This window comes from Cornus florida, unplaced genomic scaffold (genome assembly GCF_030987335.1).
Source record: "Cornus florida cultivar Cherokee Brave unplaced genomic scaffold, ASM3098733v1 CherokeeBrave_3.0.0_Hap2_Chr10, whole genome shotgun sequence".
In the NCBI taxonomy this organism is placed as follows: Eukaryota; Viridiplantae; Streptophyta; class Magnoliopsida; order Cornales; family Cornaceae; genus Cornus; species Cornus florida.
In genome coordinates this window covers 94,600,688-94,736,111 of record NW_026775580.1, presented here as the reverse complement: position 1 = coordinate 94,736,111, position 135,424 = coordinate 94,600,688, and the positions used below count along the sequence as shown (strand labels likewise).

The window sequence follows — 135,424 nt, the reverse complement described above, 5'->3', positions numbered from 1 at the left end:
GATAGTGATGTTATAGAATATTTTAATTATTTTAACACGTTACATCTATTTTCAAAGGTTAAATTTATTTTTTTAACATGAGATCCAGGGATATGTTGATTTCCCATTGACATACAAAAATCAGGTGATATTCTTTAATCGGCAATTGGATACGTGTTAAGATATCAGGAAAGAGTCCCCACCTCTAATGATTATTAATTCCACTAAACAACTCTTAGCCCACTGATTTCCTTTTTCTCAGGAAAAAAAAAATGATTAATCGGTAAACAAACAATTAAAATATATTTTTTTGCTGTTAAAATATATACACATACATACATGTATATTCACCCCTTGCTTGATTTTTATGGACAAAAACTTAAATGATAATGCTGATATTTCAATTCAATAATTAACTCCTAGGAATAAAAAATACTGTAATAATTAAAGAGTAGAGTTCAACCATTCTATTTAATTGATGATCAAACCATATATTACTTTTAGATTTTGAAGAAAATCCTTAAGAGTTCAAAAAATCACAATATTAGATCCAATGGTATAAAAGTTAAAATCATACTCCTAATTAAATTACAGTACAACTCAATCCATCAAATATCGATAATCACGTTATAATCTTATTTTTAAAAAACTTAATTTATAGAATAACAAAATAATTTTAAAAATGATACAAGAATTACAACACACTTTATCACGTACTAATTAAATATTAATACATAGTGACATGACATACAAAAATTAAATGTATTTTTACTTATATATTACTAATATTTAATTAATGGTTAATACCGAAAATATTTAATTTTTTTTTATTGGTATGAATTGAATTAAGGATAATAATAATAAAGTTTATATTAAAAAGTGAAGTGTGTTTATCACCGTTTAAAGTTAGCACTTCGTTTCACACTTTTCTTGACGTCTGAAAATGTGCCCACTGAAAATAAGGCCCATGGTTTTGAAGCCGAAGCGATTTTTGGTGTGGCCCAACCACCACTCGAGTTGTTTTACTGACTTAAAATTACTAAACTATCCTTTCCGTTCGTACTGTTCCTACCAAATTCACGGCTCTTTATAAATATTATATAATTTTTCTTTCTGTTTATTTCTTTCTATATATATAGTTTTTAATATTCTTTCCCTTTCCCAAGCAATATATATATTTTTTTGTGTAATTTAAAATAAACACACACACACACATTATTTTTGCTTCCATCATACTCGAACAGTTACAAAAATTTCAATCTGAAATCACCCATTCCAAAGATTTTGATCATAAAAATTATAAATGCCAAGTTATTTCACAATAATTAGATAATTATTGATCAGAAGTGAGGCTTAAAATAATTTATGAAATAGGTGTGAAGCATAAGAATACTCTTGAAGGATAATTATGTTATTCTATTTTATTTTACTTAAAAAATTAAAGTGCATAAGGTTAAAAAAAGCGCGCAGATATTGATGTGATAACATCTTTTAGTTTAAGTTATTTGGGGACAAATAAAATTTCGCCCGTTGATTTATGTTGTTAAATAAGATGTGCTCAAAACAACCGGCGCAGGTTATCAGTTACCAACGTTTATGCAAAGAAGCTGACTCACTAATGTCACATCTAGATTCTACGTGTCTCATAATCATTTAATTTTACGGACCCACATGACCATTGACTGGGACAATACATTGGGCTTCAATTTTGACTTAAAATCTATCCAATAATATTCATTTAATAATAAAATATAATTTCTTGTCACAGGTCATTCTCATGTTATCAATTTTTTTGGATAAATATTAAAATCTCTTTTTTTAAAGATAAAATTTTTGAGTTTTCAACTTTACTATGCCGTCTAGTACGTCGACATCTATAAATTAAATTATTATATTAGTATTGTTTTTTAGGCTGATATTATAATAATATATTTTTAATAAAATTAAATTGCACATGTACCTTATTTTTTTTAATTTAATGGTTGAAAATGAAATCAATTTTGTCTTTGTAGAAATAAAAACTGTGATGTTCGGCACACCTAAACCAAGTTAGAATTGTGATTAACACTGCTACGCTAAATTAATAACGATAGTAATAATAATTAATAAACTTCCATTGTGATAATAATATATATTTTCCCCTTCAAACCACTAAAATATAAATTTTGGGCGATCAAAGTATTTAAAACAAATGCAGTTATGAGGAAGCTAACATGTAAGAAAGATTCAACAAAAATGAAAGTAGATAAAACAAAATTATTGAAATTATCAAAATCCTTCCAGAATGTTTTATTACAGATGGAAAAAATATGAGAGATGAATCAGATGGTGTTATCGGTAAAAAAAAAAAAAAAAAAAAAAAAAAAAAACTCATGAAATTAGGGGTAGAATTCTCATCATGGATGATGAAAACAGTGCCAGATATCCGAAAACAGCGACTTGAAACATACCCACGTGCTCCTAAATAACCTTGACCCGTCAACTTTCTATTTTGACATCATGAATAGTGTAAAAAGTGTTTAATATCAAAAAATTGGCCCCACGGATGAAGTTCAATAAGAAATACACCTTTATACTTTTAGGTAAACTTAAAACTCTCAATCCTGTATTTTGAAAGGCGATAAACTATCACTAAATTATTGGTTTTGATGAAGTTAAAGAAATAAGTACACAAAATGGTTGAAAGTCTCTATTAGTATATTTCTCACCGGACCAAGGAGGAAAATTGTTGCTAGAAGGAAATCTTATTTCCCTTTCTTGCTTGCGCCCTCCTCCCAAGACTTGTTGATAGAGATTGATATATAATTCTAACTAATTTTTTTTGTAAGGACACGATTTTTAAGGCTTCATTTGGTTAGATGAAAATGATAAGAAAAGAAAGGAAATATAAATTTTTTAAACATTTTAGGAATTTGGTTAGCAAGAAAAGGAAAATTTTGAGGAAAATCACTTTCCATAACCACCTAATTTTTCCATAAAATTTTCTTCCAAAAAACACAAGATTATTTTGATTTATTGAGAAAGTTTTGTGAACTAACAATATTTCCCTTTCTTTTATGATAAATTACATGCTATTCAAACCATAAAATAATAATTTTACATAATTTTCTTGAAATTTTTTAAGTGCTAACCAAATTGACATGGAAACTTAATTTTTCTTCACTTTACTTCACTTTCTTTTACTTTGACTTAATGTCTGGAAAAAAATTTTTATTTATTTTATTAGACATGAGGGACATTGGTTTAATTATCTTCTTTTTCTCTGCAAATGAAGTAACAATTATTTTTTATTTCTTATTATTATTATTATTATTATTTTTTGTAGGGATCGCAATAATAATGACCTTACATTTTTATTTCGCAAGATTTAAGTTTTTAAAAGTATGGCTAAAAGATTTCAAATTGATATTGTAGGAGTTTAAAGGGGAAATAAGTTAAATTTATTTTTACACACTATTTTTGGGCCAATAAATAAATGTTTTGAAAGGACCCAGGGGCATAGCGGCGTTGGGAGGTATCTGGGAGGTAAGTTCTTGAGGCCTAACCTTCGAATCGCACTCCTGACTTGAACGGTGTGTGTGTTGTGGGACCGATACACGTGCTCTAAAGAAAAAAAAAAAATGTTTTGAAAATATTTTGGGAGGGCCAAATTAGAATTTATTATGAATTTTTGGATCATAAATTAAATTTATTTACAATATAAATAATTTGGGGTGCTGCTAAAAAAAAATTTGAAATTTTTTGAGGGAGTCATGGCCTCTATTAGCCCCCTACCAGCTTCGCCCCTGGTTACATTGGACCATAGAAGCGGAAGGATAAACATCCTCTTGGGGGCCAAGCATTGTCCTTTGTCATATACACCTTATATTTGGTGAAGTCTTTGTTTGATTCAATAGTAGTGGGATATACTTCATGTCATTTTTTTTTTTTTTAAGCAAGTATTATAAATGTAAAAGTAATTACAGTGAGGGCCTTTTGGCCAAACATCCTGTAAGGGATTACAAGCCCACTTTAGGGCAAACCAGAAGGGTCCAGGCCCATAAATGAAATCCAGCCTTAAACAATAACTAAAAACCAAAATTAACTGCCTTTAATTGCTATTTTTGGTGGTTATCAGCCATTCAATCGGTGATCTTAGACTCAAGTATTAAGCCGGCAGTAGCTTCTATTCGGTGGGCGAAGAGGAGGTCTGCAGCAAGAGGGGGATAAGTTCCACACTGAGAGAATTTTCCTTGATGTAGTGCAGTCTTAGAGGAAGCCGAGCCTTAGAATTGCAATGATGGTGGAGCAGATTCGAGCAAGGACTACCCTCTGTGATGATTTCTAACTTCTTTTTGAAGATCCTCTCGTTCCTTTCTTCCCAGGTATGATATACCATGGCTGAGAAGCAAACTTTTCTAAGAAGATTTGGCGCCAATTTTGCTTTCCATCTCACACTAATACATTGAATGAGCTCCTCCCAATTTGAAATTGATGTGTAAAATTGGCATCGATCTTTGATGAATCTCCAAATTGGGGAGGTAAAACAGTAATTGAGAAAGATGTGGTCATGTGACTCTGGATGAGAAAGACAAAGGGGACATATGTTAGTATAGTTCCCCATTGATCTGCTGTCAAGAGTTAGCAATCTTGATTGCACTGCTAGCCAAAGGTTTAGCTTCATTCTATAGATTATTGATGAACACCACACGATATTGTGCCATTAAACTGAGGGTTGATGACCTGCAAGGAAATAAGTTGTGTAGCTAAGGCTGAATAAACCTGTTGAGAATGTAATCCATTTCTTCTTGTCTCTCCTTGAATGGGCTGGTGGCCGTACGTGGAGCAATTCAAGAATAGAGGCTGTGATAGAGGGGGGAAAGACCAACATGAACCCACAATGAAATTATCCAGAGTAGTAGCTTAATTGATATCAGCTTGTGAAAGAATTGATATGGGGAACTTAGTGCATAGTGGTCCTCCTGAAGCCCAATTGTCCAGCTAAAATGAAGTATTTGAGCCATTGCCAATGGAATGCTTTAAGAGTAGTCTTGCTGGATGTCTAAGTTGCAGCAACTTCCTCCAGCTCCAAGAACAAGAGTGGGGTATATTAATCTCCTACAGATTTCTTGATTTGATTAGATGAGTTTTGCACCATTTAATCCAAAGTATGTCATTGCTGTCAGTTTGCAAATCCCAGATGAATCTCATAATCCCAGCCATGTTTGACAGTTCCAAGTTAGGAATTCCCAACCCTCTAGCTTCTTTTGATCTACAAACCTTGCCCCAAGTCACTTTAGCTCCAGTGGATTTCATTTCAGGACCTGACCACATGAATGATCTGAAAGTCTTGTTGAGCTTATTGATCACTGCTTTAGGTAGGATGAAGATGTTAGACCAATAAATTTGTGTTGAAGCTAGGACAGCCTTGATGAGTTGTAGCCTTCCAGCACAAGAGAGTGACCTAGACTACCAAAGTGTGATTCTCTTAGTGATATTCTCAATTAAGAGGCTGCAGTGAGAGGTATTGAGGTTAGTGGAAATCAGTGGTACCCCAAGGTACTTAACTGGAAGTGAGCCTGCTTGAATTCCAAGAAGAGAAGTGATTAGTTAATGAGTGTGCTGGTCCACTCCTAATAGAAAAATTGTGTTTTTGGAGGTGTTAATGTCAAGACCAGACATGGTGCTGAAGTAGTTCAATACTGACTTGATCACTGACACTGAGGTGATATCTCCATGGCAGAAGAAGAGGAGGTCATCTGCATATGAAAGGTGAGTGATCTTGAGTTCTCCACATCTCCAGTGGTACTTGAAAGCCCTAAACCTGGTTACAAAATTGTTAATAATAGAGGATAGTGCATTCATCACTATTACAAAGAGAAAAGGGGAGATAGGTTCTCCTTGTCTTAATCCTCTCCTGTCCTTAAAGAAACCCTTGAATTCACCATTAATTGTAATGGTAAATGAAGGTGAAGAAATGCAGGCATGGATAAGGGAAATGAATTTACTTGGGAATTGGTAAAGTGTTAAACAACTTAGGATGAAATCCCACTTGACAGAGTTAAAGGCTTTCATTAGGTTAATCTTAATTGCACACTTGGCAGGTTCATTGTCTATGCGGTAACCCCTTAATAGTTCATGGGCCAGGAGGATTGTATCAGTGATCTTTCTTCCTTCGATAAAGGCTGATTGAGAGCTGTCAATGATGTGAGGAAGAGTGAATTAAAGCTTGGTTGCAAGCAACTTTGCAATGCACTTGTACATTGTGTTACAGCAAGAGATTAGACTGTAATCATGCATGGATGAAGGGTTTTGGCATTTAGGGACAAGTGAGATGTAAGTGTTATTTGCTTCTGAAAGTAGTTTTCCATTGGTGAAGAACTCAGTGATAGTTCTAGTAACTGATAGACCCACTGTTCCCCAACTTTTTTGAAAAAATGTTACATTATAGCCATCAGGACCTGGAGCTTTGTCCCTATTTAGCTTGAGCATGCAGTTTTGAATCTCCAAAGGGGATGGAATTTCATCTAAGAGGGCCTTTAGATGTGATAGGACCTGTGCAGTGATAAATGGCTGCAATTCAAAAAGTGTATGAGTTGTTGGAGGGAAAGTACCTAGCAACCTTTGGAAGTGTCCCATAATTTCTGTTATGATTCCGTCCTTGCTGTCAATGATTTGGCTTGAATCTGTTGTGATGGATAAGATCTTTTTCTTATTGTTTCTAGAGGATAATGACTTGTGGAAGTATGCTGAGTTGCTGTGTCCAAGCTTCAACCAAGTCATTCTAGACTTTTGTCGTAGCATGTCCTCTTGGTGATTTGTAAGTTTTAAAAACTCTAAGATGAGGGAGCTCTCCATTTCTCTGAGTGAGACGTCACTAGGGAAGCAATCAAGGTCAAGTTGGCATGCATCTAGTTCAACTTTGATTACATGGAGCTTTGAATCCAATGCCAAGAAATCTTTCCTGGACATTTCCTTGAGGACTGGCTCGAGGAGCTTTAGCTTTTGGACCACCTGAAACATTGCAGTCCCTCTAATGAATGTTTTCCACACATTATGGACTGAAGCCGAGAAATTTTGATGTGTGGCCCAAGAATTGAAGAATCTGACAAGGATGCATCTCCTAGGAATCTGAAAATTCATGCTAACCAAAATTGGACTGTGGTCTAAAATATCAGGCGTGAGGAAAGTGCATTCAAAAAAATGTATACTTGACATGTCACGTCTGCTAAATTGAACAAAAAATGCCCAAATCAGAGCAAATACAATCATGTCTGCCTTATCATTGCTAAAGTGTATACTTGACGTGTCATGCCTGCTAAAGTGTTGTCTGACTTAACAAAATAATGACAATTTTTTTATTTAATTTTTGTCAAATTATAATGACAACTAGTTTTGATGAGAAATGTGCCAATACATGAATTATTTTCCTAACACCTCTAAAACCAAAATAGTTATGGTCTCATCTAACTCCCATTTAGCTTTTTAAGTATTATACAAGGTTGAAGGGAATACAATTGTGAAGGAATAGATCCCAAAATAAGATTTAGGTATATCAACCTTCATTTCATTCAACTTCATGGCAACGTTAATCATCTTCACAATATGCGACATTAGACAATTAATGCATGTAATTGCCCTTTTTGGCCTTGTCAAACACAAAAATCTTCATGCTCACATCCTTAAGAAAAATCTCCTGCATTATTCATCTAAATAATGCTTTTCTTTATATTTTGTGAAATAAACAGCCTAATATACATAAAAATAAAAAATAAAAATTTTAATAACTTGATCAGTGGATTTAGGAGGTTCGCTAACTCGAAATGCAAGATCCAATTTTAAAAACTGAACAAAAAATGCCCAAATTAGAGCAAATACAATCTATCGGGTAAAGGAGCCATTGAAGGCTAGCAGAGCTCAAAGATTCTCAATTCCTCAATCTAGAGGCCGTGGAGGAGCTCTGAAGAACGACAGAGGGTGATCCCAGTCAAAAAGGATGCAACGAGTGGCAGCACAGTTATGGAGTTACACATTCTGGTCATGACAGAGAGCTCTGAGAAGAGAATTTCCAACGAAAATTCCAACATTCCTTTCTTTCCATGTGTGGTAAACTAGAGCAAAGAAGCACAATTTGCTGCCCCATTATGATGTATGACGAGGGTGCATTTCACTTAATTAAACATATCAGAACATGAGCAAGAACTTAATTAGATGCATATTCCCCCACTTGAAACATATTTGAATAATACTACGACGGTCTAGTATTTAAAAGAATGTACTACACGGTCTATAAGAAGTGGTATTTAAAGCGTCCCACATCGACAAAGAAGTGGAAAAATGAAGAGTATTTATAAGGCGAGGCTAACGCATACTAGCACGACCTTACTTGAACAGGATCTGTTCTATAGGCTCGTACTTCTGCATCCTTGATTACTAAGGAGACAGGAACCTAAGTCTGGTGGATGAACCATGACTGCATGACCAGAGCGTGATTAACAGCCCTGTGGTTCGATGGACCATCAGAGCAGTAGAGGATCGTTCTCAGCCGGTTCCATCTGGCTGGGGTGGTCGTGCAGTTGTCTGACAGGCTACATATACCCGTTACGTTTTTGCTCAAAAAAAAAAAAAAAAAAAGAGAATAATGATGGAAAGATCGATGAATAAATATTGAATTTAATCTATTTTCGTTTATTTCAATTCGATATTAATTCAGTGATTTCGTTTAAATTCTCTATCATTACTCAAAAAATAAACCCAGTTTTGGAGTTCTAAGCCATTCATTTTAAAAAAAACCATTGAAGACCATTGATTAAACCACCACCGAAAATGGTGATAATAGAAAGCGAAAATCATAAATTACTAGTTACTAGACAGGTCTGATATTAGGATAGAGCAATACTGTATTAATTCCTAGGTTGGCATGAACACCAGCTCAGAATATCCCTGTAAGGAGGTTTGCAGCAGTTGAGATGGCTGCACCGGTAATAGCAATTTGGTCATGAGAAGAATCATCCGACGTGAGTGCCATCGCCATACCCGTAATAGCCCCCGCCACTGCCCTCTTTTTCTGCACCATAATGAAAAGCAATAAGAATAATGTAATGGCATAAAAGTTAAAACCATACTCCTACTTGAATCACAAATTTAATCCTGATTAAATCATAAAATTAGAAAAGTACAACTCAATTCATCAAATAATATGTTTTAATTCTATATTAAAAATAATAATGTATAAAATCACAAAATAATTTTAAAAACAGACTTTATCACGTGCTAATTAAATACTAATACACAGTGAAATGATTTACAAAACATAAATGTATTTTTATTTATATATTACTAATATTTAATTAATGCTTAATACCGAAAATATTTAAAATTTTCTTATTTGTGTGAATTGAATTAAGAATAATAAAGAGTAGTAAAGCTTATATTAAAAAGTGAAGTGTATTTTTATCACCGTTTAAAGTTAGTACTGCGTATCACACTTTCTTGACGTCTGAAAATGTGCCCACAGAAAATAGGGCCCATGGTTTTGTAGCCGAAGCCATTTTTGGTGTGGCCCAACCACCACCACTCAAGTTGTTTTATTGACTTAAAATTACTAAACTATCCTTTCCGTTCCTACCAAATTCATGACTCCTATAAATATTATCTAATTTTTCTTTCTGTTTATTTCTTTCTATATATATATAATTTTTACTATTCTTTCTCTTTCCCAAGCAATATTTTGAACTAATTTAAAATAAACACACACACGTACACATTATTTTTGTTTCCATGGGACTCGAATACTCACAAAATTTTCAATTTAAAATGACCCATTCCAAAGATTTTGATCATAAAAATTATAAATGCCAAGTTATTTCACAATAATTAGACAATTATTAATCAAAAGTGAGGTTTAAAATAATTTATGAAATAGTTGTGAAGCATAAGAATATTTTTGAAGGATAATTAAGCTATTCTATTTTATATTACTTTAAAAAATTAAAGTGCATAAGGTTAAAAAAAAGCGCAAATATTATTCTTCATATTTATTTCTTTCTTTAATTTTATTTTTTTCAAAAAATAAATAAAGGAAACATCAGAGATGGGGTATTGATGGGATAACATCTTTTACTTTACAGCTATTTGGGGACAAATAAATTTTCACCCCTTTTTTTTAGTTAAAAATAAATTTTCGCCCCTTGATTTATGTTGTTGTTAAATAAGATGTGCTCAAAACCACCAGCCCAGGTTTCTCAGTTACCAACGTTTATGCAAAGAAGCTGACTCACTAATATCACATCTAGATTCTACGAGTCTCATAACCATTTAATTTTACGGACCCACATGACCATTGACTGGACAATACATTGGGCTTCAATTTTGACTTAAAATCTATCCAATAAAGATAAGTCCGAATATTCATTTAATAATAAAATATAATTTCTTGTCACATTTCATTGTCATGCTTAAATTTTTTTGGATAATTATTAAAATCTCTTTTTTTTAAAGATAAAATTTTAAGTTTTCAACTTTATTATGCCGTCTTGGACGTCGACATCTATAAATTAAATTATTATATTAGTATTGTTTTTTAGTCTGATATTATAATAATATATTTTTAATATAATTAAATTGCACATGTACCTTATTTTCTTTAATTTAAGAATAATGGTTGAAAATGAATTCAATTTTGTCTTTGTAGAAATACAAGCAGTGATTTTCGGCACACCTTAACTAAGTCAGAATTGTGATTAATTGTGGCTAACACTGCTATGCTAAATTAATAACAATAATAAATAATAATTAATAAACTTCCATTGTGATAATAGTGTATATTTCCCCTTCAAACCAGTAAAATGTAGATTTTGGGCGATCAAAGTATATAAAACAAAATTATTGAAACTATCAAAATCCTTCCAGAATGTTTTATTACAAATGGAATAAAAATGAGAGATGAATCCGATGGTGTTACCGGTAAAAAAAACTCATGAAATTAGGGATAGAATCCCCATCATGGATGATGAAAACAGTGCCTGATATTCAAGAACGGTGGCTGGGACGAAGTTTAATATGAGTATATGTATATATAATTTTTAATCGGCTTGAAACATACTTAGGTGTTCCTAAGTAAACTTGAACTCTCAATTTTTTACTTTGATATCATTGAATGATGTAAAAAGTGTTTGATATCAAAAAATTAAGTAAACTTGAACCCTCAATTTTTTACTTTGGCATCATTAAATGATGTAAAAAGTGTTTGATATCAAAAAATTGATTGCTCTGTTAAAGTTCAATAAGAAATACATTTATATACTTTTACATAAACTTAAAATTTCAATCTTGTACTTTGAAAGACGAAAAACTACTACGATACTATTGTAGTCTCTATTAGTGTAATTTCTCACTGGACTTTCTTCAAATTATAAGAAAAATCATATATCCCAATTTGTGAAAGGCTTGGAATGGATATCCCATTAGTTGGTGTCAGTTTGGCCTTTAATTCATAATGCATTTCAAGGCGTTTGTTCGGTGATTCTAAAGAAAGTCCAGAATGGTCACAAATTACATTATTTGGTGTCAACAAATCTCAAAAACCAAACTCGAGACCTGAAAACAAAAACAATTTTGAATCCTATTAGTTGACAAACCACTGGGACCAATCCATAGTTCATCAAACAAACAAGACGAAACCTATAGTTCACAGTCCCTGTTCCAACAACATTAGATAGATCGTCTGGGTATTCTCAAATCCATGGTTGATACACTTCTCACTAGTATCAAACTGCGTTTGCACGAAATGTTATTGAAAAACAATTGTGGAGAAGCCAGTTATACTTATTCCCACATCGGTTAAATAGGCGCAATATTTGAGGTATATTAGGTGGGAAAGGAATAGAAGCCAACATCAACCACGGGACGAAGTGGCTGGGTTGTGATTCCGCACTAGCGGGCTCAGACTCAGGAAAGTCCCCGAGCCATGATGCGCAGAGATGCGGCCTTGGAGACGAGGGCTCTTCGAGATGGAGAGTCTCGTACGCACTTCGGTGTGTATGGGGCTGAGACACGTGTGGAGCCCAACGGACTCTCTACCGAAAGTAATTGGCTGATTCAACAGTTATCCACTTGGCCCATTGAGGCTAACTGAACGGGGCTTATGATCTCGTGGTTCACCTTTTTTGGGTTGTGTTCGTTCTAGTTTGAGATCCGGACCCACTAAATCAGGCGGATGTTGATCCATCAAAAGTTTTGCTCCAATACTGCTGCGCCCATGCCTTTCCAAACCCATCGCGTAAAATAGCAATCTCAGTCTCAGTTGTCTAACCTGCGCCAGAATTTTGGATCTTTCTTATCTTTTGCATATTAAAACCTTGTGTTCTACATTTGCATTGAACTCTTTTAGGGTTGTTATCTTCTTCTTCTTCTTCTCCAATTCAAAAGCTGCAGTAGCTAAGACTAACGTATCTCTAGCTAAGGGCCAATCACAGTCAACTTTCTATACAAAACTACAACCTGCTTCTTCAATTCAAGTACCTTCTAAGACCCAAAAGGTAAGATATGTTCTCTAGCTATTCCAACTTGTATATGTATGATGATTTCGGTTATATATATATATATATATATATATATACACATAACATATATATACATATATGTATATATCAGGAATGGCGACAGCTGCTCAATTGACGACTGCATCGTCTATTATTTCGCCCTCAAACTCATTTGAGAGGCTTAGGGCATCGAGAGTGAAGCTCACTTCCTTTGCACCATTGAGGCAAGGTGCTCCTTTCCGCAGCCTTATCGTGAAAGCTGCCACTGTTGTTGCCCCGAAGGTATTACTAAAATTCTCCTCTTTATTCATTCATAGTAATATACCCAATACCCTTTTGCTATGTTTGGGCACCAAACCGGCGCATTGAATTTTGGATTGGAGAAAATTTAGTACAAAATTTGAACTAAACTTTCTCCAATTCCAAATCCAAAGTACAGATTCGGTGCTGCCAAACATAACATTTTGGTATTTGTAGCTACACATAAATGCTATTAGTTAATTTACTGCAAAAGTAGTTTGGCTGCAATTACTATCCACTAAGTTTTTGGGTTATTTTCATGTCTTTGTGGTAGTATTTGAGTTGGATTAGCTGCAATTTTTTTAGCTGCACGTATATGCTACCAATTAAATTGCTGCAAAACTAGGTTGGCTTCAATTACTATCCACTAAGTTTTTGGGTTGTTTTCATGTCTTGGTGGTAGTATTTGAGTTGGATTAACAATGTGGCTAACTCTGCTACTTTTGTAGATTTTTGGTTGGTTTTGGAGATTTCTTTTTTAGTAGGTGAAGGGTGCGCGTGCACACCCACTTGCTCCGTTGGAGATTTGAACCCTCAACCTTCCATTTGGAAGGAGGAGACACTACCATTTGAGCTAAGCTCTTGGTAGTTTTGGGAATTTCAATCTGCAAATTCTTGCTGTTATAACAAATGTTTCCATTTTCTTAATGCAGTACGAACTTTCTATGGTGATGGATAGTGTTCTGATATTGTTTGTTACTTAACCCATTTGCTACTATGGGGAGCAAAAATGGTTGGGTTACCATCCATCCTTGAACGCTTGAGAGTACAGGATCTCTTGTTTTTATACTTGATTCTTGGTTTAATAAACCTTAGTCTTCAAAAGAGAGCACATAGTTTTTTTTTTTTTCCCTCCCCTTGTTGACATGGTCATGTTTCACCTTGCCTGTTCATTTGTCCCTCAGCATTTTTGTTAATTTTGGCTTTATCATCAACAATCTTCAACTACAATCTCATTCATTTAGATAAAAGTGAAAAAAGTTTGGGTTGGTAGGAGTTTCTTTTTGACTCTTTAGTGATAGTGGAATGTGGAAACTGGAAACTTTTATTTCTTCCTTTTATTTTATTTCGAATCTTGGCTGAGACTTCACCACCTGCTCAGTGTTGTTAAAGGCGCGCCTAGGCTCGAGGCTCAGGTTTAGTGCCTGTTGTCATCCCAGGCTCACTGATGTTTACTAGGCATGCACCTCTGTTGCGCCTTGTCCTGTTTGTGAGGCGCGCCTCACTGATATTTGGTTAAAAAATACGATTGTTCTATTTCTTAAGCCAAAAAGGGTACTTTTGGCAACTTAATAAACAAAAAAGAAAGCCCAAGCATACGATAGAAGGAATTTTGTACAAAAGAATAGAATGAGATTGTGAGGCGAAGACAAAGCCTTAGTTGCAGAGATGAACGACAAAGCCACATCAATTCTCTCTTTCTTTCTTTTTTTCTCTTCTCCTTCTCTAGATCTCCCCTCTCTTCTTATCTTTGTTTACATCTCTCTCTGTCTAGTTCTCTTCTCTCTGTCTTTTTTTTGTTAGCATATTTATATCTTTTTGTGCTTTGTTTTGCCAATAAAAAAACTCATTTTGCTTTGCCTTTCAAGAAAACAAATTTGTGCTTTGTTTTATGGTTGTTGGATGCTTGTATAGTTAATGGATTTACTTTTTTATATTTGTTATTAATTTTTAGAATATTGATATGACTTATGAGATATGAATGTTATTATGGTAGTTTAAATTTTCAATTGTGCGCCTCGCCGTGCGCCTAGGCTCCAAAGGACCTCTAGCGCCTTGGTGCGCCTTGGGCCTTTATTAACACTGCACCTGCTAGAAATGGTTATTGCACTGAATCCGTCTGTTCCCAATGTATTACAAACAAAGCTTTTATTCGGCCATTTCATGAATATATTTTCCTCATTTAATTTTGGCCCTTCTGATCTCTCAGTACAGTTCCATCAAGCCATTGGGTGATAGAGTGCTGGTCAAGATCAAGATTGCAGAAGAGAAAAGCGTAGGAGGTATCTTACTTCCAATGACAGCACAAACAAAACCTCAAGGAGGCGAGGTTGTTGCTGTTGGAGAGGGTAAGACAATAGAAAAGAATAAGGTGGACATCAGTGTGAAGGTAATTGTTCAGTTTATTATTTTTTCTATTATTTTCTTAGGTGCTGTGTCTTCTTTAAGTGTTTTGCTAACTAAATTTCTTATGTAGACTGGTGCTCAGGTGGTATATTCCAAGTATGCTGGGACTGAGGTGGAGTTCAATGGTTCAAATCATCTCATACTGAAAGAGGACGACATTGTTGGTATTCTTGAGACAGATGATGTGAAAGATTTGAAGCCCTTGAATGATAGAGTTTTGATCAAGGTTTCTCATCCTTCCAAATTATTTGTTTTGCTAGTTTGGTGATTTAATATGGGATACTTAGAAAAAGCAATGCTAGCATCTTTAATCTTTCCTTGAAAATTCAAAGAACCTGCTTTCGTGATTGCATAATCTGAAGATTTGAAAACTGTTGCTACTGCTGTATTCCCCATCTTATGCTGCAAGCACAATATCAATTGTTGCATTTGTTACCAGGCCAAACAGAAGCCTTTTCCTGCTTCTATTTTTCTGAAAGTCGAATCGCATTAATGTTACTTTCTCTCTTTTGTCTTGTGCTTTGTTCTTATTGTAATTTCCCTTAAAAACAATTTGGAACTGTCACGTGTTTAAATTTGAGCAGGTCGCAGAGGTTGAGGAAAAAACTGCTGGAGGCTTGTTGCTGACAGGGGCAAGCAAGGAGAAGCCTTCCATTGGCACAGTAAGATATATTTTCTTTAACTTGAGAACTCAGCGCATCAATAATTTTTTATTCCAAAAAAAAAAAACCTTTTTTATTCTTCATCCGCTGACGAAGCCGCCATTTGTGTAATGCTTGAATGCACATTCTTGTACACAATTTTTTGTTAAGGTGGTTTGTTGCTTTAATTTTCCCTCACCTTCTCTTCCTGTCCAATGGCATTATTTTTGTATATTTGAATAAATGTTCTCTGACAGTCGAAAGCTTTTTAAGGTAATTAGGGTTGTAATTATTTTTCTGTTGGATGACAGGTGATTGCTGTAGGGCCTGGTCCTCTGGACGAGGAAGGCAACAGGAAACCACTGTCTGTCACTCCTGGAAACACAGTTTTGTTCTCCAAGTATGCAGGAAATGATTTCAAGGGCAGTGATGGGGCAGATTACATAGCTCTCAGGGCATCTGATGTGATGGCTGTGCTTTCTTAATTCTGCACCCATATGTGTTTGTGTTTTTTGTTCAATCACTAGTTTTTCCAGCAAATTCCTCACAAGATATGACGATATCACTGTGATCACACCTTAAATATGTCCACAGCAACTATATTTTTGTAGCCAACTGTAATAGTCTTTTATTCTTTGCTGTTTCTTCTCTCCTCTATTTTTCTTTTCTGTTATTGTTTGTTGAACTGGATGTTCTTAATTAATGTTTACATGTCTAAACCCGGAAATCAAATTTCACTTTATTTTATGGTAATTCTGGGCTTTAGAAGAGAACATTGTGTCACAGTCAATCACATAATTCTGGGATTGGAACAGAGTGTTGTTTCCAGTATTCTAGTCCGTTATTATCCAGATTCTGGAATTTTGATCAAAAAACTTATTCCTACAATCTATGTGAAAAAAACAGAAGAAAGAAAATAGAGGGAGGGAAAATAGAAGAAAGAGAGAGAGAGAGAGAGGGAGGAAGGAATAGATACATTTAGATTGTGGAATTGCTGGGGATTACAAAGGAATGTGAGTGGAAAACGAAATGCTCGATTTTGTGCAGTTCTTCCTTGTAAAATTTAGACCCCATTAATGAAACCGAAGTCTGTTAACCTAAAATTAGTAGTAGTTTTTACAAGATCAAGTGCTCCATCTACTTTCTGGATTGACCAAAGCTAAACCTTTCACCTTCCGATGCAACGAGGTGCATGAAAGCAGATCCTAAGATTATAAAGTTGAATGAGATGGAACTTTTGGATCATTGTCAGTTAAAGCATCCAAGTATCCAACAGCTGGCTATGAGGCACATCTGCAGAAGCCCTCAGTTTCCTAACCATGAAAATGGAATTCATGTGGTGTACAGGATCGAAGAGAAGAATACAATTATAACTCTTCAATTGTCATTACGCTGTATCCATATTTCACCTTAGAAGAAGGGGCTTTCTTCCTCATCTTAAGGCAGAAAGTTCATTCAGAACTTCAAAAGGCTTGATGTCGATAGACATTACCAGCTTAGTTTTCGAATTATGAACTATTTATCGATTGAACGATGCAGCTGAGTTATCATCATATTGTCCTCTCCATGCATTCCCATTTTCAGTACCACTGCAAGCTTGATTGGGGACTGCCACATGGCCCAGATCTCCGTCCAAACTCATTTGCTGAACCTCCGCAGTTGACAGTATCTTTATGCTCTGGACACAACTCACAAATTCCCTGAGAACAATTTGGAAATTGGAAGTTTGAGAACACTAAAAAGTAAAGTAGGAAGACAAAACACAAGAAATACCATGTTGTTCAGCACGACTTACTCCCAGGGGTCATCACCAACAAGTAATATGTCATTTTCATGATCTACGTAGACAAGTTTCCACTCAGTTCTTTGTGGATCTTCTAGCTGCCCTTCAATTCCGAACATGCGGGCCAAATCATGCCTGAGCTCGTCGTACCCCTTGTAACGGGTGACGTCAATGGTTCTTCCAACTGAGCCACGTTTTTGGACCTTCAAAAAGTATTATGCAATTAACAATGTAAGTAAAACAATAAAAAGGAAACATATTAATAACGCAAACTACCATTTCATTTGTTTGTTAATCTTTTTTGGTTATTTCTGAATTGGATAAGTGGAAACCTTTGTGTATGTTCGCATGCGCTGATTAGCCCACAACCCATTATTCAAAACCCCTGCCTCATTGATGGCCACATCACTTGAACAACCTGGTTTGAAGGACATGTTTGGCACCCCAAATGACTGAGAACTGATTGCAGCAGTGGACAACTCTGTCTCAATATCTTTGGGTGCACCACCATAATTAGAAAGCAAGTTCTGAATATCTTTTCCAGAATCAAAACCCCTTGACAACAAAGCATCAGGTTGCAAACCATCAATATTAGCAGTGAAGGGAAGATTGTTTCTGGAATGAGATTGAACATCCCCATCCATACAGAAACCAGGGAGTGAAAAATTCTGCTGGAGGCTGCCCGCATCCAAGCAATATGATGTTGCGGATGACGAAGCTTCCAATTGATCGGTAACAGTACCTTTGTATTTTGGTTGCTCTAGCCCTTTTGTGCTGGGCAATTCATGTTTGATCTGGATTTCAGACTTGCTTTGTAGCTCTTGAACCATATTAGTAGCAGGATCAACTGCCAAATCCTCCACCAATACGGTTGGCCTTTGTTGATTCCTGTTCAGGAAGTTCGATGGGAATACCTGGCAATTATTTGTAGACGGTGAAGTTGAACATGATGGAGCATCCCCATCTGTAAGACCAGAATGGGCTCTCATTTGTTTGTGCTGGCCCTGAAGTTGGTTCATAGGAAATTGTGGTGATTGCATTAGAGGTGAAGTTGACAAGCTGTTGCAGCTAAGTTGCTGCTGCTGATGCTGAGACAAAGGCATCTGTTGCAATTGCCGGACTTGATGGGCCTGCTGTTGCTGTGGCATCTGAGGCTCCAAAGGAGGGCTTACTGGGGACAGCAGTTGTTGCGATGACGACTGCTGCTGCTGCTGCAATTTTTGCAGCAGTTGTAGCTGAAGCTGATGCTCCGAGAGAGACTGCTGCGACATATGGTGAACTTGTGGACTCTGCAACAGGCTATGTTGATACAATTGTGATGGGGTCTGCTGCAATGGTGTCTGCTGTTGCCTCTGTGAAAGGTTAGATTGTTCCATTTGTTGCTGAAACTGCAAGTCTTGTGGCAAGGATGTCAGCTGAAATGAATTCCTGTTAGCAGGAGGATTGTTTTGCTTGGATGGCGTATTCCCTGTCAGTAGTTGTTGTTGCTGAAGTTGGGAGTATATAGCTGGTTGCTGTGAATTTTGGTTTGCGGTGTGGTTGGGGGCAATTACACCATTATTTACAAGAGATGGTTGCAATATGTGTTGTTGTTGCTGCTGCGGTTGCTGTTGTTGCTGCTGCTGCTGTTGCTGTTGTTGTGGTCGTTGTTGCTGTTGCGGCTGCATCTGTTGTGACTGCTGCTGTTGTTGCTGGCGCTGCTGCAGCTGTTGCTGCTGCTGTGGATTAATAGAAGACTGCAACAGTTGTTGCAGCTGCTGCTGGGACCATGCTAGAGCTGACTGCTGGTATTGACCAAGTTGTTGATTTTGTTGATTTGTTTTGTTGAACTGGACATTTGGTGTAGAAAGGGCAGGATTCTGAAAGTTCAACAACTTCGAGGGATCATCAGTGCCAAGGTTATTGTGCAAGGAATTTGAAGAAACAATAGGCGGAAAGAATCCTGATTGAACGGCAGGAAACTGACGATTCTGTTGCATGTTCATCCACTGCACTAAACTCATGCCAGGGAAGATTGAGCTAGAGGCATCCTTTATGCCAAATTCATCTCCAAGCCAGGGCATGCCTCTCTTGAAAGAATTCTCCATCTCAGACTCATCATCTGCAAAGGAACCCTCAAGTAAGGAAAATATAGATAGATACTAGAGCCCCTAGACAAACTAATGAATCAAAAATAGTTTCTGTAAAATAAATATCTTTCTTGACTCGTCATTTTGTTATAGGAAAGAGGAGAGGATGAATTGTTAAGACATCATCAGTGTTTGGTTCACCTAATGAGGAGAAAAAAGGAAAGCAATATAGTGATTAGGTGAGAGAATGTTGCTCCCGGCCCAAAAGAATTCTCATTTTGAAACTGAGGTGATATGGAGTGAACTGGGGACAAATACAAAATCAAAGCATACCGTGAAGGAATAATGGTGAGCCCATTAGTTTTCTTCCATCCTTTCACTTTATTTTTCTGTAACCAAACAGATAAGTTTTTCTTTTCTTCTTCTTAATTTTTCTTTTCTTTTCATTTCTCCTCCCTATGTTCTCTTCTCAAATGAAGACTGGATGGCAGGTAAAACTCACTTTACATCAAACACACAACAGGAGATACCTTAGTGGTAAATTTTAGTTACCTGGCAACCCCGGTTGTTTGGGGAACTTGGGTCTGAAAAATGGAGGTGGACATATGTAGAAAGGAGTCACAACAGGCTCAATTTCCCAAATTGAAACTCGACTAGGACGTTCACCAGCAGTTGATTCATCCCATCCAACCTATCAATAATATAAATGTTAATTGGTTTATAATGCTAATGCTAAAAACAGAAAACAAAGTTTACAGACAAATATTACTTGAATATTTAGCGGATGAGAGCTATATGGAACCAAGGTTGGATGAAGGTTAGGGTACCAGAATAGCCAAGAACATGAGAAACCTAGATAACATACTGCATGAGTATGAATAAAGAAGTAAATGCCAATGCAAAAATGGAAGAAAATCGATCGGTATAAACATCAACAACTCTGAATTGGATAAGTTTCTCCTCAACAAATTAGTGCTTGGGCCAAAAAAATCCTACCTAATGGAGAGAGAGTTGGAGAGGAGACAAAACCCTATATTTTTCATTACAAAACAAATAAACCGGAAAAAGATGGATTATTTTGTGAAAGAATGGAGCCAAAGACATGAAAACATTTAGCAACTTACCAGAGATTCAAATTTGGGGTTCTTTATGTTCCCTCTTTTTCTTTCCCTCTCTCTCTCTCTCTTCTTTTAAACATTTTCTTTTTATGTTCTAACGTGCTGTAGTGGCAATGCAAAATTAATGTTGTTGAATCCATGAACCCATAGGGTTTGGAGAGAAGGAAGAAATGCATGTGAACATACAATCAATGTCTTCCCATATTCCGACCAGACATCTTAAGGACTCTGAATCTTCAAATCCATTCATATGGCTCACACACAAACAGCCTAAAAGACAAGACATACCAATATGTTCCTTGCTTGTTAACTAGAAGCTATGATTATGCACAAAACATGCTAGAAGTGTTCAAGGGTAGCATACAACATTGATAATATTAGAAATTTATAGTTCATGCATTTGAAAGTCATCAAATCACAAAACAATACCTGAAGATTGCGCCACTGTGAATTTTTCCATCGCACAGCATCCAACTCACTGATACCAGTGATTGTGCCCATGTATCTGCGTACTCCTGACTCCTCGGTCTCAAACATCATTCTAAACCGCATGCCTAATGAAACTTGAGTATACATTGCTTTATTATACTTGGCTAGGGGAACCACAAACTCAGAAGGGCTGGCCCTAGTAAAAAAAAACTCAAAATGTGATGTCAGAGAAGTTCTGGAAACTCAATCACATTAAAGAATAGCGTCAAATATGTTATTGCAGTACCTTGGATTGTAAAATATAGTAAATGGACTGTTATTTGCAGCAGCATGAGCTGCAGCAGCAAGAATTCCAATGTGCATGCTGTCACTGGATATGACTGATGAGGAGAGGGCAGGCTGCTGTCTATTGGCACGTCTTATACCCAAGAGAAGCTGTGATTTTTCATCTCTGCATCCAATCAGATTTCCTTGGCTCAGTGACAGGAAGGATAATATAGATCCACAGATATTATTTTACCAATCATCTTTCTTGTACCTTATAAAAAGGACAGAATCACCAGCAAAGAGTCGTTTAGAGCTAACAAAGACACTCCATCCTGTAGTCAAAAGGTGCCTTTTTGGTTGGCCTGAAATTAAGAACATTCAATCAACGTGTCTTAGTTTAATTTTCAACTCTTAAAGCATTATGACACAACTTTTCCTCACATACATAGTGGTTTAACTAAGTCTTCGCAAGGAAAATGTTTAATATTAGTATGGCAGATGTTTCCTTTTCCGAGCAACATAAACATTTCATATTTGATGAGAAATGGGAATGCAGCAGATTGGATTGGAAGAATTTGGAAATTAAATGAAACCATTCAATGGAATGAAATGTGTCCCTTGCAATAGCAAAGGATTGTTTCAGACATTTCCTGAAGCATGGTTGTGATATTGGAGGTATTTTATCTCTTCAGTTGCCAAAAGAGAAATTAATCAATATTTCCATGATCTATCTGTAAACAAGGATATCATATTGGGACTCTGCTTTTGCACAATTGCAGTCCACACAAAACGAGCAGTATCTTTTTATTTATTTTTTAAACGACTAGAAATATCAATATTTCCATGATACCACCTAGATGAATCTTGGTGGTATGACCAATCCTCCACAAAGAGGAGGCGAGGGGTTCAAGCCCCAAAGGGGTAAAATTGTGTTGGCGTGTGTGAGTGTATGTTAGTTTTTTTAACCTAACCAAAAAAATAAGAAAGAAAAAAGAAGCAGTGTTCTGTATTCAACAATCATATCCGATGAGGAAGAATATCAGGAAGAAAAAAAGCACTTAAAGCCAATTGACAATCTGAAAATCATTGTGACTCTTACAATATTCCAGATGGATAAGAGAAAAACTGTTGCAATTTATTAAGATACAAACTAAATATAACAGTAGCGTTTCAAACATGGAAAAAACTATATATATGTATATATAACATGGCCTGCCACCACTGGAAAATCAAAATCATGGTTTGGAAGCAACAGAAAGATATTAACAGAAGCATCAGTAGAGCATGAAACACAGAAAAACAGAAAGAGAGGGGGAGAGGAAGAAACTTCCAAATGGAGAATACCTCGATATATATGTCGGAACGTCCATGTTTGGTCATGTAAATCTCTAGCTACTATCTCCTGGGCAGGTGGTTGCATTGAAAAATCCTACCAAATACCTTCTTGGTAAGCATGGAATAGGAAGACACCCCATGGACCACATGATGTTTTTAAATCACAAATTAAAATTTAATAATACTGCACATACTAGAGGTGGGAAGATTTTCTCAGCCGCTCGGCGGGGTACAGAAAATCCACCATGTGTGCTTGTGTCACTAGCTGTAAGTGTTTTGCAGAAGAATTCAGCAGGTTGCCTACTTTGCTTGAGGCCCATGTCAGATAAAAGTAATGCTTCCTGGTCATACTGTAGGATAGATATCCCAAATGGTCTTTTAGATACATTGGCAAGTATAAATTTTAACTTGGGAAGGAAAAAGAGATGCCAGCTAAAGATATTTGATTAACGTTTAAAATTAATAGCAGACCTACTTTGTTTACAGGTTGAAGAGTCATCTGCGCATAGACCTCATCAGTTTCTACATCAGCCTGATCCAAATATAAGAACAACAAATACATTACAACTCACCAAATCATAAAGTACTTTTTCCTACTTCAAAATCACAAAATCATGGCATTCCACCAATACTTCATTCGATCTGCAACTGGAATTGCTCAATACTACACCACCCCTGGGCACCCATTATAGTCATAGTCCATCTAACTAACTATCATCTATCCAGACAGTTTAATTATATACTCAGGCCATTGCCAGTACAAATAGACGCAGTGCATAAAATGCGTCAGAATGAATGTCATCTTTTTCCCAATTGAATGAATAAAAGTTCCCTTGCAAAGGAATTCATTTCTGCAGAACAGTTGCATCGTACAGTAAAGGTTTTCATACATGTAAGGTGACATTGTGAAGCATGCAGATCAACTTGGAAGGGAGGTTCGGATAGCTTGGGATGCCATCAGTCTCCTTTTTCATTGATGCAGCAACCTACAGTTGTTGTCAAAGAAATATCCATCAGAAGCCAGAATCCAGATTTCGCTAATTTTCTAGAAATAAAGATAGGACAACATACTTGCTCGCTGTGACCTTGAGGGAAGTAGACCACAAGACTTCCAATGGGAGGCAAGGAAACCAGTGGTCCCGCACACGCATGCCATAACTCTGAATTAATAACCTTCCTTTCTCCTGTTTCAATCCGAACGAGGATAGTGTAAGTAGATACAGGTATAATGTAAAAGTTGAGGACTAATTTAACCAATGGTAATTATGTATTTCTTTATATTGCTACAGGTTTCAAAATTTTGAAGGGCAACTAGGAGAGCTCCTTTAAGCTTGAAAATGCATTCAAACATATCCGAGGAAAGGAAAAGTAACAATTTTCCCGATTGATAGCGACAACCAGCAAAAGTCTCTTTTTATAGTTAGTACATAAAATCGCAAAAAAGGTCAGCGATAAAACAGTTGCTTATGAATGAATTACTAGGGCCAGACAGGAGGAATCCGTGAGCCAGAGAGAAGCTTGAATGACCCTTTGACAAAGAAAACACCGCTGAAAACTTCATCTTTTCTCGCATTGAAACTAAAGTGACTGAAGCGAATATAAATTAATAGCTGACAAGTTCAGGTTAAGCTAGGGCAAATTACTCCTAGTAATGTGCTATAACAACATGAAGATCAAAAGGATTAAATAAATTAATAATGCCATACCGTTCCTTTTTCCAGAGTTGATGTAGTATTTTACGTAGCAATTACAGTAGGAGCCACAAATCTCAAGAAAATATGATAACTTTTAATGAAAAAACCTATAGACAGTACCTACTCATTGCTTGCTTTCTTTGTTCTCTTCTTATCCACTAATATGTTAAATGAACTTAAGGTTAGACACAATTACTATGTAGAGCGACTTATACCAATGGCATACACATTACAAGCAGCAACCACAGATAATATTTAGAAGTCATAAAAGCAGTTCATGAAGCAAAATTCTCGGTGTTACATTCCACAACCAGCATATTATCTCTGGATCTGTTTTGACAAACAAAATGAAGTTCAGAAAACCAGTGAGAAGGAAATTGAAAACTACTTGATCAGATTTTATGACTGTGCCCATTCATCATTACCAATTGAAGTGGCTAATCAACTTGCACATGAGTATGGGATTCAGTGATTATTTGCAGTCTATACAAACTTAGCCAGACTAAGATACAGACACAGTTCTTGAATCAAACTGATTTTAGGTTTGGGCAGAAAAAATTAACCTCAGGAATAAAAACTGTGGTTAGATATAGACAGGGTGGGTGATTAATACCAGCACACCAAAACAAGGACTTACACATAATTTAGATATGTAAAATCACACCAAGTATTTGACAAGCACTCAATGTGAAGAAAATAGTATTACTGAAGCATTAACCACCTTCCCCTAATTCAAGAGAAGTGTGGATAGGCTTAATTTACCACAGTCAAGGGAGGCAAAGATATTGAAAAACAAAAAGCAGTTATGAAACAAAATGGAATAGGAACATCAAAACTGAGAAGTGAACACACCTTCTCCAGAATTTTCTAGATAAGCATTGGAGGGAGGAGCCTTCATGTTGACATACACAGAGCAAAATTATACTAATCAACTCCTAAGCTGCAAATTCAGTGACCAGATTCTACAAATTAGTTTCCTTTCCTTGTCAGTCTGTAGCAAGTCTTCAACCCAAAAATCCATTAATCACCACCATTTTGATTTGAAACAATGGATAGAAGATAGCTTCACCACAGCTCAGTAAGAAATCGACTCAATTTTGTCATTGAATCCATCCAAACAGAGTATTACTACTCGAAAACCTTAGTACAACTAAAAGTTGGTCTTGGTCTTCAACTGCAAAGAAAAGTGACTTTTTTTTTTTCTTGCTAAACCATTAACAAATCCCCAAATTCACTAGCCAAACAGTGAGAAATTAGAATTTTTTTTTTCCCAGATATTTCTCGTCAATAGAGAATTAGACCGTCTCAGCCGATAATTGAATTGTTTTTTTCCTTCCAATCTTCAGAGTATTGCAATATATATATATACATATATATCGAGACTCTTGACACTTCAATCAAACTTGTCTTCTCCAACTCCTACCAAAAAAAAAAAAAAAGAGGGAAGAACAAGAAAAGATGATTCCCAAAGCTGATTTTTTAGTTTTCTTTGGGATCAACCAAACACCATTAACTTTTTGAAACCCGACTACTTCACGAATCTAGCAACGAACCGAAAGCTTCTTAGTCTCTGTAGTTTTTCGGAGATTGCCGTCGGAAATCGCCGTCGATGTTCGCCTGAAAATGACACGAGCTGAAAAAATTGGAGCAGCGAAAATTGAAAGCAAGCGAAGGGAAGATTTTTTGATCCAGGGAGAGCGAAGAGAGGTGGGGGGAAGGTACAAGCACGGAGTAATGACCGGGATCACAGCGGAGAGATCTGACGAGTCCCCGGGAAATCTGACGCCAAAGAGAGCAAGTCGAGGTAGCTTTATTTATATATTTGGCTATATATATATATATATATATATTTATAGTATTAATGTATGTGTAAGGTTGTAATGTTACTAGTTACAAGTTACAACAGCTTACAACAAGCCGACAGAAAATAGACTGGAGAGGTTTAAAATAAAAAGGCGTGCTTTGCTCTAAGCAGACAATATTCTTCCCCTTAAATTCCGCTTATATAAATTCACCTCAGATTTTGAAATTTTTAAAAATTAATAATAATAATCATCTCAGATTCTCCTTAAATCACATTTCTTAAATTTTTGTTTATTTGCTTGGAAAGAAGATAAAGAAAGATATAGTCATTATAGGTTATATTTCGGATAATAATTATTTATCATTCTTTAATTTTATAAATGGTAAAGTGCAAAAAAAATCCAATATTTACTTTCTCTCCTAATACATCTGAATTTCTATTTCTATAACAAGCACAATAAACTATTGGATTTTTTGCAAAAAAATACCCGACGTCACTAGTTTGATTTTACCAGTTAAGCCTAGGTTGTAATTTTAAAATGACAATTTTACCCTTATTATCATTAAAATATATAAGGGTAAAGTGCAAATAATCCCCTTAACTATGTCCAAATTTACTAATAATCCCTGAATTATCACATTTTTTTTGTTAAATAACCATAATGCTTTTTTTTTATTGAATTACACTTAATATATTTTTTTCATAAAAAATACAGACAAAATTATACTATTTTAATGACTTATTTCCCAACAAATGTGCATAAATTTATCATTAATTATTGAAATTAATTTTTTTAATAAAAATCTTAAGCAGAATTTTTTTCAAAAAAATTTAAGTAATTTTCTATTTTTCATGAATATACTGTATGAAAAAATGCATTTTTATATTTAAGTAATTTCTTTTTTTATTAATACATTGTATATAAATAAAAAAAGAAAGTATTTTTTCATTGCAAAAAAGTTTAAACAGAGTATAATAAATTATACTTTAAATAGTAAAGTTTTAAAAAATAAGTTAATTATTTTAGAAAATGGCTAAATTTGATGGAAGTTACAATACTGTATTTTTAATTTTTTTTCCATTGTTATGATAAATTGATATAAATAATAAAATTATGGTAAATTTGAAAAAGAATTTTTTTAGATAAATGGTATAATTAATATTTAGATAAGGAAAGGATAATAAAGATAATTTAATAAGAAATAACCAATTTAATAAGAATGGGTAAGATTATTTTTTGTGATGGGTATATCTTTAGTTACAATAAATCGTTAGTTTAAGGGGTTTGTTTGTAGTTTAGGGCTTTATTTGTTTTATTTGTTTGTTTTTTTGGTTGTGAAAGGGCAATAGTTCAGGGTTCTTTTTGCAATCAAACGAGATCGTTTTATTAAAGGGTAATTTTGTAATCTAATATCTCCGGTGACGGCAAATTTTGATTTTGTCCTTAAATTTCACTTTTTAAATAGTTCAGGGGGTACTGCTTAGTAAAGTTTAGTGGGGTTTATTGCATTTAGGGGTAACAATTTAAGCCCAAATTCATTAAACCGCCTAAGCACGCCATTAAAATTAAATAATTTGGATACCCAAAGTTAAGTGAATGGGTCAAAATCCTATTTTTATTTTTTTTCTCTTCTCTCCTCTCTGTTTTCTTTTCTTTTCTGTCGTAAAAAAAGAAAAAAAAATTGTAATGTTTGAAATAAAAAATTAATGTATTTTTTTTTTTGTTATTCAACAATCATAATAGTAATAATATTACTCCAAGTTTAGGTAGTTTAGGTGTTCTAATATTATTAATATTAATATTTTATATTTCTATCTCTCTCGCTATTCTTGTTTCTCTCTTCTCTCCGTTTCTCTCTCCTCTGTTTTTTTTTTTTTTTTTGGGCTGTGATAACTCTCAAAGGAACTTTTTCCCAAAAAAATAAATAAATAAATAAAAGGAAAAAAATATTCTTTTTATAAATTTAATATATATATTGTATTCAACAATTAAAATAATTTGACAATTTGTATCTAAAATATTTAGTTAATTAGGCAGGATGTCTTAACTAGCTGATTTAATACACAACCCTTTTATCACCTATTATAAATGAGTTGATAATGGATTATTGACTCATTATTAACTTATTCATTCAGTCCAAAACCCACCCAATTGCTATACATAATTATACTTTACCTTTTTATAAATACTTTTATGTAAAGGTATTGTATAAAATTTTAGAAGATTAGAAGTAATAAAAGAAGACCTTATGTTAGACTTATAATACATTTAAAAATGACAAAACATAATTACTCCGTTGGTCTCAAAAATAAGTGTCTATCTTTTTCGTTTTTATCCGCCCCATAATAATTGTTTCATTTGAAAACTCAATGTACTATTTATTTATTTTTATAATATTAACAATTTAATTAACCTTTTACAAGTTTTGAGTTTTGCATTGAGCTTATAAAAAATAAACAATCACATGAACGAGAATTCGCTAGATTTTATTTAAGAGATTATTATATATAAATGGTACTAATATATAACCCATATTTATTATTTGATAGAGTCAAAATCTCATAGTTTTAAAAAAATGAATACATGAAAAAATACTGTTTACTTTCATAAAGGTATCACATTTAGGCACATAAGTACCACTTTTTATCATCAGGTACCACTTTTTGTGCTGTACAAAAAAGTGATATTTGATGCACAAAAAGTGATACCGATATAAATAAAAATGGTACCTCTATGTGCAAAACAAAAATGATACCTGATGTACAAAAAGTGACATCTAAATGCACAAAAAATGATACATATCTATCTAAAAGTTGTACCTCTATAAGAATCAATAATATTTTTTTACGCAGGTGTCAGGATTTATGTCAACTCTAATTTTTTCAAAATTATGGTAATAGTGTGAAATGAATGGTGTGAAACTGAATTGATATAGGACGATGATCCTAGATGAATTGAGGGACCGACTTATATAAGACATAATGCAAAATTTGGAAATGAGATCCTTTAATAATGCAATTCCATCATCACCTCCATTGCTGTCACAATTAAATGCACTCCTATGTGCACTGTCAGTCACTTACCCCTCCTAGATAAGACTCACGCAAAATATGATTTTTTACTTTTTGATTGATTTGACGATTATTATGATTTTTTTTTATATTTGTTTGTTTGTTTGTTATTTTGTCTCCAATTGAGGTTGATTTTGAGATTTCAAAGTCGTTCAAATTGATTTCTTACCAGAGTTGGTAAATACGAATTTTACAATGTATGATGCCAAACAAATGTACAAGAGACTATTTATATAGGGTATGTTTACTATGTATTTTGTTTTTGAATTTATATTTTAATTTAAAATAAAATAAATATTTTGTTGTAAAGTGTTTTGAATAGCAATTAAAAATATATTTGGTAATATTGATTTGTTGTCAAATTAGAACAATATGAAAATAAATTTGGTAAAAAATTATTATAAGATTGAAAAATATAAAGGTTAATTTAAAATTATCATTTAAGAGTATTTTAATATATATATATATATATATATATATAAATTTATCACACTTTACAGGGTTGAAATATGTAAAAATATTAAAATGGTGTTTCAAATTTTCTTCACTATTTACAAAACGTGACTTATATGTGAAGACAAGACATAAGATACAGGATGGTAAATTAGTGATGGACGAGACAAGACCTATAGTATACATACATGTGAAATACATACAATCAATTAATTCAATTTCCATGAAAATGCTACAACCCTTGACTTTTGTTTTGGGAGGGTAGGGCCGGGTACGCGCACTAACTAAAAATCTCTCATTTAATTTTAAGTATAATTCTCACTTTTCCTGTGGTTAAGGTCTGAATAAATTAATAATATTGACGGACCTGTTATAAAATTTAGCATTCTTGTTTGTTAATATCATGCTAAATATAATTTTAATAATCGAGAATGCTAAGCTTGAAAGGGTTATTTTGTTAATAAAAAATAAATATTTTATATTAAATAACAATAACAATAAAAATATAAAATATATAATAGTCATTTAACTCTTTGGGTCAAAGACAATACTAACATGTAGACTGTGAGTACTGTGAGTATTGTTTTTGAAAGTAAATAAAAGTTATTTAAAGAGAGTTTTCAAAAAGATTTCATAAAATTAACATGTTACAGTCTTTACAATGTTATGATAAACATCATGTCATTCCTTACCTTTTTATTTATTTATTAAAATATTTGTTTGTTTCTTCAAAATGTAACTCTTTATTAAGCAAAAGTTACAAGCCCTTTTAGTCTTCGATATAATAGAGGTATTTTGACTTTAAGACTATATGATGTTAATTTAAAATTATCATTTAAGAGTATTTTAATATATATATATATATATATATATAAATTTATCACACTTTACAGGGTTGAAATATGTAAAAATATTAAAATGGTGTTTCAAATTTTCTTCACTATTTACAAAACGTGACTTATATGTGAAGACAAGACATAAGATACAGGATGGTAAATTAGTGATGGACGAGACAAGACCTATAGTATACACACATGTGAAATACATACAATCAATTAATTCAATTTCCATGAAAATGCTACAACCCTTGACTTTTGTTTTGGGAGGGTAGGGCCGGGTACGCGCACTAACTAAAAATCTCTCATTTAATTTTAAGTATAATTCTCACTTTTCCTGTGGTTAAGGTCTGAATAAATTAATAATATTGACGGACCTGTTATAAAATTTAGCATTCTTGTTTGTTAATATCATGCTAAATATAATTTTAATAATCGAGAATGCTAAGCTTGAAAGGGTTATTTTGTTAATAAAAAATAAATATTTTATATTAAATAACAATAACAATAAAAATATAAAATATATAATAGTCATTTAACTCTTTGGGTCAAAGACAATACTAACATATAGAATATAGACTGTGAGTACTGTGAGTATTGTTTTTGAAAGTAAATAAAAGTTATTTAAAGAGAGTTTTCAAAAAGATTTCATAAAATTAACATGTTACAGTCTTTACAATGTTATGATAAACATCATGTCATTCCTTACCTTTTTATTTATTTATTAAAATATTTGTTTGTTTCTTCAAAATGTAACTCTTTATTAAGCAAAAGTTACAAGCCCTTTTAGTCTTCGATATAATAGAGGTATTTTGACTTTAAGACTATATGATGTTAAAGTTATTCTTCCAGAAAAGTATAATGTTTCTTCTGAAAAATTAAAAGATTTTTCGTGATTATCAACCTGACATAATCCTGATATGATTAATTTAATTAACCAAAACTTTGATCAATATATATATATATATATAATCCCTAGATTATTAATTTAACAAAGTTGTTGGCCAAACAATTTAGGAATCATCAAAGTACTACTTTAATTGAAGTATAATAATGTCGGACCTCCATGGTTTACGGCATGTGAGAAATCTCCGGCTCTCGTGGCCAGTGACCTAATCAGCATGCCAATATATTCTTCTTTTGTTATATATGTATATGTTCTTCTATGAAGTATACTTTAAAATGATTTCAATTACCCTATTAAAACTGACACGCCACACCCGACTAACGGGATTAGTTAAGTGTCATACAAAACATATTACCCACACTATAATATTTACATCTGTGAGATACCAAGAAATCTCGTCTCGTCAATTCTATTATTTTCCCATGCCCTGTTTGGTAGAAAAGAAAAGAATTGGATGTAAGGAAAAGAAGGAATGGATGAAACATCTTTATAGAAGAGATTGTATATTTCTTTCTTTTTGTTCGGTTGGATAAATGATGATAATTTATTATATTTATTAAGAGAGAAGAAAAAAGAAGTATTTAGGAGAGTATTTAATTTAAAATTTTTATAATAATTTACTTGTCTTCTCTCATTTTTTCTGTTTGGGCGAATGAAAATTTGTAAAGGAAGAAAGATAAGTTATCTTTACTATTTTTCTTTCTTTCCTTGTATAATCTCTACCAAACAAAAAAAATTCGTTCTTTTTTTTCTTATTTTTTCTCTTCACACCTCTTCCTTCCTTTATATGGAACACAACACTAATCTATCATTGTGGAGCCAAAGTTAATTAATTACCCAAAAACACTATAATTACAGGAATTGAAGGTGGGACTGGTAACGGCTTTCTTGTGGCTCATTCTTCTTTCCTTAGAAAGATGAACAAAAAAGAATTTTAATGAGAGTTTTTTTTTAATATTTTTTTGTACGGTAGATTCTTACCGATAATAATAGAAAAATGTTGTTTTTTAGAAGGTCTTGAAATTTATATGTCAAACATCATCAGTCGCTTTACTGTGGAAAAATGCATTTATGATAGCCATAGCTCAACGTATATATGTGTGTAACTTAACTGTATATGTGATGTCAATGCGAACATTTTGATGTTGAGTCTTCTTAAGCATTAAATATTAGTATTTACTACTATTACAACAAATTCAAAATAGTTTATTGACCTACTGGAAAAAACAGTTACGAAAAACTGTTAGGTCTGCGGTATACTGGTATATAACATACCTGTTGTGAGATATACGATGTAATATTTTGTATTAAATTACAATAATTTTTTTTTTTATTCTCTTTACTTAGTCTTGAAACTTAATTGACTTAAGACATAGGATTTAAAACCCAAAGCAACCTTAAAAATAAAAAAGTAATAGAGGTCTGGTACAACCTCGCTTTAAGAAGAAGATTGGAGTTTTATTGTGGATATTTGAAAATGGTGTATGAATATATATTTACCTAATAATTTGTTATATTGTTGTGTCATATTTAGATGAGATAACTTGTGTGGATGTAATTTATGTCATGTCATCAAAAGTCAAATCAAGTTGACACCACATTAGTGCCAGCTTCCAAGAAGAATAGTAAAAAGATAAAATGACCTTCGGTCAATATTGAAAATCCAACTCAACAAAAGCAATTGTTAATCGATAAGTCTTGAACTTTGATCAAACCTAGTTACAAACTGTCGATCGACGGGCCTTGAACCTCGATCCGATCTAGCCACAAATTGTCGATCGACTAGCCTTGAACTTCGATCCGATCTAGTTATTGTCAATCGACGGGTCTTGAACCTTAATCCAACCAAGCCACAAACTATCGATTGACGGGCCTTGAATCTCGATCCCGTTCAGCCGCAAATGGTCGATCAAAGGGCCTTGAATCTCGATCTGACCGAACCACATTTTCCTAAACAAAATGAACAACGAAAGAGTAATGGTAGGACTTTTCGAGGCCAGTTGGAATATAGAAGGGACTTTGAAATGGAAGATGAAAAATTAGCTAAGTCTTGCCAAGGCAAGACCCAATTTGAGGATAAGAACAACAGAAATGCTGGAGTAAGTATAGAGATCTTTACAACTACCTTCCATTTAGGTCATTCAAGGAGATACGTACACTTGACAACAGAACTGAAAGAACAGAGATTAGGACATCATGATCCATAAAGGAACATGGGGCCTGACTCATCTTATTCACATGCCCAACATACATCTTAATAACCTAGGACCTCTTTATATAAAGAGGTGGCAAAGGCAAAAACGGAAACACACAAGGAATTTGGGCTCTGACAATACTCCAGACTTCGCCTTCTCTACCATCGTTTTAGTCATCAGATTAGGCTGGTTTTCTCTCCCTCAATCCACTTTTCTGTATTCTTCATATTGTCTTAGGCTCTGTTTGATTAGATGGAAATAAACAAGAAAAGAAAGTGAAAGAAAAGTGAAGTGAATGAAAAGAAAAGAAATTTTATAATATGCATTTAGTCAGCATGAAAATTTATACAAGAAAATTATAAAAAAATATTATTTTGTTAGTTTGAATAGTATGCATACCAAAACTACCCTTATGTAGTAAAATGATGGATTATTTCATTCAAATATATAATTGTTTATATTCATTTCTATTATTTATATTTAGAATAAAGCTTCATAATATTTTCTTAAGTAAAACTAATTATGATAAAAAATAAGAGATGAATAGGCAATACTACTGTTTGGGAGAAAAATTAAATATTTAATCATATAAAATATATATATATATATATGTGGATTATGAGTGGCTAGAATTGCAACATAGAACAGACAATTAAAAAAAATAAAAAATTCTATTTAGAAGCAGGATCTAATTTGAGCAATTTTACACAAATTATAATTGATATTCTGTATATATAACTATATAATTTGTGTTGCAAACTTACCTTAGAGTAAAAATTGTTTTGGAGAGAACTTACCTCAGAATAAAAGTTGTTTTGGAGAGAACTATGCACGATTAAGTTACTGGGTAAAATAGGAATTGCAAATAAATAGGCGTGAAAATAAAATTTTCACCTGTTTGTTGGTGAAATTTTTTTAAGGGAAAATACTAAATTCGGAAACGAAATTTTCTATTAGTTTTCTCTTTCTTTCTATCTATCCAAAACTCTAAAAAATTTAAAATTTTTCTCTTTCCAAGTGTTTCTACCTAACCAAACAAAGTTTAGTGATATCTCTCATATATTTTCATGTCTCAGCTTGACTCAAAGAACAGGAGCCTACAATTTGTCAATAATATTTTTTCTCAAAATTTTGTTAATGATATTCGAATGACGCTAATCTTGAAGCCCTTATGCATCAAAAATAAATACTAGGATGTCAATAAAAGAAAGTCCAGTGGGGGTAGAAATATGTATTCTACTACTACAAAGATAGATACATACATATATATATATACATACATATATATATAGGATAAAAAAGATAAAAGAATGAGTATGATATATCAGTAGTGAAGGGGGTACTTGGTGTCCGGTGGAAGAATGCAGGAAACCCCCAACCATGTGATGAATTGCAGCTTTTGTCGGGCCAACCACTCCTTTCTCCGACCACAATTTGGGGTTTTGATTTCTTTTCTTTTCTTTTCCTTTCCTTTCTTTTCTTTTCTTTTCTCTCTCTAGCTGATGCTGATACTGATCCCTTGGCTGTTGTATAGCTAGTCAGAGTACTACAAAACAAGCCATGCATATGCCTCTGACTCGTTACTTGGTACAGACTACGGACCCTCCCTTTAATCGCTGTGCTGTCACTGCTTCTCTCGATCTTATACTATCCATACAACACATGAATATTATTATTGTATAATGTATTGTTTGGATTAATAACTACTCCGTATTAAGCTACTATATATATATATATATACTAGCTAGGACATACATGTGAATCACTTGGTATACTAGTATTAATTCTTTACTGTCCTTTTCATAATGCATGCTAAGTCGGAACTCCTCAGTAACTCTTTAAGGTTAGAGTTTGATCTGATTGCTAGATTCCATAGATTGATCTGTCCCCTCTGTATATTCATCATCATTTGAGGCTAGCTTTTCATGAAGCTTTTGCAACTACTGAAATTAGAGAAAAATCTCATTATTGCCGGACAACATATTTTGTTAAAGGTCCCCCTTACATAATTTTTTGGGTTCGTCCCTGATAAAATTAAAGTTTTGACCTTATTCTATCCATTCAGTGATTAGAAATCCATCAGTTAGGATTCTCGGCTTAACTAATAGGTTTGAGAATCATTATCCATAAATAAGTTCAATGTATCATTAATTTCTTAGAAACATGTTATACCCCCATTTCAAGACCCTTTTCCTTGATTCGAGATAGCAAGCTAGCTGGAAAGTAGAAAATTATAAGGGCATGGTAGACACTAAAATCCCATGTTGAAATTTTACAAATATGTATGTTGTTTAAAAATGAAACTTTGCTTTCAAACAAGAAATAAATATTGCTCATTAAGTAGCCAAGTAAAGGAGACAGCCCATAATAGATGCTTGGGTCATATGTGATTGTGCTACCACAGCAAACACCCATGCATGCATAGTGGCCTCCCCTATATGTCACTTTCAGATATATATATATATAGAGAGAGAGAGAGAGAAAGAAAGAGAGAGAGCTTTTGCTTCAAAACAAATATTGCTCTTAATGGGTAATATAGCCATGTATGTACCATAACGAGAATTGCTTATCACTTGTGCTCTTTTCCACTTGAAACACATTTGATCACTACCTCTGAAAATATACATAAAGTTGATGAGAGAGAGAGACAAGAGAGCACCAATATTACTGGTCTCCACATGCATGTTATCATGAATGACAAGTACAAGATGCTTTGTGACATTTGTAAGTGATATATATATATGTATAGCGTGTATAGATATGTATTAGATTCCCATGCTTTCAAAGTAAAATTTCACAATTAGGGCATGGGGGCAAACGGAATGATTCCGTTCCGTGTTTCTAATAAATTACTAGTAGTTGTATTGACGTGCCAATTGAATGATAACGTGTTAGGTATGCACATGGGCTGCTATATGGTCTTTAATTAAAATTCTAGGGTTTTGATCTGCAAATCAAAGAAATTAATATACGGCAACACAAGATAGAGAAAAAGTGAAGAATAAACTCATTAATGAAGTGCTTGATTTGTTTAACCTAATCATGACGACCTTCATTATTCTCTGCTTAACTACCTTAAAATTCTATGGTCGACATTAAATTGATCTACAGATGTTAAATACATAATCAGTCTTGAGATTGTGACACAACCCGTGAGCTCGGAATCTTTGCGGTGTACATGGCATGGGAAATTCTCACACGTGCAAGTGCTGAGATCCGTCCGATGTAGTCAGGACATCGCAGAGGATCCCAATATATATCACAATGTTGATGAACTCACCCCAACACATGGTCCCTACGCTTGTTAATGCATGCAGCATCCATATGAGGGAGAGAGAGAGAGAGAGTTGATGTTGATGATGGAGCCACTAAGGTCAACATCCAGGTGATTCAACTATATCTCTTAGCTTACGAAGGGGGGGTTGAAAGTTCTTTGTATTATCCCCAAAGGAAAGAGAAGGCACAACATATTTTTCTGAGTGTGGGGCAAACATTTTTATTGCACCATTATAAGGTGGGGTTCAATCAATCATCTTCCACTCTGTCCTTCAACTTATTGAGAGGATAAAGGTCTGGTGCATGGAGGTCATTATACTTCTTTCCCAGCCCACTTCCAACCCTAGCTACTCTCTCTCTCTCTCTCTCCTTTCTTTATACATCATCACTATATATATATATATATATATATTGATATTGTTCTCTAAGGTGTGAAAGATTGGTATGAATAATAGTTATGTTAATTTTATATCACTCTACAAATTAACCTTGTTTAACATCCCAACATATACAGCAAACATCATTTAGACCAATATATATATATATTTCAAATACATATAGTTTTACATCAGAAACATTTATTTATTATTTGCAGTAACATTAAGAATTCTTATCCCCCAAAGGAAAGCTAGAGGGGTGAAACTGTATTACCTTCCAAGTTGGCATGACACTAGCAGTTATTGCTGTGTGTTTTTGGCAAGTGGGAGTGGAATGATTGCATGGGAAGAAAAAGAGGCGAGTGATTACGTCATACAAGATAAATATCTCTCACTCAAATCATCTAATTAAGCATGCACCACCTTACTTTGCATCTTTTTTCTTTTTTTTTTTTTTTTTTTTTTATCGGTGGAGGAAAGAGGTCATAGATGCATCAAGGTTGGGCATGAAAACTTTATATATGGTCCACAAGAGGAAGATGAACAATAAAGTTCAACTCTCAAAAAATAAAGAATTATGAATATTATTAGCGATTCCCCAACTCACAACATTCTTGTTAATCCTTCGTTAAGAGTATAATTATCTTTTTATGCAATAAGTATTGGATAAAAGAGTTTTTTTTTTTTCGATAATTAAATGGATAAAAGAGTTTTTAGATAATATGGGGACATATTTTCCTTGAGAAGTTAAAAAATAACTTACTACATCAGTGTTGACCATCTGTAAAGGTGGTTAGTGAAATTATATATGTAATTAGAAGTGAGGTAATTATAATTAACCAAAACACAGGAAAGTAAGTCTAACTAAAGAGAATGTAAGTGTAATTTACCCAAAATGTAGTTATAAATTCAACACATTTTCTTATTTTAAGGCATGTCTATCATAATCAACTCCTAATCCAACAGTCGGGAATGTAAATGCACGGTAAGAAGCAATACATGCATCCATTTGATGGTTCCTCAAATTAAACAACTACTAAAATGAAAAACAACTCCATTTGTTTAGCTGGTTGGAATAGAAGAGAAGGAAATCGGTGATATATAAATTTATGCTTCACTTAGTAGGAGGAAAAGATGAGAGAAGGGATGGACCAAGACTTTATTGTTTGGTAGGGAAAAGTTGGATAGAGGGATAAGCCGTCTCTCTTAACCCACAATTTGGTTTCCATTAATAATTTTTCGAGAGGAGAGAAAGAGATATATAAATTCAAAAGAACAACTTTATCTTTATTTTAATTGTAGGGTCCTGAGCCGGAATGTTTCATCCCTCCTCTTATCCTTTCCTTTCACTCAACTAAAATTTGTTCCATCTCTCTATTGTTTCCTCTCTCCTCTCCCCTTCCATCCATCCATCCATCCCAACAAATGTCTTATTAATTTGGACTATCTTAAGGCAGCATTCACATGGATTAGGATTAACAAACTTTTACAAAATCAATAGATGAGTTTGATTTCAAAGGCTCATTTCAATCTTTTTTTTTTTTTAAAAAAAAAAAAATGGTACACCATACACGTGTGCTTGTACATAGGAGAAGAGTGTTGTGAAAATGACATTCACCAAAGTCTCATATGGAAATGATATAATCAATCTATATAGAATTTTTAAGGGGCCAATTTCTTCTTAGGCGACAAATAGCTGATTTTGACTTTCTTAATAATTTATCCATATATATATATATATGTATGTATGTATATATAATATATATATATATATATATGTGTGTATCATTTAAGAGGGAGGATAAAAAGTGATGATAAACGGAAAAGGGTAAACAGGAAACGAGAATCACGGCATAAACAAGGGCTGGAGGGAACCTTCTCTGGGTGGTTTTCTAAGGATATGATGGTTTTTGTCTCCTCGATCACACTTCCTCCAACCTTCAACCAACCACCACTCAAACCCTGTTTTCATGCAAAAGTCGGCCATATTCATAGGTTTTTGTGTACGTATATATTGTTATATATATGTTGTGATTTTTTAAAATTTTATTTTCTGGGGGTTGAACTACACGAACAATTTCTGCATTCAACACCGACAGCACCCAAAATAAGTTAGTATAGCTTCTTTCTTTCTTACACTCCACTCTGCCTGTTATCTATTACTACTATTAATAATGTGCTATTATTGCCCCTTCACGTGGGCGACTGGGCATACAATAAGAAATATATATATATATATATATATAGCAGACTTCTTCTGTGGGGACACAACCTGAATTATTGACCTCTTTCTTCTAACATTACAAAGTTACTACTCCACGTAGCCATTGGTTAAAACTTAAAATTGATGCTAAAAGTAGCACTCTTTACAAAATGGCAAGAAAGTACTGTTACAAGAAAACTGTGCCACTAATTGGAGTACTTATTACTTAATGTCACCGTTATATACTGTATTAATTTGACGTTAGTAAATATTATTTTTGACAACCAATATGCTTAAATTTTAATGTCCTTAGTATCAAAAGAAAAAGGAATTTCCAACAATTTTCCTTTCAAGTGAAATAGTGTGACATGCGTATAACATGCCTCTCATCTTTTTTCTTTTTTTTTTTTTAAAAAAAAAAAAAAAAAAAATCAAATCTTAGTGGACTTGGATATCGAAAGATTCTGATTACTGAAAAGTTGGACCCGACACTTAGGACCTGAAGTGGGCCATTGGGCCTGTAAATTAAATAGAGAATGGCCCACTGAATAATTCTAAATGTGATTTGTCTGCCCATTTGGGCCCACAAGTGAACCAAAACCAGGAGATGCTAGATTGACCTAACGTGGGAGAACGCACACCTCATCATTATGTTCATGCTACTCCACTCGTCAAACCAGTACGATGCTCTACGGTGCCTGCTTTTACGGTTGGGTCCCTTAACTGACTAGAAAAGATTTACTGGTTTTTATAAAGTCACATGAACCCCATTATTGGATGGATTTGCTTACCAGACATGCACTTTGAACTCAACTCACACAGTAAAATCTAAACTACACACAGTGGCAGTCACAGTCCCGTAGTGTTACTTAGCTTTGAACCCTAGTCAAGCACTCATCAAATTGATCAAACTACCAAATTTGCAAATACAAAATTTCAATGTTTTGTTTTGATGCATTTTTTTCTATTGTAAAATCAAATTACAACTACACAAATTCGAGATTGAATGCCAAAAAAAATAAAAAAAACAAACATTCATGTGGTGTAATTTGGCTTCTATATGTTCGGTTGTGGTCAACTACCACCGAGCTAACCAAGAAATGTGAACCACTGAAACTCCAAAAGATAGCAAATCCAGAATTCTGACAGTAACATGCGCACATGTGAATCCACTGAAGATGGTGACCTGTGTGTGACAAACTTTAGTAAACATATCATTCTTCAACTTGCCAGTTGGACATGACGTTGAGTGGCTCATTCTGGTTTGCTTCAAGATGTAATGCCAATCCTCCTCTTTTTTGATATTCTTCCCTTCTGTTTTTGATCCTTCTTCCTCTTTTTTGTTTGAATTTGGAATGATTTTCCAACCAAGGAGGGTTGATCTTTCAATGCAAAACTTCTCGCCACATGTCCCAAGTGAAGTTTTTTCACTGTAAAAATCCTTTTCAGGTCACCACGATGGGCAGTGTAAGCACGGACCCAAGAGCAAAATGCATCCTTGGCTAAGTTCTTCATCCTCGTCTGAGATGAGATAAAGCGGCAAAACATCAATTTGAAGAACATGAAAGTATTCTTACCACTATCAATTAAAACTAGATAAACTTAGTGCACATGAGCTGGACTTTCATTAAATGCAGTATAGCTAGGTTTAACACCAGGTAGGCAAAACTGTGAAATGCATGATTATGAAATATGTCCAAACTTCAAATCAATCAACATAATGTTAGGGAAGTCGATAGCAGACAGGTTGACAACTTCAGCGAGTCTAATACTGCTTAAAAATAAGGTTCAATATGCATTAAGATTTACCGTTGACAATTAAAAAAAAAAAAAAAGGTAATGCCAAGGTTAAAAGGTTTTACCTCTGCAAAGATGAAAGATTCAAGTGCTTTCTGCAGAAACTGCACCCAAGGATGCATCTCTAAGGAAACAAACTTCTTGACATGAAGCTTCTGACCTTGCAGTGGGTAACTATCCAACACTTTGAGAAGTGGATATTCTGTTAGTGAAACACCATGTTTATCCAGCTCTTGCAAATAATCCATTTCAGTTGGCTGTAGAAATAAAAGAGTCTCTCCCCTTTCACCCAAGCGAGCAGTTCTCCCAACCCTGCATCATGGATTAATGGTAGCATTAAACCCTGTAGAACCTGTCCAGTAGAAGACTTAACCAGCACAAACACGCATATGGGCTTCAATATGCATTTGAAAGAGGCCCAGAAACTCTACCAAGCTCCAAAACCCACATAGAATCATATAAATATTATCAGGAATATAAAATTAAGCAGATTTGTCTGGTCAGTAAAATTTAACATCTGAGAGCATATAGCAGGTTGAGCACATGAATATTTGTGATGTTTGCACACATTCCAAGCAAATATCATATATATAATTTTATATACACACACACACACACACATAAGTAGTTGTACAGTTAACTAAAAATCCTTGGCAGCACAGAGAGTCACTTAGTCACCCAGGAAAAATCAATAGATTACAAAGATAGCAATTAAGAAAGAGAAAAAAAATAAATAGGCACCTATGCACATATTCAGTAGCTTCCCCAGGAGAATCATATTGTATTATGCATCTAACTTTTGGAAAATCCAGTCCTCTAGCAGAAACATCTGTGGACAAGAGAAGAGCTGACTTCTCAGTTCTGAAGGCCTGGAATGTAGTTCTCCGATCCTCATGCTGCATGTTTCCATGTAACCGAAAAGTTTTGCATCTCACAAACAGCTGTTGAAGTTTTGGTTCTGATTGCGAGTTCGGCGACCACTGAAATTCAGTTAGCAGCAGATAATGAAAATCTACTGCATCGCAGGTTGAAAAGAATACCACAATCTGTAAAAACAAATACATGAGTGAAATCAACAACATTGAACAATCAGAGTAAATCAATATATGTTGAAATTCATTCGTATAAATTGTATTAATACAAAGGAGACATGAAGGACTTTTCTTCATATATAAAGAGAGGAGAAAATTATGATCTCTGCCTTGTGGTAAGAAGTCTGTATTGTTAATGTCCGAAACTGAATTGAGAATATGGCAAACATTCTGGATAATAAACCATCAGAAAGTCGTAACAATCTACTACCGAATAATGGAAATGATTAAACAAATATTTCTCAGGACTTTAAACAGAAAACTTTTATAAGACACTTTTCATAAGCTTGAAAAAAACGTAAGAAATTTAAGTGAAGGAAAAGAAAATTTAGAGCCATAATTGAAAGAGTTCTCATGCAGTAGAAAGGCAAATTTTTTTTTTTTTTTTTTTGATAAATAGTAGAAAGGCAAATCTTTTGCAGATAAGCAACAGAATTTTATGATATCTAAATGTGTTTAAACTAGCAAACAGTACACTGGTACACAATGCAGAACAAAGAGCAATTTGGAAGTTGAAGGGTACACACCTTCTGGGAAGCTTCTCTCTCAAAAAGAGTCTTTAGAATGGAAAGAAGTACCACAACCCGTATACCACAAGGCACTATAGAGAAAATTCAATTAGAACTCTCATATCACTTGCAATTGATGAGTTTAACCAAATAAAACTTTTTGTTAATGTGTACCTTTCACATAGCTCTGAACTAATTGAGCTGGAAGCTTATATTCTCCATTTGAAGAGGTAAATTTTCCTGAATCCTCTAATTCATCATCCTTGTCAGATCCTAAAGATCCCAAATGTCCAATAGAGGGATTTGGTTGCACCTTTTTCTTATCAAGACCAATCATAATTGGATTTTCTAAACTAATTTTAGCAAGATTATTTACTTTTTCATTTAAGGTAGCTGACAACAGCAAATTCTGCCTTTGAACTTCTGAACTCCTTGGAACTGCGTTCTCATCAGTAACGGACCTGTTTTTCCTTGAACCCAAAATATCAAGTATCTCTTCTATGTCTTTACCAAATCCTAGTTCTAAGATCCTGTTTAGGTGCATAAGAAAAGTAACTCAGTTGAAAGACATCATAAAAAAATGAACACAGCTTTATTATGGAGGAGATAGATTTGCAGATTATGATTGTAGATAATACCTATCTGCTTCATCAAATATTATCCAGCGCAAATTTGTATGCGAGAATGATGACGTATTCTTTAAATGATCCAAAAGACGCCCAGGAGTTGCAACAAGAATAGATATGCCTGCAAATGCATTCAAATTAAATTTTTTACTAAGACAACTATAAGCCCCCCATCCTCTATGTAACAACTATAAGCCCAGCCATCCTCTATGTTACCCGGACTCGGATAAGTGTATCGGGTGCTGATGTGTGTCTAAGTGTTGGACCTGCTTGAATCTAAATCTTAAGGTATGGTGATATGTGTCGAAAATTAGGATGTGGGTACGTAGACACCTACTACGAATTTAAATACATTATGTATTTATTTGTGGTGTTAATGTTGTTATTTATAAGAATATACTAAATCATTACTCAAATCAAATTAGATGTGGTAAAAGAAAATGGTTTCCATCTATCTCATAGATATGAACGGAATATCTGCTATTAAGTTTGAGTTTCTTTTTCTTCTTAATTCATGCCATGTGAAGGATTGGGTATCCAATTTGGGTTCGTGTGCCGGACACATATTCTATACCATACCCATGTCGTGTCGTGTGAACACGGGTAAATAAGGAGAAATGAAAGAGTGCATGTAATAGAGGTTATTCTTTCTGTTACAGAATACTGAAAACTCCAAGCACTGTAATATCATAGCAAATGTTCAAATCTCAAACTACAAACTTACGTTGCCTGTAAAACCCATTGTTGCAATGCATCCACTGGTAATAATTATCAAAATTTTAAAAGTAAAAAGGAGTTAAAATTAAAATAAATAATGACATCCTGAATGCTTTTGCTGATTTAGGGCCAACATTGGTTACCAATGTTACAAAGGTCATTAACAAAAATTCTGGTCTGAAAGGTCAAACAGTTAATCTAGTAAAAGGAAAGTTCAAATCTAGAACAACAAAATTATGAAGACATAATTATGCATAATTTCCTACCTTTTCGCAGCCTAGCTTTCTCCTTTGACCTGCTTTCACCACCCATTATATAGCCAGGGACAATCCAATGGAAACGGTGCAATAGCTTTTGCAAGATTTCATATACCTGCATGCATAACTCACGCGTTGGTACAAGAACCAACGCTATGAGGAAGACATCAGATAAATCGAATTGCCATCGGATGGTTTACATGAGCTATAATGCAGCAATGAAGAAAACAACGAGATGTACTTCTTGAGAGTGACAGAACAAAGAGCAAGCTCACAGCCTAAGCTCCATGATGAGCAATTATTGACCCCAAAAATCAAACATCAGCAAGCATGAGGTTTATAATATGATGAAACTCAAAGCCTAGAAATACTCTCCTCTTTGATAAATAAAAAAAATGGAAGACCACACAAAAGTTCTACTTTTTTTCCTCATGAATAGAGAATTGCATCCCAATACCCCTCCAAAGTTTCGATGTGGTTCCGAAAATGTAATGCTAAAGAAAACACAGTATGAGAATAGCATGGCAATAACAAATAGAGAATCATGAATAAACAAACAATCTTTGTTCTGAAAAAAAATACATACCAAAAGTACCAGAAGACCGCTGAATTCGAGGATTGTAGTTGTGCAAGTGATGAACTATTGGAGCCAGATATGCTACGGTTTTTCCTGTGCCAGTAGCCGCATTAACCAGCCTAGGAATTTCCATAAGGAACAGATACCACACTCCAAATAAGAAAACATGGATTTTGAGATATTACGATCGCATTACAACATATCAATATATATAGAAAGAGAGAGAAATACACATGTTGGCCGGAGAGAATAACAGGAATTGCCTGAGCCTGGATGTGAGTGGGAACTTGGAAGCCCAGCCTCTCTGTGAAAGGATAGAAAGAATGAATTCATGATACACTAGAGAAAACGAAAGTATCGTTGGCTTATTAGTACTATTGAAATTACTTTCTTTTTTTAAAAAAAAATTAAAAAAAAAAAATCTGTGAAAGAATGAAGTTGAATTGAGGCAATGAAAATCAATAAAATTGCTCTCGAAATGCTTACCAGAAAGTACCAATATTGTTTAAAATAGTAGTAGGATAAACTACAGAGAGAGAGCTAGTAAGATGTGAAATTAATATCAGGGAGGAGAGAGATAGCACCTTGGAGCTGTTGGCATAAATTAGGGTGAAGACCGAGACTGGAAAAAGAGCAAGAAGCGAACACCTCCGAAGACGTCGACGTTTCTTGTGCTTTCTTTTCCTTCTTCTTCATCGCTTCTTCTTCCCAATTTCTTTTTCGTTTATCCATACCCTTTATCATACCTATCTCCTCCTCCTCTTCTTCTTCTTCTTCGTGTTTTAGCACGGACTAGACTCTGTGTTAGGGTTTATGCAGATTGCAGAAACACAACGACGTCGTTGTTGACACTCTTATGGTGTTTTCTCCAACACTTGCCTTTTTACGCCTCTCCCTTTATAATTGTAGGCCTTCATGGGCCTGGGTATCGTGGGCCTAAGACTGGGCCTGGACATAAAAAATCACAATTGTCTGGTCTTGTAGTCAAATTTCACAAACCAAAAAATTCAGACACACTTTCGGCTCCATCTGTAAGTCTGTATAAGCAGTTTTGAAGGAGCTGGACGGCAACCATATTCAACTCGATCTGTGTAATATATATATATATATATATATATATATCAATCTATAGTATATGAAAACTCCTAATCGATCAATCAAACGGTAAGCTCTCTATCTTTTTGTTAATCTCTTATAGTCTATATGTGTGCGTGCGCGTGATAGAAATATGTATATATACTGCACAATCACACTTTAATACTCCTAGTATTATTCATCTCCGAATTAGGGTTAGGGTTAGGGTTATGGTTCTCTAATTTTTCCTTTTGCATTATCATCACATTTGAATTAATATCATTCCAATAGTTTAATTTTGGTGGATAATAGATAGTTTAGCTGACTGTGGATCCATTTTTGACGCTTCAGATGGAATCCAAGGACGATAGGGTTGTAGAAATTGACTGTTTGGAGAGGGGTTTGCTGTCGGAGAGTGGCCCGCGTGAAGATTGTGAAGCAGCGGCGGAGGAGGAAGAACCGGTTCTATACCGAGCGTCTTTTGAAGAAATGGAAGAAAAATTTGTCAAGTATCGGACGGCTCAATGGGTTCTTTACTCGTTGCCTCTGGTTTTGGCTTGGGGCATTGGTTTGTTCATGTTGCTCTATTTGCCTGTTCGGAGATATATATTGAGGAAAGAGATTCGCTCTAGAAGGCTCTATCTCACACCAAATGCCATTGTTTACAAAGTAACTTATTCATCCATCTCTTCTCCAACTCTGTTTATGCAATGCAGTTATTTTTTGTTGGATTCATTATCAATTGTTCAAGGAACACAATAATTACTGATTTATTAGAATTACAGTGAAAAGGAGTTGGCTTTCTGTTGAAAAATTGGATTATTTAAGTATTATGATTTTTTTAGTTGTCATGGTTTGATTAAAATCTATAAATTAGTTCATTTTTGTTTATTGAGTTTTGTTGAAGCATCGCATAGCTGGAGACATTAGTTTTTTGTTCATCTTATGTTTTTGTTAATACATTGAAGACAATGATTTAAATGCTGTGCAAAATTATGATATGAGAGTTATGTATCAGCCAAATTGGCTAACATTCTCTATTGTCTAGGTCAGGTTGTAAGGCCCGTCCCATTTCCATGTTTTGGGGTTTTGAAGAAAGAGAAGCATGTTCTATTGCCTTCGGTTGCAGACATTGTGATTGAACAAGGTAAATGTGTTGTCATAATTCTTTTGCATTATCTAAATAGTGGGATGTTTGCATTCCCTGCTCAGAACTATGGGTTTCTACTGTACTAGGTTTTCCAAGTTTTTTTCCAAGAATAAGTGAAATAAAATTTCAAAATAGATTGAGTGTTTATAACTCTTTCAATAGAACTTTTTACATCAAGTATAGATGTTAGTACTCCTCTTTGCTCTGAAATAATTTTTGGGCTTGCTATCACATCAGTCAGCCATTGTTAAAGAAATCCTTACCCTTTCCAGGATACCTGCAGTCCCTTTTTGGCGTATATTCAATTAGGTTTGAGAATGTAGGTGTGAGAAGGCCCCCAAGTGATGATGTTCAAATCCAAGGCATTGCAAACCCTGCTAGTTTCAGGAAGGTATTCTTTAAAGTCAGACTATTTGTTGTTGGTGACTTCTTTTCAAAGGTTATCAAACTCACAAGCGCTCATTATGCCTTTACCAGGCTGTTTTAACGCGTCTTTCAGATATGAGAAATGAGGCCTTTTCTAGACAAGTTTCCACAGTTGAAGATGTTTCACATTTGAGGACACCAACTACTTGGGTAAGCTATACTACTACAAGCATCACATACTGACTGGTCTTTTTCTTTTCATTAACAAATTCTGAAGTTCTAAGATTTTACATACTAGCAAATATATGGCACTACACACTCCACGTATGGACGTAGGCATTCCAACAAGGGCATAATATAACTTATCTTTCTCTCTCTCTCTTATTAATTTTAGTTATGTTCCCCTCTCTGACCATTCTGCAGATGTCCCCGTCAAAATCTTCTAAGCATGATTCTTTTCCTCAGTCGGGGGACCTAATAATATTACAGAAACTAGAGGAGGTTGGCAGTTCAGTGAAGGTAGAAAACCAATTCAATTTTATCTCTGTAGCCTATTTGTGTGTGATATCTACCTCTAAGTTTGAGATGTATATATTGTGTTTGCTGCAGAGAGTACAAAGTTTAATTGAGGAGCAAAGCCCTCAAACATCAGAACCTTATGTATTAAGGTGAGTGGATTTAGTGCTTGTTTGGCATTGCTGTACTTTTTCTTTTTATATAGTTGTCAAAAAAGTGTTGCATCTGGAAAATCAAATAGTTTTTTGTTACATAGTATGTAGAGCACTTTTCATAAATATTCCTTTTCCATAAATAGACTCTTCCTTTTAAGTTTACCTTTACTTGCAAAAACTTCATATTTGAGCTACTAAGCCTAAAACTCTACAACTAATTTTTATTTTTTATTTTTATTTATTTATTTTCCGGTTACCAAACACAATTGAAAGCGATATTTCAAATTAAAAGACCTTTTTGCCGAGTTTTAGAAAGAGTAGTGACACTAGCAGATGGATACAACTCCATTTTTATTTATTTATTTTTTTCCCCACGAATAGATACTTGTCTACCATCCCATATTGAAGTTCAGTTGCTTCACAAGCCATGTTTTAGGAACCCGAGACTTCATCCTATCTCAAACTTCATGTGGTAATGTGATAAATGTTGTTATAATCCCTTTAAGGAACTTGCTTAAAATAACTTATAAGAAAGGTTTTTTTTAATAAAACCAATGTAATTGCATCTGTAATTTAATTTGCATATATTGATTGAGGGTTTATGCATTTCTGCAGCTACAACTATCAGATTTAAAAATGGACAGAACTGTTCAATTAGGATATGATTAACAAGCTTGGTTATGCTTATCATGGCTTAACTTCTTAGGTTAGCTTTAAACTAGCTCAAGCTTTGCTGATGCTTAATTCAAGTTCAACTGAGCTTGGGCTTGAACAGCCCAATTCTCGGTTCGAGTTTTTTACTTCCCCACAAGAAAAGTTGGAGAGGATCTATTGAAATTTCTCTCTCAACAAATGCTACACAGATTAAAAATAGAAAAGAAAATATAAAAATGCATAAAATTAAGTTGTTATATGTGCCAAGTTGATCTAGACCACATCTATGGTTCAGGATGCAGAGCGAGGGATAGCACATGATAAGCCTTCCTGCTGTAGCAATTGAACCAATGAATATTTGAACCTTCTGCTGGAGCTACTATTTGGGGAGCAAGAATTTTCAAACATGCAAATAGTGCTCCATCCGTGTTTGAGTGAGTTTTCTTTATTCTAAATCCTTTGTATTAGTGCTCAGAATTGCTACCAGATGTTCATTTGTAAACCCCATTTATTTAGTTTGTGTTTTATGATTCACAAACAGAGAGATATAGTTTCCATGTACCGATCTTTCCATGGCTGGCTGCCCTCCTTTTGTTTTTTTTTTCTTTTTCCTTTTATTCTTTTTCCCCAGTTTTGAGATATCTCAATGTTTCTTTCTTTCCTATACCAATTCTGTGTAAAGTATACGTTGAAATTGCCAAGTGACTGGTAGAATTCTTGCCAAGCTCATATCCTGGACTTACAATTTGATGGAGATGATAATATCCTGTAGAACAGTAGAAGATCCATGGGTATAACAGAATACTTTTGGACTCTCTATTATTCACATGCACTTTTATTTCCCTTCCCAGTAACCAAAGAAAGTAATCAGAATTAGATGGATGAAATCATCACATACAGCTGATTGTGGCATACTTATTATATGAAACCGATGCATCAAGTTAGAAGTCATGAAATGAAATTCGAACTCCCTCCTCTTTTTTTTTTTTTTTTTGGACTCACACATATATGCCTCCACTGAGGCTCGAACCCTGACCTCCCTTTGGGAAGTAAGGGTCTAGTCGCTAGGCCACTGGCATGTTGGTTTTTTTTGTGTGTGTGTGTTTGTGGTTTATTTCACTATCAACTGAATTTTAATGGGAGGGGAGCCAATAGAGAATACTTGGTGGTAGGGGAAGCAGAAATAGGAAATGGCAAAGGTGAAACGGAAACAGAAAACGTGGTTCAAAACTATCATGGAACGATGGAAGTAGCGAGCGGCTGGGAATGGTGAATTGGTGATGGAAGATATCAAAACTTACCAAGAAACTTTGATAATGCGAATATAAAAATACTAGAAAATTATTATATGTATGTGTGTGTGTGTGTGTGTGTGTGTATATCAAAACTTAGCAAGAAACTTTGATAATGCGAATATAAAAATACTAGAAAATTATTATATGTGTGAGTTATATATTGGTAAGCACTAATCAAAATAATAATGTTAGGAAATTTTAATAATAAGGATGTATTATTGTTATAAAAAAAAGTATTTAGTATTAATAAAATGTTAAATATATATATTTTAAAAACACATTTCTGGTATAGAAATTGTAGAAGGTTTTTTTGCAAGTTTGTTTAGTCATAAAAATGTTTCAGCACTGTCTTCCCCAAATTTCCTAAGAAGCAACTCACACCCCCACTTTTGCTCCTATGGGAATTTGAACCTTTGAACGCGACCAATTGTTCAAGTCAAGTCCATTGCTATCTCATAAGAAGCACTGGGGAAGAGAAACCATATGCATCTAACAATGCAACTGTTGTTCTGGACACATGGTAAAGTAACCATCTTAGACCATATAACGAACAATGGGCAAAAGTTTGCATAATGTGGCAGCCAAAAACAAACTTCCACAATAGAATTAAAAATCCAAAGCTACAATTGTTGTAGGCATTTCTGCTTCAAGATGATCGATTGTTTCAATTTACAATTATTACACTTGTTTTTGTGCATAATGTGGTCGACTGTAACTTACAAGAGCTTATTCTTGACCCGCCAGGAACGAGTATATCTCACAACAGAGTGCATCAAAAATACAAGCGCAAGCAAACAAAATGAACGGTATTAAAATGCTTATTTCCTTGAATCGCAACAATTACGTTGCATATAACAAAACTATCTGATACTCTTCATTATACTGCTAGCACAGGGACTTCTATTACACTATCAATGATGACATGAACTCGAATACATACACCATCATGTTCTGCTCATTCTAACCCAGTTGATAAACTCCCACATTCCGCAGGTCAAAGAACTATTCATGAATCAAGGACATATGACTCCCTTGGGACATTCTCACTAAAACAAACTATTCGCGAATTAAGGACATCCAACTGTCATAGGACATTGTCACTAGAACGAACCATCATCAACCAGCACTAGATCATTAATCAAATAGAATTCTAAACACTAAAACAAGCCAAATTGAACTCAAAAATGGGGAATTTTCACATTTAGCTATGTTTCCCTGTACCACTTCTAATCATTTATATAAAGAACACTACTTCCAACTTGTTTTACATCTACCAGGGACTCCACCTCTTCCAATTGGGTTAAAATGTGGGCCTGCCAGTTTATCTTACTATTTTTTTACATTAAATTATGCAAATATATAAACAATAAATAATGTTATAATGGAAGAGTGAACCTCGAGTATATTATCAAAATTAATTTACCATAAAAAAACTACTAGAAATCACAACCCATAACTCAATACAATTATAATTTACTCTCTAACCCCCACCCACATATTTATATATGTAAGGAAAAAATGGGAGGAGGGCAACGACGATAAAGAAACCCTACATGAACTCCCACTCTGCCAATACAAATACATTGTGACCCCAAGTGTGAGTCTGCCTCTGACAAAACATACATTTGCATACAATGTTACCGGCTTTTGTTCTTGGTGCCTTTCCTTTTACCTTTCTTAAACTTTGAGTCATTCATAGAAAGTGCACTTGAGACACTCCTGCCTTCTAATTTCTTTGTCAGTTTTACCACACTGGCCATACCTTTCCTTGCGGCTGCCCGATGTTCCGGTCTACGGCTCATCATCTTGCGATCAAGTGGCCAATACGCATATGGCTCAAGCTTGTCCTTCCTCTTCAAGTCCCCACCAGCCTTCTTGCTCGCATATTCACTCCCCGTGTAAGCCCACCCAGAGTCCGATGTTTTCCTGCGCTTTTGGACTTCCCTTGAAGAAGAGTTTACACGCAAACGACTGCCGCTAGTTTGACTCCTTCCATCTGAATCAGGGTCAGAAGTCCTCTCTCTCTTTAGCTTTTTCCCCTCCTCGTGAATTATCAGGCGCCCTTCAGAGTCTATTTCTGGCTCTTCATCCAAATCTGACTTCCGTTTGAGAAGATCAGATGACCGAAGTGCTGATCTTGTTTTTTGCCGGTCAAGCAAGTCAAGTGGCTCATCATCCAATTGGTCAAACGAATCTTCTGGCAAGCTCTTGGGTGCTTTCCGTGTTCTCTTGGACCTGGAGACATAAGGATTTCTTATCAGTTCAAATTAAATTCAAAAAGATGCCATAAAAGGCACAGCCAATGAATAGCGGAATCATGCATTGGCTAAGCAAGCCAGGTTGACAACCTAACACAGAATCTGTTCTGAAAGCTCAAAATGGAGGTATGGATGTTTACTAAAAGTTTTGAACTTAAAACCTCCAGAATTCTTCAAGGTACATCCTGCAGATCATGCCCAGATAGAGGACTAACATATTCAAATCCAGTCACTCACCGTAGTGAAGATGCTTTGGTGTTGAAAAGTGAGGAACCCTTGCTCCGTTTACCAAAAACTGTCTTTTCATCCGTGTACTCTGCATCGCTATTCTCAGTTTCTTCATCACCAAAATCAGAAAATATTTTTGTATGATTCCATCTGCTAAGCCTGTAAAAGAATTCAGGAGTCACAACACGTTGTTGTCGTGCAACATGAAACAATTTATAAATAATCAAATGCTTGTATCCATCCGAAGTAGCTGACAAAGTTTTCTTAATTCATATGCCCAATTTTTTTTGGCCCACTAACTAAGAAACCATCCACTGTCTTTCAAAAACTTCCAACAATTCATCCATGAGTTCAAGCCAATAAAGCATATTTACGATAGCAAACTACATCTACATTAGAAAAGTAAATGAAATTATCAATTAATGAGTTACGCAGCCTAACTGATAATAAGGTTTCCATCAAATACTAGTAGTGTATGAGCTATGCAACCTACCTGACAATAAGATTTCCACAAAGTACTTCTGTAGGAGCTATGCAAGCTATCAGAATATCTACATTATTGAAGTACAAATCATCAATGAAACATATTTTAGGTTTTTTTCTGTGACATCAACGGTACTCTTTCACATCAATTATTAGATCCTTATCTCTCATTCGAAAAAAAAAGGCCCCCTCCTCTCAAACACACACAATTGATGTCAGAATACAACAGTATTCAGCTTTTTGCCTTTTTTTTTTTTTTTTATGAACAAAAAGATTCACATGAAATATTCCTTTTTCTAATTTATTACCATCAAATTTTTTTCTTCTTAAATTTAGCTTTTTCCTCTTTTAGTTTCAAATGCAAGAAGTTTAATGATCAAATAAGTAAATATATGTATCTGTATCGTCCAATTAAGTATGTAGCAGATCTGATTGATTCAATCAGATCATCAGACCAAAATTTTCTGAACAGATTTGGATCTGGACATGAAGATGTTTGATTTATCAGGCTATGTAATTGGACAAGATCAAATTTCAACTTTAATGGATTAGATGAGGTCACCCCCGAACCCTTACAAATCCAATCCATTGACACACCTACTACATTCAAGGAACAGAAAGCAAAGAAACCTCAACTGCGCTTGAAATTTACAATGTTCTGGCCTACACAATAACACGTGAGATTTTGATGTGACAGGGCCTGAAAATGTACACATAAATACTCTTTGGGTTGTGCATGTCCAAAAGAGACCAACCTGGACGTAGTTGCTTTTGACTGGTGAGATCTAGCGTCCTCAGAGTTAGTAGTAACTTTCCTTTCTTTCCGCTCCTTTATCTGCATTGCAATAGGAACAAAAAAATATTGCTTTGAATTCATTTCATTTCAAATTATCACTCAAGTACATGATGAATTTTAACATACCTTTCGTATATTAGTGAGTAGTTTCATGTGTTCTTCAGGCATCACTGCCTTAACAGCATCTAGACCACATTTTTTCACAAGCATTTCAAGAAGAAACTTAACCTACAGAAAATACAATATGAAAATACGCAACTGTTAATAGGGATTAATATAGCAAATTATACATGGTGGAAGGATCACATTCGCTCATATAGAGACAGATATCAACTGAATATAGAAACTTCCAAACATGAACTAGTTAAATAAAGGTATCTCGTTATAATTGCCTCATTATAATTGCAACATCCCAGCAAGTAGTAGCACTGCAGCAGTAGTGATGCAACTCAAGTAAGAAAAGTTAAAAGGAAAAAGGAAGGACCAAAACGTGACAATACCTTAACGGAATAGTGGTGGGCTGGGATTGTAACACGTGAATGACTATGATATTAACAAGAATATAACCCAAGGCAGAGTTGGAAAACCCATTCATATTGTAGAGGACAACATTATCCTTATATTGTATGGACAACATATATTAAGATCTCATCATACAAATTCAGCATACCATGAGTACCTATGCTGCAAGTCTGCAAACATATCGTACAAATTTATTCTACCATACAAGTACCTATGTTGTAATCTATGTAACATGGACTCGGGACGTGTGTCGGGTACGGATATATATCCATGCATTGGACGTGCCAAATTTCAAAACTTAAGGACACGTGGACACTGCTAAATATTAATTTTATTTAGTTTTTTTTTTTTCCCCTACAGTAAAGTAATGTTTTTATTTAATATAGCGTTCAATATTGGTTTTTAACTCATTTTAAAGTAATAACACAATATAATTGAAAGATTGGATATGCTTTTTAGGTACATGTCCAACCAAAAGTGTCGGACACATCCCATTCCCATATCGGAGCAATAAGTGTCCGACACGGGTACTTCACTAGTTTTGAAGAGTCCATGTAACATAGGTTGTAATTAGGTGTGCAAAAATATCAATTCCAATTTGTACGGATAGATCCAGATTTATTCCATTAAGATCATAAAATACTCCGATTAAAATCGAACAAATTTTAAAATATATAGTCAACCTTCTAATCATAATTGTCAAAGGCGCTAGAGGCGCGCGCTTGAGGGGCAAGGCGCCTCCAGGCGCCATCACATCGCCTCCATTGACTTAAGGCGCTTGGGTTAATGAAGGCATGCGCCTTTACTTCAAAGGCGCCAGGCGAAAGGCTCTCTAAAGGCGCGCCTTATTGGTTTTGTATTATTTTGTTTGTTTATTCTTTGTTTATTTGTTATATTGTTATTGTTTTTATTATATTATTATTTTATTAGTTAAAACATGATAGTTACAACATAAGAAAAAACAAAAAAGAGAACAAAAAAGTAAACAAAGAAGACAGAGGCAGTCAGCGACTTGGACGACTTGGTCTCGGAAGCCGGATCTGCGTCGGCGACTCTGCCGGTAAGTTCTCCAACTTCTCTTCTTCTTCTCTCCTCCTCCTTCTCTTCTTCTTCTCTCCTCCTAGGCTCCTTCTCTTCTCGGATCTCGGAAGCCGGATCAGTTTTTTTTTTTTTTTTTTCCTCTATTCTTCTTCTTTTCTTCTCTCGGCCGAGTCGAGTTTGGCAGATTTTTTTTTTTTTCTTCTTCTTTTTATTTTTTATTTATTTTTATTTTATTTTTTTTTCTCGAGTCTGGAGACTCTGGAGCATAGTTGTTGCATTGTTGCTATTTTTTATCTTGATCTTGTGCTATTTTATTTTAATCTTAAAATAACAGTTGCTATATTTTTTTTTTTAGTGAACTTTTATTTTATTTATTTATTTATTTTTATTTTATTTGTTGAGTTTATCAGTGAACTTTTCCCTTGAAACTTGCAGCATCTTAAAGTCTTTTTTTTTTTTTTTTTTGGGTTTCATAACATGATCAATAGATTTTCTATTATTCAATAGAGGATGAATACTGAAAATTTTAAAGAGCTAAATTTTATACGACGGTGCAAATGGTGAAATTTGCATTAGTGAAGTTACTATGATTTAAAATGTGAAGTTACTGTGATTTAAAATCTTACAAAATTTAAAGTGATACATGATTTTCGTGATATTTAAAATACATTATAAAATGCACTGAAGCATGGATTTAAAATACATTATCAAATAAACTTTTTTTATTATTCACTGTTGAACTTAAGTACTTGATTTAGTTGGCTTTGACATCTTTACGTTGAATATTGAACTTAAGTAATTCATTTAGTTGACTTTTGCATCTTTATATATACTATTGCATCTTTAATTCTTTATTAGGTGGGTTTTGTTTTTTTTTTTTTTCAACGTGCGCCTTGCTTCAGTCGGGCGCGCGCGCCTCGCCTTGCGCCTTGCGCCTCAGGCTCCAAGAGGCATTTGCGCTTTTGTGCGCCTTGAGCCTTTAACAACTATGCTTCTAATAATAATAGGGTAAACTACAATGACCTACCCTGAGGTTTGGCCTAATTGCAAATAAACCGAATGTTTGCTATTTTTTTGCAAAAACCCCCAATGTCAGATTTTGTGGTGAATTTACTTATCGACCCTCATTATTATTTATTAAAAAAGACTAAAATATCTGGCTGAGGCAAATTACCAATTTGTCCAATGCAATATTCCTTTCTCTCTCCTTGTTCTCTCTCTCTAAATTCATCAGAAACGATTAATCCATGGCCTCACCAGTTCTCACAGTCTGACTCTGCTCTTCACATGTCCAAGGATTTTGAATTTGATTTCTGCAACAACTTGTCCAATCCTAACCTAAGTGATTTTAATCACTTCGATTTTGAAGCAAAACTGCAAATTGAGAATACGAAGACGTATAAACCAACAAGTTTTAGTGATCGCCGGTTGTAGTTGGGCATATCAATTCCGCTGCCGGTGAAGAAGGTTGAGTTATCGGGATTGGGGGGAATAATCGACCGGCGGTGGTGCATGCGGCAGTGAATAAGACATCAAAGAATGGATTTTTTAAAAATTAGAAGAAGATGAGACATAATACATTGAGAACAAAGATCGGCACTCCAAAACAAGAACACCACAATCGGATTGCTGCCCAATCAATCCGAATTGACCACCAATTGGGTTACGCCAAATGCATCACTGAAGATCGTTGCTCCGCGGACAGTAGTCACAGATGAAACTGCAATTTGGGTTAGAGATTTCACTACTCAAAGCTTCGGGGTGGGATTAGGTCCAAAATTGAAAGAAAGTAAGATAGCAATGAGGTTGAGTAGAGAGAGGAGAGGTGGTGGTCCGATGCATGGCTGCAACGATGGTGGAAGTGGTAGGAGGGGTGGCGATCTAAATCGGTCCCGATCTGAAGGTCGCCGGTGGTGGAAGTGGTAGGGTGGTGATCTAAATTGATCCCGATCTAAAGTCGCCGGTTGTGGAAGTGGTGGGGGTGGCGGTGATGAGGAGGCAGTGAAGAGGGAAGAAGAGAGATGGGATAGTGGTGACCCACAGGCGTGGAGAGGAGAGAGAAGGAAGGAATGAGAAAGGGGAAAAAAATGTGTCAACGGAGGCAAAGCTCATTCAGATCTAACCCATAAAACTAAAGTTTTGTTTTGCAGAATATAACATCAAGGCCATATGAAAAGCCAATCGGTCCCTAAAGATGGTGTTTTGTTTAATTGATTTACTCACAGGCATAACACAAAAACAATATATATATATATATAAATTCTTATATGTATACATATATATATGTGTGTGTGTGTGTGCACCTCTTCAATCTTTCTTATTATATTAATTATAAATTTCCATACGTGTGTGTGTGTGTATATATATATATCGATACATGGTTTATACATGTATATGATTTTTTGTATTACGTACGTGTTAAAATTGATGGCAAGGTTTCAATTGAACAAATTTTTTTCTTACTATATATGTATGGCAAGAGAGAGGAAGAGAAAGAAGGGTAATTTTGTCCATTAAAATAAATCATTTTTGTCATTTGATAATACTATAGGGTAATTGCATCTTTTTCCCTTAATTCTCAAGCTAAAGCTTGGCAGTGTGAAAATCTCCTTTATTTATACATATCCAAAAAGTTGCATAATTACATTTTTTTTTTTTTTTTTCCTACTGAATACTACTATAAAGAGTGTTAAGAGTACATAGCCTTGGCCTCATGTAGCTTAGCTTCAATGTAGCATAGCCTTAGCCTACCTCACTGTTGAACAGTGTTATCAAAGGCCTAAGGCGCACTAAGACGCTAGAGGTCCTCTGGAGCCTAGGCGCAAGGCGAGGCGAACGCCTGAGTAAAGTGAGGTGCATAATGAAAAAAAATTAAATTACTATTAAAGCATTCCTATTCCATATTAAAGGCGCAAATGTTGTCAAAGCCTGGACACACAACAGGCGCAAGTCTTGCGCCTAGAGCCTATGCGTGTGCCTAAGTGCGCCTTTGACAACACTGCTACTGAAGTCTTAATCTCCACTCCTACACTGTACAGCCTTGGGCTCCAAGTTCGTACAACCTATATATATATAGGCCTCATGTTTATTCAATTTAATCAATTCAATACGTTCAATACAGATTTCACACCCCACGCGATCGTTTCAAACCTTAGCTCTCTACATTCTCTCTTCTATTATTTTTGGGCTACTCAAACGGTTAGTTCCACCACCAGCAGTGTAGTGTACTCCACTCACGGCGTCCAATCACTGCCACTGTCTAGAGGTTTTACAGAGGCTATTTCGAGTTTCAGATCATATCACTCGAAAGAACAGCATTATACTGTCCCATCGCCACCGGGATGCGGTGCACAATCAACATATCCGACGGAATCCCTCACATCCCTTGCCAACAAAGTCAACACCTATCTCAAGAACTAGAGAATCCATGTCCATCCAGGCTAATCCAAGCCCGAGTTCAGATTTGCTTTCCCTCTGGATCTCAAGTCAGTTGTTGTCCTCTCTGTTTAAAACTGCTAGAGAAAAGATATGAAATTTGTATTAAAATGTATATATTGAATGGATTGAATTGATTAGACTGTACATGCATGAAGCCTATATACGTACCAAACTTGGAGGGCAAGGCTATACAGTGTAGGAGTGAAGATCAAGTCTTCAACAGTGAGGCTAGGGCTATGCTACGGTGAAAATAAGCTGCATGAGGTTAAGGTTATGCTATACGAGACTATATAATCTAACACCCTCTAACACAAGGTGGGTTATATGAAACCAACTTGAGTTTGGAGAGTCAAGATGATGAAAGCGTTTGGCGAAAGAGATGTGGTAAAAATCTGAGTAATTCAGACTTCCTGTTGACGTGGACTATTGATGTGGCGGTAAGTCATGATGACATGGATTGCTAGCGTGGAGTTAACTCATATGCATGTGAGTGCATGTGGGCGCGTGGAAACGCATGGTTACCACTGGAGGCGCATGGTGACGCGATGACGGGGCATTCCTAGGCAAGGCATCTCGTGGGGTTTTCTGGAGGAAGACCTAGACAACTATGCATCCTAGGCTGGGTATCTTCAAAGAAGGCATCTTGTTGCAGTTCCCTAAGGAAGGCCGAAGCGACGAGGTATTAGAAGATCCATCACATTGAGAGTGCGTGAGACCGTGGTGATGAAGCTATGAAGATCCAACGCGTTGATGGCACATGATTCCTGTTGTTGCGCATGAAAGCGTGGGATTACCATTTAAGGCGCATGGTGGCGGATATGTGAAGATTTGGCACAATGAGGCGAGCGAAGTCCCGTGGTGGCGAATTTGTGAAGATTCAGCACGATGAGGCGAGCCAAGGCTCGTAGAGTCAAATTTGTGATTTGACACGTTGGCGCGTAGAGTTGAGGTGGTGAATCCGTGAAGATCCAGCATGGTGAGGCACTTAAGAGGAAATGCGTGTTTAATGCGTTGGTTTTTGATGTCATGTTAACTATCGCCTAGGGAGAGGTGGATGGTGTTCTCCCCAGCGTTGACGTCAGTTGTTGCTTGTTGCCAAGATTGACGTCACATTAACTATTGTCGAGGGTGAGGCTAATGTTGCTTCCCGGGGCAATGACGTTAGAGGACCTATGTCTGAAGTAACAGGTGACGTGGCACTATTGCTGGCACCATTGCTGATTGTGTCTGAAGTAACAGCTGGCGTGATGGGTGACATAGCACTACTATGCCGTTGCTAACTGTCCAAAGTATCAGGTGACATGGAACTACTGTTGGCACCGTTGTTGACTGTGTCAGACAAGGCAAGTGACGTGGCACAACTGTTGGGACTACTACTGGCATGTGGTGGCTCATGTTGACTGCCATCGGGCGAGAGGCTAATGGAGCCTTCCTAGCGTTTGAGTGATGACTCTTTGTTGATGTGGTATAAGGGTATGGAGTTGATCGATACTTGGGTCCAAATTTGGGCTGGAGCAATATTTGAATGGACTCACGGGTCAGCAGCTGGAGGCTAACTATTGCTTGCATCCAAACAGGATGGTTATAGGAGATTCAAGCCCAGGTTCTTGTATCCAAACACATGGATTGTTGGCTACCCAAATCTTTCATTGCAGAAACTTAGCCCTTCAAATTAACAAGGGGAGAATTATACCGGATATTGGATGATTTTCCAGCAACCCAACATTCCTAATTCATCATCGCCTTGCTAACTCGTGATTTAATTGGATCCTCAAGAAATTACCAATCGATAGAGATTATTAAGTTATAAAATATCAATAGAGAATCAACTATAGAATCCAGATTTGCATGCCATCTAAATCCAAATGAAAATTATGAATATTTTGGATCCAGATCAGAACCTTAAGTGTGTCAAAATCTAATGCTTGAAACAAAACAATGTAGATTGTTAAATCCTAGTCCCTCACTAACCTTAGCTAATTTTATATATATGCCTGCAACTTTTTATTCCTTAACTATGAAATCTATTTAAAGAAATCGTATAACTCTAAAGCACAATGGCTTCTCAAAACTAATACCAAGTGTAGATGGGCATACCATTTACCACCTGTTTCCAAAAAACCAAGCAAAATAAGCTTTGGATGGAACGATAAATGATTCCATATGAGGCTTAGTAGTATTCTGTTAAATAGCCAAGTTGTCAAAAAAAAAAAAAAAAAAGGTGGCTTGCCCTTAAATGGTGAACCGAACTTAGAGGCAGAAACATATGTTCATAAATATTACGACGTGTATCTGTAACAACAGAGTACAACTTCGATTACTTGGAACAACTACCTTTCACTCATAATTCATTATTTGAATACTATGAAAAATCAAGGTATACTTTCATAAAGAGTATTCTGTATATTCTGGGTCCAAAATTATTTGCATTTTCTACTCTAATTTTTTTGTGTAAGCAAAAAGTATATTGGCGTTACTTACCCCAAAAAAAATGTATGTGTTTCCATGTATTGCGGCTATTGCCTTTGCAAGTTAAGGATGGTAATTACCAATAGTATCCTATTTGTATATTTTAAAAGACTCAATATGACATTTTGTTGCATCTATTCAACTCTGTTCCTCCTCTACTCTATTAGATTAGTCTTAGTCTAGTATTGAAGCAACCGAGCATTGTTTCAAGATTTTTTTTATTTCAATTGTTTTGCTTTAAGATGAATCACTTAGGTTAGAAAGGTATGATGCTTGATTTTGGGTTTAATTGCAATAGATAAACTTGGAAGTCTTGTTCAGGATAGCACCTCATAAAATTGTTCAACTCAATTAAACTGAATAAACTGCTTTATGCTTAATTATTATTATATTAGGCTATAATCTTGATATTAGACAAAACTTTATATACAAAAGAACATTCATCAAGTTTTTCTATGTAGTATCATTATCAGTGGATCTTTTTATTTATTTCATTTCAATCAACTGCACGGTATCAAGCAAATACAAGCCACATATTGACATGGAAACAATTTTAAAACTATGGAAGTATCCATGGGTAGCTTTACATCTACTACTCATCTAAACTCCAAAACCACAAATCATCATTAAGTAGCAGAAGGAAGAGGAAATGCAAACCTTGGATTTAAAATGGTTCTTGGTGCTATCTTGCCACTTCAGCAGGCTTTCCACCATGCTCTTCAAGTGTGTTTGCAAGCCTTCGGCTTGTGATTTTGCCACCAAGACCTTCAACAAACCTAAATTAGCCTGCATTAGAAATAAATTTTCAAACAATCAAATCCCTAAAAAATATATTAAAAAAAAAAAAGGATAAAGACCCATGATTTATAAGCTGTTGTACTTATTTTTAAAATCAAAAAATAATCAAAACGAGATTCAAATGCATATCTACAAAAAGAGGACAACAAACTTTGATTATTTCTCTATTCTTTCTCTGCAGGAGGAGAAATGTAGATGGGAGAACACTATAAGCACTAGAAACAAGATCCGAAAACTCATAAGCCAAGCGAGCTAAGCCTTTCACTGCAGCACTGATCATGTGAGGGGTCTCACCAGCCAGTCCTCCAGCTACCTGTGACCATGAAAAGTAAGGAGACTGGAACTTCAAATCAATAAAGTAGCGAGTATCATACAGCAATAGCTGAACCAACATTATACCATGTTAAAAAATTGGTACAAGTTTTCCTTTTTTCCACCTTTGTCTTCATCCCCACAGGCATGGCCAATTTGGACAAGCATATCATAAGCTCTGTTTCTTGTTTTCTTATTGGCCTGGGAAAAAAAATCATCATTCAACCTTATTACAAAACCGTAACCGTCCAACCAACTTTATTATAAGCTTACACATATAGTAATTCAATGAAACAATTAAATAATCATTCAATCACAACTGTTGCCAATGTTCCCTGGCCACCAAATCCAATCACATAATATCTAGACTCCCCTACCATGATTGCAATAAAAAGTAGCACTACATTCCCTACCTCAACCTGTAAAAAAAGTCATGCTTCTCAGGTTTGCCTTATACAAACTCATTCAAGCTTGTTTCTTGACCCAGCAAGGACATAGCTCAAGTTATAAAATAGGCTCGCCTATAAAATCATCACAAACATTCATGATTTGGCTCACAAGCCTGTGATATTAAGCAGTTATTACTCATTACTTGGACGACTGACACGGTAAAGTTGTAAATATTTGATGTCATAAGTCATTTTACATTTTTATCAATATTTAAATGAAAAATAAATCTCCAGATCATTTTACTATCGAAGTGTGAGGAAGATAGACGCATACAAAGTAGAGCCGCATATACACCAGTGAGGAAGGAAGATTACTTTACAGACAGCAGGGCTCAAAACTATCTTCTAATGAGTAATTAGAAAGAATTTTAAAAGGTTAAATTTAAGAGAAGAGATGGCTTCTAACAGGATAGAATGGTAAAGAGAGTTAACCCACTCATATGGGATAAAGGCAAGCATGATAATCATGATCATGATGACAAAAGAGTTATTTACTCATAGCAGGTTTTACCAAAACAATAAAACTTTCTAAGGCAAACCAACAGGCCTATGGCCTAGTGGTACCAGGCTCCTACTTCCCAAAGAGAGGTTAGGGGTTCGAACCTCAGTGGAGGTATGTGTGTGTGAGTACCAACTAAGAAAAAAAAAAAACTTTCTAAGGCACGAAGCCAACAGAATTTTTAACTTAATGGACACCCTACATTTTGAATCACATTGATAGAATTATTTAATATAGTATTAAAGAACAGGTGCATCAACAAGTAGTTGTCATTGGAACCATAGTCCCTTTGTATCACTACTTATTTCATGCACAACTTTTCAAAAGAAAGCTATAATGTAATAGACAAAATGTCACAAGGGATAACTTTCTTGGGAAAAAAATGTCATAAAGGATAACTTTCTGGGGGGAAAAAAATTGCCACAAGGAATGACTTAACCTTATCAAAGAAGTGAACTGATGACAGTACAACAAAGACCATAATCATAGATTTAAATGTCAAAATTAAAGCAGTGCACAAGCTATTCCATTATAGTTTTCAAAGTACATATTTCATTTTCTCTCTTAGTCTCCTCGTTTACTCTCCTCCATGTATTTCCCCTCTTGATTGAAGCTAACTTCTGGTCGGGAAAGCCTAATGAGTCAACAGTAGTGTAATAGTGTGACTAGATTCAAGATTTGGTTAAAACAACAATGAGAAAAAGCACCAAATCAACAGACTCTAATTCATAAAGTAAAAAAGCTCACTGTGATAATCAGGATAGCAAACAAACTTAATCAATGGGGAAAATGGCCACCTATGCATGGTAAAGTTCCCGCAGATAACACATTATACCTCTTTCAGTGCAAGTATAATTTCAGTTAAGAAAGAACAAATGATGTCATGCCTCCTCTGCTCAGATTCATCCTGTTGGCAAAAGCATAAATTTAGAAGTAAGATTCCAAGGATATTAAATTAAAATTTGTTCATCGAATATGATTTTTACAAATGAGAACAGAACATTCTGAGTGAAATGTCAATAATAATCCTTATAACCTTGGAAATATGGACAATGAGGAAGTACAAACAGTCAAGCCTGTGGCGTTTAGCCGAAAAATGACACAAAGGCAGCACTTCAATCATCAGATTAAGTAGTTCCTCAAGCTTTCGTGAAAGAAATCCATCAGAGTTCTGCCAATACAAATCCAATAAGCATATGTCGGAAAAAGAATTTCAATCAGAGAATTGTTGGGATATTAATTATAATTTGGTAAAAAAAGCTTTAGCATCATAAATGTCAATAGATAGCCTGGCATAAATGTGGCCCATAATATATTCTTTTTTATTGGATTGTGAGTATATAATTGTATCTGGTAAAGAAGTGTTTTCACAAATTGACTTGCACTGCAATTTCAATAAGCTATTATTTCTTTTTTTAGATTGAATACCCAAAACAAAATATCAAGGCCAATGCATTAAGATAAATATATCTTGTACCGTTAACATTTTTTTCTTTTTCTTTTTTGGGTGATTGGGGAGGGGGAATTCCTATCCCTTGAGGGATCACTTCATTTCAGTTACTTCCGTGCTTCCTCTCTAAAAGTCAGGTTTTACCAAGCTATCTTTTGAATTCTACGTAAGAATGCCATATTTTGGATGAAGTCTAAAATGAGCAATTCCCGTTTTGTAATGGTTCAACCATAAATTATCCACAAGAAATAGAATGACCAAATGGCAAAGAAGAAAAGTGATACTTAAAAATAAATAAAAAAAACAACCATGTGCAATGAAAAATACCCTGAGAATAATAGAAAGAACTTTGTATGCCTTCTTTTGGATCAAACCTTCAGCATCCTGCAATTCAAGTAAATGTTAGGTCTTAATTATTTTTACCATTACAATGTGAAAAGATGAGAGAAGATCATCCTCCTTACACCACAAAGTGTCATCACCAGATAGAAACATCAACAAACCTTTAATGCAGGCTCTATTGCAACAAATAACAGATCTATCTCTTTGGCATCTAAACCAGGCAAAAGGGAGACTGCCAAATCAAATAGTTGTGCCCTATAGTTGCAAGAAAAAATTGAACTGTAAGGTGTCATGCATACCAAAGATATCAACATTGCACATATATTGTCAATATATTGAAAACAATAGATAACAGACTGAAGAACTATCAAAATCAGATGGGAAAAAAATTTGATGTATCAAATCATAAAAATTTATGTGCAATAAAAAAAAAATTCCACCTTGCTTGTGATAGTGAACTCTCATTTGACGAGTTATCTATCTGCATTGAATTAGAATTTCGGGAATTTTCTGCCTTTCCAGCCTCTTGAGTCACTTTTAAAAGCTTATGCATTGTACTCTTAAAGAACCTTGTGACTATTTCTTTATCTGATATTGAAGCAAGCTCCGCAATTGTGGACTGCAAGTGTTGTAAAAACCATTATACACCATAACAAAACGTGAAACATTAATGAAGTTTCAACTAACATGAGTAAGACATCAGGTACACAGTATTTCTAGCCGCTCATTAGTAGATTATATAAAAAATCAATGTGGAGCACCATGCCCATTTGGCACTTTCCTTTCCACATAAAAGGGCTAGCCCAGTGAACGAGACTCCTGTCATCTTAGGGTTTGCCAGTCTGGGGAGGGTCAGATGTGCGCAGCCTTACCTCCACCTAGAGAGGCTGTTTCCGGTTGTGAACATGTGGCCTCCATGTCACAATGGAGCAAACTTACTGTTGCGCCAACCCAACCTCACTTTCCTTTCCGCATGCAAATGAATAATTTAATCTATCTTCCACAAAAAGGAGGACACTATATAAAATCATGGTGAATTGTTAGCTAATACCAGGATGGCAGAGCATCAAACCTAACCTCACAAAAACAGTTAACAATGAAAAACTATGTGAATGAATGACATTCAGAATTGTCTAAGCAACTATATTTGGCCTAGGAAATGAAACAATGATAACTCAATAGCTTTTTTCCAACATTACTACACCTCATAACCCCTGGACACAAACCAACGTAACACGCAGGCAATCCTTTAAGTCTTAAGTCCATTATTCCTAGATCAAATGTAAATTGAACCAATATATTTCACTTGTTGAAATTTATAGGCACCATTCAAGGCATAATCAAGCCAATGGTTTAGATGAGAAACAGAAGTGCCCTCAGTTTGTTTTAAATAAAAATCTAATCAATAAAAGTTTAAAAAAAGAAAAAAAAAGAAAAAAAAGAAAAAAAGAAAAAAGAAAAAAGAAAGATATATGACTAGGATAAACATGCAGTAGATTATTTAGCCACTTCCAACAGGTTACAAAAACTGATTTAACAAGGAAATTTAAGAGTAGTCTTCAAAAAAAATATCAGTTCAAATTTTACATGAACTGATCAAACATATTGCCTTACGAATCACAAAGTTCTGAATTTTTAAGACTTTACTAATCTTTACTAGTTATGTGATAAATATATTAACTAAAAGTAACATAAAATGGAAGTAACATGGAAAGGTTCAAGAAGATTGAGACCAGAAAATAATTGACAATGGTGCAATGGTGCAAATGGTTATCTGGTTGAGACCAGAAAATAACAGACAAATTCAAATACCTGCAACAAACCACCAGTGTCTTTCGATGATTTCAAGAAGATTCCTGATAAAACAGACAGTAACTCACGAACAGATGACCTCAGCACATTCAAATTATCAGCTGCAATCTGCGGGGTGTAATGAGCCATAGCTCGCTGTCTGGGAATGCTCACTTCAGTATCAGACAACTGACTGTTTCCCTCTAAAATTCCCTTATTCTGCTGAATGAGGATCTGCAAACCGGAGCATATTATTCCACGAATATCAGGTTCATCACGAAGAGCACTGCATAATGCTATCTCTAAATCCTTGAAGCTTTCAGCAGTATCCAGAGGGTAATTGCAAAACGAAGGCAACAAGGACCATAAAGAGTAAATAAGTCCATCCACACTCCTTGATGAATAAATCTTGCCTTCTTGCTCAAGCTGCCAAAAGAAAGAAATAACAAGTGCATAATACATAGAAGTAATAAAATGAAGTCGTGTTATTATCAAAAAGATCACATACCATTCGAGACTTCTGCCTTGCAAGACTAACCATTGCCAAAATAGATTCTGTAAAGAAGCTTATATGGGAACCAACAATATATTGCTTCAAAATGGGGAAGAGCCAAATATTGGCCTCGGATGGTTCTTCAGCCTCCAACTTAAGAGGTAGAAGACTTAAAAATGTTTCAGGGCCCATTGCACCAAGAGCTGCCCCAATACATTCATGCAGCTGCAAAGTAATAAGTACATTAAAACATCAGTGACCAACGTAAAACTGAGACATTACAGATAGAACAAGTCTACCATTGTTGATTTCACATAATTATTGACAATGAGATATGTCTAATCAGCTCAACCTATAGCTAAAAAGCTATAACACTGATGTATTGTTTTATAATTTGGTCTGCCATTGCTTGACCAACAATTTTATACAATAATGTCAGAGGTTAGCTCCGTAACCAGTTCCAATCTACCAACAACATGCATTGGAGAAATAAACACAATGTCAATACAAGCCAACAGCCATTTTAATCTAAGGACAACATATGGACAAAATTGTCATGATTCAATAGACATGCATGTCAAGCAGGGAGACCTCCCAAAATGATTTGAATTAACATCCAATATATAGTTCCTCAAACAGAAAGGGATTGGAATGATATTGTACAAGGCTTGTGAACAATTGATTTCAACTTCAAAAGCTCCCAATAACATCACCTTCCCATTTTAAGAATATCACTTTTTTTCTCTTTTTGGTTGTTGCGAGGAGGGGAGAGGGAGGGAAATGTTCTCAAAGGAAATAAATACTATATTTCAGGCCTAACAATTTAAATACCAAAAGTCTATGCAATGCAATTTTATGAAGAAAAAAAATTATCAAGCGTGAAATCTTAATCGCCACTTTAAAGCCTAAGAAGTTTGAAACCTTAATCAAATTAAAATTCCCATTTCATTATTATATTTCTGGTGAGAGGGTTTGAATTAAGACTGTATTTAGTTCGTGACAGTAAGCCGTCAAATTTTTACATAGGGTAGTTTTATGTATTTGGATTGACTTTTAATATAGAGCGGAATGGAAAAATAGAGTTCATGAGGCTGACCTCAAGTAGTTGAGAGAAAAACTTTGTTAAGTTGGGTTGAGACAATAATTGATTTTAATATCGTACAAATTATTTTGCTAAATTACCAAGTAATAATATCTTGTTACTTTTTATGTGCTAGCTCAATCATAAACTCTAGGAATATATTCAACAGTAAAACAAGTACTTGTCGACCAATCAACATGTCCCAAACAACGGGGAGAACTAAAATAAAACAAAAATAAGAAAAGAATAATAAAAATAATAACACCATAAATGTCCAATCAATGCATATTCTTTTTTACTTGTATATCCATTTTTTTTTTTTTTTGGAGGGGGTGTAGTGGAGGGTATCTTCGCGCCCTTGAGGGGTGTTGGGACTAAACCCTTCATATACCAGCAATCACCCCCAAACCATTGGCATTTGAAAGCCTGGGAAGAACGTTTTAATGCCTCCACGAGTTGAACAAGAGAACTCTGGATTATGCCAAGAGGTTACACGCAAATTCAGCTATTCATGGAATTGAACTTATATCTGTCATAAAGGAAATAATGGTGTTCATGAATCTAAGAATTGCAATTCATAATTGATGTCAATTCCATGTCAACAAACCTCATTTGACAAGTTTCAAGAACCCCGATCATTGAAAAGAAAAAGGACCCATATGAGAACAAAATATATATATATATATTATCTACTATTTAATTAGTGAATCTAGTAAATCACATATGGGAAATATGGGTTACATGGCACGCAACTTTGAGGTGGAAAACATTATGGAATTCTTCAAATCAAATATAGTTGAAAATCCACAAATTTCATTGAAATTTCAATAATTATGATATTCATTTACAAAAATTAAAAACTTGTAATATTAAGAAACAACTGTCCAACAAAAACAACAGATTTAAGGCAGAGCTCACTCTTCTAAGAGTATCTATTTTCCATTGTCATATAAATCATAATGTGTATATATACAGATCCACCAGAAGAAGCAGTGACATTTGATGCCAACTTTAGAAGAAGATAATGAATCCACAAAAATGAATAGTCATAACACAACAATAATGGAAACTAAAATGCCAGTACATTAAAGTTCATCATGGAAACAGGTTCCTGAAGTTACAACAGTACCTGCTTCCTGTAAGGGAAGTCTTCATCTGGCAACTTCTGCATGTCTGCCAAGCTCTTAAGTGTTCCCCTCAAAAGGTAAGAAGAATATACACCTGAAAGATTCATTGGGTAACAGTTATATGAGATCAACAACCCACCATTATACTGGAAGAGCATGTATGTTAATATAAGGATGAAAAAGTCAGCCGATGATGGAACAAGAAAAACATTTGAATGGCCATTCTGGATACACGCAATATATCTAATGACCATTCTGGATACACGCAAGTGCTTATTTATAGAATCAGGAAGAAACATGTCATGTATCTTACCTATCACAACCCCTTTTTATCAGTAGCATGGTGATTTATAAGTGAAGGTAAATAAAACAAGGGAGAAAAGCAAATATGAATTGAGGATACCTAATTTATCAAACATTGCCGAAACAACTTGACACGACATGTCCCATACCGCAGAAAAGCGATAATCAAGTAAACTCTCAATATTTGCACAAACTTTTTCAATGATAGTTGGCCCAGACCTTCTTATGTCCACACTTGCACTCGCTATAATCTGATCCACTCCCTGCTTGATCAAGCTTTCATCAATACATGCATCTATGAGATTCTTGCATGCTTCCATGGCAGCAAATATAGCCTCCTCATGTTCAGAAGCCAAAATTTCTGCGAAATAAACATACTTTTCATCACTGCTGCTATGCTGTCTCGACATTTAACAAAAGCTAAACCTGAGGGCAAATGTTCTCTACTAAATTATATAATACCGTATGCAACTATACTTATATATGAAACAAAAAAATGCATGTTATCAGTCGGGGGAATAAATGAATAAATCAAACCTCTAATTGCATTGAATACAACAGGTAGCTTCATTACACAAATTTGCCTATTAAGGGAATAAATTTTTTTCAATCCAACATCCAGTAGGCGGGCAGTGACTGTCATGCCATCTGCAGATGTTTCATTTGCAGATACAGAAAGAGCTAATGAGCATAACAGATCAAGCAGCACTTCAGGAGAAACCTCCAAGGTTGGGTGAAGACAGAGTACATTCAAACTGTCTGTTATGCGCCTGGTTACAAGGGGTTGGTTCAGTTCCAATAGAGATTTGAAGTACTTCAGTGTGCTAGTTGAGGACTTCAAGGACATCAATGGAAGACAATCTTTAAGAGCATCCAGAACGTGCAGAACCTCCTGCGCTCCTTTGGGTCCATCCGAAGCACTTGCATTTGATCCACCAGCAAGGAGAAGAAACCTTTCAAAGATGTTAGTAATTGCTTCACTTGCCGGTGCTAGCACCGATGTTCTTTGAAAATTAAGTAGAACGTCCCGGAGACAAGTGTGTGACTGCCTTCTCACCTGTCATCATCCAGTTGGACTCTTAGCAACATCAATTCAAAGTGCTGATCTAAAATTTTCAAGCTTATGAGGAAAAGGGAATCTATATATTTCAATATCAAGCTAACATCAATCCATAATACTGGCCACATTCATAGATTCTGCTTAACAATCTCAAACACCCAATACAGCAAGCCCTTTAACAGTCATCAATAAAAAGAAAAGTTTTTCCAAGGACTACCATATAGATAGTTTTCCATCCCTTAACATTCTACCAAAAGTTGCTGGAACTGAACTAATCCATGTAGCAATAATAATGAAGAAAGTTACCAAAGAAAAGGGGAGATATCACAAATGATTACAAATAAATGGCCCAACCACCATGTCAAAATCTTTCAACCTAACCCCTTATTGAAATAGATTTCACCTTCAATGTGAATCCATTCAGTACTTCATCCTAAGAGAAAGCTTCTGCATATGCATGTATATTAAAAATTCACACTTTATAACAACACTGGGAAAAAAAGGTCAAAATTTAGAAAAGATTATTATAAAAAGGTGAATGGAGGCATTGAAGATGTGGAGAATCATCATCAAATAAGTAATCTAACTTGCATATCGATACCATCCATTTTGATTTAATCGTTCCAATCTCAATATTTGAGATAGATACACAAAATGTCATGTTAATGTCAGGTGAAACAAACACCAAATTGGTCCAAACATAGAAAATCAAATGAATAAAAATGGATAGCACCCAAATTAAAGCGGGGACAAAAATACAGGGATAAAGATAAAAATCATTACCTTGGGGCGTTCGTCCGTCACATGATTCAGAAGAAATCCATACAGCGAAGAAACATCCGACCAGTTGACCTTATCTCTGATGATGAGCAGATGGGATATACATTTCAACCCTGAAGCAGCAGCCCCTGGAGTGATCGATTTCGAACGAAGGGCTCGAACCACCAGTTCGAATATGTATTCAGTTTTCTTCTTCAAAATTGCGACGGAGATTCGGGGAAGGAGCATGGAGAGAATGGTGAGGAGGGCGTCAAGAACGTGAGCGGGCGGCTCGGCTTCGACCGAGACGGTGTCGAGAGAAGAGCAGGTGGCGCCGAAGTAAACAAGGGGAGTGAGAGGGAGGGTTTTGTCCTTCAGCTCTTGAGACATTGCGCCGATCACTGCACAGAGGTGAAGGTGGTGCTCTTGCGTGGAGTTGCTGAACCGGGAGAGGATTGAATGGCAGAAGTCCTCGTGTTCATCACCAGAGTGCGACGGTAATTCTTGGATTTCGAGACCCTCCATGTTTACGTCGGAGAGAGACAGAGAGTGTTCAAAAACCCTAGCTTGTGAAAGTTGGGCTAGGGTTTTAGGTGAGAGGGCGATAACTAATCTCCGGCGGATCTATCTAATTACTAGAATTATAAAAGGCCCAATATATATTTATGCTTTCACCGAAAATGTTATATACTGTATTAAATATCTTTAATACTCCTTCTGTCTATACAACTTGTTCGGAACTGTGAGTCACGGACAAGCATCTCACAGTTTTAAATTTTATGGATCAATGAACAATTTATGTTTAAAAAGAAAAATTAAAAAAATATAAATATAATTTTTTGTTCACCGAAAATATATACGGAGTATTTATCTCTATGCATAAAAAGGAAAATGACAGAAATATACTATTTTTATTTAGCTTATATTGAAGGAAAAAGTTTGTCTTGAATTTTAAAAAATAAAAATATCTTCAAGTTAGTTGACATTTTTAAACATAGATAATTTTTATATGCTTATATTCTAATATTGCTTTGAATTTTGTAAAATAATGAGAAAACAAAGGAAAACAAAAAAAAGAACGCACGATATTACGTGCTCAATTTTGTTATTGATACGTTTTTTTTCTCTGATTTTTATATATAAATGCAATGATATCAATTATTGAAGAATTTCCTCCTATGATTATTTCAGTAAATCTTCAATAAATTTTCATCGCCATGTACAATTTTTATTCGTACAAAATAAAAAAGTAACCTTTGAAAACCTACATGCAACTCTGAATAAAGAAAGCTTGAATTTAATAAGTTCTTTTGGTTTTGGGAGGATAAGTTTTTATGATTTTATCTAAAAATAAAAATAAAAATAAAAAATAATAATAATAAAAAATAAAAAATTGGTTCAAATAGATATTCAAGCCAATCAACCCTACTCAGGCTGAGCTTGGGCTAGGTCTCTTTAACCCGAGACTGGCTTCAACTTGGGCTTGGGCAAAATTGTAACTTTCTTTAATATTCTTTATTTTCATGAAATTTAATGGCAGAGGTCATTAGTTTGTTTTTTTTTTTTTTTTCCAAGACAAAATGAAATTAAGTAAATCCAAAGAGTTGAAACCTGGTCATTAGTTCAAGAACAATTTATCAATTTTTAGTACATGGAATTTTTGTTTTATTTTATTATTATTATCTTCAGGTTAAATGCAATTTAGCCTAAAATATACTCGTTAGGTCTACATAATGGCATTAGTCATACTTATTTTGTCTGCTTAGTTCCCATTTAACTTCGTTAATTTCCACAAATTATTGCATTCCAAACAAGCCACTAGCCCAAACAAAAAGAAACATCCCTTGGGCTTAGGGCACTTGGGCTTCTCCAGACCGTGTTTACCAAGTTTGAAATCTAATTGAGCCGAACCTGGTTTCTTAGTGGGCCTTTCAGCTCTCTGAAACTGAGTGTAAATTATAGTAGTTTGGTTCTATGAATCTATCACTCACTACATTTTTATTTTTATTTTTTGTTTTTATACATTCCTATTTTATATTTATTTTTTTATATCAGCAAGAAACATACTTACACACTCTCACTTTATTCTTACAGAAACTTGAACTCTAAGTAAGTTTTATAGTCCTTGTATTCATCACTACATATTTGAACCTAGAGCTCACAATGAAGAAATATTAAATTGTGGAATGTCTGGTTCATGCTCACCCTAACTTTTCTTTTGAGAAATGAAGGAAAAAAATTCTGCAAATTCGAAGAACCTGATAAGAGATGGAGGGAGTGTGAGCCCCACACATCCTAATTTTTTTGTCCAGATTCTCCAAATAAAAGACCCTATTATCGTCATTCTTTTTATTTTGTTTGACTACAACGAATCAAAATTATAATTGTATACTTAATTTAGAAGTCAAATCACGGAAAACATGTTAATGTGATTTTCGCACCGCCATGATGCTGTAACAAAAGAAAAGCAAATGACACAGCGGTACTACTTCTATCATTTTTCTACAAATCTGCAGTGTTCCAAAACAAATTGGTGATTTGTTAAGGGACCATTGCTTGGTTCAACAGTACAAGTGTTGATTAATATGCAGGAAGATGAAATTTCTCACCACATCAAATGTCAATTGCAGATGTCAAGTCTGTTGGTATTGGCAGGATGAACATTGAATTGAATAATGGTCTTTAATTGGGATTTATCTTTTTCATTGCACCGAAAGTACCTTGTCGTCTATGTCATCAATCAATTTGCATCAGTGTTTTATTAATAGATGATTGCTATGTCATCGATTTTCTTGGCACGTTAAAGTTTAGAATTTGAGCACATATTGGTTGGATTCAATAATTGGAGGCAGTAAAAGTAGTTATCAAATATTAAGTCCAGGAGACAAAGACTAAAGTAAAAGCAATTCCGGTCAAATGCGTGGAAGTGAAAAATTAGGTTAGACACCGTTAGCTCAATTTGAAAATTTCTTGAATGTCTCACTTCAACGTTCCAAACCCTCCATTAATGTTGCTTTCTTGAAAGAGAGAGGATTTTCAGTTTCAATGGTCGGGTCCCCATCAGCAACGTCTTTGCAGCTGTGTGGAGTAAAAGGAATAAGTTGAATATTATAGGTGGATCTGTGTCTTATTTTCTTGTTGTGTGTACTGGAGAGAGAACTCTCTGGTCTAGGTCACATTTTCTAGTTGTGTATTGAATAGAGGGATAGCTCACCAACCAAAGCCCGGAGAACTTGCAAATTAGGTTTGACTCCTCTCCAGTGAATCATATATATATATTTTAATTTACGGTGGCTACCCAAAACATTTTTCAAGAAACTGTTAGACGGGACAGTTTTTTTTAATTATTTTTTACTTTTTTTTTTTTTTGACTGTTAGACGGGACAGTTTTTTTTAACTATTTTTTACTTTTTTTTTTTGACTCCTCTCCGGTGAATCATATATATATTTTTTAATTTACGGTGGCTAGCCAAAACATTTTTCAAGAAACTGTTAGACGGGACAGTTTTTTTTAATTATTTTTTACTTTTTTTTTTTTTTGACTGTTAGACGGGACAGTTTTTTTTAACTATTTTTTACTTTTTTTAAAAAAAAATGGTACTGGGGTGTTTCTGCCCTATTTAAAAAGAAATTGAATGAAAAGGAACCAAAATTTTCCCGAATAACAAATTCCTGTTGTTTGGCGCGACTGCACAGTTGATGAATTTTTCTAATACCACTCATTTGAAATTGAATGTAAAAAATTGAAAGAAAATTCTGGAGTCCAAATAGACTATTTAAAAAAATCATTACGGTCGACGACTCAATATAATTTGAGATTTTAGGCAATATGATAGTGGTCTTTTTAAAAGTAATACATTAATGTAGTTAATTATGTTTATTTAAAAATCATCCTTCTTGATTTATGAGATACAAAATTATTAATTAAATTCTTGACTTAAAGTTTTGTTATTTTTTTTCAATATATAATATAATTAGTCCAATAGATATATATATACACAATGATTAATATAACACGAAGGAGAAAAAAAAGTGGAATGAAAGGAGGAAAAAAATAAAAGGTTGAATAAAGGAGTTAATTTCTTGGGTCACTAATAAATCTCTATTATTGGTTGAGACTCAAGGTCTAATAAGGAAATATTTTTTATGGAGGTAATACTACAAGGAAATAAAATTTTTTGAGACCTCCTATTAAGTTGGGGTATAATAACATAAGCAAATAAAATTTTATAAAGAAAATATCATAAGAAAATAAAAATTTTGGGGGCTTTTATTATTGGTTAGTAGATTGGATTGAATGATTTGAAGATATTTAGAAATAAAAGAAAAGAAAGTATAGTGGAAATCTTGTTTGAATATCTTTTAGTGAAAAGAAAAAGAAATGTTGGGAGAGATTTAAAGAGATAGCATGTGCTATTCTCCAAAAAAAAAAAAAAAAAAAAGAAATGAGAAGATTTTGAAAGAAAAGATAGTTGACTAAGTAATATTTTTATAATTATGAAACCACCATTTTATAACATTTGACTATAGTCTCATAACATTTTATAAAAATGTCATGATAACAATTTAATTCTTACTTTTTTTTTTCTTTTTTTTTCTTTTCTCTCCTTTATCTTTTTCTAAACAAGAATATTATCATTTTCTTTCTTTTCTCATTTTCTTTATTTTCTCTCATAACTTATGCTATCATTTCATTTATTTTATCTTATAACTAATGTTATCATTTCATTTATTTTCTCTCATGTTTATCAAAATGAAGAGAGAGATTACTAATAATGGGTTTATCCAATAATTATAAAGGATAGTATTGTAATTTTTTTTTTTTTGGTAACAATCTTGTTTCTATCCCTTTATGTATTAGGTCCAAATTTATAAAAAAGGATGAATGTCTCATCTATCATCTTTTCTCTTTTCTCTGTATCAGACGTAGAAATTTTTCCTTCCTTTCTTTCACACTTTATTCTTTCTTCTTTTCTACCAATAAGGCTCCAGCAGCCCTTGAGCCCACAATATTTTTTTCTTCTCGAGATCAACACGTTTTCTTTTCTTTTCTCTCTCTCTCTCTCTTTTTTTCATTTTTTTTTAAAAAAAAAAAAGAAAAAAGAAAAGAAGAGAGTGATTTTCTCTTTTTAGTTCATCACTTTCTTTGTGATGCATGATGCACTCAAAACCGGTTTGCTGAAATGATGGCACTCAAAACCCCATGCTTGGGGACTTTTTAGCAAACCGTCTGCTTTGAGAAATAAGAAAGTATTTAGAATATTAAACAATGTTTAGTTGTAATTTTTTATTGTTAGGAAAAATAGTGTATATATTGATTTGCTAATACTACGTATAAGGTAAAGGAAATTTTTTAACACATCAATCATATTTCAATATATTTGTTCTAAATTTTAACAAATTTAGTCTAGATTTTAATAATGTTTTATGCGTTGAAATAAGAATTAAGTGTATTTGTTGAATCTCTTTTCAACATAATTTTTTTTAGTTTCAATGTACTTTTATTTTTTAAAGAGTGTGATTGCACACAAATTAAATTTCAGAAAGAAATTCACTTGTTTGGAACTAAGGAATTTTAAAAGAAAATGAGATTTCAAATTAAATTTTGTAACATTGAAAATTTTGAAATTTTTTTGAAGGAATTTGTTAACTAACTACTTAACTTAGTTGCTGCTTGATAAGATTGACAATTAAGAACTCAAAAATGTAAGTACTGAATTTTAAGTGTTGAAATTTTAAGTACTGAATGTCTTAATCTAAAAACCTTGTCTTATTTTTAAGCGTCGAATTCATTAACATTTTTTGTTAAATGCAGAATTAAGTTGAAATTTGAATATTGTACATATTACATTTGTTAGAAATTGTGAATGAAAATTGTTTGATTAGTCATCAATAGATGTCTTTGACTAAATAGATGTGATTACTGTTTGGTTATTGGATGAAAAGATGTAACTTAAAACGAACTAACATAACCTATTGGAGTGGATGTATCTAGTGGTGAACAGACACTATGTAAACCATTACAACCTATTATAGTAAATATGTCTAGTGGTGAACAGACACCATGTGAACCATTACAACCATTTGGAGTGATTGTGCTTGGTGATGAAAAGACACACACCCAATTTGAAAAGACACTTCTATTTCTATAAATACCCCTTGAATTGCCATTTGCAATTCGTTCAATTCAATTTATTCTTTCTCTCTCTATTGACTTGAACCAAACCAAGTAGGCTCAAACCATAGGTCAAGTGGTCGAGCCACTTAGACCCTAATTCAATTTCATCAAACCATATTAAGATTGGTCTGAACCGTTTGGTTCGGATTGCATTCAATTTAACATTTATATAGTATAGATACATTTTTTAGTCAGAGTGAGTATTACACGGAGGAGGTTCGCCGTATCCACGAGTTTGAAGTGCTGCTACTAGTGGATGTAGACCGTTGCATCATATGAGACAAACGTCGTTAAGTCCGTCAGCACCATGTGTGGCGTAAATTGTCTTAAGGACATAATATTCAATACTAGTCTCGGTCCAGGTTCTTTATTTATTATTATTATTTTATTGTTTTAATTTGCATGTTTAATTAAATATCGAGTTGAATGATTAATTAATTATTTTTAGCATATTATTAATTATCCCGTGGCATATTAGTATAAAGTTGGTTATATCTTAAGTGTCGTATGAAACATATATTTTCCAACAATCTTAAGATAATTTATTCCTTGCGTAGATTTTATTATATGCTTCTATTTAAATTATAAACAATTAGAGATTATACTAATAATTGAGATATAATAAAATAATGTTATATACATTATTATATTATAATATACTAAATATTGATGTGTTCAAAATTAAGTGAAATTAAAACATGTTATAGAAGTAGATTATTGAATTATTTATATAATTCAATATTGGTTTAATTATTTTTGTAATATGATATTATGTAACATATTATATTACCTTAAACATGTACTAACTAGAGGTGGAAAAATGTATTTCGCTACTTTCATTGCACAAGATACTGTTGTGTATATTTGCTTCAAAGTAAAAATGAAACCTTATAAATGTTAAAACATTACAAAAATGATGTTGAGAATCAACTTGACAAAAAGATCAAGGTATTAAGAAGTGATAGAGGTAGTGAATACGAAGCACCATTCGCTGACATTTGTTAGAATATGATATTATTCACCAAACTATCGTTCCTTATTCACCTCAACGGAACGGTGTTATTAAATACAAAAACCTTACTTTTAAAAAAATAATGAATGCTATGTTGATAAGTTCTGCTTTAACCCAGAATTTGTGGGAGGGAAGCTTTGTTTTATGCAAATTATGTTCTTAATAAAATACTTCAAAAGAAAACTAATGTGACACCATATGAATTATAGAAAGGTCGAAAAACTTCCTATAAATTCTTAAAAGTGTGGAAATGTCTAACTAAGGGTTGCTATATCTTAAATGTCACTTGAAACATATATTTTTCCATTTTTGCCCTAAATTATATACACATAATATCGTTATATAGGATAATATATATATATATATATAATATAATATAATATAATTTAAACACATATATAAAATTATGTATTTCACCAAAGAGTAATATATCAATTTGACAACGGATATTAATGTCAGATCATAAAAATACCAAAATCAAAACATAAAACATGTGTAAAAATGATACGTTGGAAATAATTATGTTACCTCGATAGAATTTAGTATCAATTCAATTGTAACTCGACTATTTTAATTCAAATTGCTTAATATATAATTGATATATTGTCACATTTGTCTGTATAAGAGATGATCAAAACTTAACGCGTTCTCGTCCAACTATTACATGTAGAATATTTTTATGTAAATCTGCATAGGTAAATCAAGCACAAATGTAAAATAAAGCAGATAAAATTGGCAAGATGAAATAAAATAGTATGAAGTAAATGAATTATGAAAATGAAATATTTATAAAAAGGAGGTTAGAATTCATGCCCAAATCATTCCATTTTTACTTATAGTAGTTTTACATAATAACAATTAATTGTGACAGGGTTCTAATATTATATGATTGTTGATTATAAATTCAAGTGAACCATATAATGTTTATTTTATTTATATTTTGTTAATATTATTTAAATTCACATTATTTGATAAGAAAAGAGTAATGTTAGTTGAACTTTTTTTGACCATTGGAGTAAATAAAAAACAAAAATCCATTTTTAACACGATAGACACTTGATCAACGAGTTTAATCCAGGATGTAAACAAAAAGACTATATTTGTTTTTGTTTTTTTTTTTTTTTTTTCTGTCTAATTTGTTCTATCTCGTAAGTCATAGGAGAGGGATGAGAACATGATTTGTGTTCTGAAAATTCAAAATTATATGAAGGTAAAGTTTAAATTAATAAAATATTTAAAATCTAAAATTACTTTAAATTTTTTACATTTTTTAAGTTGTGCGTAGTAATTTAAGTGATAGTCTAAATTGTAAATTTAAGTGATAGTCTAAATTGTAAATTTAAGTGATAACCTAAATTGTAAACAAACACACAGCATGCCGTTACTAAAATTGCCCATTTACAAACTGGTCTAATATAGCCTCTCTTTTTTTTTTTCGAATGGTAGGGTCTAAGATAGCTTGCTTTGCCATATCTTTCACATTTTTAACTTCCTGTGCTAAAATGGTTCAAATTTTTATTTTAATTTTTATTTATTTTTTTAAAATTTTGTTTTACAAATTTGAGTTTGTTCCAAATCCTATTTTAATTATGGATAATGCTTAATTACTCACCGGTGAGTAACTTCACCTTACACACTCCTTATGTGTTCTAATAATAATTTATCACATCAACTTTAATAACAAATAATCAGTGTATTTTCTTGAATCAATTATTAAATAAACGGGTTATTTTGTTATTAAAGCTGATGTAATAAATTATTATTGGAGCACACAAGGAGTGAATAAGGTGAAACTACTCACCGGTGAGTAGCTAAACATTAACCCAATATATTTTCAATTCTAATTTTAAATCTCCAAAAAAATTTAATTTTAAACAAAGCGCCTTTCTAAAACATATACGGAGTATTTTGAAATGTGATTTAAAAAAAAAAAAACTGCACAAATGTCCAAACTCTTAATACACTAGGCATTCGAGAGAGAGAGAGAGAGAGAGAGAGAGAGTGTCTCTTCCACCTGGCTCTGCTACAGGTTTTAAAAAGTCACAGACTGTGGCCCGGAGGCTTTGGATCAGCTGGCAACGTCGGCCATGTGGGCGTCCGCATCTGGTTAGGGATTTGCGCACTCATCCTCCGCCGCCAGAGAACCCACAGCCTCTCATATCTTCCTTCGCCGCCATGCATGCATGTACCCCAACTGACAGGCTGACAGCCTCAACTCATATCTCCTTCCCCTGCTTACTTTCTCTCCCTAAAATTCTCCAGGAAAAACTTCCCATGACACATGGGTGGCGTTGTGGAAGCTCAGTTTCCACAATGTGGGGATTCATTGAATTGAGACGCACTCATCTAGTACACAATGTTTGCCTTATTTATTTATTATTATTATTTTATTTTTATTTTTTAATCTATTTTAGTGAGTTTTGGCAGAGTTTTAATGGAAGGGGATTGCATGCCTATTTGGGAAGCAAACGGTAGGTGTTTCGCGATTCGATTAAAAAGCTTAAGCGGTTATATCCATTTACGGTTATATCCATTTACTTTTATGACATTTGTGACAATCTCCCCCACTCTATCTTGCAACACTCTCATTGCTACCGAAGGTGGGGGCCTAGACACCTCCGAATTGGACGTTTAGAATGACACCAGATCAGAGATTGAGTTTGATTTTGTTATTAACTGTAATAAATGGATGCTTCGCGATTCGACCAAAAAACTTAAGCTGTTAGGTGAGGCTAATACTCATCCCATATATACTCATATGCATTTCCATCCAAATGTGGGACACTTGTAACACTAAGCAACTAAATAATACTTGATAATGTTTGAACTAAAAAGCCCAATGGGTGAAAATTTGAAAGAAAATAATTGAATATATCTAATTAAAAGAATAAAATCTGAACTAGGACAATTAAATCACAAACTTGTAATGTGATTGCTGAAAAATCGAAAAGAAAGTTGATGAAAACATGCAATTCACAAAATTTTCTTTTTCTTTAATTTCTTTTTATTTTTGAACTCAAAAAATAACGTTGTTAAGTGTCATGTTATTCAAATTTTAGTTTTAAAAATGTGTGCTAATACGACGCATTGTGAACTATTAACTTTGCACTCCATGAAATCGTAAGTTTTCTATTTATAATAGGGTATTTTTCTTGATTCTTCCTAAATGCAAATAATTTGTCAGGGGTCACATCCTGTGGACATAGTTGAAACTTTACTCAGTTCGTATAGGGAGACACCTTGCATGAGTCTTATGGATTAGTCGGAGCAAAGCCCCAAACATCCAACTATCGAAAAAAAAATAAAAAACGTAGAGAATTTCGACCCATTAAGATATTAAATTGTGAATATTAATATGCAGAGTCAAGACAAGTGGAATATGCTTGCCCAGGGACGGATCTAGGAATTCATATGAGGGGGACAAATTTATATAGAGGGATTTTTTCATAATTTCAGTGGGGTTAATTTCAAAATTTTATAGGTATAAATACAAAAAAGTATAAATTTAAGAGTGTAAAATGCAATAATAAAAAATTTCAGTGGGGGTGGATGCCCCCGAGCCCTTCACAGATCAGTCCTTGTGCATGCCTCATGTTTTTTATTATTTTTTTATTTTTAAGTTTTTGACAAAAAATTAATATAATAAGCTTTTAAAAAGTCATAACTACAAACAATAATTTAATGAGAAGCTCGATCTAACTATCATCTTAGAGGGTTAGGAGTTGAAATTATCTTAAACCACCTTCAAGTTTTTTAATCATTTGAACAAAAAATAGAGAATTTTAAAATAGTCATCAGAAAATTACTATCTAATTCTTTTCAATGGTTCTTGGGAGGACCATCCTCCACTTCTAACACACGTCACTTTTTAAAAAATGTTATATTTTAATAATTCTCGAATGAATGAATCTTATAAAAATAATAAATTTGTTCTATTGAGAAAGTCTTACACTGAATTTATATCTCCTAACATCATTCTTAGACGTACATGGCAACTAGAATCCTTACCGGTATGAATTTCAAACCATTTATTTTTTTCCTATTATTTTCAAATAATTATTTATACCTAACCATTTGAAATTCACACACACTCACACACGCACATATATATATATATATATATACAATCCTCTCAACTAGAGCCTTTGGATCTTATATTTAAGCATTCAAAGACCACGAGTCAAAGGTCAAACTAGTCAACCATTTTTTATATGCAATATTTAAGGGTTAATATGCGTTGACCTATATTTTTTTAATTACAAGGTTTAATTTTAATTGCAGTGGTTGTTTGATTTAGAACTAAATGAAAGATACATTGTACTAGCCCTACAATCCAGTATACATATATGTTACTCGCCAAGTTTAACTTCCACATTCACACTAGATTAGGTTTACCTACCTAACATGTACGTCGAGATGATCTCACATGCATATTATATATTGGGCAAAATGAATATGTATCATGTACTTGTTTTTTTTTTTTGGGCTGACTCTCATTGAATTTAAACATTAATAATTCATTGTATTTTGCATAGCAACTAATTAAACAATTAGAATCACTAGTCAAAACTACCTACTTTCAGTAAGACAATAAAGTGGATTGGATTCTTCAGTGTTATTATAAAGACTCTTTTAATTAAAATTGACTCCTGACATCGGGACCTTCGATGCGTATTTAGAAATATTAATGTTAATGTGTACCAACAATAGTTGTCCAAGTGTTTGTCTAATTACGGACATATGTAAAAAGAATAATGGTATTATAGTCAATAAGTTAGATTTAAAATATTAATTAAAATATTTTATTTTTTAAGTATGTTTTGAGTTATAAACACCGGTCTCACTTAGACCTGTCAATGAAACGAATTTTGATCCGGATCTGATTTGAATCCGACCTAATTAACCGGATATGAATTGGACAAAAAATCTGATAATCTGATTACGATCCAATTCAGATAACCTGTTGGCCTAACAAATCGGATATGGATTATGCTGATCAGATCCGAATAAAATTATATATATATAATTATTTATCAATAATTTTACATATGTGTGTATATATATATATATATATATCAATACTCCTATTAGATTTGCAAAAAAAAAAAAAAAAAAAAATCATAATATGTGTTTTCATCCACAAACTAATAAATCTCCTATTATACATACTAATAATATCATACTCTTTATCCATTAACAAAGAGTAAACAATTTTTTTTTTTTTTTCTTTTCCTTTCATATTTTACTTATGTTTTGTTTTATATCTTTTTTTATAATGATTTAAAAAAAAAAAAAAATCTCTTTTGACATTAATTTAAATTTTTTTCTTTTTTTTTTTTTTATAAAAAAAATTACATTTTTATCTAATCGAATTGAATTATCGGATCAAATATCTATTTATTAACAAATCTGATTCAAATTAACTTACAAAATATCCGTCGAATTATCATATCGGATTGACTAGAATACTTATCAAAATCGAATCTAATTTGATCTGATCTGATCCGGTCCGAATTCGATCCGTATCTAGTCTAACTTGAAACATATCATAAGTCTTCCACTGGTATTTTAAGTCTAAGTCATTAACTTAAAATATGTTTTTCTATATAAAAATTATCTTGGTGAGGGATGGACGCACCTCCCCCAAGTGACGTAAAATATCGTTTTCTTTTAGCATTTGTAATATTTTATATTTTTTTAATAAAATGGCCCCCCCTTAAATTCTCCATTTCTAAAGTTGTTCCATTAGCTTCAATTGATATATATATATATATAATTTAGTGTATATAATTTTAATTCATTTTTTTTACAAAATGTCCCTATAAAATTCCCCTTTCTTAAAATTTCTCTTAACTATTTTTTTCTTTTCTTTTTTACCTGTTTGCTTTTTCAAATTTCTTTGATACCTTTAAAAAAGTTGCATACCCTAATTTAATCTCCTATTTCATGTTCTTTCATTTTTCATTTTTTTTTTCTTTTTAATTTTTTATTCTTGCACTCATATTCGATGTATCTGCAATAACATATTTTATTTAAATTTCACTATAATTTTATGAACTGTTCATTTTTTATAATTTTAAACTTTTTTACTATATATATATATATATATTTACTATAATGACATTTATAGTATTTGAATTTTAATTAGTGAAATTTTATTTTTTGACTTACTCTTTTGCTATATATATATATATATATATATATATATATATATATGTATATGTTATGAAATAAGGATCCAATAAGAGTTTACGAGAACAAGAGAAAAATAAATGACAAGAAAATAAATAGGTACACACACAAACGAGACAAGAATTTACGTGGTTCGGCTATGCCTACATTCACGGGGAGAAGACAGAACAATATTTCACTATAAAAATAAAGAGAGATAAAGAGATATAAGGCAAAGTGATTCACACCCAAAACCCAATTACACCCACAAGCTCTCCCACTCTAACTGATATTACAAAAATGCTCAAACTGAAGATGATCTTGGATGATTTGGAATGCCATGGTCATATGCTATTTATAGTCAAGAAAACATCAATATATCTTATTCATCGAGTGTACTTGTTGTCCACGAATAAAACTGCCACTTGGTGACCACACATGCGCAGCTTGTTGATTACACTTCTTAGCTGCTAAGGTGTTGAGATAAGTGGTGATGAAAAATGCTTGTTGATGACACAAATTAGTGGTTCCCAATTGAAGTATGCAATCTCAATTTGAGCCATATATTCAACAGTATACATAAATGCCGAAATGAATTAAATGGGCCATTGAGCCCTTGAATGAAATGGGTCCCTGTAACAAGCTAGTAACAACATTAACCTTTAGCAAATTAAATTACATAGAAATGATGGTCCGGTGGCCAATGTGTTGTTTGATTTGTATCTGAATGTTTTAAAACAGAAAACATATTCATTCTTTTGACTGAAAAAGTCTACTAATCAAACTTCTGTTTGCCCGCCCATTAAATTTCTTACATGGTCCTTCCTAATTAATCCTGACCTACTCTGCATGACACATGTTTTTTTCGTACCATCACTGGGGTTGTGCCTTGTAGCTCAAAGTACTGAGCGAGTCTCACAATGTGAGGTGAGTGTTACTGTTTTCGTTTTCGAGTCAACCCTTCTCCCTTCTTGACAAAGTAATAATATTATGAGATCTTTCTCGTAACGATCTTTACGAGTTTTTTTACTTTTTTTTGGTCATGATCATTTATAAAGAATAACACTTCTATGTTCATAGGTCAGTAGAAATTTCATATTTACTATTAATATGACGCAATAACAAAGTGTCAAGTGTCCCTATAATGTTAAAAAAAAAATTAATAAAAGATTTAAAAAGTTATTTGGGTTAAATCCAGTAGGATCCAAATCAAACCCATATCTAATTATCTCTTTCCCATTCTACTCTATTGCCTTAATTTCTAAGCCTTAAGGAATTACAACTACAAGTATCTTGCTCAAATCAAATCCATGAAATGAATCGGATTAGGATTTTCGATTATGGGTGATAAGATTTCATGTGTAAACTAATATATATATATATTGATTTTGTTCTTTTGAAGCGTGGCTTGTGTTGTTTAGCCCTCCGTTCCCTTCTTGTTGAAAAAAAAAAAAAAATGTTTGTGTAAAGATAGATGCTTGCACTTGTTAATGGATGTCTTGTTATAATTAATCAACCAAAAAGAATTCTTAAGAAAACAAATTTTATTTTTTTACTAAATCATGAATAAATACTTTCTTTTATTTATTTGAATAATGTTAATAAGTCTATTTTAATGCAAATACTCTAGCAGGGAGTGGTTAGGTTTACAATTGAACTCTTAAGTCTCACCATTATAAAAAAAATTAATCCAATTCCTTCTACATAATTTTTTTGGGGTTTGATTTGGATTTTATAAGAAAGAGAAATAATCAAATTAGGATTTGATTCAGATTTTATTGGGCTTAACCCAAATAACTTTTCAAATCTTTTATTTTTTATTGGAGAGACACTTGTTACTTTATTATCTTGCCACATAGGTGGTAAGTATGAAGTTCCTACTCACCGGTGAGTAGGCAAGTATTGTCCATTTATAAATATAGAGGCGAGAGTTTAACCGTTCGAAAGATGATTGTATAAAGATTACATAATTAAAATTTCATACCAAAATTCATTTACAGTACATTACTTGAAACAATCAAAGTTTTACACACTCTTTATTTTGATCAAATTATACTATTAACTTTGACCGTTTCGTATATTTTTTAATTGTATTTTGAACTGATCTATTTACGGTGAGATGACTTTAATATTGACTACGTGATATTTTGTGCGTTATTATTATTATTTTTTTAAATATGTTAATTTAAAGGAGAGTTCTTGAAATTTTCATAAGGTAGACTTTATAGTAATATATATCAAAATATTATACCGTAAAGTACATGCATGTGTTTGGATTTGGATCAACAATCTGACTCTTACTAAGAAAAGGAAAATACCATGAACCAACAAGGTGTGAGACTGTGAATTGATGAGTTAGAGGGACTTTGATATTCAAATATTGGCGTGTACTTTTCTTCAATGTTTAATTCATCTGATGAGGCTATTTCATTTCTTTCATGTTTCTTCTTATTTTCTTGGATGTTTCCCTCCACACATCCATTGGATTGCACCAAAAACCGAGGACGAGCTAAGAGAATGTCATATGGAGTACTACTAGTATTAAATATGGAAATACCATACCTTAGTATTTAAATTTGAGTAATGACAGTTGAATAGAAGAATTAGGTTAAATTTATTATATTTAATTGGTCAATGTATGTCAAATATAAAAAAGTGAGATTCATCACTTTCTTATCTTATACGTTAATGACCAATAATATTTAATAAGTCTAACAATTCTTATTATTTAAATTTAAAGACAGTATTTGTTAGATTTGTAACTAATAGGCCCCTCCCTACCGAGAATTAGAATACTTAAAAAGAAGGAAAAAAAAGTAATACTTCAAAGAAAAAAAAAAAAAAAAATTTGTGCCGGCCCCATCATATCATATAAATGATCTACACATATGCTATTTTCAAACGAAAATGATTGTTAAGACCACGGGGAATTCATATGGGGGGATGGTAATTTATATAGAGGGATTTTTTCTTAATTTTAGTGGGGGCAATTTCAAATTTTAATGGATATAAATGCAAACAAAATATAAGTTTATAGGTATAAAATATAATAATAAAAAATTTCATTGGGAGCACATGCCCCCACTGATCCCTTCACAAATCCGTGCCTAGTTAACACCAAATAAATAGGCAACTGAAATGAGTTTTTATTTTTATTTTTTTACCTCTGACGCGTTTTTGTGATATTTCAATCAAGCGTTTCGATTGTTTGTCACGATTTTTCTCGCATGATTCTTTTTCAAAGATTCTTATCACATTAATTATAACATTTAATTTCATGATAGCTTAGGGGGCTATGATCAGGAAGAATTTAAATTTATAGATGAGATTATGATAGATAAATGGGGATTAGGTACAGACATGTTCATCAATGCCGTGTACTTGTATGAAAACACGCCATATATACAAGATCTTGAAAGTACAGGGAAATTCAACAACCCTGTTAATTAACAAGCTTAAGAATCCATATATGAATGGGAGGAAATTTCCCCACTATAACTAACCAATTTCACATGATACTACAATAATACATTAAAGTATTAGCGAGAGAAATGGTCATATTTCACATAATACTACAATAATACATAAAGTATTGGCAAAAGAAATGGTCATCATTAATAACTCAACTTTCACTTCTCTCTCTCTCTATCTCTTTCCATCTTTTTCTCTCTCCAACTCTTCAAGTCAATTCACGTGCCAGGTCTTATAACCAGCTCATGCACTACTTCTAGCTCTATAAATCCACATCCATTTACGTTCAAAGACAATATCTCTCTTAAGCAAAAGTCTCAAACACATACTCAACTATGGTGTTGTTCTCTAAAATTGGCATTGTCGGTGCTGGCATAAGCGGTATTTCCGCGGCTAAACAGCTGGCCAAACACCACCCAGTGGTGTTTGAGGCTACCGACTGCCTTGGAGGGGTCTGGAAACATTCTTCTTTCAAGTCCACTAAGCTTCAGACCCCTCGTTGTGACTATGAGTTTTCGGATTATCCTTGGCCTAATAGGGATAATTCCAGTTTTCCATCTAATTTAGAGATATTGGAATACTTATATTCTTATGCTACCTACTTTGATTTGCTCAAGTTTGTCAATTTCAACTCAAAGGTGGTAGAAATCCGGTTTGTTGGTGATCGTGAAACCGCCGATCTTGGTGGTAAACCGGGGGAATATGCAACTTTGCTGGCCGGCCAGCCGGCATGGGAGGTTGCTGTCCTGGACAATCAATCTGAGACCATTCAGGTCATTTTTAAATTGTCAAGCTAGCTAAAAGAATTGCTTCAAAAACTTCTTTTTCATGCATGCATCATATTTTAGGTCAAAAAATAAATGAATTTTCACTTTATGCATGTGATATCTATTTCTTTTAATTATAATAACAAAGTTATTATGGTGCATGATAACGTTAATTAGGGTTTACAAAAATTTGTTCATCTGTAAAATAAAATCCGAATTCTTCCCCTGATTTAAAAATAAGCCTAGCTTAGTAGCTTGTTAAAAAGTTACTATGATTTGATTTCCTTGATTATGTATTATATATATATATATATATATATATATATATATATATATGAATATTTTGTTGAGGCTGTTTCTGATTTTTTGTTATTCCTTTTTATTTATTGCAGTGGTATGCCTTTGAATTTCTTGTGGTTTGCACTGGGAAGTATGGTGACATACCAAAAATACCAGCTTTTCCCCACAACAGAGGTCCTGAAATATTTCAAGGACAGGTTCTGCATACTCTTGATTACAGCAAACTCAACGAAGAGGAAGCTACACAACTATTCAGAGGAAAGAAGGTTGTAGTCGTTGGCTACAAGAAATCAGCTATCGATTTAGCTGTTGAATCCGCAGAAGCAAACCAAGGTAAAAATAAATAAAGCAAACACGCGCAGATACACACACAAGCTGCACATACAAGTCTTGCAACATTAATTTTGAAATTTATAACATAAAAAATTCTCTAGAATTTTCTTCTCATTGACATATATGTATTCATGTATTTACTTTGATAATAGCAGGATGCATGCCTCACCATGGACATACAAGGATTTAATTATGATGATCATTAGGTAGCTTGCATGAGTGTTGTCTGTGTGTTTTGAACAAGCGAAATTTACTGTTTTGTTATGATTGGTAGCACCACATATATAGGTTGCTTAGACTTGGAATTCGATGAAGTTCAGTTAAAATAGTGAATTAAATTTTCTCTCTTTTCTGCATATACATGTTTAATATTGTTTTATATCTACTCTAATGCCAATATAAATCCATATTTATACAAATACATCTTTCATTAGGATTATATTATCAATACAAAATTTAAATCCTACATTCGTTAGCAATTGTTTCCTTAAGGTTTGCATTTTATATGCATAACTATTAACTTATGCATACTAATATGTTCATAAAAGCAACTAAGATGATCAGTAACTTAACAGTCTTGTCTTCTTTTAAATTAAAAAAAGTAGAGGTTAAAAGTCTTCTTTTACTCATTATTAATATATATATTACAGTAGTTATATTTACTTACACACAAGCTCCACTAGCTTTGATGGTAAAATTAATGGAAATCTTGGTCCAATATGTATATACTTACTATATATGATTTTCGACAGCGTGAGAGGATATCTGACTGCTGTTTAATCTGTAATTTAATAATATTTATCTTAGTAAATGTCAGTGAGTTTCACTGTCTTTTCTGGGAAAAGTAGGTGTAGTTTTGGTTCCAAAAGAAAACAGTTATAAATTCCTACGTTTTTTCAACCGTTGTGAACGTAAAAATATGCATGGTCTTTTGAATTCTCAAAAGTCAAAGCTCATACAGAGACGCGATGCTTTGACTTGCGGAGGTAACACACGTTTTCAGTATTTTCTAAATGCACGTACTGTTTGACTTTGACTTTAGAAGAAGACAATTCACATGATGTACATAAAAGGAAAGAAAGAAGTTACTATTTTTGCACTATATACAAGTGGGTAAAGTACCGACCACTATATGAAATTTGACCAAAAAAAAAAAAAAAAAAAAGACACTCAGATAAAATTTACTTATTTTTTTAGACAAAAACACCTCTTAAAAGTTTAAAAATCGATAAAGATAGACCTTTACATGAAAAATTGACCACTTTACAATTTAATAAATTAGATTAATCTATCCTCATGAATAATTTATGCATAAAAAAGAAGTAACCAAAAAAAAAAAAAAATTATATTGTTCACTTTTTTTTTTTTTTTTTGTTATTTACTTTATAAATGTCCCATCTTCTTAAAGATGTAGACGTCTAAAATGATTTTTTTATTCCATACATATATTTCAAATAAATTATATTTTTTTATTACTTCTTTTCTTTTTCTTTTTTATTTTTAAATTAAGATGTTTAATTCTTTCATTTAAAAAAACTAAACCAATCTTTTTTCCTTAAAAATAAAAAATATGGTACCAGTATAACTTTATGCATCTTAAATTATATATCAAATATTATGCATTTCCCAACATAAAAGGGGAAAAAAACAATAAAACAAAGGGGAAAAAAAAAAAAAAAACAAAGGCATGCATAAAGTTATACTGGTAACTATTTTATTTTATGTTGGGAAACGCATAATATTTTATATATAATTTAAGATGCTTAAAGTTATACTGGTATCATATTTTTTATTTTTAAGGAAAATAGATTAGTTTGATTTTTACTTATAAAATTGAAAAAAAGAAGAAGAATAGAAATAATAATAAAATATAATTTATTTGAAATATATGTATTGAATCAAAAAATCATTTTAAATGTTTACATTTTTAAGAAGTTGTGGGACATTTATAAAGTAAATAACAAAAAAAAAAAAAAAAAACAGGTGAACAATATAAAGTTTTTTTTTTTTTTTTTACTTTTTTTTTTTATGTATAAATTATTCATGAGGGTAGATTGGTTCAATTTATTAAATTGTAAAGTTAAAAAAATCTTATAAACGGTAAAATGGTAATTTGGTCAATTTTTTATGTAAAAGGGTGTCTTTGTCTATTTTTGAACCATCAGGAATATTTTTGTCCAAAAAATAAATAATTTTTTTCTGAATATTTTTTTTTGTCAAATCTCAAAAAGTGTGATTGTACTGTACCCATACAAGTATAACCCAACAAGTTATTTGTTTTTATTACGCCGACAATGTTTGAAAATTCAATATCGTGTGCCCAACAAATATGTACCTGTGGGCATAAATTCAACACACAAACTCTCGTGACCTTGAAAAACTAGCAGCTAACGTGGATGGGTAACGACCGTCAGATGATTTTTTGTTTACCCCAAAAGTAAAAGTGTACACCAATAAAAACATACAATCTTGTAGAGATATAAAATAAATAAATAAATATTTTTTTTTGGTAAATAGATAAATAAATAAAATTGATAGTTTTTTATATGGTTGGTTATTTTCATTTTTGATTTTGGGAAAGTTTTGTTAATGAGAGAATTGATCAATTTATAAAGATTGTGATGATTTTAATTGGAATCTCTTGAAGGGTTGGATGTTCAACCTTGTACTATGGTGATAAGGACCCTGCATTGGACTGTACCACATTACTCGATTTGGGGGTTGCCATTTTATTTGTTCTATTCAACAAGATTTTCTCAGTTCCTCCATGAAAGACCAAACCAAGGCTTCCTCAGGACCCTCCTTTGCCACCTATTGTCTCCTGCAGTAAGTGTGCATTTCCTAAAGGAAAATAAGTATTCCGACAATCGAACTAATCCGACTGTTTCTATATGATTAGAGGTTGACGTCATGATGACATCACACCTATGAGATAAAAACAGCCGAATTAGTCAGATTGTCGGACTCCAATGAGTTGATATTATAGAGAGTTCATAATTAATTGTTATTATCATAATGGTTCTTGACAGAAAAGAGCTATGTCAAAGATTATTGAGTCCTATTTGGTGTGGAAGCTTCCATTGGAGAAGTATGGATTGAAACCAGATCACCCATTTGAGGAAGATTATGCTTCTTGTCAAATGGCTATCTTGCCGGAAAATTTCTTCGATGAGGCTGACAAGGGAAACATTGCATTCAAAAGAGCATCAAAATGGTGGTTCTGGGAAGGAGGGGTTGAATTTGAAGACAACACTAGGTTGGAGGCTGATGTGGTGGTTCTTGCAACTGGATATGACGGGAAGAAAAAGCTCAAATCTATATTACCCGAGCCTTTTCGTAGCTTGATAGAATTTCCTTCTGGTATGATGCCCTTGTACAGGTAAGGCATAATCTCAAAGCTATGATTTTACTTTCCATATCAAAACAGGTCCAAGAATTTCAAAGAATTGCTTGATCTTCTGGCAGGGGCACAATCCATCCCTTAGTTCCGAACATGGCGTTTGTGGGTTACATTGAGAGTGTTTCAAACCTGCATTCTGGAGAGCTGCGGTGCAAATGGCTAGCTGAACTTGTGGACGATCAATTCAAGCTTCCAAATGTGGAGAGGATGCTTGAACAGACAACCAAAGAGATGGAGATCATGAAGAGGACAACCAGGTTTTACAAGAGGCACTGCATTTCTACCTTCAGTATCAACCACAGCGACGAAATCTGTGAAGAGATGGGATGGACATCTTGGAGGAAGAAGAACTGGTTCGCGGAAGCATTTAGCCCTTACAGTAGTCAAGATTATGAACAAGAAAAATGAAACAATGATACTAAATCTATGCTTTTGTCCCTAGAGAGAAATCTTTTGTCATAAAAATAAAAGAGAGTAATTCTTATAGGAATAAAATTAAGCCCTATTAAGTGCAAAGGAGTGTATTATAGGCCTATAGTTATCAATAAAGCATTTATGCTCTTAAATTGTATTAGCTCAACATATTTATAGTGCAAGAAGAAATACATGGTTAGTGTGCTTTCCCTCCCGAATACAAACATTGGGCAAAAATAACTGCAACACAACATCGTTTGCATTCCTTACATGCCACAGTAGCTTGCGTAACGAAGAACAAAAATAATATATCTTTCTTAAATTAATTGCTACGAGTAACAGGGTTCGGACTCATATGAAGATTTCAAACATCTAACATCAAGACAACAAATTTGATGGGCAGGGGAGGAAAAAAAAACACATTGGATTGAGAATCTAACTTACGGACTCAAATACTTTGAAGTATCTTTAGGGTCTCGTCAATATGCTTTTCGGGTTGGAACTGGTTGTTGTAGATGAGTTGAACCACCCCCTTCTTGTCAATAACATAGGTCTGTCTTCCAGGCAAGGTTCCAAACAGATCCGATGGCACACCCCAGTCTTTTCTGACCTTGTTACCCTCATCACTTAGCAATGTGTATGGAAGTCTGTATTTTTTCGCAAACGCCTTCATCCATTCAAACATTTTTGTAAGCCACAAGCATGGTAATTGTCACAAGCTAATTATAAACCACTCAATCAGAAGATAGTCAAGAAATAAAACCATCTCATGGAAGTTCGTAGCCATTATGGTCTTATTTCTCACAACCGCAGAATTCCCGTGGACCATAATATGACAAAATGCAACACAGCAAAGGATCTTCCACGTAGAAATTTCACAAGAAGTGATTGAAAGGCACGGTTCAAAAATGGGAATAAATTTCAACAACTGAGTCATAGTCAAACAATCTCAAGCTTTACCAATATAATATGAGTTTTATAATTATAAATTTATAAGCAGTTAAATACCTCAAATTGCACAGCTAAACTAATGTTGTCAATTTCAGTATAGTAATTGAATGGCTATGTCAAAAATATAGGAAAAATTAACAAGAGTCTTAAATAAGCTCACGCGTGAACAACACATGACAAGCTTCATAATTGGAAGAAGGTAATTGGCTCAAAATGCACAAGCTAACAATTATAATTGATTTCAGAACAGATAATGGATGGGTCAAATAAATTGAAAAAATGAAGCAGCTTCCATTCCAAAAAAATGAACCCAGAAATATTGAACCAATATCACATGGTAACAAGCTCAGGGTGCATAAATAATTCTTTCTATTACATTATTCAGTTTTAAGTCAATGAAATTATGCAATTAATAGGCGCTTAAGTTTGTTTAGTCACTCTTAGGCATAAAGTTTATAATGCTAGTCTGACACATGTTTCAAACTACTTAACCATATCATTTTTTGACCAATGATATCTTCAGCAGATAACAAGTTTAATCTTACCTACTAAATAAGGAAAAGCAAGTATGTTAATTACATCAATAAGCCTAATTCCTACACAATCAAGTACAGAGAGCAGATGTCTCTGGATGCCTCTCAATTGTTGAGCAATATACTGCAAAGTCATACAGTTATAATTGTAACCTTCGGGTGCAGGGACTAGAGGTTAAATTTCATCCTATCTATTGCTTAGAACGTGTCAATGGCAAGATGTTTTGCCATACCTTGTGTGATGATGGATCATCGCCGCTTATTCCAACAACCTCAGCTCCTGCTTTCTTAAACTTTTCATAGGAGTCCCTGAAAGCACATGCCTGTGAAGAGTTTCAAAGTTGTTAACTTCTGAATTATCAAGTAATCTGTTTGGGTATTCACTTAATCAACTCAACACTCCTCGTTTCGCGCCTTCTATATTCTAACCAAACCAATGTCGCAAAATGTATTTCCTAAGATGCACTTGGAAAAATATTGACAGTGATTCGCATACAAACAGTTCAAGAATGACCCGGAGAGTAAAGAGCAATAAAGATGAAGAATGATATGTTGTCATTTCAAATTGAGCATAACAGTTAGCAAATTTCAGAAACAACTGGGAAAAAAAAAAAAAAAAAGAAATCATTTACAGAATAGGTGCAAAACATACTAGCATTCCGGATATTTGTATTAAATTGGACAAATTAAGATTCATATGACTATATCTGGACATTTTTTTAGAATGATTTGATAACTATATTATGTGATTGTTGTCCTGAAATTAGATCAACACAATCACATTGATCATAAAGAAAAGAATTATGACATGGGAAGCAATAAAACAAAGGAGATTTGACCTGTTTGGTGCAACCAGGGGTTTCATCAGCAGGGTAGAAATAGACAACAACAGGCTTGCCTTTGAATTTGGAGAGGCTCACAGTCTTTCCATCCTGATCTTTCAATGTAAATGATGGAGGCACCCCACCTTTGTTCACCTTTAAAGAGAACAAATTAACACAAACAATCAAATACATTACCATCCATGATAATGATATGATAGATATTACAGATAATATAATTATTCTACAATAAAAGCAAGGCAATAAATAGAAGCAACCGAATGTGGTTAGTTAATTACCTTGGCAAAAATGGAACTCCTGAGTAGTGAAGAAGTAGAAGAAGAGGGGATTGAGAGAGAAGTAGCATAAGAGAGTTTGAGTCCACAAAACTGAGATTGTGATGATTTGGGGAGAATTGAGAGGTTATGAGAAAATGGGGTTTTAGGGGTTTGGTTGGGAAGTAGAGAGGGGAGAGAGTGCTTGGCGAGAGAGAGGGAAGCCATTAGTGGTAGAGAGAGAGAGAGAGAGAGAGAGAGAGAAGGTGGGGTTTTGGGTAGAGGATCAAGTGTGTGTTGTGTTAGATTCTTGTGTTATTAAAAGTAAGAATGGGGTTGTGTTGTTGAGAAAGATAAGGGAGATGTGGGGAGAGCCTATTGCTCTGCAAAAATTTATGGGGATAGATTGGGTTTTGGGCGTGGCAGATTGCTGACCTCAACTTCCGATTATGGTTCTACTACAGTTTATACAAAACAAGTTTTTTTTAGTTGGTTAAATTGGTTTAAATTGTCCCAGGCATAGCGGGTTGACATGATCTTAAAAATATGTCCTTTAGTTTGGGGTGCCATGTGAATTCACCGAGAGAGAGGTCATTCTGACTTACCAATTTGAAATTTTTATACAATGACCTAATTAGTTGAACGTCTCTCTTGTTACTTTGTTAACACCAATTTTCATATCAAGAGGATGTAGTTTTTTAAGCATTTCAAAATATTACCGCAATAGAATTCTTGCACCCACGAGAGAATTTTAATCTTTTGTAATGAGTGAGGAATAAGGCCTGTCACATGTCTAACAAATCAACACTGGCCACAAATTTAGTTGGGTGGGAACTGGGTAACATCTAAAATTTATTTTATTTTTGGGACTAAACAAAAACAAAATCTTTCCATTTTTTAATTTTTATTTATTTGTTTGTTTGTTTTGAAGTAACTACCATCTAGAACTTAAGAGCAGAAATTCGTTTAAATTATTTTGGGAGGAAACTCAGTCATTCCTACTGATTAAAGCACAAGATTTGTCTTAGTGAGTTTATTATATATTTACTTTTTAACACCTTTTTTTTTTTTTTTTTTCTTCATGAATACAGTCTAGAATTTGTTTAATTCATTGTTCTCAAATCTCTCTCTTTATTCTAACAATGAATTTTAAGAGTCAAAATTTACTCTAAAAGACAAGTAGTAGTAACTATTTTTTACCGGTCACCAGAGTGTAGTGTAATTTCACAAAATTTAGGGGAGAGTCTTCTATAACTTTCCCATAAATACAGTCTGCTCAACATGCTTGAACCATGGTTGACTCGATTGAAATAAAAACCCTAAATGGAGTGGGTTTAAGGCAGTGGATCGTGTAGAGAACAAATTTGATGGGCAGGGAAGGAAAAAAAAACACACATTGGATTGAGTATTGAAATATATATTAGATATATGTATAATATATTATACACTTAGTGTTGGATGTAGGCTTTAGTGCCGAACTACGTATATATTAGTGTTCTTAATCTTTCTCTATTTCATCTTCCTGTTTTACATCATATATTTCTACATCATAAAGTTAACATTGAGAATCCAATGTAAGGACTCAAATACTTTGAAGTAGCTTTAGGGTCTCGTCAATATGCTTTTCGGGTTGGAACTGGTTGTTGTAGATGAGTTGAACCACCCCCTTCTTGTCAAGAACATACGTCTGTCTTCCAGCCAAGGTTCCAAACAGATCCGATGGCACGCCCCACTCTTTTCTGATCTTGTCACCCTCATCACTCAGCAATGTGTATGGAAGTCTGTATTTTTTCGCAAACGCCTACATCCATTCAAAAGTTAAGCCACAAGCATGTTTGATTTATAAATATCTCATAGAAGAAAGTCAAGAAATAAAACCATCTCAGGGAATTTGTAGTATTATGGTTTTATTTGTCACAGACCGTATCATGACAAAATGCAACACAGCAAAGGAGCTGCCATGTAAAAATTCAAAAAATACGAAGCTATTGAAAGGCACGGTTCAAAAATGGGAAGAATAAATTTCAACAACCGAGTCATAGTAAAAAAAGCTTAAGCTTGAACAATTTAATTTGAGCTTTACCTTTTTTCGTCCCCATGTCGCCACACGGGGGACATGGGAAAGTAAAAAAGGGAATCCTATCAACTTGTTCCGACCTAGGAAAATAAGTTTATGAGCTTGGTCTTACTTCACCGTCGAGAAACGAAACAAGCATTAGCTCTCCCTGAAAAGGAGGTGATCCAGCCGCACCTTCTAGTACGACTACCTTGTTACAACTTCACTCCAGTCACTAGCGTAAGCAGTCAAGTACCTCAAATTGAACAGCTAGCTAAAGCTTTCAATTTCAGTATGGTAATTGAATATAAAAAATAAAAAATAAAGGAAAAATTAACTACCGTCATGGTTAAATAAGCAAATGAGTGAACAACACGTGACATGCTTCATAATTGGAAGAAGGTAATTGGTTCAAAATGCACAAGCTAACAATCAAAATTGATTTCAGATAGGTCGTATAAATTGAAAAAATGAAGTAGCTTTCATTCTAAAAGATTTACCCGAGAAATATTGAATCAGTGCACGTGGTACCAAGCTCAAGATGCATAAATAATTCTTTCTATTACATTATTCAGTTTGAAGTCAATAAAATTATGCCAATTAACATGTGATTATGTTTGTTTAGTCACTCTAGGAATAAAGCATCTAATGCTAGCCAGGACACATGTTTCAAACTATTTAACTATTAGTTTTTTTTTCTAACCAATGACATCTTCAGCAGATAACAAGTTTAATCTGACCAACCATACAACGAAAAGAAAAACAAGTACAGAGCGCAGATGTGCATTTACATTGTTGAGCAACATACTATGAAATCATACAGTAGTAGTTGTAACCTCTGGGTGCAGGGACTATAGTTTAAATTTCATCCCATCAATTGCTTAGGATCCAATGCTAAGAATTTTTTTTTGCATTACCTTGTGTGATGATGGATCATCACCACTTATTCCGACAACCTCAGCTCCTGCTTTCTTAAATTTTTCGTAGGAGTCCCTGAAAGCACATGCCTGTGAAGAAGAGTTTCAAAGTTGTTAGCTTCCGACTTTTCAAGTAATCTGTTTGGGTATTCACTTAACCAAACCAATGTTTCATAGTGAATTTCCTAAGATATAGTTCGAAAAATATTGACAGTGATTCACATACACTCAATTCAAGAATGAACCGGAGAGTAAAGAGCAACGGAAGACCCAAAAAATAAGAAGGATATGTTGTCATTTCAAAATTGATCATGATATATAGTTAGCAAATTTTAGAAACAACTGGGAAATCATTTATAGAACAGGTGTATAACATACTACAAGCATTCTAAAAATTTGTATTAATTGGGACAAACTAAGATGCATATGAGTATATCTAGACATATTTAGAATATTGGCCAAAATGGGAATGAATGAAGCATTTTTTAGAATGATAATTAGTTCAAACTATTCACATTGATTAGAAAGAAAAGAAAAATTATGATATGGACAAAAAAAGAAAAAGAAAAAGAAAAGAGATTTGACCTGTTTGGTGCAACCAGGGCTTTCGTCAGCAGGGTAGAAATAGACAACAGCAGGCTTGCCTTTGAATTTGGAGAGGCTCACAGTCTTTCCATCCTGATCTTTCAAAGTAAATGATGGAGGCACCCCACCTTTGTTCACCTTTAAAGAGAACAAATTAACACAAACAATCAAATACGTTACCATCCATGATAATGATATGATAGATATTACAAATAATATAATTATTCTACAATAAAAGCAAGGCAATAAATAGAAGCAACCAAATGTGGTTAATAATTTACCTTGGCAAAAATGGAACTCTTGAGTAGTGAAGAAGTAGAAGTAGTAGGAATTGAGAGAGAAGTAGCATAAGAGAGTTTGTGTCCACAAAACTGAGATTGTGATGATTTGGGGAGAACTGAGAGGTTATGAGAAAATGGGATTTTAGGGGTTTGGTTGGGAAGTAGAGAGGGGAGAGAGAAGGAAGCCATTAGTGGTTTTGGGTAGAGAGGATCAAGTGTGTGTTTAGTTTCTTGTGTTATTAATAGTACGAAAGGGGTTGTGTTGTTGAGAAAGATAAGGGAGATGTGGCGGATTGCTGATCTCAACTTCCGATTATAATTCTACTACACTGATACATAATGTGCACATCTACCGACACATAATGTGCCGTGTGAATTCACCCGAGAGGTTAATTCTGACAGATTAATTTGAAATTTCTATTATATTGAATATTATTACCTCCCTTGATAAGGGTGTCATAAATGAACAATTGAATAATCTTTAAATTCAATTTGTGAGAATTACGATTCTCTAGTCTATTATAAGATGGAGGATTATTTGTGGACAAGTTAAAATCTCTTTTCCTATTTTACCTGTATTAAAATAATAATAATAAAAAAAAACAATTGCACTTTTACTTTCAGATTGCATTACTTTGTTAACACCACTTTTCATATCAAGAGGATGTTGTTTTTTAAGCATTTTAAAATACTATTGTACTAGATTTCTTTCATAGGCCCAGAGAATTTTAATCTTTTATAGTGAGTGAGGAATAAGGCCTGTCACATGTAACAAATCAACATTTGCCCCAAATTTAGTTGGGTCAAATCTGGGTAACATCTAAAATTTATTTTATTTTTGGGATTAAACAATAACAAAATCTTTCCAATTTTTAATTTTTAATTTTTGAAGTAACTGCTCACTAGAACTAAAGAGCAAAAATTCTTTTAAATTATTTGGGAGGAAACTCAGTGGCATTCCTGCTGATTCAGTGAATAAGCTTTGTCCTAAAATTGTTTGTTGAGTTTATTATATATTTACTTTTAACACTTTTTATTTTAAAGTTTTTTTCTTTTCCAGGATTACAGTCTAGAATTTGTTTAATTCATTGTTCTCAAATTTCTTTATTTATACTACTAACAATGAATTTTAAAAGTCAAAATTTACTCTGAAAGACAATTAGTGGTAACTTTTTTTTAACTGGACACCAGAGTATAGTGTAATTTCACAAAATTTAGTGGAGGGTGTAGGGATGGCAATGGGAGCGGGTTTGGGCGGGCGTACCCTCTCCCGCCCCCACAACGGTTTAAAATTTCCGCCCCCATCCTCACCCAAAATCGTAAAAACAGGAAAATTTTTCACTTCATTCCCGTAACCGTTTAACATTTTTATCCCTGCGAGTACCTGCCCGGCCTCGTTTAAGATTATAATTTATTTATTGTTAAAATAAATTTGTTCATTTTTTTTTTCCTCGTCCCTGAATCTTCTTCATTGCAACTTTTTTTTTTAATCAAATTCATTTAGTACTTTAAAATTGTTACATAGAATACTTAATATATAGTGAGAAATATATATATTAATAAAAGGTACTTAAGTAATTTGTCTATCTAAATTGAGTGGAACGGGATGGGACGACCTCCCCCACCCCCGCACTTTTATTACATCAAATCATTCGTGCCCAAATAAGCAAAATAATTCCACAAAACTGCCAAAACTGGGCGGGGTGGGAGGTTAACCGCAGAGACGGGTTAAATTGAATTGCCATCCTAGGAGGGTGTTCTATAGTTTGCCCATAAATACCGTCTGTTCCATCAACGAAACAGGTTGGACCTTGGTTGACGGACTTGATTGAAATAAAAACCCTAAAACCCCTAAATGGAGTGGGTTTAAGACATTCATCGATCTACCAGCGAATCGTGTAGAGGTCTTGATCTTCTCTGAATTGAGTTTGGATTTCAGCGATTGAGTGTTAATTTGATGGAGGGATTAAAGAAGGCGTTCCGTACAATTTCTCAAGACCCTAAATTGGTCGCTTCTTCTTTATCTTCCTCATTCGACAAACCTTCTTCCAGTGAAGGAGGGATCGCTTTGTCAGCTGACCATTCTCGAGTTCTGCTCACCAGACCTCCCAGGTATTTCCTTTCTCTCTCCGTTACAAGCCTCCATATATATATACATGTGTATGTGTTTCAGCACTATTTTCTATTCACTGCATGTAGAACTAATAACTACTGGGTTTCTTAATTTTATGCTATTCTGTTCAGTGTTCACTAGAATGTGTTGTCTTGTCATTGGACATGAATTCATTGTCTTAGTAATACTTGGATCAACGCCTACATGCACATTTTAATAATCTCCTATGAATATGCTCCCATGATTAGGTATGGCTTGCATCATTTAATCCATCAAATCCCAAGACAGTATTTTTTATTTATTTATTTTATTATTTTTTGTATGCTGGTCTATGAGCAGTTTGGATATGTATGACATTTATGTAATTTAATCTAACTGTATATTCTGAAAATATGGAAATATGGTATTTTCTTGCCTCACTATCAGGATTTGATGGATGATGCTTAAATTGGTTGTTAATGTCTTGGCGGGTTGGAGAGGGAGGTTTGTATTATTTAGAGGGTGAGAGAAGTGTGGTAGTGTTGCGTCTGTGTTTGTGGTGGAGTAAGCCTCTGGAACAGTATAAACAACAATTTGAAGGACTGGAAATGCTTGTGGTTGAGTTGAAGACAATGTTTGTGATCTCTTTATCTTTGGATTCTGGGGGGTTATTTCTACACTCTTGATCGATTTGAGGGAATATGGGTTGCATCCTAGTGGTGCTCTTGTTTGAATTTTCATCTTTTGTGAAAATGCATACTGAAAATAATTGTGAGGAGAATGGAAATACTACTAAGCTATACTCTTGGTGGTTTATCCAAGCGCCCTTTGATTATCTGATGTAATGAGTTCAGCAAGGCTTATCTAAGCTCTTTAAAGATTCAGTGTTGGTTTGGACACGTTTACTTCTTGTATTAAAATCTCCCTTTTGATTTCATAGCAAAAACATTTTTCTAGCATTTTTCGTTGACTAACTAAATAAAGGACAGGTAACATATTTTGAAATAATTTCTGGATGCGTGAAGGATTTAATTTTACCTTTGTCAAAAAGATGAGGGGTGGGTGTCAATAATAAATGCGGCAAGATTAACATTGACAAATTAGCTCCATGGAAAGTGGACAAGGAAATATTTGGAAAGGACGGATTTGGGAGGATCATTGTTAATTCTGCTAATGAGCTGAGCCAAGACGAGCTAAGTAGTTGGATGTTCGGACTTGACTTGGCAAAAGTGAGATAATCCTGGGCTTAACTCAAGCTTGGGTGAGCTTGGCGCTCGATCTCAACTTGCTTCAGCTTGTTAGCACATGGAAGAAGAACATGGAAGAAGAGTAGCAATGCTCTGAAGCTGAGAACAATTAGAGTTGATATGTGTTAGTTCTGCAGCAATGTTGGAGAAGAATACATGAACAGGTGGCAGTACCTTCTTTCTTTAACCAGAAATGATAGCCCCTTCAGTTTCTCTCTCTCTCTCTCTATCTATCTCTCCCTTCACTTCTCTTGCCCTTTAAAATTTCCAGGAATGATATGGTGATGAAATTTATCGAAAGTGGAGTCTAGAGCTACTATATTACTTTTAAATATATGCATATTTACGTATCGAAAGTGGAGCCTGACGACTGAAGATCTTATTATAGTACATGTAAAATAGTTTCCAAAAACATGGCTGAACTAAAAACCGTATAACTGAAAGATAGGCTTATTGTGGTGACCACCCGAGCTGTGCCTCTGCAGAGCTTAGTGTTGCTCAGGCTTGTTCGTTAAATAATCGAGCTTCTGAATTAGGCTTGAGCTCGTCTCCATAGCTTTAAAGATTTAACAAACAAGCTTGAACAAGTGGAGTCATGTTCTGTCAATGAACTGTCCAACTCTTTTTAGATGTAATCATTGTGATTCTAATTCTAATATTGGCATGCACAAGATGTGGATTTCTATTCTATTCAATTCAAAACCATTGTTAAATCCAACCCGACCGCATATGACAAATAACCCACCACATGACCAACAACTGTACTGTGGTTGGTCACGTGGTAATAAGTCCCTTGTACAAACAAACGGTTGATATGCAGAATGTTAGTGTCCATAGTCTTTGTAGATTCTGCTATTACATTTGGTGTAGGTTGTAGAAGCTTCTATTATTTGTAGGAAAAGAAGTCGTGCATTGGCTTTCTAGTTTTCTTACTTGGTATAGGGTTCTCAGGGTGCTACCACTTGCAGTCGTAGCATGGACCACCGAGTTGTGCTTGATTGCACTGGAAGGTGAACATGATATGGGTCTAGCACTAAAATTATGTACTGCAGTTTTGAGGGTTGAAAATCTAGTAGTCAACTTGCTAGATTGTTGGGCACATAAACAACAAAAATTACGTGACGTGACTATTGATGTGACGTGTTATAGTGGGTTTGGCACAATTTGCACGGGTCATTATCAGTTTTTGCCGAGTAAGTGTGCTGTTTGTCATATTTAGTCTGGTTGGGTTTATAGGATTCTAAAATAAATCAAAGCTGAGAACACTTCTATCAAGGAAAGGAATTTGCCCTCGTTCAAAATTCTCTTCTTTTTTGTATAGTAATTATTTATATGTTTTTTTTCCCCAAACATTTGTTCAAAAAGTGGCATGCAGCACGGTAAATATTCTTTTGATTGAGCTGCATTTATGTAATTGCAGGCGAGTGTTATCCCTCTGGACCTGCTCAAAGCTTTGTGCGGTTTGCTTTGTTGCCGGAGTAGTTGTTGGTTATACACTGAAGTGCCGTGTCCGACGCTGGGCTTCAAAACTTCTCAAGAGATTGAAGGATGATTAAGCCCACCTGGCCAATTGTCATGCTGTTTTGTTGATAATTCAATGTCATCCACGCATGAAATGTATCCGCTGCTCGGACTTCTTCAAACAGTTTTGTAGAGTGCTTGAAATTCTATGAGTTTTCAACTCATACACTCACTCTTTAGGTGATTTTTTGGTTCTTGTTACTTCAATTGTCTGCGCATTAGGTGACTTAGAGCGGTTTTGAGTCAGATAGAGTTCCATGCTTTACAGGGACTGTCATATCTGTTTTTATACATATGGACTTGTAAAATGAAATTTATACTGAAATGTTTAGCAGAGCAGGTAAATATGCATCCAGAAAGGTTTAGCAGAGGACTCTCCATATTTTCCCACCCCGCGCGTCCCTTTTAGCCTCACCCAAGTTGTAGCTTAAAAAAAAGTATACGTTCACTATTCTCTTCAGTTAATTTTAAAAAAATTATTTTTTTGTGTTCTAACTTTGCAGAAATTATTAATGAGAAAAAATCCAACATGAGTGAATCTAGAATAGGACTATTGGGGCAATTTTGAAACATAAACAGAACCTCTTTTTGCTGTTCTTGTAATAAACTCGGGCAATCACCATTTGATATCCTTCGAGTTGATTGGCCCTTATGGATTTGGAAAAGGCATCAGGGAGAATTACATAAGGATAGAGTACCAGCTGCAAGAAAACCTGTTACTCTTTCTTAACATCCTTGGTCATGGCCCATGGTTTGTTTCTAAAATTTGGTCTCTAGACTCTAGTGAAGGATTGCAACCAAGAAAAATATATTAGGGCATAATTGTAGTTTTAACCCTCTCATTAATCGATTTTAGACGTCATCTCTTATTTTTCGGCGCTAAAAGACTGTCTCTCTTCAAGTGAATAAAGAGCTATAACTAGAGGGAAGAGAGAGAGGGACACGAAACGAAGAAGAAGATAAAAGAGGGAATGGAACCCAATCTAATTGAAGAGATAGACGTCGTTTTGGAAAGAAAGAAAAATAAAAATTGGTAAGAGCCACGTAAAAATCGGACCTAAGGAAAATATATGGTAATACCAAATTGTGGGTCTCACAAGGGAGATAAGATTTTAATATAAATTTACTAATGTTTATGATAAAAACCGTTATTTTGTGTATATTGGGGTGGTGGGGGGGGGGGGGGGGGGGGGGAGAGAGATTCACTGCGAGAAATAAATGGAAGGGGAGGGGGGTATAAATGGAATCGAGCAAGGCTTAAACGCGAGTTGTCTTCTCTGCATGGGATTCTCTGAATCTCTCTGAAAGGGCTCGTCCGCTCTCTCCAATCATTTCTGTCCCAAACTCCTTCCTTCCATGGTCTTCTCTCTTCCTGTTAGCACCTGAACAATTAAGCCTCCGCCTCATCACAGTCACTTGTATATTCCACATCTCTCTTATCTCTATTCGTGTATATGTATTATATATCCACCTTTTGGGTTGTTATTTTTGTTGATTTGGGTGCTCAGATTTATGCGGTTTATGTTCTCTTCTTTTCTGCATGGTAGTATTGGATCCTCAGATTATTTTTTCTATTTTTTGTTATTTCATATCAATTGTTTCTTTGTGATATTTCAATAGCCATGATTCTCTTTTTTTGGTAATTATTTTTATGTTATTAGTTTAGTTGGATTATCTAATGGTGAATTTGGTGTGATTTCATTCAATTGTTAAACTTGTCCATTTTTGTTAGACTAACTAAATGGATGATCTAAGGAGGGTTTCATGGAGTCTTTCACGTGCACCCGCGAGTTTGTGGCTTTCAATCTGGAAATTTGACCAAAATGAGGTTTCTATTTTATTATTATTTTTTTTCCAAAAGAAAAAAAAGTTACTTATATATATATATTTTGTCTTAAATATTGTTGGCTAATGACTGCTAAATCAAATCTGCACTAATTGAAATATAGTTGTCTCTGCTCGTCATATCTTAAAACTATGCTTAAGAGATCTTTAGATTCTTAATGGTAGTATGTGCTTCTTGATTTCAAACACACCTCAACCATTAACAGCAATACACGGCTTTATTTCATATTTAGATGTTCCCATGAGAGTGATTGATATAAGTGACCATGACCACTTACTTTTTGATGCTTCATAGTCCAAGTATTGCCTCAATTGATTGGAATCTGATGTTGCTGATGGACTTTGAATTGATAGAAAAATATCTTGTAACCAAATTACCTTAATTTTCAAGTTATGTGTAGATTCTTAGTTTTGAATGTTTCATAAATGCATGTAAAACTTTGCTTAATGGTTGTCTTTATTCAACATCTAGTTGTTCCCATTAGAGTGATGATGGTTGAACAATACGCAACTAATTGTTTTGTTTCTGAAAATAATGCATGTAAAATCTCATGCTTATATGTTTTAAATACAGTGAAGAAGGTCGGATTGGTCTGGAATTAAACACTTTGAACTCAACCTTGGAACTCATCATTACTGTGGTAACCATATAGCAATGGATAACAATGGAGGATGTAAAACTTTGCTTAATGGTTGTCTTTATCCAACATCTAGTTGTTCCCATTAGAGTGATGATAGTTGAACAATACGCAACTAATTGTTTTGTTTCTGAAAATAATGCATGTAAAATCTCATGCTTATATGTTTTAAATAGAGTGAAGAAGGTCGGATTGGTCTGGAATTAAACACTTTGAACTCAACCTTGGAACTCATCATTACTGTGGTAACCATATGACAATGGATAACAATGGAGGACGAAAGGTGACGGGAATCAGGCGAATTGTAAGGCTGAAGAAAATTCTCCAAAAGTGGCAATCTGTCACTCTTCCCCAAAAGCGGAAGAATTACATCCGCGGCTGTCGAGCTCATGGGGGCATCTCGCCAGCAATTAGTAGGAGATTGAGGAGTTCGAATGTATATGGTGATAAGCATCCAGCAATGGATGACAATGGAAGAAGAAAAGCGACAGGAATCTGGCAAATTGTAAGGCTGAAGAAAATTCTCCAAATATGGCATTCTGCCACACTTCGTCGTCGAAAGAGTAAGAAAATCCGTTCTGGTCGAACTCATGGGGCCATCTCGCCAGCAATTAGTAGGAGGTTGAGGATTAGTGATTTGGATGAGGAAAGTTGCTACAGCCCTGAGCCGCCCCAAGGTGTTCCTAAAGGGTACTTGGCTGTTTACGTTGGGCTGGAGCTTCGGAGGTTTATCATTCCCACTAGCCATCTTGGCCATCCATTGTTCAAGGTGTTGCTGGAAAAGACCGAGGAGGAGTTTGGATTTGATCATAGCGGCGGCCTCACAATCGCATGTGAGACAGAGATATTTAAATACCTCTTAAAGTGCATAGAGAACCATCAGAAACATCAACCTAAACACGACGTGGGTAAGTTTTACTAATTTTTTTTTTTTTTTTTTTAATGTAACATGCTCATAAACATTCTTTACCTGCATCTCATATTACTCTGAGGGTGTCATTAGAATTCAGTTTCTATGAGCAGAGCTTTCTAATTACACTTTTTAGAACATTGTACATTTTAAAATTATGTTCCAATTGAATAATTTCAAGTGATAACAATGATTTACACCAACTAATTGTTTTGGTAGGGTTAATGAAGTTTTGGCATATATATGTTTTTGGATATAGGTCAATTTTTTTGTCCAGGAAATGGTTTTATAGGCTTATAGAAACCAATTTCGAGGTTTAGGGTTTTAGGGCTATCTTTGTATCTGACAAATGAGAAAATGAATGGAATTTGCAGCTGAAGTTGCAAAAGTAAATTTTTACTGGTTGCATCTCTCTTTTCTTTCGCGAAGATATGCCATTGAATTGTACTATATAACATTAAGAAGTCCTCTTTCTTTTTTTTTTTTCGAAATTGTTTATACATACTAAATTTCTTCTCTTGCTCATGCATTCGCCATCCTATTAATCAAATGGTGCTCGGCAATATCATTATCCTCTATTACTAATTCGCTTTACTAAACTCCGAAATTTTGGTGATTTTGCAGCTGGGACATGCGCAAACCATTGGAGAGTAAGTGAATATTCTGAGTCCCTGTTGTAATCTAAACCATTGGTGATTTTGCAGCTGGGACATAAAGGTCTCCACGCAGATTTTGATTATTAATTTTATTTTTCCGGCACTCTTTTTCTGAGTGGAAAACAGAGGTTTGGTTAGAATCTTTTACCGAGACTCAGCTGGCAAATGCTGTAGCAGTAACTCACCTTTCCTTGTTTTGTTGTTGAAGGGGTGACCTACAATATGCGTAGCATATTGTCTAACAGCAGTACTTGTATTGTAATTGATTTGTGGTTCTGACCAAAGATTGAGCGAATGTATATTTACATTCAATCATGAATGTTTTACCCAGGAAAAAAGAAAAAAGAAAATCATTAATGTTTAAGACCATTATTATCATTATAATATGCAACTCAGTTTGTGGATGGAATTGATAACAAAAGCTAGTGATACAAAATGACTGCACTGAAAAATGTCACTGCACAATTGTTGTTTGTTGTTTGCAGTCTTATAGCTGCTGAAAAATCTGCTTCAAATTGGCATTGTGAGGGAGGAGAAAGTATTGGATATCCCGGGTACCTAGAACATAGTACTCTGGTCAATTGTTAGTTTTTATTTTCTATTATTAAAGAAAATAGTAAGTATTTATTAACCGAGTTACTATATATTTGGTACCCAGAGTATTCAATTTCAGAGGTGTGTGATTTTGTCTAGGGCATTTGTTAGTATATTTGGAAGATCAACTATATTTGGAAGCACCGAATATAAGAATTAAAATTAGAAAAAAAAGATTAGTTCAAACTTTAATTTAAATTTTTAGCTAAATTTTCTCCAATTTGAGTTCCATTTTATTCATGACTTCTAATACACTTTATAAAGCTTAATCTAAAATTGGAGTAATTTGTGTGTGTGTGTGTGTATCCAAGCACTCCCTAAAGTAGTTTATTTTTTTATTTTAGGTTTTGTTTTGAAAAATAATATTTGTCTTCTAAATCGGTGTAAATATTGTTTACTTTACACAATTTCCTCTGATACTTCTCCCTCCAACGGACATGGGACGTCACACAAGGCTTAGACATACAGGCCCAAATTTTAATTGTATAGCAGGAATAAAAACCTTGAGGCCCGCAAGCAATATAGTATTGGATTGGGCCAAGGGGATATATAGTATTTGATTTAGTATTTTAGTATTGAAATGCTATGATTCGATTACACACGAAACCTGAATGTGTTAATGAAGTGTTGTCCATCATGTGCAGCAGTCACGTGTGGTGGAAGGAGGTACGGCGTCGAGTTTTTCGCCCTCCTCTCTGCAAACTCTGCCACCACCATAACACCACCAGACCCACGCTCTCTCTCTCTCTCCCTCCATAGAGACAAAAGAAGAGAGAGAGAGAATAATACACCAAGAAGTGGACATACAGATTACAGAGAGGGAGCTCCTACTTTAAAGTTTCCACATCTTACCTCCTAAAAAAAACTTTTTAAGGGTGTGAAATCAATATTCACACAGTGATCTGCACACACATGTGCTATCTTTTGTACAAACCACTTGCAGGCTTTTTCACCATCTCTTCTACTGCCAGTACCATTATTATTTTTATAATAATTATTAGTACTATTACCCGTTGAAAACAAGTGTTGTTCATATCCAGAGAGAGGGATAGATCAGACTCTCTCTCTCTCTCTCTCTACCCTAATTATTTTTGAATTCAATATAGTAACTCTCACTCTCTCTGCAATTCTAAACTGCTTTCAACATAAATCACTCATACACACACTCGCACGCACACACAAATATAGTACTAATAGCTATTTCGGTTTAGCAGAACTCTTTGGTTTGTTCTGGCCTGTAAATAATTATCCCCAATTTCCGTAACCCTAATTAAATTACTTCCTCTTTCTTCTTTCAATTTTATATTTATTTTTTATTTTTGCATTTCCATTACCACATTTATTCGTGGTTTCTACTGGTACTTTGTTTACTACTTAATGCATATGTTATATTGTAGCAATATTGTTTAACAATTATCTTTCAAAATAAGAATTAAAAAATAAATTTTGCTTAAGAATGGAAGTTTCTTCGGGCTGCTCTTCTTCGGTATCAACACTGTTGCAGCCGCCGCATCCCAAGCCGCCACTAGAGTATCCAGATTTGTACGGGAAGCGCCGTCAGCTGGCTAAGGTTCAGATTTTGGAGAGGGAGATCGGTTTTCTTAAGGTTAGCTTTTCAATTTTAATTGTTTGTATTTTTTTTTTTTCCCTCTGTTTTTGTTCTTCTAGCTAGTCATTATGTTATTTATTTGTGTTATTTTTCATTCATTTTACCTTTTTTATATCAAGTTAACTCCAAAAAAGAAAATTTTGATTAGGGTATAAACTCAATCCTCTGCAACAAAATTAATCATTATAAAAAAAATTGACATTTAATGAAACAAATGACTGAATCAAATAACTGGAAGTAGCAACCTAATCAACAAGTTTATGATTCATCTATGGAAATTAAACAATAGTATTTAATTAATCTAATTGTAACACCATTTCTTGGTGGCTGATAATAGTTAGTGTGTGCTAGCTGTAATAATGAGTTCTATGAGATCAATTTGAAGAGGCACATTCAAAAGGGACATCAATTTGGGTGTATTTTTAGCTTAATCTTGATATTTTTTAGTATATTTCAGAACCAACATTCGATCTCCCTCAAACAGCAAGGGAAGCTTGTGTAGACTTGCATTTTGTTGGGGACATGGAGTCCTAAGCAACGCTATTTCTTTTCCGAACATTAGAATAAAGCTCAGACCTCTCATTCTTATTCATCCCTCAATGGCCTCTTCCTTGCACCATATTTCCTCTGTATTCCTCAACCTTCCCTGGGCCGAACTTTCAATGTTACGTAAAAATAAAACAACTACAGAGTGCAATACATATATTAGGGGATTTAATCATAAAAAGCTGCTAATCTTCACCGTGTACTAAGAAATACTTTTGTATGTGGATTAAATTGATCGATTAATCACACTTACTCTGTTGTCTGCCCCATGGACAGTATCACTACTGCCCCCACTATGATGTTGTACATGAAGGATGAATTCTTTTCCTCTTTTCCCTAGGCAAGCATGAAGAAATGACAAGACAGTGTTCCCATAGTTCGCATAAAATGGAAACAGCGGAAACCAATTAGTGAGAATTGGTTGCTATTTGTCATATGATGAGTGATGCACAAACAAATATAGGTGACTACAAGTTTATGTCTATTTAGTACTCCCCAAACATTTAGCAGTGTTTCTTATTTTTCGTTCCATGTTAATGTAAATGTCTATTTACACTATTCTAATTTAAAAATGGTTGCTGCAATTAGATGATACTAGTTACAAGTGTACCGTCTTTCTAGTGGTATACAACATTAAATAGGATTTCACAAATGTTAGATATTACAAATGCATTCCCGGATGTGGTAGCAGAATCAATAATCACAAAGGGGTTGCTGCTTCCAATTTGACTATCATTATCACAGAAATTGCCTACTTAGATAGGGTGCGAGCCCAATTACTTGTGATTTCTCTCCTTCTTACACAATTCTGTCACAAAAATGTCAATGACAAATTTTATTGCAAGCAGGAGGAACTAAAATCCATTGATGGCCTTCAACCTGCTTCTCGGTGCTGCAAAGAGTAAGTGATTGATTTTGCAAATGTTTTATGTATCATGTAGTTAACCAATTATTTAATCTGGAAAGGAATTAATCTATGCAGTTTATTTATCTCTTTTTTCTCCTGGAATTACATGAGGAAATCTATTCATCTAGTGTTAACTAATGCAATATTAATTGGACTTAACAATTTGGTAGGGTTGCTGATTTTGTGGAGGCAAATACAGATCCTTTAGTACCTGCGTAAGTAATTCCACAACTTTTCCCTTCAAATTAGATAGAAGATTTAATCCTTACATTTCTCTTTTTCTTCAAGCAGAAGTCGGAAGATTCAAAGCTCATGTCGGTTCTGGAAGTTGATCTGGTACTTTCTTGTCATATTCTTATCTGTTCTGTATAGATTGAGTAGTGTTATTTGTGCCCCAGATTTGCAGCAAATATTCAATATTAAGAGGACAAAATTACTTCATAACCATATGCATAGAGCAGCAGCAAAATGGGATTAACCTTACCATTTATATTAAAATTTATGGAATAATCATTATCTGAGTGACAAACTTAATGTGTTCCATAAATTGAGTTTCCGCTTTATTGTTACTGTTGAAAAATGATCGAATTACTATTGGTACTTGTAACTGTGGTTGTGAAATAACCATACAAATCGTAATTGTTCTCTCCTTTACAGGAAATTGGTATCTTGATTTATATCTTTGACCTTATAATTTGTTTGTTAGGTATCATTTCAATATGTCTTTGTATGTACAGTTGCTAATTGAGCTGCTAAGCAACTGTATTACAGGGATTGAACATGAGGATGAATCTAAAAGTTTGATTTATAAAATCCTTAAACTTACAGACATGAGACAACTAAATATTCATAGCTTTTAGTATTCTTCTTTTAGATAATTGGTAAAATGGTGTTTTTGTGTATTAAATGTTCAAAAATGGCAAAAAAAAATTACTTACAAGGACATGAAAAACTTGAATTATCAAATACTTGCTAAGTGAATTATCATCTATCTCATTGCAATCTCTTGTTTGGCTGACTGTGACACTTAAAAAATGGTCCAACCAATTTTTTTCAGGCGAAGGGTCACAGTTAATAAAAAATGAAAGAGGTTTAGGATCATTTGCAACCAAAGGTCCCAAACTCGTATAATGAAAAAACACTCTAGAAGCTACATTAGGTTGCTCTGCTTTTTGAACAATTAAAAAATTGAAAATTAACTGTATTCATGATTAAAATAGAACTATGTAGTAACTAAAAGTATAATGAAAAAAAAACTCTAGAAGCTACATTAGGTTGCTCTGCTTTTTGAACAATTAAAAAATTGAAACTTAACTGTATTCTTGATTATAATAGAACTATATAGTAACTAAAAGTATAATGAGATCTTTTATGGAGTGTGCAGAGGGATGGACACAAACTGTACTAAGTCATCACATGCCATCTTATTTTTCGCTGTGTACTAGTTTGACCTACGTAATTCATGAGAGACAATACGGATTAAGCTTAAAAAGAAAATGAATTTCGTGAGGCATTGATACCTGTGTTCTTGTTTGAAGCTTCCTTTCGCTAGACTCTTGTACTCTTTCGTAATTATCCCTTCCTTCAACAGGTTAGCCCGAAGAACAATATGTTCTTAGAAAATCCAGTTGAGGTGGGATGATGTGCATTTATACGGTTTTTTGCTCTCTATTTCAATCGATAGATTTGTGAAATCTTACTCTGTTATAAGCAGTGATCCAAAATAACTGACAGTCTATTATTCTGTCTCTTAATATAGTGTTTAACTGACCATTCAGCAAATCTCAATGAGAAATATGTATTACTTCTTTTTTTTTACCATCTTGCCTCTCTTTACAGTCTGAGCCGATTACTTTTGGCTTAATGCAAATGCTTTGTGTATAATGTGAGTTTCCTTGGCATGCAGTGCAGCAGCCTCCTGCTTCAACTTCTCATGGATTTGCTCTTATGGGTGCTGTCCTGATTTTAAAAAGCCAAACTGCTGCGACTGCAATTTATGCAACTGCCATTCATGTGTCTGTTGTTCGGTATCAAACTGCAAGTGTTGCTCCTGCCCTCGCTCCCAATGCTTTGGCAAGATCTCATGCAGTAGAAGCTGTTGCATATTACCATGTCCTTCCTGCCTACATTTCTCTTGCAGTAGATGGACATGTTCTTGTCCTGATTGTCCAAAGTTACCCTTGTTTTTCTGTTGTACAAAAAAATGTTGCTATCCTTGCTGTTTCTGTTATTAGTATATTTATGCAATGATCCCATATGGAAGCTTTTTCTTCAAGGTGTATATATATATTTTCTTACGTTTTTATTTTTTATTTTTTTTTGGATTAAATTCAACTCAAACATGTCTAGACTCTTGATCCAAACTACTTAGGGTCGACTCCTTGGGTTCCTTTAATCAGCTCGGTGTACAAATGTTGCAAATGAACTGTTGATTGCACTCACTCAATCTTCGACAGATAGGATGTGGGGGCATGACCTTTACCACTCGGATCGTGCCCGATGGGATTTTTCTTTAACTAATATCGTCATTAGCCAATGTTGCTTATAACTCCATTTTTAAAAAATCACACAAATCCCATCAACTTGGTGCAATTACAATGACCACCTAATGAAATCAATATCGCTTATAATTGAACCATTTTTAGAAAAATACCATGTGCTCTTTTCCATCAGAAACTATCATCTACTGAACTGATTTCTCATTAGCCGCGTCAACATAATGGATGAGTTCTCCGCAAATTACAACACCTTCGAGATAAACTTCTCCAATTTCCCTTTCATTATGAGATTATTTCAGTAATGGAAATTAACCCAGCTAATCAGGAAAAAACAAGCCCACATCCTTGAGAGTAGCCGTATATACATAGATTTTTTTTTTTCAAAGAGTCAGACAATTGCCATAACTATTTAAAAAGCCATCAATCAAAACCAAGTACAAAGTAGACCAATATATCAATCATGATACAAGAATAACCAACCATCATGAAAAACAAGGCATAACAAGTGTCGTTACCCACAAAAAAAAAATGTGGGAAAATATACTGATTAATGAACAATGTTCCTAAACAAAAGATCAAGAAACTAACACTTGTACTGAGTGCACATTCAATCATAAGTCCAGGTTGCACGTAAAAATTGTTCCTCGTCGATCTTCTGGACAAAATATTTGAATACAGAAAATACTAGAAGGCATATAGAAAGAGATATGGGTTCAAGTTTTCCACTTGAAATCAGTACAGCTGAAATATAGAGGCAGTCCAGTTCTTGAAATGCACAGTGGTTTTAGTGACCATACTTCTGAAATTCCCACTCGCTGTTATCTGCACAAAAAAACAACCACAAAAGAAATGAAAAAATGCATCACCAAACAACAAAAGAAATGAAAATATTGCATCACCAAGCAAGGTGATTGATATGACAAAAGAAAGAAGAGGGCACATAAGATTTACCTAGCGGACAAACTTGACGAGTCTTGAGCCATCTGCTGATGCAGTGGAAGTGAAATGCATGGTTGCAGACCCCTGCAAGAATTAGGAAACAAGTATTGCTCAAGAATTCTCAAAGTGATCATTCTTCTACGAATTCGATCCAAAGACATATATTTCTTTTTCCAGTTCCAATAGACCACAAAACTCGATGACCGATGGCCATTAAATTGAACAAAGAATTGGACCGCAAACATCAGCACCTCAAGAAATCATCACAATAAAAGGTTCAATGTAATCTGAAAGAGAGACATATTAAATTTTTTCTACATGACATTCTAATTCTAAAGAAGTATTACCACATTAACTGAGGCTACGACCTTATAGATTAGAATGAAAAAATAGGATTCATGTATCCGACCCCAAGTTGTTGGGAAAAGACTTTGTTTATTATTTGCTAACCGTCGTAATATGTTTGTAATTATCTCATATTAGGCGACAAACATTAAAAAAATTATAACAATAATCATCAAAACTGTCAAACTACGGCTACATAGTAGGCTGCTAGTAGCCAAAATAGCATTTTTACAAGCTTTGTCGTTATAGTAAAAAAAATTATTGTCAAACATAACAAATCAAACTGTGAGGCAAAATAAGAATGAGACCTCATTGTTCATTCATTGGAAGAGGAAGGAAAAAAAGGGGAGGTGGGGAGGCACAATAAATAAAAGATAAAAGATTAACCCCCCCCCCCCCCCCCCTTTCACATTTACTAGAGAGGGGAGACCTCAAGAACTAAGAGGATCTTTTGCCGTACTTGGTATCCTCTTGAAGAGCCTTAGAAACACTAGACTAGAGTCTTTACAAAAAGTATACCACCTCGACCTCCCAAGTTTAGATTGACCTCAACAAGACCCTGATGTTGCAGAATCCATGATGATCCCAGTATTGCCACACTCACTCTGTCTCTCTTTTACAAATCAGCCTTGACTTCCACCTAGTGTAGTTTGCTTGGTACCTCCATTGCATTACAGGTAGTACATCCATCCGTATTCATTGTCAAACACCCACAATTCACACATTGTATAATGATTTCAATATTCTTTGATGACATCGTTAAAATGCTTGATAACTTCTAAAAACAGATTGAACATTACTGAGGCATTCGAAATTCAATGAATATAACCCACTAAGTGAAAATATAACCCACTCAGATAAAACATTACTGAGGTATTCGAAATTCAATGAATATAACACACATCATTACATGAAACTATAACCCACTAAGTGAATCATATCAAAACTGAAGAAGCCTCCATTAACAAGTTTAAAAAACCATACAGGAGCTTTTTTACCACACCCTCATACAGTGCAACTGCTAGTTACTAATTGTACAATACATATTAAATTTTGAACAACTATACCTAATTAATAGTACTGTTATAATCAACTAAGTTGTTTTAGGTATGTTGTGAGTTTCATGATCTAGTTTCTCTTACTGCCCTACATAAAATTTCATTTTTTTAGTTAATAAAAGTTAAACTTAACAACCGGGGGAAGAAAAAATCAACTACACAATACCTATTAAGACAAATTCAGCTCCTTCTAACACTGACTAATGACTAATCCCCCAGGTTGTTATCCCCAAGAACAAGGTAAAGAAAAAAGAGAGAGAAGATACTTCCAGGACTGGTCTGTAATGCTTAAAAACTCAAAGTTCTGCAGCACAAAATGAAATTGTTTCCCATTTATCGCTAATAGCATGGTAAAAATCATCATTCATAATAAACCAATGATCCACAAAAACAGCACCTTCATAAAGCAAAAGATTAACTAGCAGTAAGACACCTGATTCACAGATTCACCCGTTTTTAAATTATTAATCCCTTAACAACTTTTCAATAGCTGTCCATAACAAGGACAAACATGTGAAAAGTCCAATTTTCTCTACAATTTTAGTTGAACATAATTTCTTATCCCTTTTCAATTAAACAACAACTATAACAGTGAAAGGCTATTAATGCTTAGAGAAGATGCATACCCCAAGCAACAGTACATTCCTCGCTGGTGGCACTCGCTTGGTTAGCTTGGCACTCGATGCCTAATCAAATCACCAAATATATCCCAGAAAATAACCATTAAATCAGGGGAAAAAAAATAGTACCACAATAAACAAAGGGTTAGAAATCAGGATCAATAAGATCAAATCAGGAGAGATCAAACTCACAGAGATCCATGATATGGTTCCTGCAAATCGCACAGTTATCCACGACAATATCTGCATCCACCAATTAAACAATATACCACCAAATTATTACATGAATCATTCAATTCAACACATACAGATACACCTACATACACACATACAGAGAAAAAGACACAAATATGGAACATAAAAAATATAAAGAAAAAACTAGGGTTAGGGTTAGGGTTTAGAGTACCCCAAGCCCAAAGAGCGACAGCGTTCCACTTTTTGATCTCGAATCGCTTAGACTTCTTGGATAAGGTTGTTACAGCGGTTGAAGAAGACGGTCCAGCGCCGGACGAACCCTCGCCTGCGGGAACCATAGTCACGTCTGAGTCCAGAGAAGCCATGACTGTCTCTCTCTGCGTCTGTGCCGGAGTCTTGTCTCAGTAGTTGTGTAGGATAGTCATGAATGGACTAATATGTAGGCTGGAACAAGCATAAAAGTCGGAACCAAACGCTGGCTTTATGGTTGGGCCCTAAGCCCAAGGCCCAATCGTCTGTAAACGAACGGGCAACAATCATGTCGACATATTTTGTCATGTGTCGACATTTGAACAATCAATTTTAAGACGGGTGCGCCTTGTATGACTTCATTACGAGGAAGATACTGCGGATTTTAGTTCACGGCGTACCCGATTTGGATTGAATTGGATCGATTTAGTAATATTTTGAAATTAATCTAACTCAATAATTTTTAAAATTTTAAATTTGATTCAATTTAATCACAATCTAAATCCAACCACATCATTATAATTCGGATCAATTCGATTTAATCTTTTATGACACGACATCAGGAAATTGAATGTTGAGCTGGAATTGGATGATCAACTGTTGGGTTATGAGATTTTTTTATTTGGCATGGTAAAGTCTACAATAAATTTGTATTTTTATATATAAACATATACAACATATTAATAGCAGGTTGGTTCAATTCAGATTAGTTTAGTTTTTTTAAATTGTAATTCGTGAATCAAGCTGATCACCACCATTTTTTAAATTCTAAATTCGTAATTAAATCGATTGCTAAATATTCCGAATTAAATTATATCGAATCAAATTAAAAGTTTAAGAGTGTAAATGTGCATCCCTAATTCAAAATTACTATTAAATATAAAAGAAAATCGACACGAACAAATGATTTTTCTTGTAGCAATAAAAGTTATGTAAATAATGTCAAATATAAAATCTTGCTAAAAAGTTATCCCAAGTCATTTCTTGATGTTGTATTATTTATGTTAGTATATCTGTATAACATGAAATAAGTGAGGCCTTTATTGTCTCTTGTAGAATTAACTGTTTTGGTGTCTAGGATCAATTTACGACCACATCAATCAAATCTATACGAACTGAAAATACAAATCCAGTTTTAACAAAAGAGGGAAAAGGATCAAAGGCTGTGTGCAGTTTAGGCATCTCTTCTACCTTTTAAGAGAGGTTAGGGTTCATCAATGTCCTGTAAAAAGTAGAACGTACAAGTATATAAATTTCTTGTTAATAAAATAAAAAAATAATTTATTTATGACATTTGAAAATTTAATATTCCTACCACAATATATTCTCAGCAGGCTATACCATTAAAATAAATAAATAAAAACCCAACAAAATTTCTAGTCTAGAAAAAGTTAGGTTAGCTAGCTGCCCAATTTTCAGTCTTCTCAGAGTATGCAATGAACGAAAGCTACCCTTAAAAAATAATAATAATAAATAAATAAAAATCTTGGGATACAAATAGACAATTGGCAATAATGCAATCCCAATGGTACCAACTACCAATATTATATTCACACACACACATATGCTTTCACGTAAACGGCCTCCATGTAATATTCCTAATTTTAAAAGGATAATCCTGATATTTATTAGATTGTTTACATTGTATTTATTTTTGGTTAATTGTTTATTTGTTTAATTGTTGTTATTTGTTTTATTTATTTAACTGGCGATTTGCTTGTATTTGCATTATTTGAAATTGTTTATATTTGCATAAATTGTATTGAATTAATTATTAGATAATTGTTTAACTGATGTAATTTAGTTGTTTTAATTGAATTAAGTTAATTATATTTAAATTGTTTTAACGTGACTGTATGGAGGCATATATATATTTATATTAGGGTTTTAGTTACACGGATGTAGCCGACTTAGGGTTGGTTTTGTATTAAAATTAGGGTTATACTAAAGCCTATAAATACAGTATTATACGTTGGTTTAGGGTTACACAGAAAACTCTATTCATTGATACATATACCATGAGACAGAGAGATACAGAGAGTGAAAACTGGTAAGGTTGACGGAAAGGTTTAAGGATACACTGGACGGAGTGCTTCTGGATTGAACCAAGAGCACTTGAGATTTAGAACAGGAGTCTCGAACGTGGACAGAAGCTTCAGAGACAGTGGTTTAGAGTTTCAAAACTGAAACTCATGGCAAGTCTTGTTCTGCTCTATCTCTTTAATCAATGTTTCAATTTATGGAATTAAACCTGTTCTTGGTTATTTCAAAAAGATAGTAATAAAACTGTAACTTTGTAACCTTGCTCCGTTGTGTAGCAATTTGTTTTCAATTCAAGTTTTGATTGTATATCATTGTTTTATAATCAATCTGGAACTGGATTAGACCTTAAAACATGTATCAAAAGTTACTACAGAGAACTGGTACTCACAGGAATCGGAGAAGACAACGAAACGGATGGAGGCTGCTAAGGGAAAAGAGAGCAGGTTCTTAAAATCCCTTAGAGCCGGCTCCTAGAATGTTGGAGCCGGCTCTTGGCATTATGGAGCCGGCTCTAAAGAGCCTAGAGCCGGCTCTGAAGAAAAGAAGAGCAGGCTCTTTAATTTCTAGAGCCTGATCTCTCTTAAAACGTCTAGAAACTGTTTTTATGGTTCGTTTGGCTGAAATTGAATTTTCTGGAACTGTTTAAACCTACTGAATGTTGTAATTAAGTGTTTGAGACTTATAATAATGTTAAGAAGCAAGCTCACATTCAGCTATTGAGGATGGGAATTAATCCAAGATCAAATAGAGGACTCGTAGGTGGATAATTGAATATTTACATTAAACCGCTTACTGTTTTAGCAATTTGTTTTTCTGCATGATCTTAAATTATGAATCATGTTTTCAGCTGTGTTAAGAGCATATACTGTTTAAATATATGTGCTCTTAGATGAAATTAACTGATGTTTAAAATCTGTCATACAATGCATCAGTTATGGTACTATATGGAGAAGTAAATTGTATAATCTTAGTTTATCAATTTAAAGGATTGGAACTGGGATTCTAAAATTGTTATTGGATGAATAATTTAGTTATACACATATTAAACTGTAATTATGGAAATTTTGAAGTATGATTGATTAGCATCTGATACTGTTTTCATTAATTATGTTAACTGGAGGAGCTAAATGTACAGTCTTTTCATTTATATAAAGAACTGTAATGAGATATCTAAATGTTATATTGGATGCATAAATTGGTTGTGTACATACTAAACTATATTTATGCTTATTCTGGGATGTGGTTAATAAATAATTATACTGTGTTATTAACTACGTAAACTGGAGGATGGTATGTGCCGGTATGGGACGGTGTCATACTAGGTACGGATTAGTTCAGACACTAAGTCCTACCTAAATTTGGATTAAGGTATGGATTAATCATAAAGATTAAGTCCATCACCTACATGTGTCATATCAATTGTGAATTGAATGACCTACTATAGTTTCAGGATGGATTTGTTATATATATATCAGACAACTACACAGATGGATGATATTCTGTATTAGGAGGAGTACGGACTTTATATATCTATTATATGTGTCATGGTATGAGCTTGAGTCTCAGGACCATGGTTAGGGCGCGTATATCGCCTAGGATGGATAACTGGACATAGGTGTTGTTCCCTGGTAGGTCTAGGTACTCATGCCCACCTTCGGGTGCGTATTCACATGTTGCCTTCTATTCAGGCTGAGATGGATCTACTGGATTAGCTAGCGTCCTATAGTGTGTACTATATACATATATGGACTACTCTAGATATTGTTAAGTCTTCTTAGGATATATCTGCGTATCGGATTACTGCTTGGATTGTAGTAGATCAGGACTTGCATGTGGGCCTGACCCACTCCTTTATTTTTCAGGTGTTCGTCAGTTCCAGGGTTAGAACTTGAACATGCAAAGCAGATACAGATATTCATTCCTCCGACTATATAGGAATCTTCTTTATGTTAGTTTTAGATTTTATTTCTATTATTTCAGTTTCGGTTTGAGAATCTTTAATAAGGGGTCCAATAGATGGATTCCCGAGTTCTAAACCAATGGAGTTTGGATTTAACAGATTTCAATAATTATATTATTTTAAGGATTTTCAAGTAGCATTCTTTCAGCTTATTATTTTTATTTCTTATTTCATCTTGTATTCTGTATTCAATTACATATTGATTGTTTGATATTTCCCTCGGGTTTGGACTTGGACCTGATCAATCCGTGTCTCGGATCCGAGGGGTATCACATCTATTAATGTCTCTCTTACAAAATGTCAACACTTAGGAAATATCCATTTCCGGTTAATCATTTTTTTGGCACTTGAACATTTCATACTAAAATTGTATTTGTATGGATAAAATTGTAATCTCTGTTAAGAATTATTATTTTTTCAAACAAGCAGTCGTCCATTTCTTTTCCTTCCTTTCATATTGTTTCATACATAAGAGTAAGACCATATCATTTGTTCAGTGGAAACAAACCCAACCACGTGATTTAGTGGTTTCTTTCTTGAAACAATGATCACATCGATCTGTCATAAATTAATTAATGTCATACAATCACCAACAATATATATATATATATAATCTAATCAGAAGTTAGGCAACTGGTAACATGTCACCGATAATCTCTCAATGTAATTTGTACTTCTTAAAACTGCTTAGCTGTATCAGATTAAGTTATAATTCTTTTCATATTTAACATTAGTTGGTGCTTGTCTAGTCTAATAATGACGAGTCACCAGTATTAATCAGAGGACAAAAAAAGTTTTAAAAAGAAGGAAAAAGTACTCATCAACAATCATCATGCATCTTCTTAATTTTGTATCTTGTCTTATGAGAAATCAGACCGTTTACTGAAGGTACATTACAAAATAAAATAAAATAAAATAAATCATTTTTTTTTTTTTTTGAATGAATTAATTAGAAAGATCAACATGTCCCCATAATATTGATCCTTACACTCGAGCCTAGAAATCAAGTGTGTCACACTATGCAATTCAAAACAACCATTGTGTTATGAATCTCTCTATCTACAATGTTATTAATTTACAGTTGTATAACCAGTCTCTATGCTCTCTTAAATCTATGGTGCACCGGAGATCTCAACTCGTTTCTGATATTTTGGTGCAGAGCAGTTTCTGAATATATGGTTGTGGATTTCGGTGACTGAATCCGATGCCTATGTCCATGTTGCAGCTGCTGATTTCGGTGATGGTGGCCATTTTCTTTCTTGGAAACCTTTTGAGTAGCTTCACCTTCCTTAACATGTTCTTTCTGCGAATCATTATGATCAGTTGGAACTGTGTAAACAAATGGTCCTACTGGAACATCATCGTCAAAGTCCTTTAGAGGTTCCAAAGTCTTGACCACGTTAGTCATGATTGGTCTAAGCTTAGGCCGGTGGCTCAGGCACTGATAAGCCAATGCAGCTGCCTTCTGTGCCCCCAATTCCGAGTACTGCCCTTCGAGTCTAGGGTCCATTACCCTACTCAGCTTTCTGGAGTCCTTCAGTAGAGGCCTTGCCCACTCTGCTAGCTTTTGTTCTCTGTGTGGACGGCTCTTGTCCACCGATCTCCTTCCCGTTAGAAGCTCCAAGAGTACTACTCCGAAGCTATAAACATCACTTGCCGATGTCAAGTGACCTGCAAAATGAAATTTGTGAGATTCATATATCATCAATATGATACTTAATTTGCATCTCTAAATTTTGACATTGCTAGACCTTATAGTCTAACCGAGAGTTTATGCATTGGATGAGATTAAATTTCGACAATGCTCGACCTAATACTCTTCGAATTATATGTATATATAGGAATAAAACTATATAACCAAATTACCAGTCAGGATGTATTCAGGAGCAGCATAGCCATGAGTGCCCATAACTCGTGTGGACACGTGTGTGTGATCTCCTTCTGGACCATCCTTTGCTAGTCCAAAATCTGAGAGCTTGGCAGTGTAGTCCTGAAAATTAAGAAGATGAACAAGATTCAATAAAGGTAATGTTATGAAACCAAACTAAATATGTATATGGGACAAATTAAAGATTAATGGTAGCTTACGGAGTCTAGCAAGATGTTTGAAGCTTTGAAATCCCGAAATATAACAGGTTTTTGGGCTTCATGGAGGAAGGCAAGGCCCTTTGCAGCTCCAAGAGCAATTTTCATTCTGATGGACCATGGAAGTGATGCTGAATATCCTGTGCACCAGGAGAGAAGTAGACATTTAATCAAATAAAACTAAATTTATCGAAAAAAATATAAAAATAAGAAAAATAACCAAATCAATTAAAAAGTGACCGATATATATATTGGTGAAATGACATCCATCAAGACTCGCATGAATGTTTCTAATGATTGTTTTTTTCTTAGCATTGTTTATGGCCATCCATGTCATGAGGTTTGGTCATTAGGTGCTCTGAGCACTTAATATCGAAAATGAGAATTCATTTTCAAGTGTCATTTGAAGGCGGCGGAGGACATAAATTAAACTATCGAAAGTGTCCACCAAATTAAGTGCTGTCATATCTAATAATGATGTGTTAATTGCTAGCTAATACATGATTAGTTAACTCTTCAACTAGAGGTAAGTGCGATCTGTCTAATTAAGTAGGAATGCGTGCAATATAAAACCTACATCTAACAACAATTCTCATATATATATATATATATATATATGCAAACAGCAATGTCAACTATATATGGGAAAAAGTCAAGTCATCCGAGCTTGACCTTTTCTTTTTCTTGTCGATTGATGATATTTATGTAAATGGAGAACCAACCAAAAGTACCATTTTAAAATCAACAAATTGCCTGGATTGTATATTATGTTTTTGTATTCACACATTATGTTAAAGTGCAGTGAATGTTTCAAAATTGAACCATTTTCAAGAATATATATATATATATATATATATATATATGAACAGAAAACTGAATTAATGAAAATTAAAGAGAATCTTACTTCTAAATAATTGATTCTCTAAGCTGCCTCGCGGCATGTATTCGTATACCAATAGCCTGTGCTCTTCTTCACAACAATACCCAATCAGCTTCACAACATTTGAATGTCTCAATTGCCCAAGAAATATCACTTCTGTCTGTCCAAAGAGTAAACAAAATAAATAAATTGGATAAAACTACAGAATTAGTCATTAATCATGAAAAAATTAGGGAAAACATTATTAAGAAATCAAGGGTATTTAATTTGAGTAAATACGTACCAGCCACTCCCTATGACCTTGCATGCCATCCAAATCCAGTAGCTTGACAGCCACAGGCTGAGCCTTCAAACCAGGCCTAAGCTTGTCATCAATGAAGCCCTTGTGCACTGGTCCGAACCCGCCTTCACCAAGAAAGTTGGTGGGTGAGAAGCTCTGTGTGATCACTTTCAGCTCCGCCAGCATAAACACATGAAGATTTGATCCGGCTAAAGAGATGGAGAGGTCCCCAGAAAGCGTCGAAGAGCTAAAATCCGATAGAGAGAGCCTCTGAAATGAAGACTGTTTCGCCACCGCTCTCTTGGGGGGCTTGATCTCACTCTTGCAACAGCTCGGGAAGAAAGATTGCAATGAGATCATCTTCTTTACTGTCATTTTGTTGAATTTTCTCGAGTAAAAGCTTAAAAACTCTTCGATCTATTGTTGTTCTAAAGGGTTAAACAAATTTGACGAGAGATGAAGAAGAAAACTAGGAAATTGAAAGGGATGGAGGAGTTGTGAAAATGGAGAATGGTTTGGAGGACTTTAAATGGAGAGGTGAGAACCTAATATTCAAATGACCAACTGCTATTTCTTAGAGGGATAGAGAGAGGTGTCCAACACCTTCTTCATATCATGATATGGCAAGCTTTATATATATACATATATATACACACCGTGTTTGATGATATGTATACAACAGTTAATTCCTCCACCTCCGATAGTATATGCATATGCATATATAAGATGTGGGATGTCATAATATGAATATTATAGGTGGTCCTAAGTCTACAAATTTGGTTGAATGAAAAATGACTTAGCTACCCCCCATTGACTTTGATTTTTGTGGTTTTGGAATGATTTGTTAGCACAAGTTGCTTCCGGCCATACTTTTTAAAATATTTCATACGACTAAAAGACGAAAATTGGTTATCAAATTAATTTGACTAATTTGTTTCTGTATTGACAAATAGGATAAATAAATTATTTTTCTTGTTGGATGCCTCTGCAAGGAATGTTGATACATTTATTCGCATGATGATCTCATATGCATGGATGAATTTAAAAAGAATAAGTGGAATAATGCTGTCTTGAATATATTTAACTCTCTCTTTTTCGATTCTTTCTATTTAGATTGAGAATCACTTTTTTTTATTATTAAAATTATGTGTAATTTGCTTGCATTTTGATTTTGATTTTAATTTTTTATTTTATTTTATTTGACATATAAAGCCTAAGGCACTTAAACTCTTAACCTCTTTTTTTTTTTTTACTGAAAAACTATATAAAATAAAAAATACCACTAAAAGCTAAGGTTATACAATAATTAGAATCAGTGAATTCACTTCTAAATGCTCTTTATAGAGAGAGAAAATATGTATAAAAAAAAAAAAAAAATTACCCTTAAAAAATTAGATAAGATAGATAAAACTTTAAAATCCGAAGGCGGTTTGGCTAGTGATTTGGTAAGAGTGCAATTTCCTCTCACGACGACGATTTTGGTTTGTGAGTCTCCGTAACAACAAGGTAGGTCCGATTGCATAGTTGTATGGCTTCTAGAACCTAAACGTACCACATGAATAAACTACATAAGATGCCACTATATATATATATATATACATATATATAATGACATAAAAACCCTCCATGGACATGCATTCTTCTATCATCAGCCAAAGAAGCGTTTGATCATAGCATAGGTACCCCTGGTGGGACCATCCGACGGTGGGTGGGGCACGACAACAACATCTTGTTCTTGCCAATGAATTGAACCTGGACTCCATTGTCGGACCATTGTTGCATGCAGCTCTGGAAATCAAAGAAGGTTCCATTTCCATACCAAACATATCTGATTGAGAAAATCAGTGGGAGTTATTCTTCAGTGGCACCCACTGCAGACATGGTAGTAGGGATGGCAATGGGGCGGAGTTAGGATGGAGTTGGTTAAACCATATATTCTGCCGACTTCACCCCGCATATTCCGTTTAATTGCGATAAAGTTAAAACTATTGAATTAATTATTGGGCTTTGGATATAATACTAAGATCTTAAATCCTTGATTGATTCTTAAAGATTGAATCACGTGCACAATTGTGAAATTTTAGTAAGTAGTTATTCTAGTGAATATTTAATCAAAATATATTAATGGACACTTAAGTTAAATATATATATATATAATCGGGGTCGGGGCGGTGGCTGGGGGTAGGGGAGTCACTAAATCCGGCCCCCACCCCAAACCTGCTTCAAATTTTCAATTCTTTTACCATATATGGAGCTACAAATTTTGCCCCATTAAGAACTTAGCGGGTTGGAGAAAATTGTCACCCCTACATGGTAGGCTCAGGGGTTTTTCAATAAATTTCTCAAACATTTCACTAACAAATTAAATAATGATACAAAAATCTAGGGATTACTTGGTTTCATTTTTTTAGAGAATAGTTTTCTGTTTTTTTATTTTGAATTATTTTTTAAAATTTAAGTCAAGGAAAACAAAAAAATATAAATTTTTTGAAAAATACTTTTAAATTTTTTGAGAACTATAAGTCAGAAACCAAAAAATCATATTCTTTATACTTTATAATTAGACTTACAAACAGGGGCGGCTCGATATTTTTTGAAGCCTGAAACAAAATTTCAAAATTATGCCTTCTTATGTTTAATATATGAATATAATATTAATAATTTTTCTTCAAGGAAACTTAAAACAGTATTTGGATTTTTAATTTTAAAAATAGTAATTTAATTTTGTAAGCGATTAATGTGTGAGGTTTCAAAAGAAATATAATGACAATTATTGGCATGTGATAGAGATACTATTTTGTTTTGTAGACAATTGATGTACGTGTGAGAGGGTTCAAAATAAATATAATGTTAGAATAAAAAATATGGGACCTCTTTATTCAATTGAGGCCCAAGACGGCCGTCTCATTCGCCTTATAATTGAGCCGGGCTGCTTTCAAATTGATCACGTAATTACAACTATGTAAAATGTGATCATAAAAAGGACACAGAGAAGTAAAACGCTTTTCACAATGACTAGCTCTTTTCCACGCATGGGACAACACAAGTATCTTCTGTTCTCACTTTTCACTTTTCACTTTTCGCCTTAAAACAATGGATCTGGTTATTGCTTCAAATATATAACAAGTTAAAGAAATAAGGTACGCGTTGTTACGCACGTGATTGAAAAAAAATAAATAAATAAAAGCTCAATTGTTACAAAAAGAAAAAGTAGACCAAAATGGATAATATTAATCCACTAATTTTTTACTTTCAAATCCTTCAACCTTCATACGGGGAATACTAAAATGGTAGTGTATCTTTTCAATACCGCCCTTTATTGTCCTTCCTAGTAGGGTTAGAGAACTCTTTGAATCAAATTCCTTACTTTTTCTCATTCTCGGATTAAAATTTGATTACACATTCCTAATAAGTGAAATTTAGATTCCAAAGAAAAAAACGAGAACGATAAGCTTTGTGCACGAATGATTCAAAACGCAAAACATCTATAGGTTTGTTTTGAAAAATTTTATTTTAGGTTCAATTGCAATATAAATCTGACCGTGTGGTGAAATCTTTCAATATGATGGTTTACATAGACGAAATATTGTGAAGATGTTAGCAACAAAAGCTTCCGTTTGAGTTTGTCTTGGATTTCTTTTGTGGTTGTTTTGAATTAAATCACTTTCAGTAACATTTTTGCTAATTTGTTTTTGGTTGGAACTAAAATGGGTCTGATTAAATTCATATGGAATTCATACTACAAGATGATGAGAGTGTTCTAAATCATGAAATATGCATGAATCCAAAAAAAATCAAATACAGAGATGTGCTTTCAGTGGGAGTCCAAAGAAGGATGTGTGAGTTATAATAATGGGTGAATTTTACGTAGTCGTATCCTTATCAAGTAAGGATAATTATAATATAAAAAATATAAGAATCAACTATTATGTAATCTAAGGACATTTGGGTAATTTCATTTTAAAAGAAAACAAGAGTGACGGTCAGTATTAACTCCCTACTAAAATTATCATTTAAAAGATTTTCTTTTTTTCCTCTCAATTTTATTCATATTTTAAAGCCAAAACGTAAGATAAATTTCTTTTTTTTTTCCTTATCATTTCCTTTTCTTTCACCAAATTTCAATCAAGGAAAAAGAATACTCTAGCATTACTAAATAAACCGATAATTCTTAGTCTAATCTCAAGTGGAAACCGTGCAAGCCATGCCATCTTATTCATAATTGTGGGACCCAATTTGAGTCACACACATTTAATTCATATCCTTTCAGTGTTCTTAGACTAGGTTCGTCACTTCAGAAAAAACCATTTTTCATTAACAAAATTCTAATCACCATGTATAAAACTTTACGGAACTTTAAAGCTGTAAATATAATTGCAGACAAGTAGAGAGACCAAGCTGATGGTGTGGACCAAAGTTTTGTGACATTATATAAATGTGCTCTTCCTATTCTTCTTCTTCTTCTTCTTAATGGGGAACACTTCTGCAGGTAAACACGTTAGCTATCTCAATTATTTTCCAAATTGGCGGGATATTTACATTCTTGTCACTCTAGTTGTAGGTAGGTGGGCCCATTTTCTTCCAAAAGTCAATGGATGCTTTTGTCATTCGTTTTCAAATAACAATTACTCCGTATGACACTGTCAACTAAAGTCAGACCTGTTAACCCACAAATAGGAGTGAACTATATCTATATATATATATATATATATGCCGTATTAAAGAATATAATTATTTGATATTGTACAGATCTTTTGTCTTCACTCCGGTTTTAATAGCAGAAATACTTTAATTCTTAGTTAAATTAAAAAATAATCAGAACTTTTGTCATCGTTTCAATTGTGTGTGTGTGTGTGTGTGTGTATTTTGCACATTTGTATATATAGTCATTCTATTTGTCTTGTCCTTTGAACACGTTGGGCCGTTTGATAATTATTTATGTTTATAATTTATGATTTATATAAAAAGATTTAAAAAAATATACTTTTGTTAATATTATTTATGTCAAGTCAATTTTATAAATGTCAAAGAGTAGTTTTTTCTTTTAACATTTTTTTTTTTTTTTTTTGGCATGAAAAAATAAGTAAAACAAACATTATTCTTTTTATAATAGGTATCTTGAAATATAACTTAAGTAATGAGTATCTTTCGAAAAGATTTATTTATTTATTTATTGAAGTAATAATTTGTTACCTAAAAACCAATATAAGTAATAAATAATTAGATACTTCGTAGATACTTTTATTATTTGTTTAAAATTGGTGTTAAATTTTTAAAAAACAATTCAAGGTTAACAAACATATTTTTCAGTTTATTATTTTAAAAATAAGATGAATATTTTTATTTTATCAAATAATGTATCTGTTTATCAATAAATAAAAGATACACATAAACACTCATTATGTTTAAGTTTAAATGATAAACAATAAACAAAAACAATTGCGAGCCAAATTACTTTTATGCTCATTTGTTTGAGAGTAAAATATTTTTAAAAAATATTTTTTACGTTTTCTGTTGTTTAGTTATCGTAAAATATTTATGAAGGAAAAAAATATATTAAAACCCAACAAAAATAACTTATTTATTAATTTTTGCCAAACTATTTTACCCGTTCCACCCAATGAACTCGACTTCAACCTCGATTTAAATTTTTGTCAAACACAAAAAATAAATAAATATATATATATTATCTGAAAAAAATAAAATACCGAGCCTTGGTCAGTGCAAAATGGCAGACCTATGATCTAATTAATTAATTAACTACAGTAATAATTAGTTCTAAAAAAATCTGTCATCCCAATTTGACAATCAACCTTTTACACAATTTTGGACACAATTATTTATTAAAGTACCCAAGTTGCATTGCCATTAAATAATGTGAAATGTTGCACTATAAGAATTTGGTGATTTAAATCTGTTAAATGTTATTTTTAGGCAATTCTCATTTATGACAAATATATAATAATAATAATAATAATAATAATAATAATAATACTATCACATTTGGGAATTTTTGGTCGGTCATCGCTGACAGCTTCCTGCCAAAGTATAATGAGCTGATCAGTGCTTATCAAATCATCGTGATCTTATCATAAAACTTTTAAAATCCAATCTATGGACAATTGGTGTAAAGAATAAAAATGTCCCAAGTGACATGTATATGTTCTTACAATTCAGTCCAAAATTGTCCCTGCACAGTGCACTCCCTTCTCATCATTCATACATATATATATATATATACATATATATATATATATATATATATATATGTATATATATATATATATGCTCTTATATTTTATATAATATTTGAATAATTTCCTATATTCTATAATTATTGTCCATCTTTTTATTTTTAAATCTCCAAAATATATGTCCGGTTCTAAAAGATCAATGAACTGATTGATCGATTTTTGGAGTAGCTTGTTTGTTTAACTTCTTTTAGAAATTTATAACATAACAAAAATGATCTTCGGTTAACCTTTTTCTAATTTTGCAATCATAATTTGAGAGATTTCCTTTAAATTAGGTAGGAAATTTGAGAGGAAACCCTTGTTTGAGTTTCATAAACTTTTTTTTATCCTCCCCCTTATTCTTTTTCTTTTTTTCAAGTAGAACTTGAAGAGGGTTTTGTAAATAAATTAATGAAAAAATAATATATCAAATGGAGAAGACTATGTATCTAGGGGTGGCAACTACGACATTACACGACAACACGATATGAATACGACACTAGTTAAAATGGTTTGTGTAATACTCCGTATTTTATTAAAGAGTTTAGTTTATTTAAATTCAATTATGTGTGGATTCCTTTACCTATTATTGTGCATGCTACATTGTTATATTAAGTTCATTTAATGGTGCATGTAATTTAATTGTATATGTTAAAATAGTAAATTTATTCATTTAATTGTGCATGTATTATTATTAATAATTTTATTTGTTGACTATGTTTAATTAAGCATTATTAGTTAATTAAAGTATTATATTTGTGTTATAAAGTATTATGATGATACAATGTATTCTTATGTAATAATAATAATAATACTTATAATAGTTTAATAATAATAATAATAATATTATAATAATAATTATAAAAGTTTATTAATAATAATATTAGTAATAATAATAATAATAGTTATAATAATAATAATAGTATTAAATCACAATGTCATGATGAAATTAGATATTAGGATAGGATTTCATTAATGTGTATGGGTAGACTTAAAGCCATATGGTTGGGAATGTGGTTAATTAAATACAAAAATAGATATTTGTAATATTTATATTATATAATTTGTATATAAATTAGCTAGCCTACCTTAGAAGGAAAGAAAGGGAGTTAGAAACAAATTATAAATTCTAGTGAGCCATTGTAAAAGTGTGGAAAGGAAGAGAGAGAAAGAAAGGAGCTTGGACCGGTGTAGGAGAAATCTACCCGACTACGCGCAATCGGCGGATTTATTTTAAATCCAAAAAGGCAAGTTATTATCTATTTTTCCCCTTTGAATCCATAAATTAATTGTTTAAATTATTTAGATTATGATGGGGCATTGAGAGCATGCTTAAATTTTATTAAATGATTTTTTTTAGTTTATTAAATTAATGAATTTTTAATTATTTAGGATGGTATATAATTAGTTATTATCCTATGATGTTCAAAATATCTAAAAATATTTCCTTAAGGCATTAGGATTTTTTTAGAATTTTTAGGAATTTTTCGGGCATTTTCTGTAATTTCCGGCGAGACTCCTGCGAGTTTTCCGGCCACCGGCAGTGAGGAAGGTGACCGGAGTTATCTGGTGTGTTGCGGTGTATTGTAACAAGCATGCGCATGGATCAGCAGCCGTTAGATGGGTTGTGAATCCTTAGATTGATTCGGTGTAGCGCGGGACACCATATGATGGTGCGCGCTAATCATCAGTCGTAGGATGAAAGGAGCATAGGTGGATTGATCCGGTGTGGCGCGCATGTAGGAAAGGTGATGCAGCCAACCAACCGGAGGACGCCACGTCAGCAGGAAGCCATCAACGCGCGCGTGGAACTCTCCAGACGCGCGTGGGAGAGCGTGCGCGCGCGTGGAGGCGCGTGGGAGAGTGGGGAAGGTTGGGCTGCGCGTGGGGAGGCTCTGGGAGGCGCGTGAGGGCGCGTGTGGGGTCTCTACAGCTGCTGGAAATTACCAGAATACCCCTAAGGCCTGTTTTGTAAATTCCAGAACCTTAAACTTGGATTTTTAGGTACTGCGTTGGTATTTACGGGTTTAACGGGCCACGAAATTATTATTTTAATACCCGTTAAGTATTATTATGGCCGATTAATATTTCTAAACCTTAATTGGCCCGTTTACCGTACGGATATGAATGTGATTCATTTGAACAACATTACTATAGGTGGTGTTATTATTTTATTAAATGGTATTCATTAGTACTGTTAATAATGTCACGGTTATCGTCATATAAGTTATCCATTAGATGTTATGGGATATTTATACTGTTAATCATATATCAACCATGATTATTATGCTGTGTGCATTTCAGAGAATAAATGGACTGTTTAAATTATGTCGCATTTATATTATATGGATGTGTTGCCATATAGAACCATGTGAGCTGGCTAATAAGTTTAGACTCATTTATACCTTATGCATTCGTTGCTATAGACAGGTGTGTGGCTGTCGGGGTATGTGGTTTAATATTATTGGCATGTGTTGCCTAATTGACATGCTCAGTATGTTTAGTAATATTATTGGCATGTGTTGCCTAATTTATATGCTCAGTATATTCATCAGTACTTTGAGAGGTGTTATCATTGTGTAGTTCGTTATAGTCTGCGTTGCCAGTGCCGTGCACCATGTATAATAGCTGATTTCCCGGGTAGGGAAAGGCGACACTTAACCACCTAGTGTGAGTCTAAGTGATCACCGTCTATTCTGGTTGAGGTCATGTTATACATTGGATAGTTCCCTTAGGATGTATACAGATATAGTACTCAACCGATTCATAATGATTAATTTATTTGATTCTCTGATTTGGGTCATAGTAGAGAGGACTTGCTCGTGGGGTTGACCCACCATTGTTGTTATTTCAGGATACGGTCAGTACCCGTTCCAAGGTTGAGGTTAGCAGTGTGGGACCACCATCCGAACTCATCTACTCTTACGATCCAGTTCAGGGTAGAAGTTTTATGTATTACTTCAGTTTCAGTTTTTATTTACTTTTGACGTTGAACTCTCAGGGTTATATTTAGGGATCCTTGACATAGGATTTCCAAATTGTAATGAAGTACTGTATTAAATAAAGGATGGATGGATGTTGTATTATTTAGTGTTCCTTTCCTGTCTAAATTCTTTTATTATCATCATTTTGTATTCCAT

At 33.9% G+C, this 135,424-nt stretch overlaps 12 protein-coding genes, 1 long non-coding RNA gene and 1 other non-coding gene across 18 annotated transcripts; 6 read left to right on the top strand and 8 right to left on the bottom strand.

Annotated features, from left to right (window-relative positions):
* Positions 1-8,334: 8,334 nt before the first annotated feature.
* Positions 8,335-8,548, top strand: LOC132280667 (small nucleolar RNA U3). The gene has a single exon (XR_009471671.1). It is a non-coding gene; the product is annotated as a small nucleolar RNA U3 (small nucleolar RNA).
* Positions 8,549-12,324: 3,776 nt separating this feature from the next.
* Positions 12,325-16,213, top strand: LOC132276032 (20 kDa chaperonin, chloroplastic-like). The gene is made up of 6 exons (XM_059777276.1): positions 12,325-12,497; positions 12,613-12,782; positions 14,731-14,910; positions 14,998-15,153; positions 15,512-15,589; positions 15,880-16,213. Exons 2-6 carry the CDS (start codon positions 12,615-12,617, stop codon positions 16,051-16,053), a joined length of 756 nt encoding a protein of 251 aa, XP_059633259.1. The 5' UTR covers positions 12,325-12,497; positions 12,613-12,614; the 3' UTR covers positions 16,054-16,213.
* Positions 16,214-16,525: 312 nt separating this feature from the next.
* LOC132276031 (auxin response factor 19-like) lies at positions 16,526-26,084 on the bottom strand. The gene is made up of 13 exons (XM_059777275.1): positions 25,116-26,084; positions 23,641-23,753; positions 23,460-23,555; positions 23,045-23,101; positions 22,764-22,919; positions 22,579-22,663; positions 21,506-21,596; positions 21,254-21,418; positions 20,968-21,163; positions 19,973-20,111; positions 17,684-19,452; positions 17,364-17,554; positions 16,526-17,268 (listed from the first exon to the last, which is right to left on the bottom strand). The coding sequence occupies exons 1-13, from the start codon at positions 25,159-25,161 to the stop codon at positions 17,088-17,090; spliced, it is 3,285 nt and encodes a 1,094-aa protein (XP_059633258.1). The 5' UTR covers positions 25,162-26,084; the 3' UTR covers positions 16,526-17,087.
* A 6,878-nt stretch (positions 26,085-32,962) lies between these two features.
* On the bottom strand, positions 32,963-35,202 carry LOC132279196 (uncharacterized). The gene is made up of 2 exons (XR_009471243.1): positions 34,874-35,202; positions 32,963-33,770 (listed from the first exon to the last, which is right to left on the bottom strand). It is a non-coding gene; the product is annotated as an uncharacterized LOC132279196 (long non-coding RNA).
* Positions 35,203-40,255: 5,053 nt separating this feature from the next.
* On the bottom strand, positions 40,256-45,822 carry LOC132276027 (DEAD-box ATP-dependent RNA helicase 17). The gene is made up of 10 exons (XM_059777272.1): positions 45,545-45,822; positions 45,192-45,264; positions 44,970-45,079; positions 44,393-44,536; positions 43,422-43,530; positions 42,958-43,313; positions 42,802-42,875; positions 41,925-42,229; positions 41,249-41,495; positions 40,256-40,907 (listed from the first exon to the last, which is right to left on the bottom strand). The coding sequence occupies exons 1-10, from the start codon at positions 45,702-45,704 to the stop codon at positions 40,656-40,658; spliced, it is 1,830 nt and encodes a 609-aa protein (XP_059633255.1). The 5' UTR covers positions 45,705-45,822; the 3' UTR covers positions 40,256-40,655.
* Positions 45,823-45,960: 138 nt separating this feature from the next.
* On the top strand, positions 45,961-49,604 carry LOC132276026 (uncharacterized). Of its 3 annotated transcripts, none has more exons than XM_059777270.1 (8): positions 45,961-46,124; positions 46,386-46,703; positions 47,088-47,181; positions 47,457-47,575; positions 47,662-47,760; positions 47,974-48,069; positions 48,160-48,218; positions 49,178-49,604. In XM_059777270.1, exons 2-8 carry the CDS (start codon positions 46,386-46,388, stop codon positions 49,194-49,196), a joined length of 804 nt encoding a protein of 267 aa, XP_059633253.1. In that variant the 5' UTR covers positions 45,961-46,124; the 3' UTR covers positions 49,197-49,604. The 3 variants fall into 3 exon arrangements, with proteins under 3 accessions (XP_059633253.1, XP_059633252.1, XP_059633254.1); XM_059777269.1 differs by having other exon boundaries at positions 49,171-49,604; XM_059777271.1 differs by lacking the exon at positions 49,178-49,604 and adding an exon at positions 48,837-49,151.
* Positions 49,605-51,528: 1,924 nt separating this feature from the next.
* On the bottom strand, positions 51,529-72,536 carry LOC132276025 (uncharacterized). Its single transcript, XM_059777268.1, has 18 exons — positions 71,894-72,536; positions 70,588-71,107; positions 70,151-70,411; positions 69,750-69,841; positions 67,555-67,764; positions 67,068-67,472; positions 65,696-65,874; positions 65,417-65,510; positions 65,241-65,297; positions 64,500-64,634; positions 64,299-64,370; positions 62,603-62,716; positions 62,355-62,516; positions 62,063-62,191; positions 54,062-54,163; positions 53,895-53,974; positions 52,666-52,815; positions 51,529-52,405 (listed from the first exon to the last, which is right to left on the bottom strand). Exons 1-18 carry the CDS (start codon positions 72,392-72,394, stop codon positions 51,808-51,810), a joined length of 3,861 nt encoding a protein of 1,286 aa, XP_059633251.1. The 5' UTR covers positions 72,395-72,536; the 3' UTR covers positions 51,529-51,807.
* A 16,499-nt stretch (positions 72,537-89,035) lies between these two features.
* On the top strand, positions 89,036-94,025 carry LOC132276020 (probable flavin-containing monooxygenase 1). 2 transcript variants are annotated; one of them, XM_059777263.1, is made up of 5 exons: positions 89,036-89,474; positions 89,861-90,101; positions 92,749-92,824; positions 93,136-93,480; positions 93,567-94,025. In XM_059777263.1, the coding sequence occupies exons 1-5, from the start codon at positions 89,037-89,039 to the stop codon at positions 93,907-93,909; spliced, it is 1,443 nt and encodes a 480-aa protein (XP_059633246.1). In that variant the 5' UTR covers position 89,036; the 3' UTR covers positions 93,910-94,025. The 2 variants fall into 2 exon arrangements, with proteins under 2 accessions (XP_059633246.1, XP_059633245.1); XM_059777262.1 differs by having other exon boundaries at positions 92,749-92,927; positions 93,131-93,480.
* Positions 94,026-94,203: 178 nt separating this feature from the next.
* Positions 94,204-96,766, bottom strand: LOC132276023 (peroxiredoxin Q, chloroplastic). Its single transcript, XM_059777265.1, has 4 exons — positions 96,520-96,766; positions 96,239-96,376; positions 95,633-95,722; positions 94,204-94,582 (listed from the first exon to the last, which is right to left on the bottom strand). The coding sequence occupies exons 1-4, from the start codon at positions 96,721-96,723 to the stop codon at positions 94,364-94,366; spliced, it is 651 nt and encodes a 216-aa protein (XP_059633248.1). The 5' UTR covers positions 96,724-96,766; the 3' UTR covers positions 94,204-94,363.
* On the bottom strand, positions 96,732-100,567 carry LOC132276024 (peroxiredoxin Q, chloroplastic-like). Its single transcript, XM_059777267.1, has 4 exons — positions 100,335-100,567; positions 100,054-100,191; positions 99,469-99,558; positions 96,732-98,296 (listed from the first exon to the last, which is right to left on the bottom strand). The coding sequence occupies exons 1-4, from the start codon at positions 100,521-100,523 to the stop codon at positions 98,078-98,080; spliced, it is 636 nt and encodes a 211-aa protein (XP_059633250.1). The 5' UTR covers positions 100,524-100,567; the 3' UTR covers positions 96,732-98,077.
* A 1,463-nt stretch (positions 100,568-102,030) lies between these two features.
* LOC132276022 (uncharacterized) lies at positions 102,031-109,791 on the top strand. The gene is made up of 4 exons (XM_059777264.1): positions 102,031-102,446; positions 105,094-105,374; positions 107,614-108,585; positions 109,212-109,791. Exons 3-4 carry the CDS (start codon positions 107,931-107,933, stop codon positions 109,265-109,267), a joined length of 711 nt encoding a protein of 236 aa, XP_059633247.1. The 5' UTR covers positions 102,031-102,446; positions 105,094-105,374; positions 107,614-107,930; the 3' UTR covers positions 109,268-109,791.
* A 622-nt stretch (positions 109,792-110,413) lies between these two features.
* On the top strand, positions 110,414-115,174 carry LOC132276018 (guanine nucleotide-binding protein subunit gamma 3-like). Of its 2 annotated transcripts, none has more exons than XM_059777260.1 (5): positions 110,414-111,443; positions 112,841-112,893; positions 113,070-113,114; positions 113,191-113,235; positions 114,811-115,004. In XM_059777260.1, exons 1-5 carry the CDS (start codon positions 111,294-111,296, stop codon positions 114,860-114,862), a joined length of 345 nt encoding a protein of 114 aa, XP_059633243.1. In that variant the 5' UTR covers positions 110,414-111,293; the 3' UTR covers positions 114,863-115,004. The 2 variants fall into 2 exon arrangements, with proteins under 2 accessions (XP_059633243.1, XP_059633242.1); XM_059777259.1 differs by having other exon boundaries at positions 110,416-111,443; positions 114,806-115,174.
* A 722-nt stretch (positions 115,175-115,896) lies between these two features.
* LOC132276019 (RING-box protein 1a) lies at positions 115,897-119,004 on the bottom strand. Its single transcript, XM_059777261.1, has 5 exons — positions 118,766-119,004; positions 118,552-118,602; positions 118,366-118,425; positions 116,349-116,420; positions 115,897-116,219 (listed from the first exon to the last, which is right to left on the bottom strand). The coding sequence occupies exons 1-5, from the start codon at positions 118,917-118,919 to the stop codon at positions 116,182-116,184; spliced, it is 375 nt and encodes a 124-aa protein (XP_059633244.1). The 5' UTR covers positions 118,920-119,004; the 3' UTR covers positions 115,897-116,181.
* A 4,635-nt stretch (positions 119,005-123,639) lies between these two features.
* On the bottom strand, positions 123,640-126,746 carry LOC132276017 (serine/threonine-protein kinase RIPK-like). Its single transcript, XM_059777258.1, has 5 exons — positions 126,055-126,746; positions 125,796-125,931; positions 124,895-125,031; positions 124,673-124,796; positions 123,640-124,477 (listed from the first exon to the last, which is right to left on the bottom strand). Exons 1-5 carry the CDS (start codon positions 126,424-126,426, stop codon positions 123,903-123,905), a joined length of 1,344 nt encoding a protein of 447 aa, XP_059633241.1. The 5' UTR covers positions 126,427-126,746; the 3' UTR covers positions 123,640-123,902.
* Positions 126,747-135,424: the final 8,678 nt, after the last annotated feature.

What these genes read in the sequence shown, in the direction of transcription:
- LOC132276032 (XM_059777276.1), top strand. Translation starts at nt 12,615, where the DNA reads ATGGCGACAGCTGCTCAATTGACGACTGCATCGTCTATTATTTCGCCC. An exon ending in ATGATAGAGTTTTGATCAAG is followed by an intron (nt 15,154 to 15,511) that starts GTTTCTCATCCT and finishes AAATTTGAGCAG; the next exon opens with GTCGCAGAGGTTGAGGAAAA. An exon ending in AGAAGCCTTCCATTGGCACA is followed by an intron (nt 15,590 to 15,879) that starts GTAAGATATATT and finishes GTTGGATGACAG; the next exon opens with GTGATTGCTGTAGGGCCTGG.
- LOC132276031 (XM_059777275.1), bottom strand. Translation starts at nt 25,161, where the DNA reads ATGAAGGCTCCTCCCTCCAATGCTTATCTAGAAAATTCTGGAGAAG. An exon ending in CACAGTGGCGCAATCTTCAG is followed by an intron (nt 20,112 to 20,967) that starts GTATTGTTTTGT and finishes TATTATTGATAG; the next exon opens with GTTGGATGGGATGAATCAAC. An exon ending in GCATGCGAACATACACAAAG is followed by an intron (nt 17,555 to 17,683) that starts GTTTCCACTTAT and finishes TACTTTTTGAAG; the next exon opens with GTCCAAAAACGTGGCTCAGT.
- LOC132276027 (XM_059777272.1), bottom strand. Translation starts at nt 45,704, where the DNA reads ATGATAAAGGGTATGGATAAACGAAAAAGAAATTGGGAAGAAGAAGCG. An exon ending in ATTCTCTCCGGCCAACATGT is followed by an intron (nt 45,080 to 45,191) that starts GTATTTCTCTCT and finishes GGAAATTCCTAG; the next exon opens with GCTGGTTAATGCGGCTACTG. An exon ending in GAAAGCTAGGCTGCGAAAAG is followed by an intron (nt 43,531 to 44,392) that starts GTAGGAAATTAT and finishes ATGCATTTGCAG; the next exon opens with GCATATCTATTCTTGTTGCA.
- LOC132276026 (XM_059777270.1), top strand. Translation starts at nt 46,386, where the DNA reads ATGGAATCCAAGGACGATAGGGTTGTAGAAATTGACTGTTTGGAGAGG. An exon ending in ACCCTGCTAGTTTCAGGAAG is followed by an intron (nt 47,576 to 47,661) that starts GTATTCTTTAAA and finishes TGCCTTTACCAG; the next exon opens with GCTGTTTTAACGCGTCTTTC. An exon ending in AGGTTGGCAGTTCAGTGAAG is followed by an intron (nt 48,070 to 48,159) that starts GTAGAAAACCAA and finishes TGTTTGCTGCAG; the next exon opens with AGAGTACAAAGTTTAATTGA.
- LOC132276025 (XM_059777268.1), bottom strand. Translation starts at nt 72,394, where the DNA reads ATGGAGGGTCTCGAAATCCAAGAATTACCGTCGCACTCTGGTGATGAA. An exon ending in ACTTCCCTTACAGGAAGCAG is followed by an intron (nt 67,765 to 69,749) that starts GTACTGTTGTAA and finishes ATTACTTTGCAG; the next exon opens with CTGCATGAATGTATTGGGGC. An exon ending in TACTCACTAATATACGAAAG is followed by an intron (nt 53,975 to 54,061) that starts GTATGTTAAAAT and finishes ATTGCAATGCAG; the next exon opens with ATAAAGGAGCGGAAAGAAAG.
- LOC132276020 (XM_059777262.1), top strand. Translation starts at nt 89,037, where the DNA reads ATGGTGTTGTTCTCTAAAATTGGCATTGTCGGTGCTGGCATAAGCGGT. An exon ending in GCCACCTATTGTCTCCTGCA is followed by an intron (nt 92,928 to 93,130) that starts GTAAGTGTGCAT and finishes GGTTCTTGACAG; the next exon opens with AAAAGAGCTATGTCAAAGAT. An exon ending in GGTATGATGCCCTTGTACAG is followed by an intron (nt 93,481 to 93,566) that starts GTAAGGCATAAT and finishes ATCTTCTGGCAG; the next exon opens with GGGCACAATCCATCCCTTAG.
- LOC132276023 (XM_059777265.1), bottom strand. Translation starts at nt 96,723, where the DNA reads ATGGCTTCCCTCTCTCTCGCCAAGCACTCTCTCCCCTCTCTACTTCCC. An exon ending in GGAGTTCCATTTTTGCCAAG is followed by an intron (nt 96,377 to 96,519) that starts GTAATTAACTAA and finishes TTCTCTTTAAAG; the next exon opens with GTGAACAAAGGTGGGGTGCC. An exon ending in CCCCTGGTTGCACCAAACAG is followed by an intron (nt 95,723 to 96,238) that starts GTCAAATCTCCT and finishes AACTCTTCACAG; the next exon opens with GCATGTGCTTTCAGGGACTC.
- LOC132276024 (XM_059777267.1), bottom strand. Translation starts at nt 100,523, where the DNA reads ATGGCTTCCTTCTCTCTCCCCTCTCTACTTCCCAACCAAACCCCTAAA. An exon ending in AGAGTTCCATTTTTGCCAAG is followed by an intron (nt 100,192 to 100,334) that starts GTAAATTATTAA and finishes TTCTCTTTAAAG; the next exon opens with GTGAACAAAGGTGGGGTGCC. An exon ending in ATGATCCATCATCACACAAG is followed by an intron (nt 98,297 to 99,468) that starts GTAATGCAAAAA and finishes GAATGGATGTAG; the next exon opens with GCGTTTGCGAAAAAATACAG.
- LOC132276022 (XM_059777264.1), top strand. Translation starts at nt 107,931, where the DNA reads ATGACAATGGATAACAATGGAGGACGAAAGGTGACGGGAATCAGGCGA. An exon ending in TCAACCTAAACACGACGTGG is followed by an intron (nt 108,586 to 109,211) that starts GTAAGTTTTACT and finishes GTGATTTTGCAG; the next exon opens with CTGGGACATGCGCAAACCAT.
- LOC132276018 (XM_059777259.1), top strand. Translation starts at nt 111,294, where the DNA reads ATGGAAGTTTCTTCGGGCTGCTCTTCTTCGGTATCAACACTGTTGCAG. An exon ending in ACAGATCCTTTAGTACCTGC is followed by an intron (nt 113,115 to 113,190) that starts GTAAGTAATTCC and finishes TTCTTCAAGCAG; the next exon opens with AAGTCGGAAGATTCAAAGCT. An exon ending in CGGTTCTGGAAGTTGATCTG is followed by an intron (nt 113,236 to 114,805) that starts GTACTTTCTTGT and finishes CTTGGCATGCAG; the next exon opens with TGCAGCAGCCTCCTGCTTCA.
- LOC132276019 (XM_059777261.1), bottom strand. Translation starts at nt 118,919, where the DNA reads ATGGCTTCTCTGGACTCAGACGTGACTATGGTTCCCGCAGGCGAGGGT. An exon ending in GGAATGTACTGTTGCTTGGG is followed by an intron (nt 116,421 to 118,365) that starts GTATGCATCTTC and finishes TAATTCTTGCAG; the next exon opens with GGGTCTGCAACCATGCATTT. An exon ending in TCGTCAAGTTTGTCCGCTAG is followed by an intron (nt 116,220 to 116,348) that starts GTAAATCTTATG and finishes TTTTTTGTGCAG; the next exon opens with ATAACAGCGAGTGGGAATTT.
- LOC132276017 (XM_059777258.1), bottom strand. Translation starts at nt 126,426, where the DNA reads ATGACAGTAAAGAAGATGATCTCATTGCAATCTTTCTTCCCGAGCTGT. An exon ending in CAAACATCTTGCTAGACTCC is followed by an intron (nt 124,797 to 124,894) that starts GTAAGCTACCAT and finishes CTTAATTTTCAG; the next exon opens with GACTACACTGCCAAGCTCTC. An exon ending in TCCTGAATACATCCTGACTG is followed by an intron (nt 124,478 to 124,672) that starts GTAATTTGGTTA and finishes TTCATTTTGCAG; the next exon opens with GTCACTTGACATCGGCAAGT.